A 140,654-nucleotide genomic window follows, 5' to 3' on the forward strand; every position below is an offset into this window, starting at 1 on the left:
ACAGCGCAGTAATAATCTGGCTATAATTAGCATATTTACATAATTACTGCCCGTATCTCCTCCCAGATACTTCGGGGGTTGGAACAAAACAAACAAGAGATGCTCTTAAAAGAGCCGAAGCACCACACAATATCTGTAAGGAGTTCAGATAGAACATCAGCCATGAAATCCCAACATTGCCTTAAAACCCCGCAGTCTGTATTGTATTGTGTCCGTCTGAGAGAACGTGAGGTGGCTCCGTGTAATAGGCGGCAGACTTTAACATTTAGAGAGAGAGATCAGGAGATATGACATGGCTGCATCTGACAAGCCTTTGGCACCACCATGCATGGCCCACCAACCCATCTGGATGGAACTAGGTCTGCTACCTGAGGCGGCGTTGAGGCGAGCTGACACACCGAGAGACGGCTGGGCCACTTTAACGCGAGGAGACACCCTAATGTCCTGCCGTGATTTGATCTCGTCCTCCGCAAACACCTTCGGGTCATCTCACTGCGCCAGACCGGCAGAAATTTTCCATAGAGCTTTCCATAAGCTTTGCATTGATTTACAGAATCAAAGGGTCTTGATTCTGTAGCTGCCTCTAGTGAAGACTCTGAGTGTTTGCTGAGCGCTCCCTTTGCAGCAGAGCAGTGTGAGAATATGAAGTCCTTTTGTGCTTCAGTTGACTGAGAAAGGTCACGTGATGGTGATGCTTTGAGGACTTGACACAACTGCAGGTGCACACACAATGCAAAAACTAACCGACAGCCGTTCTCACACTACTGAATGTACCCTCTGTGCAATGCAGTGAACCGGATACACGTGTGTTGAATTATGCATCCTTTGAATGAGCAGGAATGTGTAGATACATTGACAGTTTGGACCAGTGTGTGCGGTTCCCAGTCTGTTACCAGTTCAGTCATGTCGTTCTTGGCATTGCAGTTCAAGTGTGTTTGGGTAGCGCTGAGCAAGACTGGCAGAGAGGCCATTTGTATTCCACAGCGGAGGTGAGATGGACGTACGGAATGGCAATTGGGCTGGTAAGTGGTACCTGCCATCCTGCAGAGGAATGTTAACTCTCTGTGTACGTTTCTTTTGGCTCTCTGTGCATGTGTGTGTGTGTGCGCGTAGGGCTCCAGGGAAACACCGAGTGCTCGGGCAGCTCAGCTCGGCCCTCAGACTCTAGTCAACCTCTTCAATTCTCCCCTTTACTCTGATGTCATCTTCATGGTGCAAGGTGGGTCAATGCTTATCTGTCACACACACACGCACACATTTACAAACACATGCACCGTCACACAGCAGAGGAAGGTCACATTTCATTTGCAGTGATTGAATCATGATCTCCCTGCCGGGCCTGGGTTCCCATTTGCAGGCAAAATAAGATAAAGCGGTCCGGGGAACGCAGCCTTCCGGCCCTTCTGCGTTTCATCTCACAGGAAGCTCCCTACTAACGGATCAAACTGAGAAATCTAGAAATAATACCCCAAAGCCTGTCCTAATCAATATTTATCTCATAAAAAGAGCAGTGAGCTTTTCTTGTCCTGGCACTTCTGACCTGCGACTTACACTTATAAATATAAATTTAATGAATATTTTAGTGCATTTCTGTTTCGTTTTTTCACTTATGTGCTTAATGTCATGGCACTTAATGCCAGTGATTATGTCAGGACTTGTGTCACGGCCTTCCATGTAATTTGTGTTCCAGTAATTTAAATTGCTCATTATGACAGATCATCACTTCTAACAAGTCAGATAGAATTAGGCTTGGCCTCGACACTCCTGTGAGGAGAAAAAATACTGATTTGTAGGTGACATCAGGAGCCTTTAACTTTTTGAAAATGATACAAAATGTGTATGTGTTTGTGATCAGAGATGCATTATGGTACTATGTCTTATTACTACAACATTCAATACTATAATCATGAATAGTTTATACTTCCAGGCATTTCACTTCACAGCTCTTTGAGACTTTCCTAGACGCTACTCTGAAATTCTAGACCTAGTTGTTAATTTTGCATGTCTGTGTGCGTGTGTGTGTGTCTGTGTGTGTTTAAGGGAGTGTATTGCCGGCCCATCGAGCCGTGCTGGTGGCACGCTGTGATGTCATGGCGGCCATGTTCAGTGGGAAATATGCTGAAGCCCGAAGCCGAGTGGTGCCCATTCACGGGGTCTCCTCCGACACCTTCCTGTCTTTCCTGGAGTACCTCTACACTGACTCCTGCTGTCCTTGTGAGTTCCCTGCACACAACTGTGACCACTTCTATATTACAATGACGTTGAAGCTGTTATAGGTGCCTAAAAGATGGCACCTAAAACTGGAATCACGTCTTCAACGGGAGCTAAATATAGAAAGAAACTGGCCCTCCCCTGCTCTGTACCGTCAGCACTAATTGAACCCTGCAGGACATTTTGTATGGTGTGAGATTGATTGCACTGGATAACCCTTAGTCAGCGTGTTATTCATTCACTAGTCTATCACTACTCCCTCTACCCATTGCTGCCAATAAGCATAGAGCTTGCTCTGTTTAATAAGGGATAGTAGCTCTAAATAGACGGTTGTTACTGAGATGAAAGTCGCTTAAAAAGCCACGGATCGGAACAACACAATGACAGTGTGTTGCAGAAGGACAATGAACCCTTGATGTCACTTTAATGTGCCGCAGGATTATGCACCATTACCTAAACACTTGAGAGAAGTGCAGTGGTGTTTTCTTCTTGGCGTGGCTCACTAAGCGCAGCCCAAAACCAAAGCGCAGATGACAAGTCCCATCAACCATCTGTGACTGCGACGCGCTGCCAGTGTCGGTCCCAGGAGGCAGGCGGAGAGCAGCACCGGGCCCAAAATTAAATTAGATTTAGTGATGACAAAATCAACCCGTGGTATCACTGCTTCATCTGCGTGTCATGGGGTTGTTGTTGTTGTTGTCACTCTCTGTCACACTGTGCTTTCAAAGTAATTAGTGCTGATCATTTTCTCTGGTGACGCCGATGACATGACATTCTTTTCAGTGTTTCTACAACCTTAAAGTTACAATAATAACTTATTTGTAGTCTACTTCTGAATCAAATGACTCTTTGTATTATGTGAAACTGATTCCATTGAAAATCCACTCTTAGATTTAGACAAACCAACTAATGTTCGTGATGCCTTGTGTCTGCTAACTACTTGTTAGCCGAGACAATTGGATGACCTAAAATATGATAAAAGCCTCTTGCTATGTTTAGTTTTTAGTTTTTCTGCCACCTAGTGGTACAAGATTACTTACTGCAGCTTTGAATTAAAAGGTTTTTGCAGTCATCCAAGGACTGTGTGTGTGTGTGTGTGTGTGTGTGTGTGTGTGCGCATGACATCACAAGTCACAAATCAAGCCGCCCTACTACAGATAGTTACTGCTTCAGAAAGCATTAAAAAAGATGTCCTAAATGAATAGAGCCATAAAGTTACTTACTGTAAAGTTAGAGTTAATTACAACGCTGTCTGTCATCTTCCCTTTCAGTATTGTTGCATAACGAAGCTGCTGAATAGACAATACAAAGGCTCAGAATAATCTGTCCTGAATAACCAGCTGCTGAGAGCTGACAATCCCCTTATTTTGTGTCATGAGATGTTTTGATGAAAAAAATTCGGAAAGCAACCCTTAAGATCGGGCTTAGGTACACTGAGGGAACGCGAGCTGCTTCCAGAGATCCAGCGTCACGTTGAGTCATGGGAACAGGACGTTAGAGCCGTGAAACGTCTCCGGAGGCTGCAGGCGCCGCACTGTTGTTACGTAAGAGCTCAGAGCTCAAGGTCAAGTCAAGGTAACGGCAGCAGGAGCCACAACAACTTGTGAAATCAAAGGAGGAGTGCTATCGGATTATTTCAGTCATGTACATATCTTATACTGTACATACTGTACAGTGAGACTGTACACATTTCTATGTTTCTAGCTGAACAGAACAAACCTGAGCTGCAGTGTTTACAGGAGGGACTGAAGGATGTTGTGTTTGACTGAAATCCTCAGGAGACTTTACTTTTACTTTACAGAAAAGAATCGGCATTACTTATTTGGCGGTTGTTGCACTGGTCCATGGAAGGACAATGCTGAGTAGTACAATTTCAATTTGTGAGAATACGGCAGAAATATAATGTCATAAATGGATGATGTTTGTGTTGAAAGGTTTGTGACCGTATTATGTTTTGTGGCTAGATTTGAAGAGATGAATTCGGTTCATACTGTCTTTGTCTTTAAAAGAACTTTGCAAACAATATGGAAGAGGAGCGCTATTGGAAAGTAGTTGTTTGAGCATGTGTGTAAACATCAAAACTATATTTTGAGCTGTGTTTCTGGCCACATGATCAATATAAGTTCAATATACACTCTCCTTTTAGCTCCATTTTGGTCTCCATCAACTCCTGAGGGAAATGTCTGTCTGTTTCGCTGCCAATGCTCCACCGTGTTCACCGGCACGTCTCTAGCTGTGCCTGTGGGCAGGTAGTGTGCAGCTTTTTGCTCAAAACAGCTGCCTGCTGGTGTTGGAAAGTCAGTGAGAGTGGATCTAAACTTTAATATTGTGGGCTGTAAAAAACCCCCATGAAGTAACGATTAGCTAATAGACGATGAAATGCTCGTATTTATAGAAATGAAGGGAAATGCAGAGTAATAATTTTCTGTAGGTTCATTACTACAAGCCTCACCTTTCATTGGGATGGTCATTTGATCTATTGTTAATGCAGCATACAATTATTCATCAGTTTTGTTTTTACACCAGGTGGGTCCAGCATTCAAACATGTCAATGCGCTTTTTACCCGTTGTTTCCTCCTGTGCGCTGTACAAAAAACCCAACATGACGTTTATTATCATATAAGTATATGATAATAAACGTCAAAATTCTGCTGGAAATACACACAAAATCCTTTTATGATGATTATGGTTGTTAAAAGCTTCCTGTGGTAATCTTGATGTTGCTCTGTTCAAAATGCATTTGGACCAATAATCATAAAACCACTTGAAATACTTTGGACTCCTACAGGCTAAAAACTGTTGAACTACCGCGCACATCTGGAATAAAACGTAACATACATGATGTTGTGACAAACATGCACGCAGTCCTTCTTAGTGCATGATGCTCAGCCAGTGCTGTGTGTGCTTGTGTGTCCAGCCAGTGTGCTGCAGGCCATGGCCGTGCTGGTCTGTGCGGAGATGTACCAGGTGAAACGTCTGCAGCATCTGTGTGAAGTGTGCGTGTGCGCCTACCTTCAGAGCATGCCCAGTCGAGAGCTGTCGTCGACGGGCATCAGCGTGATTCGACTGCTCCGCCGAGCAAAGGTCAGTGCAGCAGAGAGGATAAACACACCTGCAGGAGATGGCTCGTCTGTGTAAATGAATGACTATTTCATTATAATATGACATGTTCCTTCAGCTTTCAAAATGATTGCCTTATGTCATTCTTTTCAGTGGCAAGCTTAATCTTTTACTCGCAGCAGCCAGAGGCCTCCATCTGCAACAGATATATATATATTATGCCTCAACGCATTAGTTCTCAAGAGAAGCATTGTTATTTAATGTTTGAATTGATTCCCAGTGCCACAATGCAGAGCAGCTGTATGTCTGGCTCCTCCACTTCATCGCCAACAACTACCTGATCTTCAGCCACAAACCGGACTTCCTGGAGCTCTCGGGTTAGTGTTCTTTTTTACTTTCAAACAAGTATCAGCAAATTCAATTAAGCTTTGTAAGGGACGGCTGTGCAAACTAAAGTCGCTGAGGAGTGATAGCTAAATTAAACTGCAGAAAAGATGGCTTCAGACTTATTTTTGAAAATAATGAAGTCAAAGTGCCTGCAGGCTTTTGAGGATCTGTTCTTCCTTTCCCCGCAGTAAATGTAGATTAAGCTCTCCGTCTCAGATAAGTGCTGCCAACGGGAGGCTGGTTCTCATGTTTTGATCGATGGCCAACCCGTTTTTAAAATATATGTAATGAAGGTGTCCATCCATCACTTGAGAATACAATTTAAACAATAGTAACCGTGTTGTCGTCTTCTGGAAAATAGAAAGTCTGTTTATCACTTTTTATTTTTGAAGGTTTGAGAACAACATGGTTGTAGACACCAGTCTGCTATACTGCCATATAGCAGCTCATGTTATGGTATGCATTACACTGGACGTCAGCATCCTTGTGGTATGCTTAATACCAGTGAACACTCTGTTGTTAGTCAAATGCATTCGGCACATAAACGCAGTTAAAGATTAACAGCAACATTGCTCCGGTTAATAGCAGTTTCACATTTTATTGTCATCATTAGTCACACACACAAGAATGGTTGATGGTGATTGGACGGGTGCTTCAACAAGAGGGGTCAAAGGCGACAGCACATGATGGATAAGTGTTGGTCTGCTGTTGCTTGTTGGTGTAAACAAACTCTTATCAGACAATTCAGCTGGGTTGGCTGTGTTCTTGGCAACAAGGCGAGCAGTTCTAAGCGTACGTGTTTCTATGAGTGTGAGTAAATATAGTTGATCGGTCGATTACAGTTGAATATGTTCCTGTGTTGCAGAGGAGGAGCGAGAGCAGGTGGAGCGGCTACGCTGGCCGTCCAGAGGCTACCTGCAGGAGCTCAGCGAGTACCAGCAGCGGCGACGCAAGTTACGCAAGTCCCGCTGCATCGTCATGTGACCCCCCGCCTGAACACCTGTGGAAAACAGGGGGGAGAGCAGAGGAAGAGACTAGTCATGGACACGTGAAAACAGACTGTGCTGGATGAAGGGTTGCTTCTGAGGGACGCTGTTGCAGAGGTCACAAGACTTGTCAACCAATAGGACAGCGTTGTCGTGCGGTGAGCTCCACTGCTGTGACGCGCCTCTTTTCCCCTGAGGAATGACTGGGCAAAACTGAAATGACTGATCCTTGAAACCCCAATATGAATTTAAAATGACCACCTGGCCGGGGGCCCTGTGAAAGATTATATTTATACTGGCCGATGCTAAATGGTGATTATGTACTTCGAACAGTGACACAAAATGGCTCCAGACATATCTATCTGTCGGGAAACAGACCGGGATCACGCGCAGACGGTTTCAAACTACAATGATGTGACGTTGTTTGAAAAAGCAGGACGGAAAGCGCTCCTGCTTTACTACTGCTGAGGACGTCTGTGCATCTTCTGGACGCTGGGACACAGGACTTAGCCGTAAATGAAACCTCGGCCCATGATGCATCTGTGTCCTCTCGGATCTAAACATTGTGAAACGTGACCACGTGCCGCACGGCTTCAGCTGAAATAACGCTCGAGCCTCTAACTTGTGTGCGGCTCTCTCTGTATGTCAGCCGAGCGGCGACCCGCAGTGGCGCAGAGAGAACGGGCGACGCTGCCGGTGGCACCTTCACCTGCCGTCGGGTGAAAACTCAAGTTGAGCAGACGAGCAGGACCAATTTAAAGACAATTCTTGTGTCAGATTCTGTCAGATCTATGATGCAACACCAGCGAGTGTCTCGCTGTCGAACTGATTTTATTACCGTGGGAGATGGAAAAAATTTAAATCGTCAAATTAAACTACACATCGCCTGTATCAAAAATCATAAACAATGATCAATGTATTTTTTTGATTTTTATTTAATTTAATGGTGGACTTTAACACCACTTCCTTTGCAGGTTATTATGAAATAATGTTGAAACTTTTCTGTATCTATTTGCAATAACACATAATAATGATCTGTCTCAGTCACATAAAATGTCAAAAGCCTTTGGTAGCATTTATGTGGACAGAAGTGGTATAAACATTTAGGAAAAACAACCATATCATGAACATAAGTTGGTACACTAAAAACCACAATGCCTCTGGGTCGATACACAATATTTATTCCAGCCTATTTTTTTAATTTGGAGGTTGTTTTTAAATCATGAGATTATGATTTATTGGTGCTGCAATTATTTTTGTAAACTATACTATACTGTATGTGGACATGATTATGGCATACTTTTTTTTACATTTGGAGTAGAGACAACTGGGTGACACTATTTTACAGTCTACTGCTTCACCGATATTTACTTAAAAAGGTGCATGATTCAAAAAGAAATAGTCCACAAAATGAAAGCAAAAAGATCAATAGTGATATTTTGCAGCTATTTTTTTATGTAGTGGATAAGCATCAGCCATGAACAGTATGTAACTGTATTTGTACACTGTTCTTGCAGTACTTAGGCAGAGGAGTAGCAGCAGGCTGTGTATATAGTACAAGAAAGCTACCACTGTGAGACTCTGACAGTGTACAGGTGATATCAGTCAGTACCTATAACCACCTGGTGTATTATTAACCTGCTGCTGCACCACAGCAATCAGTTTGTCTACTAGGAAATCCTCAGATGAATCCCAGTCTACTCGTAAACAAATAAATAAATAGAGTGAGTAAATACCAGTTGAAAGAGTGGACTGTAAACATAAGTGTACTCCAGTGCTGCATCCACACCCAGTGTGTGGCTCCACTGGGCCAGTGTTGTACAGACTGTAGATAACATGACGTCTGACTTTAAATAAAGACATGTTTTAGAATGAACGATCCACAGACTGGATGAATGTCTGCGCTCTGCTGTGTTTGAACATTATTGTCCAGCATTTATATTATTTTATTTGATCATTTTCTTCCTCCCCTTCCATCTGGAAAATGTACCCGTTTCAGAGTCGGATGACAAATTAACGGCAGAGCTTCTCCAAGTCTCCGAGAGGCTGCCGGAGAGATAACCGGCGGCATTCAGACTGACAATCTGTGTGGGATGAGGAGAGCCTTTCATTCTCTCCGTGATCAGAGCCCGTTGGCCTTAGCCTTTGGGGTAGGGCCATTATCAGGCTGATATCTGATGGCAGTAAAACACGTTTAAAAATCTGGTGTAGTTGTTCATTTGGTTTGAGTGGTGCGAAGGTCATAGCATAAGATTATTATGTCATACTCGTCAAACCATGCAGTGGAAGCATCTGCATGCATTATGCTGTCACCCGTATGTACATTTCCTTCAGGATGTGCTACAGCGTGGGCCTGCAGTAGATTTCACTCACGTCTTAACCACTGAGCAATTACTTCTAATCTCTTTGAGCGCCACCTCAGGCATCTTATTTTCTTTTAATTTATTTATTTACACACTAATTACAGCTTACGGCTACAAATGTATGCACTTAATGACTCGCTCTGGGTCCTCTGAGGGGGCTACACCCACCTTCTTTTCTTGCCTGCTATTACAAAGGCCTCACTATTTCCCTTCCTTCTCCGCAGCCAGACTCTCCCGTGTTCCCGTGCTTGTGCCAGTGTCCCTGGTGTACCTGGAGGTCTGCAGCGGGTCACTGCAGGGCTCCGATGGACTGCAGCATGCTCTCCAGCTTTCCACTCTTGTGAAGCGCTGCCACGTCGCTGCCGCCTCCAACACACTCCTCACCGATGAACACCCTCGGGACCTACATTCAAAATCAAGATAAGAAAAACAGGGATGCGACTGGTCGATATGATGTCATCGATGTTCAGAGTTGGACAGCATCGCGGTGGTTACCACCAGACACACAATAGCATCAGCGATTCTGCCATGACATCACTGTATCCACCCCATTCACACCTGCTAACCTGCTACAAAGCCGTTGTGGGCAATGGCATAAAAAGATAATTGGCCACTATTTTGACAGTCACTCAAAGGGAACAGTGGAAAGACAAACCATAATGTGAGTTTCATTTAGTTCCTGGAGTTAATAAGCTAGGCTAATTAAGCCGGTCTTAGTTTAGGTGCAAGAATATTTCCTTTATTAACAGTTTGGGAATTGACTTAGACTGCTTGTCTACTCCTGGTGTTACGGTACGGGGGCTTGGATAGCCCAAAAAGCACGATAGACATATATTTAAATCAATAATTTGTCCACTTTAAAGTCAGAAACATTATTTTGGACATTATATGAAATCACATTCTAATAAAATGTGAAGTTACACTACTGTACTGTTTTTAATTGAAAATTATAATATTACCAAATAATAATCTTTGATCTGTAATAAAAACATGTCCTTCATTGGTTAGGTTGGTTCACGATGACCCTATACATGTACATGTCAGATTTCATGTGATTTTACTGGACAGCTCTTAAGAAGATTTAAAAAAGGCAAAGTCGTATATTTCATATTTGGACTTTGATTACAGGAATTCTTGAAAAGGTTATATTAAACTCTCAGTGTATTCTTCTTCACGATGACCCTACACTATGTCCATCTGTCATTTCATGCCTTTACTTTTCCCAAAAGCTGTACAGTAAAATAGACATGGACACAGCAGGGCTCATCATGAAGGTTTAATAAAACATTTTAAGGAATTTCTTTAACAACAAATATTGGGAGATGATTTGAGCAGATTTTGCTTTTCTCAAAACCTGTACAGTCAAATCTGCCATAATAACATTCAAAGGAATAACAGTAACGTGGCATGTTTCTGCATTTATTTATTTTACTTTTGCCTGTAATGCGGTATTTTTAGTGTGGTAATACTCTCTTAAGAGACACACAGATCACATAGTGTGAAACTTTTACTTTTTCCCATAAGCCGACAATTCCTTTCATCCCTGGTGAATGAGACTTCCTGCCTTGTGATTGGAGGGATGATGCATGCGCAGCTCCTGCCGCCGACTCCCTTTATTGATTTCACGATGCGGATTCATCATTTATGGATTACACGAGGAAACTGTAGCAAAATGACAGAATAACAACTGGCCCATTACTCCGAAAACATTACAAGTTGTACATCCTGTTGTTTATCGGACCGTCATTTTATCTCCTGTGGTGTTTTTGAGGTTCAAATGACCCTCCTCTCTTTTTCCATTCGTAAAAAGTATCGTCCTACGCAGTCGATGGCTGCGGATGTTTACACTCTTATATATTCATTACTATAACTTTAAAGCTACTTTGTGTTTACCGTGCGAGAGCCGGTGAGTTCCAGGAAATAGTCCTGCAGGCTGCCCATGTCGGCGCGTCCACTGATGTCGATACTCTTCAGATGCCCCGGCTTGAATTTGTATTTCGACAACACGTCTTTGGCCGTAATGCAGTAGGAGCACGTCGGCTTGATGAACAGCACTACTTTGTCTCCTTTTATCTCAGCTTGCACAAACTGCTGCGCCATTTTAAGTCGCGTTGTTGAGGAAGAGGACAAAGGTTTCAATGTGGGAGATCAAAGATGCAGTCAGTCAAATATTAAACAGGATGACGTCACGCAAGAGGCAGCTCCCCCAGCCTTCTTAAAGAGGTACGTCACTCCCGTGCATGCGCATGTCAGCGCGTGCACAAGCTAAGGATTTTTAGAGATGGTCTGCAGTGTAATTGGAGAGGTGACTTGAGTAATTAAGTCAGGGTTCATACACATTCTGACCAATTGATCCATGACTTTTAATTACATTTCAACATTTATATGACGGAACGTGAAAAAAAAAAAAAAAAACTCTTCGTACTCAGTTGAAAGAAGTCTCTGTGGCGCTACCTGGGGAGGGAAGTCTTGCAAAAAATCCAATGTCTCTCGTCCAGTGGTGTTGCTCAAATTCCATTGTCACTCGGCCATTCGACTGTTAATCGAAAGGATGGTGGTTCAAGCCCACCCAGGGACGAAACATCTATTGTTAGTAAATGATAAAAAATGCTGCAATTCATGATTAATTCAGGTAGTCACTACTCGTTAGTTAAGTATGTTCTGTTACCTCATCTAAAACCTAAGCGTATTAATCAAGAATCAAACATCTATAACTGTGTTTATGAATTGCATACTAATGAGTTGGAATAATGCTTTATAAATGATGAATTCAGTGTTTATTCATGCTTTACTAATGCTAAATAGTGTGTACTTATTATAAAGTGCTACCAAAAAGTTAAATATATCCAATTTGAACAAATATGCTGAAACGACCTTTCACACAGTCTCAGTTTCCCAACATGGGGCTGACGGTCGTGGTCATTTCTTAGCATTGCTCCGTTTATACGAGATTTAGAAATGCGAGGAATGTTTGAATTTGGACGATATCTCATCTCTAATAACTGCAAATCGGAATAACTTGGCCATCTCAACTCACCATGACTGGTCCCGTGGCCTCTTTACTCTGGGAAAAGGCCAGTCGCGTGTGAGGGTTCATGGTCCCGTCGTAACTTCCCCCCACTGTGGAGTAGTGAGAGGAGGGTACAGAGGTGGTGGAGGCTGTCGAGGAGCACGAGGGCGGGTTGGAGGAGCTGGCGGTCCCCAGTGAGGAGGGAGTCAGGCTGGGCAGCGGCACAGAGGAGTGATACACTGGCTCTGAGCAGCTGAGAGGCAGAGGCAGGGCAACAGAGAGAGAGCTGCCCAGCGACTCACTAAGACCACAGCGGGAAGGAAAGGTTATGCGTTAACTTTGTTTACACAGGGTTCATACACATCCTGACCTGACCAATGCTTTTCCATGACTTTCACCAAATTTCCATGAGCAAACATTTAGTGAAATCTGGGTGTAAACATGAAAAAGTGAGTAAATGTAGTATTTAAATGAGAATACAAAGCATACAGTAAACCTTAAATGACACAAATGAATGAGACAATAGTTTGATTAAAATAATAAACATTTATATAGATGCCTGCATGTATGCCTGCTTATATTTTGAGCATCTTTCTTTTAAAAGCATATTAATTATTTCAAACTCAGCGTAAATGAACGTCATGAACACATGAATATAACACATATACATGACTTTTACTAAACTTTTGGGATTTTATTTTTTTCAGGGACTTTTCCAGGCCTGGAAATATCCATTTTAAAATTCCATGACTTTTTACTTACTACCATTACAGGCCAGGATACTTCAGGGAGTCCAGGCGTGTAAATAAATGCTGTTGGACCAGTATTGGCCCCTCCTCCTCAGAGCCCTGTGTGCATCCTGCATGTACTTTGAAGCACACTGCACCCAGCTGGTTAGTAATTTGCCCAGAGGAAAAACAATTAAATAGGGAACTCTACATCAGACCAGATCCCTTCACTTTCATGTTCAGACGTGGCTCCACTAAACCAGGTTGTTTGCATTTTGGGATTTAATTCACAAATTTGCAGGCAACAGAACTGCAGCTGAACCAAGAGACTAACTCATGTGCATTTTACCAGAAGCAACGTGTATAACTGCAACATGTAAGCGATGACGAACCAGTTATATTCTGCACCGTACGGCCAAAAGGTTCATAAGCGTTCTTTTGCAGAACGTTTTGATGCTTTTATGTGTGCATGTTAAATTGCATTAAATGTGCGCTACAAATAAACTTGCATTGGCTCTAAAAGTTTTGAATGAATATGTAATTCCATTTCTAAATGCAACGGTTCATTATAGCACGACAGCAGGCGGTGCTTCGGCTCTGTTCTACGTTGGATCCTGTTTATTTGGTTTTCACAACAACCATTTCAAATAATTAAAAAGGTAACCACGAACACCAAACAGAAGACATTGTCCAGGTGAAACGAAATTGATTTTTATTGAAATGTCTTGTACATTTTCAGCTAGACAGGATTAGATTCCACCCAAAATTCATTTGATTTTAAAGTGGTTTTTCATACCTAAACACTGCCAGGGCACTGTCAACTTCGTCACTTCCTCATTAAGACTCTTGATCACACCTCTTCCCTCCCACCACATTGAGTCAAACAATGTCTGTAGATCAGACCCAATTTAAGTTAATCTGCTTTTGATAAAGACAGAACTGTTTGGAAGGCTGACAAGAGGACACACTTGATGGCGAACACCTTGAAGGCTGCATGTAATCGCTTCCATCAGTACTTTGCTGGAGCTGCCTGTTATGACCGTCAATTCTGGGAAATGATCATTGCAAGGGGGGGGAAATAAACCAAAACTCAGACCCTGTTGCCCTCAGCCAAAGTGTAAATCTCAAGTAGAGCCTGAACTCTTGTGACATTTTCTTTTGGTCTGCAGTTGTGACACATCCAAGATAAAAGTGCTGATATTTTGTCCCAAAAAACTTGAGCGCCAACAAGTAAGTTAAGTCAATTAAGGTCTGTAATTACGTTAAATTGATTCCGACAGCTGAACAAAACAGCCAGTCTGCTGCAGAGACTGACTATTTGACAGAGTGCCACAACCAAAATAAATGTGAAATAGAATAGGCCCACGTTTAGTTAAATATGTTTCTGGGGTTCAACATGGGGCTACATCTTTTTTCCTCCAATACAGGACAGACTCTTACTGACTGGCTCACTGGCTGAATATGTAACCAGACTGCTGAGGCGGCCCACTGCACACGTTGATCTGTCTGGGGTCACAGTGACTCAGTTCTTCCTCTCTCACACTCTCACACACACACACACACACACACACATTCCAGTATTAATGTCTCCTAAAATTAAGCCCCAATCAGAAAGTTTACTCCATGGATGCAGTACCAGAAAAATATTTAATTTTTGGCAAACATTCTAACACAGGTTTGTAAACAATGTTCCCTTGTTGAAATAAAGACTTTTCATAGAAGCCATTCATCCATCAATTGAACTAAATCCATATCGACGTTGAACAAAAAAAAGAAAATATCTTTCACTGCTCTGCAGAACTCAAACTGAGAATCAAATACATTTGAAATCATAATACAGATTTTTGTCCTCTGGTGGATGACACGTTTTTCCTTTTGTTGCTTCTTCCTAAATAGACACAGGCTTTTTTTTTTTTTGCCGCTGGATAAAGCTGAAGTTGGGCGCAGTCCTTTACCAGCGTCTAGAGATGAACCATTCTGAAAGATAAGGATCTTCTACATCTCTTCACTTGAGATCAGTTACTGTTACTCCAGCCAGGTTGATCCCGAGTGCTCTGGCTGGTCAAACACTATAGCAGCTTTTTTTTGTAATTTTTCCATTTCTCACTTTTTCCCTCCACATTTCTATTTTTTTTTCCTCTTCTTACACCTGTCACTCCACATAATGCACAACCGTACAAACACACACACACACACACACACACACACACACTTTGTAACACTCCTTTCAGACCCTTCCTTCATTCACACACACACAACCCGTTTCCAGGCAGTTATAGTTCCTTTGTGTAGCCCATGGACCCCAATGGTCGGCCCAACTTGACATTTGAGTGTAAACACCTTAAGGCACCCATAATGCACCAAGCACACCGAACACTGTTGGAGCAAGGAATCCTGCCCCCTAGTGACAGGGGATCATACTCCTCGAGTTACCCCACCCTCACCAACCCATGTGGCCAATACAACTAAATTTACAATTCATGCACACATACTGTTGCTTCTCAAATTAGCTCAATTGATTTCTCCTCCCCGTCTCATTTCCTTCCCCTTCAGCCTCAAACCCAACAACAACAGTAATGTGTCGAAGCAAGATTCTCCAGTACAGTTTTATGAAAAGAGAGGAAACGAGGCAGGTGAGACATCTTTGCCAAATGAGATGACATAATAGATCTTGCGTGCAAAATGGCTTCACAAAGTCAAAACACATAAGGCCCGCGGTCATTTTTTTTTGCATTGTTTTCAACAAAAGTTAAACAATATATCATCTGCGGACTCTTCTTTGCACTACGAGTCCCAAAATAAATAGATCTCCCTCTTTCTTTCATTTTTTTTTTTTTTACTTAAATACAAGTTAATATTTTCTCTGATGCTCAAAAATACTTTTTTTTTGTTCTTTTTTTTGCCTGAAGATAAAGTCCTTCAAAGATTAGAAGAGTTGACGTGTTTTCCCCCCAAACTGCTTCACACATGCAGGCTGCATCTTCCACTGGTCCAGTGGTATGAAATTCCACAGGAGCCCATTTAGAAGAAACTTAGAGAAAGCAAAAGATGGGGGAAAAAAATCAAAGATAGGAAAAGGAACAAGGAATGAAAAAAGATGCTGTGGGAGAGGGGGGCTGTTGTGGAGGCAGTAACTGAAGGGGTGTTAATAAATAACAGCCAGTTGGACACACCCTCCTGGTTTGACACTCCTTTCTCAATACTGATTAGTGAAGATGAGTGTGCTCTCATGAGTGTGCACTCTGCGCTGGTCAAAATCAGCTATTAGCCGCTTGATGTGGGCCAACTTGTTGTGCAGGTACTCGCAGCGCTGCTTCTCCTCGTGGTAGTTGGGGCTGTGCTGTAAAACAAACAGAAAACATAGTTAATAATAAAAGTCGCAACACGTCAAGTTATAAAAAAGACGGGTCTATATAACTACTCACTTGTTTCATCTTTTTGTACTCTTTCACGACTTCTTCTTGCACCTTCTGTAAAGAGAAAAAGAATCACCTTTAATGCACATCACTTATAAATATTGTCATAATATAATTATATAGCTTGCATTCACTATCTTGTGTTGAACATGTTGTGAATGCTACATGTAGCTGATAAAGACCTTAACACTTAAAAGGGACATTTTTGTGATAACTTGGCGGCTCTGGATGTCTGAGGACATCGAACACTTGATGGAAATTGTTGTCTAAAATGACAAATCCAGCAATAATGTTCAATCAAGATTAAAGCTTTGTTTATACTCTCGCTTGCCGCCATAGTGCAAGCTTCGAGTCGGGACGGAGGCGTTTATATGCGCTGCATTATTCCCTGAAATGCCAGAGAAACAAAACAAAATCGTCACGAATAAAGAACGAGTGATACTCCCATAGACTGTGGGTGTAGCTGGCAAAAGCCACACACTAACCTCCACAATGCCGAGGAGGGATTGTATTTATCTGAATATCTCATATTCATGGACTACTTTAATGCCTTTGTCTGTCACGAAATAATTCAAGTACAACATGCACGATAAAGAAAGGTTAAATATCCTGTAATCAATTCGATTTGGCTGCAAAGGATTTAGTCAAATGAAGATTTTCAAGACCTCCTGTTTCCAAGTTGTATGTGGCTTTTGGAAAAGCTGGCATGTGGAAATACACCAACATAAGTACAATGTATCCCTGCTCATTGTAAGACCTGGTATTCTTTGGTGCTAGGGGCCAGCTTCCGGCACTTGGCATCCAGCTCGGTGAAGCGGCGGGTGATGTTCTCCACGCGGGCGTGTAGCTGGCGATACTCGTCATACTCTGCGTTGAAGTCATCCTTGTAACTCTGCCTTTGGTCCATGGACACCATAGGCATGTACTTCCTGTAAAACACAGGAAAGGAAATCTAACTGAATGATTCTCATATTATCATTTCAAAAATAGTTTAGCAAACTCTCCCCTAACTTTCCTTGTAAAATACACCTTGCTAAAAGGTTGTGTTCTTTAAAGAAAAGGTGAGAATCTTGTTGAACAACTTTTGAGCGTCTCTATTTGTGCAACGGATCCCTGCACTTGTTACCGGTTTCATGGAAACTGCAAAACAGCTCATGAATACCAGTCAGCAAAAATTAAACGTATCCATTTTTGCTGCATTTCCTATGTTCCAATTCTCAAGCTTGGGTCTGTCGTCAAAGTCCCGTTTAGTCAAACATTTCCAATTGTGAAAAACAACAAGACCAGAAAGGTAAAGAGGGTCAACAGTATATCAAGTTTACTCACACTACATAGTCAGGCATCTCAATTGTGGGGGAGAATTCAGTGGATGGGACTGGTTTCTCTTTATCTGAAGGGCCTGCGGAGAAAGAGGAAAGTGTGAGAATGTAAATACTGCATTGACTTTAGGCTTTTGAGGGTGAACATATGAGAAGTGTCATGTACAGATAAATACTCTTTAATAGTTTGGTTTAAAACATAACTGCAACCCATCGCTACAGATATGGGCAGGGGCACGCTGGTTATCATTTAGGACAAAGTCTAACATTATTGGGTACAAACATATCTTTATAATAGCTTTTTAATGTTCATTTATAATTAATTTGGGGTACAAGAGAGTGCACAGTTTAATGGTGTGTTCAGACAGCATCCAGTACATCTGTGGAATCAAAGATCTAACTATGTGGTCGGGTGTGGTGGAACAGACACAAGGAAAAAAATCCAGAGTCTGAAAGATAATTTGGCTGGAAACTTGGACAGAGAAGGCTCGTTACTCAGTAGATATATCCGATGAATTAGTGAGTCCAGCTCAGGAACAAAACACAGAACCCACAATATAGAAAATAATTATGAAAATGTGGTTGAGCTCAACCCAGAGACGACCCCCTTTACATCACATGTACTGGATCTCATTCAGCGTTAATACAGATCAAATAGAAATGTGATGAAAGATGTCCCGACACTAAATTACAACACACGGAGTGACCAACTGACAAAATAAACCCTGTAATAAGTGAAATGAATGTCATGGAAAACAAATGCACGGTTAAATAATAATAAAAAAAGTGATGTGCAAGCCGGAAAACGTTCAACAGTAATTGTAAAGTTCGGTCATTAATAATTCATTAAGACAGAAAACACACCTTGATCTTTTTGAGGGTTTTTGTTGATAACTTCTCGGTTCTCTTCTTCTGCAGTGCGCTTCTTTTTGGCTCTCCGAGTCTCTTCGGCTTGCTCTGCTACAATGGGAGGACTTCTGCTACTTTTTTCCGTCCGTTTCCCTTTCTCCCTCTCTCGATCCTTATCTTTGTGCTTCTTGGATTTCTTTTTAAACTTCTTGTTGGTACTGCTGGACAAGGGAGGGCTGGTGATGACAGTGGAGGTAACTGTGAGCGAGGTGCGAGGAGGAGCAGGAGGAGGGGGGCTAGGAGAGGTGGTTGGTCTGGGGACCGGGACGGGGACAGGGTGCCGATAGTGGTCCTGCAGGGTCCTATCAGAGGAGAAAGGGCTGGGTGAAGGGTCTCTGCAGGAGGAGCTCTGGTCTATAGGCAGGTCCTGGGTGCCACAGCCCTCCGGGGTGCTGGGTGAGTTGGAGTTTGAGGCCGGGCTGGGCTGCTGGTGAGAGGGTGCAGGAGGGTGGGACGGGATTGGGAGATGGGTAGGAGGGCCCGAGGTGACGTTGGCCGGTAGGGACGAGCGTTTAGAGCTGGGGCTGCCCTCTTCCTCACGGCGGTCAGAGGAGGAGGGCGTAGATGTGGCTGGCCCTCGGTTGCTGAGGTGGGAGATGCGGGCTTTCTTGGGTGCCAGAGGATCAATAAAGTCAAAGTCTGCCTGGCGCTTCTGGAAGAGAGCACACAGAATGCATCTGAATAACTGCATACTTCACCGTGGGGGAGGTGTTCGGTGGTGTGTATTTGCTCAGATACCTGGGGGGATGTGGGGACACCGTCTTTGGGAGAACTGCTTGATGGGAGGGTCTCAGTCGGAAGACCCAATTTGCTGTTAAAGAAAGGAAATGGTGTTGTCAGAGTGGATGTAACCAATGCAATATGCTTTGCAAAGGTTTTATAAGTGAGGAGATGCATTAGGAATGTTTGAAAGACCTTAAGGATATACACATAATGTGGTGTTGACTTTGGATTGCTACAAGAAACAACGGAGGGCATCTTTAACTGGGATAACTTACAATCCTTCACAATAAATTGTCACAAAATCAGTAAAAACTCTGACTGCCCTTTCATTACTAATGCAACATAAAAAAAAAGCTCAGATCTCTACCTATAAGGGCTACGGTGTCCTCTCCCTGAATTTATATCAGTTAAACTAAATGACATGGATACCTAACAACGTGATGTTATGTCTCACAAGAGGTACATTATTTATTACCGTTAAAATAAAACCTACTTGAGCTATTGTTCAATTTTAAAATGCTGAACTACTCTTTTACATAATCTGAAGGATTGAAAGGTTGCAGTTAAACAAATATTAGGGTCCACTAATAACTAGTAACTAACATTACAGTTATATCTTTGCTCCTTCACACATAAACAGCCACCTTCAGCCTTTAACCAAGTATGTATTCAAGCTCAGAAGGAAAATAAAAGGCTCAACAGGCCGTTTATGTACCGAGCCAGGATGCGGTCAACCTGTGACTTCTCATCTTCAGAGTAGCCAGGCCAGTCTCGCTGGATGTCACGATAAATAAAGTCCTTCAGTGTGTACGTGTTGTCTTTGGGGTTAAGGTTCGCCACCTGTTTGGTACACACAGGCACAAGTTAAACCGACAGTGTGAGAAGCACACATGTTCTGAAACTTCACATTTCCTGCTCTGCCGAACATCTGTGCATGGAAACAATGTTCAATGACTACTTGGCTCGTTTCACAAAGAGAAATAACAAATGTTCTAAGACAGATTTGTGTTTCTCGATATCATAAAAAAAGAATAAAATAAAAAAAGTGTGTCAAATTAGACACTTTATGAACATGAGGAATACCTAAAGATCAACTGTATGAATACAAAACTTAGTACCGTAAAAGTCGGGTTATACGCCGCTACTACCTTTGGTCAGTGTCCCCATTTGCACCCCGCTGTAGCCAGCTGGCACTCATGCTAGTTCCGCGCTAGCTCCCCGACAACCACCAAAAGGTAGGAACCAGCCTCGGCTCTACACCCGACTTGGGCAGAGGGGACTCGGACAGTAGCAGCGGCTAGTAGCAGCGGCTAGTAGCAGCGGCTAGTAGCAGCGGCTAGTAGCAGCGGCTAGTAGCAGCGGCTAGTAGCAGCGCTAGCTAGCGCTGCTACTAGCTTGCTACAGCGGGACACTGACCGGAGGTAGGAGCGGCTTGTAACCCGACTTTTACGGTACTTCTGGATTTTCCTGCATAATGGAGGATGTGTAAATACTAAAAACTGGGTCACTCCTATAGTGGCATATAAATATTGACAAGACATATTTTGGCATTTAAAAAAGCCACAGAAAATAAACTTTACCTGTTGCAGGGTGGTCCCCATTGAGGTTCGGTCCTTCTGGTTGATGCCGTCCCGCTGCAAACGGGCAAGCACCTCCAGCTTCTTGTAGGGCCTGAGCGCCAGCAGGTGGATGATGCGGTCCCTGAACGGCCGCTGGGACACGGGGTTATTGGAAAGGCACTTGCGAATAGTGTTGGCTGGGTTGATGGGTGTGGAGCGCTTGCGCTCCGGGACCACGTCTTGGCCCGATAGCGCCGGCTTACGGATATGGACTTGCTTTCCTAGAGACAGAAAGTTCAGACAATGTTAAAATGATCTTTTTCTTTGCATGCAAGTTAATCATCACATATTGGCTCAACAACATTCCTGCCTACTATCTTCATCTCACTTACTCAAGCCAGTCTTGTGCATCTAGAAACATCACCAGTCATCCATGATAATAAATAAAAATAGGAGCTTCAGTATGTGGAGTTAGATTCTACTCATCAACCCTGAAAGTAGAGCCCTTCTGCCATTCGATCCCGATTGCCATAAAAACTAAAAAGCAAAGGAATGAGACAAGACCAAGAATATTTTGTAGACTGAGATTGAGTCAAACCCAAGTCCACAGCTAAACTCACATTCTGCTGCAGCCAACTGCGAAATATTAGGAGTGGCCGTTGTGGCTGCATTCTCCAGGACCTCATTTTTGCGGTTACTCGCTCTCAAAACACTTTTTATTGCTTGTTTTATACAATTGACACCTCACCAACTACTCTTAACCAGCCACTGTTAGAGCATCCAAATTATGAAACGGATCGGTCAGTCAGCGACCATGATAGGCCAATAGATGGTCACGTTAAAATCTAAATTGGTACCTTCAGTGCACTCTATTTTTTTATATCTTCTTACTCAGTTAATGGAAATTACCAATAGGGAGTCAGTCACTAAAGGCGACCAAAACAAAACATTTTAAACCGAGAAAAAAAACACAAAATGACAAATTATTATGTCACAGCAGATGTTTTTTTTTTTTTTTCCAGAAACTGAAGTTTTCTTCAAACTGAAACGGCACAGCAGCGTTTTCAACCCTCTAATGTACTTTAAATTGAACACTTACAAATCCAAGTTTAGTCGATTATTATAAACTAGGTCAGCATACGTCTTGTTTTGGAAGAGTCATGTGATAAGACTGCCAAGGCCCAATCGAGTAGCGAACACGGGCGTCTACGTCATCCATTTAAAACGAGTGCGGTTACACTCGTCCACACGACGAGGAAACTCCAGAGGTTTTAAACGTATCCGTACCGTTTTTAAACTCCTTCGTTTTCGGTGCTCTAAAACTCCGTCCTAGTGTGGACGCTCAGGGTAAACGTAGCAGAAGAGATGCGTTTTAAAATGTAAACGTAGTAGTGTGGATGTAGCCTCAGAGCCATGTTGGAGGTGTTAGCTTGCCGTTTATTGACAACAACCTTATGTAACAAAGTTCCCTCCTTCCCAAATAGTCAGTCTATACATGGAGAACTTATACAGAACAAGAGTGTAGGACAGACAACATGAAATGCCACTGATTTCAGAATGCCAGGGGTTGTGCAGCTCTCATTACAAGGTACAGGTTACAAAGAGGAAGATACAAAATACAAGTTGCAGACTGTTGCCTGAAATTAACAGCCTGCGAAAGTAAGAAGCTAAAGCCCCCCTTCGCAGTGGTAAACGGGGTGCTCGCTGCAAACCAGCTGCTACACGCTCCTGTCCCACCCCTTTTCTCTGCTGCTCCTCTCGTTTCCCAGTTTCTATCTGGGCCAGTTATATTCAAATGTTCCCATGGGCCCAGAAAAACAGGCCTGAGGAGGTTATATTTCATGTAGACAACTTGGGTACTGAGCTAGACTTTGATTCTGGTTCAAACAAGAAACTCTTTGACAAAGGCTTAAATCCTACAAACTAGTATTGTCTATTCAAGCTGAAAAAAATGCTTTCTGAGCCCAAGTGCCTGTTAAGAGTACAACAATGTATTTATTTTTAAAGACACACTTGTTTGATGAGGTCATCCCACAAATCAAGCAAAAGAAAATATGCATATATACATTTTTTTTCTCTCAAAAAGAGCCATTAGATGGAGTATAGTAGTAAGTAGAATTGTTCACAGGTTCCTTAGAGCTGAGGTTTTCACACCAGTCAGATCAGTGAAACAAAAAAGTGGTACATATTATAGTTTAATACATTTTTGCATGTGGGTTAAAAATAAAAACGTACAGTGCGTCCATTTTTATTTGTGCTCTATAATTCCAATCCGTTTTAATTACCAACTTATTGATTTCTTTATATAATATTGCATACCTAGTTGTCATTGACACAAACGTCAAATAATTTGCATCCAGTGTTGCGTCTGTGGTTTGTCAGACCATTTTCACATGATAAGAAGCCACGTGAGGCTTCTCTTCCTTTGTAGTTTCCTTTACTGGCATGGAAACGTTTTCTTTACCATACATAAACCATCTTCGTCTAAAAATAAAAACACACACACACACACACTTGGAACGGGACATTTCAGCAAGTTGTTTGGTTGCAGCTCCCTTGCCCTACCTGCTCAGAGTTGGATACAACAAATGGATGATGCCGGAGAGAGTGTCAAGCCAAATTAGATTATAAAAGATTACTTTTTCTCTTCAGCTTTGTGTGACTGAAATCCAGGCCAAGTGGGTAGGACAGTTATCTACATGCGTTTTTGCTGATCAAGTGAAAAATTCGACTTGGTCGCATGCGATAGGTGCTAAACACACACAGCACTCAGTGCCTGTACTTTTAGCATAATTTTGGCATGCTGTGTGTCAATAACACAGAAATAGCTTCACCAGCAACCTTTGGCCCTTATCAGTCAGACTGCTAATCTGGAGAAGACTGAGACGGCAAAATGGCCAAGTCAGTTGCAGTAAAGTTTGAAAAGAGAGGAAAGGTGTTCATGGGACGTACAGCTACCCGGCATCTGACTGTGGCGCGTGCAGAGGCGAGACTGTAGCGAGGGCCTTACCTCTGTACTGGCCACCAGGCTTGATGACTTTGGTCCCACGTTCACGCGTGTCCTCTGCAGCCTGGGTCATGCGTTCCCGGGTCACCTGGTAGGAGTCATTCGTGGCACACACTGTGACCTTGTCCTGTACTGTCCCCAACAATGCCAGGTGTGAGGCCCCTGAGCTGGAGACAAAGGGAGAGTATGAGAGATGCGTGTGATGTGTGAGGCAGAAAGGAATTACCTTCTAGCAATGTGTAGTAAGACAGCAACGGTGGATTCCGCTGACCAGCAATTACCTCGCCACATACTGCTGGATGCAGTCAAAGCTTCCCTGAGGGTTGTCCTTGCCCACATTAGACAGGTAAAAATCAAAATTGTGGAAGGCGTCTGAGGAGGAATCTGTCTTGGGAATTTTAATGCGCTGTAGGAATTCACAAAAAAAAAAAAGAGAGAGACCACCACAAGTTATAGTATCTATTCGCGGACGAGAATATTAGATCATTAATTGAGTTGGGTGGACAATGATAATAATAATAATAATAATAATAATAATCCACATTTAATTTATCACTATGAAACTGCCACCTTCAAATATCGCCCAGGTTTTCACCTTACTGTTCAGCACATACACTGTACAGAGGCAGGGTCTACATCTGAGCTATGGGGTTGAACAAGGGAGCTACCGTGAAACAGGAAGGTCCCTTGAGGTCTCAGCAGCTAAGGGGAGGCCTCATGTGAGTCATGTGCATCATGGAGAAAAACAAGCAATGCAAGAAAGTGGACTAGAATATAATTCAAGAGGGTCTGAAATCGGTGCGTCTCTGAACAGATCAGCAGACAGTTTGCATCAAGAACACAACTTCTAGATCCAAACCTGAATGAAATACTGTGTACAGAACCACCACTATTGCTTGTACTCCTATTACTTATAATGATAATAATGATGTGCGACACTGGTGATATAGATCAGTGTAAACTGAGCAGTAGTTGAGTAGATCATTAACTTGACCGAGTCAGAAAAACATTGTGTGAGGTCGCCTCAACGAATACAACGCACAGCAAAGCGAAAACGGTAAATAAAGGAATTGATTAATTAATGGATAAACATATTATTGTATGGCAAATTAAACATCCCTCTTACAACCTGAAACTGATCTACGGTTTTAATTATTACATTAGGAATTCACAATATGATCCCTCATCTGACCCTTATCTCAAGGGGGTACTTACCCCTTGGAGTCCCTTGAATTGTATTGTTGGCTGCAAAGAAGGTACATTCTGAAAGGGAAGAGAAACAACAGTTTAAGCCCTGCTTTGGATATGTAAAGTATTATTGGGAAAGCAATACCAGTTGGTAAAGTACAAAAAATAGCTACATTAGTCGTCTAGAACCAGGAGAGCAGGCCACACATTTGCTTGTAGATACCAGCAGAGCCTCTGGGTGCTGTCATGCCAAGCATACTTCAAACCACCGACAATACATCTTCTATTAAATGTTGCACCTAAACATAGTGCTAAGGCTACAGCCAACAGACAGCTGGGTAATAACTCACATGCATGTTTTTTGTGCCTTCGTGAGAGTATTTGTATTCATAATGCAAAAGGAGAAAACCTGAAGAGCCAGTATTGCAGAAAGATAATATCTCTCATTTCCATGCGACTGTAAATCTATCAGCAGTTTTGTGCAATGGCAATAATAAGAATTTATATTATTTATCACAGATTACTCTGCAGGTCATTTTTTATCAAGTGATGATTCATTTATAACCACGGTGATATATAATCTAAATACATTCAGTTTACAATCACATGAAGAAAAAAGACTGAAAATGAAACGACTACAATGGAATTAGCAACATTAATTGCATTTTTTCTTCTTCTGTTGATCATCTGGCTGCAGAAACAATGGTAACTGTCAGCCACATCTTTGATGACAGTCCATTGGCAGCCAACATTAGTGCTGAGACTTTACTTCCATCTTCTTTTTAAGTGGTAAAGAGGTAGGTGGCAAGTAAACATTTTCACTTTTATCTGAACACAAGCAGTGGAACTGGGACAACACTTAAATACAGCAAGTATATTGAAGATGATATTTTTTATTACTTCTTCACAAAGCTGAGGCTGAGGAGTCAGTTGGCTAGACCAGATACTTTCAAAAAGTTGCATCAATTTGTTTCAGAGGAATTTGCATTTTATTATTAACAGCTTCTCTGTATTTTTGGAAAGTAGAATTACACTTGCCAACTCATACAAGACAGGATATGCAGATAGTCTTGGATGAAATGTGTAATTCCTTTCAGACTGAAAGAACCATGTCATGGTTAAAGCTAAGGTACTCCAAGTCACTGACTGACTCCCTCCCCCACAATCCATACACTCTCACACACACACCAACCAGTCCTCACTCGCACAGTTCTGATCACATTTCACATCACCACAGAAAGACAAAGATAGCCAGCTTCCATAGTTCGATGACTGGTTGAGCTACAACACACATTACTGAGAGGGAGAGAGAAACAAAAAGCAGGCAGTTTTGGCTGCTCAGTCAGCAAGAGATGGCAGGCTGCCGTTCAATGCAGCGCACAGACCAACATTACCACATCCAATAAGGTCGTAGCATAGACTGTCACAAAAGAATTCCTTCGACTTACTGACGAGTTAGTTTGCCAGTTGTCACAAACTAGCTAAACAATAATTTGAAACTGTGACCCATATGTAAATTCATTATATACGGGGCTCATCGTATGCAACGGTTTCATATACAGGCGTGCGAGTAGTGTGTGGCATACGTGCAGACACACGCCATGTGCCATAAAAAGCACTCAGACCTCTGAACAGCACAGCCCCATACGGTGCATCAGCCCTGAGCAGAGACCTAGGCCCGGGCAGTATGTTACGTAATGGCGTTGTTGTTGGCAGACTTAAGGTCAGGTAACTTGGCCTCAGGCCTCTGCAACCCAAGACTGCAGAGGTCCAAATTAGTTCACCTTTGTAGCACCTCAACAAGATTATGCCATTTGTACAGTTTAAGATTAACAAATTATATTTAATCCACACAGGTATGCAGTGAGAACACAGTTTGAAACGCCTCATAAGCACTGATGGTGTCAAGCTCAGTGGGGACATGCAGTACATTTGACGAGGCAGTACATTGAGAGCCAGAAAGTACATGAATACATTGCATTTTGAACAAAATGACATGACATGGCAATTCTTCCATTATGTTGAAAATTGCTATGATGAAACCATATGAGGTTATCTGTAAATGCTGGCCAACTCCTCTCATGTATCTGAAAGTATGCAAACAACATTTAAACATCTTGCAAAACAAGCCCAAATTAAACAATTGTACTGTGTAAAACTTTTGAGGCACACGTCCACATCCTTTAGCTAGGTTTTACTCAACATGTTATACTCAAGTTAATTTGCTGTAAAGGGACTCGCCTGGCTGTGAGCGTCATGCGATTGTCAGGATGTGATGTGACGTTTTACAGCCAGCTAACATTTCTATCCATATGGTAAGCTGTCCAACTAGCGACCAAGTCGAAGTTAAACGAGCCTCAACTTATCTGCAGATGAGCTGCCAAATAACGTCACAGCCTCGTCGAATAAAAGTCCACGTTAGTTATCCCAGCTTTTACGTGTAACTCTGTGTATTAAACTTGTCTGGTGACGAGTGGGTCCGCCGCAATGTCATTAACGTGTCCATTTATCGAATTAGGATACAGAAACGTTGGTTTGGAAAGAGAAAGATGGACTTTGCTGTCCAGCTCAGCTCAGGATAGGGGTTCCATACCAGGGCAGCTCGAGCTAACATGGCTACTTCAGAGTGTCTGACTTTACAAACAGGTTTTCTAAATTAAATAACATTTGTCAATTCGTAAAACATGGCCAGAGCACACGACCACGGTCTCAGTTTCCTTATTCAGTCGGTCGATATAATGACACGAGACCAATACGAGCAAAAACAACAAGCAGAAAGTCGCCCTGTCAACAGCTTAGCTAACTTTGTAGCTTCAGCTAGCTGTGCGTGGCAGCTAGGCTTCCCAGCTGAGACGAGCTGTGTCAGCCCGACAGTCATGGCAGCTTCTTTACTGAAATAAACGGCTGTTTCACTCACCATACAATTTTGGTGGCTGTCTATGGCTCTCAGCGCCGTCTCGGTCAATTTGACGTGTAATACGGTGACTCTATCTGTGCTCTGTCGGCCACAATTTAATCCATACCTCCCATCCTCGGAGAGCGCCGCCATCTTTACCAGCCCTCCACCATCGTCCCTTTGAGGCTGGAGCATTTAGCGGCCCCGGCTCCCTGCGCTCACCACTCTGGCCCGGGGAGGGACTACAGCTGCTGCCTACAGGGCTGGCACTGTTGGATTAGTCTTGACTGGCTGCCAGCTTGTTAGTTTTTCACTTTCCAGCCACAGTAAACTTACAGTAGGCTTGTCGCATTTGTGTAATTGTGCTTCACATTGTGGTGGAAAGTCATTAACAATGTATGCAAATATCCTACTGCACTTGCGTGGACTACAATTTAGAGGCAACGCTTTACTTTAGTGTTTTTAATGTAGGTTACTTTATACTTTTACATGTGAAAGAGTATTTATACTCTGCGTTATTGCTACTTTTACTTTACTTTTTTAATAAAGTAAAAGTTGTTGGTGCTTATTTCACCACTTAAGTTATTGTGCATAAGACCGTTACCATTATTTATTTGTAGGCCTATGAATGGGTTTTTCTATACATTTACAAAACCAAGACAACACGTTGTCATATTTGATCTTTTAAAGCCTTACTGAGGGAAACATTCCAGTATCTAGTTTCCCTTTCTCTGTGAGCTGTAGTCTCTCTCTGTAGTTACCTCTTGGCAAAACTGCCTCTGCCTGCTGTGTTTTTGCTGACATGCCATAACTAATTCTAGCCTACTGAAACTGTTAAAGGTAGCTTTTGTAGACTATACTTAAGTGGGAGCAAAACTTTCATCAATTATGGTTTAGCAGGCATTGTCATAAATATCTGCAGAAACTAAATCGATATGATTCTGAAACTACTTAGCTAATATTGGCTTATACTTTATAACATTTTGCACATACTCAAAATAAACTGCATCACTCGAGAAGCACACTGTGAGGACGATAAACTAACAAGCAGAGCACAGTAGTAAAAACCAAGCACTGTGCTTTTGATCTTGTATTTTTAACTACTTTTAGAACTATACACGTCCATATTAACTACATTCTCATATCTCAAAGACAGCAAGGACATTTATTTTCTCACAGCCAGCTACTTTGTGAACTGCTTTGCCTATATGCCGCCCTATAATCATCTTTCATGTGGTTCCCTTTAATGATATGGGATCTAATGTGGCATCAGCACCATGGGCACGAGTGTGTCCCCCTGTGAGCTGCACCTCCACTATCTCTGAGAGTCAGTCCCCTTGACCTGGTGATTAGGGCAGCATGTTTTGGTGTGGAGTCGCCTGGGGCAGGGAGGGGTAAGGCCTGTGTGAATCCAGCAGATTACCATAGCTCTTTACCCCACCCATCCCCCTGACGAGTCACACATGAACACACACAGTCACAAACACACGCACACACACGTTCCAGACTTCTTGCACATTACCCATCAACAAATTAGTTCTTCATATTTCTCAAAAAAAAACTGCCCCACAAAGATATGCAGTCCATTTAAATATGTATACATGTGTGGAATGTAAAATCTGAAACAACATTCAATGCCATGATCAATAATGTCATTGATTGTACCCTTTATCAACAATAGTTTGAAACAACCCTGACTGCGTTGAACACTTTGCCAACCTTCTGTTGATTTGAATACATGCAGATTTTAAATACTAAACTTAATTCCAGAGGTTCTTTGGTTTGTCTGACAGGTTGCCTGCTGTGCAAATAAAGCCTTTGGGGGGCTATAGGAGCTTTTGTGTTGAAAGAGGCCCTGAAGGTGTCACCTGATAGAAACTCAAGAGTGTAAAGAATACTTCAAAATGACTCACGCCTTGTTGAATGCTAAATATTAAACACAGGCGTTACTTAACTGGGAAGTCCTTAATTGCATTACCAGTTTGCTATGAGGATTGACCTCTGACAATTATCTTTCATATGTGGATACGTACGGCTTATTTTGCATTCTGCTGCAGCAAACTGCACACTATTTTGTGTGCCCATTCATGGCTGTACCTCTCGTGGTGACTCATACTTTCTCACATCATATTGCGATGTCTTATACTGCTATTGACTGCTGACAGCTGAGTGCATCTCTGAACCGACTGAAGCGAAGAGTAGAAGATGGGGGATCTTCTACTCTTCGCTCCACAGCGAGCAGATAAGAGTTGTGTTTGGCTAACAACTTATGGAATGGAGTGTTTGTTTAGCGAATAGCTAATTGAACTACAAATACACACGGCTGTCTACCTATCAGCTCAGCTGCAAGCAGCAACTTCTGGCAATGAGAAATAAAGCAAACGTCGAAGTGCAGTTCTTTAAATAGCCACTCAGAGCTTTCTCCAAACGCAAGTTAATGTTTACAGGCTGGTACAAACAATAGCTAATTAAACTCTATAGCTAATTTCCCCATTCATGACAACTGGGGAAACATACATTTGTATTATTATTACTACTTCAGAAACCCATGGCTGGCGTAACATATATTGGCTCTGCGGCTCACTTTTATGGTTTTAGACGTGTGTTTGGTTAACAGCTCACGAAAATACCAGTGCACACAGCTGTACCTTGCCACAAGACAGCTTGGTGTTTATGATTTTGTTTTGGCAAGATTGTATCACGTGTCTTATACGACGCCTTTGAGCCGATTGCCTTCATTTATTGTCGCTTGTTTTTGAGTTTTAATTATGTTTTACGATGGCTTACAGGCCATTATGTCTATGGGGGTTTAGCCTTCATTCATCACACTTTACAGCAGAGATCAGCAGTCTACTGAGCAAACTTTTTTTGTTGTTTAGTTTTTTTTAAATAGAATAAAGGTCACATAAGCCTCCTCCACATTACTCTGCATCACAGTTCTGTGTAATGCCAGCGATATCCTTCTACCTTACAGAGGTTCTGAATAACAAAAGAGGTTAATTATTGATAGACATATTTGTTGGCAAGGCTCCGGTTTTGGTGCTAATCAAAGGCACATGTTGTAGGGAAATCAATAACAGGGATAAATGTGCCCCTTTTCTGTTGCTAGATCAGTTTACAGTTAAAGTTATTATTTTCAGAATTGTATTTTTCCTCACCAGGTGAGCTTTACTAAATCTGGCAGATAATTTAGATATGATTTATTTCTGATTGGAGATTAATAGCCAGGAGATGTTGTGTGTGTGTGTGTGTGTGTGTGTGTGTGTGTGTGTGTGTGTGTGTGTGTGTGTGTGTGTGTGTGTGTGTGTGTGTTTGTGTCAATCCATGGCTGATCTCACATCCTGAATCTGTTAAAGCATCTTTGCTAATGTAATCCCCCATAAATGACTGTATTTAGCACTGGACTGTTTTGTAGATTAGCTAACAACTACATGTCACAGTGTCAGCATGGGAGCTAATGGAAAAAGGGTCAATATAGTCAATCCAAAAATCAATAATTATTTTTAGAAAAAAACACACTGAATTATCACCAACAAAAAAAAGACTAGAGGACAAAGGGAAAGTTCAACTTGGAACACTCACAGCTCAGAGTTGTATTTGAGCATGTCACAATTATGTTAGACCAACAAACACACAGACATAAAAGGTGCTGCTGACTGATAGCGAAGTAAAGATATGTTATGGTTGGTGTCTTATTAATGTATTTATGACTAATATGCATACATTTAGGTTAGAGGATTTATGTCTGAACAGGATTTGGAGAAACTTGTCCATGCATTTATCTTCAGTAGACTTGACTTCTGTAACGGTGTGTTCACAGGCCTCTGTAAAAAGTCAATCAGAAAGCTGCAGCTGATTCAGAACGCTGCAGCCCGAGTCCTCACTAAGACCAGGAAAGTGGATCACATCACTCCAGTTCTGAGGTCTTTGCACTGGCTCCCTGTTAAACAAAGAATTGACTTTAACATCCTGCTGCTGGTTTATAAAACTCTGAATAGTTTAATACGTTTTGATCTGCTGTTCCCTTATGAACCATCCCGGCCCCTCAGGTCGTCTGGGACGGGTCTACTTTCTGCTCCAAGAGTCAGAACTAAACATGGAGAAGCAGCGTTCAGCTTTTCTGCTCCACACATCTGGAACAAGGTCCCTGAACGCTGCAGGTCTGCTGAGACCCTCATAGACCCTCAGAGACCCTCAGCTCCTTTAAATCCAAATTGAAGACTTTTTGTTTGCTGTTGCCTTTAATTGAACCAGATTCAAGGATATATTTCTACATCTCACTACTGCATTTTATTTCTTAAGCTGCACTGCAACTTTTATTCAATTTGTTTGCTTTTTGACTGTTTTAAAATGAATGTTCTTAATTGTTTTTAAATCTTGTTTTCTTCTGCATTATGTTTTGATGCTTTGAATGGTTTCATGTGAAGCTCTTTGAATCGCCTTGTTGTTGAAATGTGCTATACAAATAAACCTGCCTTGCCTTACATGTGTACACACTACTGTCATTGTAGAGACAGTGACGGAAAACGGGATCAAGACAAGGAAAAATAGCAAGCCTCAGACAGCCTTGCTGTTTAAATAGGTTCACGCAGTAAAAACATATATGACTACCCAAGAAAGACAATGGTCGACCCTAACTCCTAATCATCCCTACTGTGTAGCTACATATGGGCCTAATTGTCCTCTTTGTCTGAACAAGATATATATATATATATATATATATATATATATATATGTTTTCTGCCAACACACTAATATCTAAAAAGTGCTAACCCTAGATGCTAACCCTAGATGCTAACCATAGATGTAAAACATGGGTTTCCATGAGATGTATTTCTGTACTGCCTCTTCCCCTCCTTTAGGTAATGCTGCTGCCTACAGCTTCCTTGACCATCAGTAAATCACATTACAGGGATTACATTTATAATAATTTAAACTGCTTTGCATTATGGCATGGAAAGGGGTAGTCAGCATGGATCAGGTAGCTGATGTTAAAACGAAAGCCCTTTTATAGATGACAGGCATTCATAACAAAACCAAAGCAGAAAGCTAAACTATTGACTATCAATAATGTATTAGTATTCTTATATCAGGCAATTTAGTTCAAATTTTGATCTAATATATAATCTGAATCGTCATGTGAATACTGATAATGAACAGGTGCCAGTACTCCCCTTATTCACATGTTGGCCGGTATCAGCGATCTCTTGCTACTTATTCCCATTTATTTATTGTTTCTTTCAGTATGTTATAATGTCTCAGTCGTAATCAGTTGTGAATTTATTGTTATATTATTATGCCTGGGCTCTGCATCTTTTACTCCATTAATATTCCATCTGAAATGTACCCTTAGTGTTAATACTTACTTGAAGGTAAAACATTAAGTGTTTTTTTAGACAGCAGGGTTGCTCTATGATATATTGTAGGATGCCTGCAGCCTGGGCTCAACGGTCAGACAGGCAGGTATGCATGCACGGCTGAGGTGTAGCCATTCATTCAGGTTGTAGAATGCGTCTTCTCCCTCAAAAAAAATTAACTTTTTTTTTTGCCATTATTATTTAGTGTAAATAACACTCAAAAAGCACTGATAGTGAGTCCACATACGTAGACATGTGTGTACTTATGTGGACTCACTATCAGCATACATAAGCAGCATACATTTAGATTCTAGTGAAATATCACTGAAAATGAGTTTTCACGGATGATCTGAAGTTTACCTCCAGCTTCATTCTACGTGGCAATCTATCCCAGAGGGCAGATTCTGTTGGCAGTGAGAAAAGCCATCTGCTGCTGTTCAACCCTCCCATTAAAAGGAAGAGAGGCAGAGTGTGAACGTGGGAGCATGCGTGTGTGTGTGTGTGTTTGTGTGTGTGTTTGTGTGTGTGGGAGGCAGAAAGAGATAAGCAAGACAACCACCAACTTCAGGTCATTTGAGTTTACCTTTTACTCCAACACATTATGGAGTGAAATAACTTTTTGTACTGGCCAGTTTGACCAATTTCAAAACTATTTTACTGTTCGCTGAAGCTGGAACATGGTAGCTTCTGTAACCTGGAGAAACAGCATCCTGTTATATCTATTTTCCCCCCACCTGGTATTTAAGGACCTTGAAACAGCAACTCTTCCAGTTAATGATTGGTCACTGCGGGGAAAGTGTGCACTTACACTGTTGACTCTTATCGTTGTTGACCACAAAGCCACTGGAGCAGTATCTCCGAGGCTGACATTAATGGAGAGCACAGTGCTCCGTTTAAAGAGACAGGTCAATTTCTTTTTTGTCTGCTGTGGAAGAGATAGCGCACAGACCAACTGTTCACACAAATGGGCCTTTAATTGAGAGCAGATTGTGCAGTTTGCTTGTGTGTGATTGCAGGATACATTTATTGGCTAATAGAACAGAAAAAAAGGAAATTATGAAGTATTAATTGAATTGAATGAGAATCTTCATCTTCTCCCTTTATCCCCTGTCCTGTCAAAACACTGTTTGTTCCTTTGTGCACAGAAAACCTCCCCAACAGGATGTTGGAGTGAGACCTACACTCATTCTTCAATGGGCTCGACATGGATTATCGTTCTGCTTATCATAAGCCTCACATTTCCTTCCCAATGACACCAGCCTCTGTACATCCACCGCAGGAGTCAGGGCAGAGTCCCACCAGCTGTACTCTGGGGAAAGCACACAGGTGGGCCTGTTATCGATCAAGTAGCGGTTCAAGTAGCTCTCCTCAAGGCCCCTGGCCATTACCCCGTTGGCCTGGTCCTGCAGAATGAGCAAAGAACAGGCTCGAGCCAGTCTGTACATCTCAGAAACCAACCCTCCGTACAACTCAGAGGTGTAGTAGTAGTCTCCTTCATCGTCCTCCACGCAAGCCGATGAGACCTCTTCGATTTCGTAAGGAAAGTCATTTCGGGGCATCCCGTAGTGCTCTGGGTGCAACGTGGCCACCAGGTCTCCGAAGATTTCCTCTCCCACGGGGGCCACGAACTCCTGATCGATGTCAGCGCAGAAGATGTACTCGACCTCTCTGCTGATTGGGTTTCTGATGGCGTCGGCAAGCAGGGCCATCCGGCGCCGAGTCAACCTCTCCCACCCGGGCAGCTCTGCAACAGGAACTACCTTCAGCTTTCGTTTAGGGCCCAACTGGATGGGGGGATCCAGGGTGCGGGGGTTGTCTGTGAGGATGTAGTAAGTGACCTTCTGCCCAGGGAGGAAGTGGGTTTCAGCTGAAGAGAGGAAACGTTGCACAAACTTGGCATACGTTCCCACGACGAGGGCCAGCAGACCTGTACGGGTTCCCCGTTCTGCGAATTTATCCCTGCGCCGAGCTGACTTCCCGGTGTCACCCCACACTAAAGGAGCACCCCAAGGTGTCTGCAGAGGAGCTTGTGGCACCGTTGCCTTGATGACTGTCATGTCGGTTATGACTCTGCCCTTGTCCATTCCCAGTCCATGAAAGATAGGATGGGGTGACTCCACGCTGACAGCTGCTTTACGTCCATTGAGGAAGTCTAATGGGGCAAAACATGGTTTTACTTTTTATTACAACACCAAACTACTTTTTGTGTGCACATTTTTGTTTAGCTGGAGAAAGTCACAATCCAAATGATCACAACTGACCTTATTTAAAGCACTTTTTAACTATACATGCACTATATATGTCTGTGTTTGGAATATTTCTCTATATATATTTCTCTCTCTATATGTATATACATATTATAACAGCATATATATATATATATTTTACAATCAAGACAACAGGACGAGACTGCTTAGCATGCAACAACAACGTTGTAGTTTACATTCACTTTACCACAAGCAAATTGTATGTGCATTTACACAAAGTGTGAGAGGAGAATAGGATTATTTTGTACACTTACATATGATAAGAAACAGGAGAAAACAGTACAGAACCAGCTGTATTCTTGTCACTCTGACCGGTCCTGTTTGAAGGACAAACATACAACATACATGCAATTAAATGAAACCAGTACAAGTTAATATATGCTTTTCCTGTCAGTGCATTTTCTTACAAATGTTCCTTGAAACCCGACAGGTAGAAAAGACCAAAGCTCATAGCAATCCAGGATTGCACAAATAATGTAATCCTTAAAGCATATGCAATATGTATACGCTGTGGGCTGCAGCCCATGCAATGTGTGTAGGTTTATAAGCTATGCAATGTAACATAAACATGTGAGGGACATTTTTACTTTAATAAACTCAAATGTAAATCTTAAAAAGTCTGGTTAACTATTGACATACAATGAGATAAAGATATACTATTATGAGAAAGTGCTCAATGTTCTCTTCTGAATTTGAGGAAGTTTAGTAAAAAAAGACGAGACAAAATGAACATTGCATGAGATAGAACTTAAACAGAAGCAGAGTCAATGTAGATGTTATCTTGGTATTCTCCACATACATTCCTGCATGCTCTTTCACCAGCCAAGAGATTTGGGACAAATGTACACAACGTCTTGAACCAGTCAAGGACTTATTTTTGCCTTCCTGGACATATTTTCAGGATCAGCTTACACATCCAACACAACATCTAAGAAAAGCTTTAAAAAAGCTCTGGTGTTTTAACTGAGCATGTACAAGTACAGCGGTCACAGATCAATGACAGGTGAGGGGAAAAACAACCAGATGTGACACGAGCAGAAGAGGTGGAGCAGTGGCTGAGGTTTTACTGACCTGCGGGCGGCTTGCAGAATGGGAAAAGCGCCATATTGTGACCTGCTGGTGGATAAACACACAAACCTTTGTCTGAGGCCACTATTTTTGCCAAAATACACTCTACTCTTTGCTCCCTCTCTGCTTCTCTGCTTCTCTTCTGCCCACCCTGTCTCCTCCTGGAAATGTGCTGTTTAACTCACTTTGTTCCACCAATGATTCTCTTCTCTCTTGTCCTTGCTTTTGACAGTATTTTCCACTCCCTTCTCTTCACATATCTTCTTTCTTGCCCCCCAACACACCCACCCCCTCTTCGCTTTCCTCCTTAGGCACAGTATTCACTTTTGGAGGAAAACCAAAGCAACCAGATGTGTGGGGAATCTGGGCTAATGGGAGGAGCTGTGGAGCGGAGGAGAAGACATGGTAGGATTGAATTTACCAAAAAGAGGGATTTCAAAGACGATAAGCGTTGGACGATGCGCAAATCTTTTCGGAGAACCTTAATACATTCGGAAGTTTTTCTTCAGATTCATCATACTGACATAAACAAATCCTATTTTACACATTTCAACTGTTTCTGTAAAGAGAAGAGAAGAAGAAAGTAGACAGACACAATACTGTTTAATACCAGGCTGCATGCACGTCAGCAGGGTGTTGTACTCTTTCTGTCCACAAGATGGAGCCACTCAAAAGGAAATACAATGGAAACTTTAGGAGCCAGCATACTTAAAGAGGTTCTAATATCTGATTCTATAAGGATATCGAAAGGCAATGTGGTAAATAGTGTCAACGATATCTCTTTTATTAATTAAAAGCCCTTTGTCGTAGTTGCTGAACTCAATGTGAGGTTATGGGTTTTAACTGTGAAACTTGTGTTTCATTATTTAACAGCAAGTGTGTCTCATTAGTGTTCAGCCTTATGGCCAAATGATAAAATCGCTTTTTGGCAACGATTCAAAATGTCAATTTAGAAAAGGCCGGTATGCATATTTCAAATATACAACCATGCTGACAGCAGCACGATAACATACTCACAATCAGTGAGGGAAAAAGTAACAGCAATACAACCACACAGTGAAAATACACCACTAAGTAAATGTCCTGCATCCAGAAGGTAAAATGATGTTGGCTAAGTATTAAAAATACTCATTGTGCAGTAAAATGTTGTATTGCTATTATGTTTTTGGACCGATAATACTGCTGCACTCATGTTTATGTTGCATTTTACTGCTGTAGATGTTTTTAACTTCTTCATATACTGTTGATTAGCTTAATCTTCAGCAATATTCGATACAATTATCATATATGTGTTGCGTCGCTGTCCCGTGAGAACATATATATATATATATATATATCCGGCAGAATCCCCACAACGCTAATTCAAAGTAATCCAATGAACTTTCCCGATATTCTCATTGATCTACGAAAGGTTTCCACCACATCGCTGACTGCCCTCCCAGATTACCTGCGTGCTGCCAGAGACTCAAACAGACTCAAGAGGTCACTTTGCAGTTTATTACGATAAATCTCATTATTTTTTTTTAAGTATATCTATACAGAAATTGCAACATAATATTGGTTTATGTAAACACCTTTGGACATCAGTCAAAAACAAAAACATAAAGGAAACAGCACGGGCCACACTAAAGAATGGATAAATTACAGGGTGAAGCGTTGTCCCAAATATCTTATTTCCTGTCACCTTGTTGGCAGAGAAGCGGGGCAGGCAGTTCCAAGCTGGAGGATAGAGACTCTGCATAGAAGATTCATAACTATTCATGTCATAAACACTTACAATAGCATCTGTAAATTGATCCACACCATGTGGAGATGAGTATGCAAATATATTACAGCATATATTAAGGCGTTCAAGATGAATGTGCTTGAAGGTTGCGGTGCAGAGCCTCTATTCTACAGAGTTAGGACCTATATCAAATAAATGATAAATCATATGAATTCAATAATCTGTCCAGGATTCCAGGAACGGTTTGTAGTTGGCATATTGCAGATAATGAACAGACAACATGTGATCCGTTTACATTCACTGAAATGCACGGAAGCTTTTTGACAGCACAGAGTTTGGCAGTGTTTATTTGTAGTTATGATTACTACACTCATTTGTAGTGTAGTGCAGGTATTGAGTGAACCATGTCACAAAAAAATAAACTGTTCAAGGGTTTGATACTGTATATATTATTTCCATAAACTATGAGGATCCTTAGAAAAATATTTCATTTAATGCAGCATTGTACTTATACAAAATTAAACAAATAGCACAAGAAGAAGATAGTTCTTTTTTACTTTGAAATGTATCGCAACTCCAACTAAAAGACTCTTTTTTTATAGTGTTTGGTACAACTGTATAGTCTCATCTGCAAACCTTTATAGTTTATAACCTTTCATACTCTATATATTTATCTTAATACTTCCAGAATATGATTCTCTTACTCTCTTGAGCTTTGTTGACACCCTGAGAATAATCTTTTGTCAACACAGTTCAAACCTTTCAAATTGCAAATTGATTACACATTTTTGTTTCATTTTGAATGTATGCTGACTCTAATTTCACGACTTTATGTCTTTTTTTTTTTAAGGATCAATCTGTCCTCTAAAGTGATCAAAGTGAGAAGTTGTCCCATAACAGGTGAAAATAGGGACATAAAACTATGGATAGAAACAAAAAGGGTTTTTGAAAGTGAACATTTTAGATGTCAATTGTTTTCAAAACCATATTACAATCATTGTCTTTGTATAATATATAGATAATATATATATAGTAATACAAAACTTATATTCTAAAAGTGGCATGCTTGAGCAGGCAGTGAAGAGAAGAGACACAAGGCCTCCCCCTCCTTTCTTATGATTAAATGCTTTCACTTTCACTACATGGAGACACAGCTTGTAGCAGAGAGGTTGGTGGTTTGAATCGCGTGTGGACTGGACACTTTGCATGACTTAATGACAGAATGAATGAATGGTGATTGCCAAATGAAGGTAAAGAGATCAGATATGCAGCATTTTGGGGTGGGTAGAAATGAGTGGAAGAGTTCTCTTTCCTGGATTTCTTCTCTTCTCCTCCACACCTCCAACGCCAGATCCCTCTGCTTCTCTCTTCTCTTTGCCTTCTCCTCTGCTCCCCATCTCTCCTCTCCTCTCCTCTCCCCTCCTCTCCCCTCCCAATTCACTTGTGGCCATCATCTATCATCTCAAACAGGGCCTGCAGCAGTCTGTCATCTCTGTGCCTGTACGGCTTGACGCTGTAGAAGCCATCAGTGTAGTCACTGTAGACACTGTCCTCGGGTCCTTGGTACTTGTTTATCATGTCCAGAGCCTGGTACAGCGTCTGAGGCGGGAGTCGTGTTGCAGGAGCAGAGAAGCTCCGGCCCGGCTGCTGCTGCTTCCTCCAGGCGGAGGAGGCCTTGGCCACGGGCGGCGGCTGCTGCAGGGCAGGCGTCTGCCTGTTGAAGGCCGTCTGGAGGAGACGCAGCAGGGCCAGGGAGGGGGAGAAGGGTGGATTTGAGGGCCTTTTGGGCTCCTTCTCTGGGTTGGAAGGAGGGGAGGCTTGTGCAGTGTCGGTCTTTGGAGGCGGATCGGCCTGCGTGGGCTCCTGTGCCACCAGACAGACAGAGGAGACATGTTAGATAACTATGATCCACACATCCATATGAAGATGGACAACATAACTGTGTTCCATTCTGTTTATTTTGGTATCATATTACATTTTTATTATATTTATTTAACGAAATCAATACAATCCCAAAGCACCTGGACAGTGATCTATTTTGGGCTCTTTAGTCCGACACAATGGATCTAAACGTAAACAATGACTGTTATTCTACTTTGGCACTCTGTTAACATTTTGGTGATTCAAAGTGCTTCAATTTCTACACTGTTTACATAATCAACACTCAAATTTAAACCGGAATTCGACACTTGAACCTTATCGTCAGTGTTGGATTTCAAATATCAACAAATATTATGCATACGTCACTGTGCAAACTAACATCACTTTTGCTCTTTCCTTGAATTCATTTAAAATAATACATAACATAATTTGCATTTGTTTGAGTAGCTATTTGTACCAATGCTGCATGACCCCAAGGTGGGTTGTTAAACCACTCGGGGTCAGGCGGGTTTAAGATACGTCAGTCAACAACTTTGTTTGAGACTGAGATCTCTCAACAATGTTTGTGAAGATATTCATGTCTTTTTCTCCAGATATATTTGGTGATCCTGGGACATTTCCTCAAGCACCATCATCTGGTGTTCAATACTTTGGTTTATGACCAAATACCTGCAAAACTAATGACATTCACATCAGTCTCAGCTGTACTTGGCAAAATTGGCAAGCATGCTAAGATTCTAAACTGAGATAATGAACGTGGTCATCATTACATCTGCTGCAAAACATCTGCATGTTAGCATTGTCCTTGTGAGCATGTCAGATTTCATGGCACACACTGAGGAATTGATTGAGAGTCGGTATATATATATTTATATATATAGCTCCTCAATCCTTTCCTCTCCATCGTAACCATGTTGGTACCCACCTCTATCATGTCATCCATGTGTTCCACACCACGGCGGTCATTCTGCACAGCGTTGTAGGGAACGTACACTCGAGGCTTCTGCATGTGATCTGGCTTCTCTGATGTCCCGTGAAGAATCAGCTTCCAGTTCAAAATCCGGCCCTCGTTCTGCATGCGGCCTGACTTTGAGGGGAAATAATGTTGGTTAGATCTCAGGAAGAACCGGCAGAAGCTCAGGAGTCATTCAAGCCAAAGACGCTGTGTGTGTAACTCACAGTGTCTGTGATCTTTATGGTCCATGTACCAGCAGGATCTTCTCCCCATGTATGGACCGACATGAAGTCCCAGTTTCGGAAACCATTAGCGGACGTGTCCCTCTCTCGCTCAGCCAGCAGCACTGTACTGGTGCCTGAGGGGAAATCCAAAGAGACAGATCAGCTGCGAACTTGGTCATTTCACTCAAATGTCTGTGTGAGTGTGTGTGCACATCGCTAACCGGCTGGGGAGGTGAGCGTTATGTGCAGGTCCCCTCTCCTGGTGTATTCGATGCTGGCCTCCACCTGCACGTGCTCCAATGAGCGGACTGCGTTCTCCTGCCCCACGCAGGCTTTGGTGGGAATCTCTATCGTGATCGCCCCTGCTGCTTTCAGCTCCCTGTTGGATGCATTCAAAAAGCAGAGAATGAGACACACAAACACATAGTTCACATAAACACATAGGTGGAAATAAATAAACAAACTACCTTTAGCACATCAGAAGCGTGCATAAAATGCATGGACAGATTTGTTCATTCATTTGCAAAAACAGTTAATCCTCATCTCTCCCAGACATGAATGAAAGGATTTCCGTGTTCAAGCTGCCATAAAGCTGGGGAGGGTTAGACCACTAAGCATTGAGGGAAATGGAGAGCCAAATCCTCGGGATTAGACAGGGATGTAGGGAGGTAATGGGGAACCTTGGTGTCAGTGCTACTGAGTCAAATAATCCAAAACAAATTGCAAAATGGACTCTTAAAGGAAGGCAGCCCTCAGTTGGTTGTAGCTGCTGTCTACAGGTGGAACAAAGGGAAATCAAAAGGTTGTTTCAAGGAAAAAGTATATTTAATCCCATTGTTTAACAATTACCATGAATGAAGGTTCAGACGTGATGATTGACCTCAAATTAAAATGCTCTCAGCTGCAATTATGAAGCATTGTGAATTTAAATGGCACAGGAAGCCCATCGAGGCTTCAGATTTATTATTGTCATGGAAAAGCAACAGATGGTTCATTTAATCTGTTTGCTTTAAGGAATACAGTTCTCTGTTTCAAAATGTTATAATTTTCATCGGGTCACAAAGTTAACCATGAGTATGCATACTAGTAATATGATATATATCTATATCTATATTTAGATATACACACTGTAATGCGCAGCTACGTCTATCATTTAAAAACAGTGGCATCAGATACCTGGGCTGGAAAGAATCATCCCTGACGATGCATTGCTTCTTTTCCGGGACATGCTTCCACGTGGCCGGGTCCGCCAGGTCCACCAGGGCTTTGGCGTTGAGAAGGCCGAAGCCAAAGCGGCTGTTGACCATCAGCCCCGCTCCGTTCTTCTTCCAGCCCGGGTTATTGGCCAGAGGGTCGAACTCCGAGGTCCAGACCACGATGTGCTGCAGGTCTCTCCAGGTAAGATCTGGGCTGATGGAGGGAAGACACCGAGGCAGACCAGTGAGCATTCACAGATTTTGTGTCAAATTACAATGAAAACCACTGTGAATTGCAGTATGAATATGACATGCAGATTATGAGCAACAGCACCGCATACTTTTGTTCCAGCGCAAGGGCAAATATCCCAGCAGCCAGGGGTGCAGAGGCCGACGTCCCCGTGTGAGTCTGAGTGCACTCGTTGTGCAGATCAGCACTCGTCTGAAAGCAAGCAGGCAAAGTGCGACGACATTAATGCATTAAAGTAACCTCGAATAACATGGCAAAACTACATGGCGTCACAGACACAGTCACTTACGATCCTCTGGTCGGTGTAGTCTCCGCTGCTGTACGCTGTGGCCAGAGTGGAGGAGCACTTCTCTGCGTACCAGGGGGACAGGCCCTGCTGGGAGGCGCTGCTGATGGAGATGGTGTAGATGCTGTCTGTGTAGCCGTCGCAGTCACAGTTATCGCCCTGGCGACCTCCATTACCTGATGCCCAGACAAAGATAGAGCCTTTCCCACCCCGGCCCTGCAGAAGACAAGACACACAGAGAGAGAGAGAGAGAGAGAGAGAGAGAGAGAGAGAGAGAGAGAGAGAGAGAGAGAGATGAAGACGACCACAAACGCTATGTTGTTGAATCAGATACCGTCTGGGAGCTTACAATGCCATAATAATGTTATAGAAATAATAAATATGAGGGGAAATAGTGGTATGGTATTGGATGTAATACTTCCTGGTAACTCCACCATAAAACAGCCCAATAGGAATCTGTCCTTATTGATTCTGTTCTATCTGATTCCCATTAGCTGCAGAGAGTAGCTCCCATTAAGGACCTCAGTCTGTGACCACACCAGCTGAGTCTGAATGGAAACTGCCCGTCTGATGGCTTACCTTCTGAATACCGTATTCAAAAGCCTTCTGGGCCAGACGTCCAGGGCCCTCCACTGTCTTGCCATCATCGTTGGGTCCCCAGCTGGCACTGTAGATGTCCACATGGTTTGGATTGAATCCAATAGAGCTGGCCTCGATGGCATCGGTCACAATCCCATCTAGCATACGAATCCCTGAGGAGAGAGATGCAGGAATCGTATTAGTATGAGTAATATAATTAGTGCCCAGTTACTCTGTTGGTCCTTCTGCTTTCGGTTCGGTTTATTTGTTTGTTTGTCAGAAAAAACTACATTCCCAATTTTCATGAAACTTGATGGAAGGGTGAAGCACGGGCTAATAAAGAACTCGCTTAGGACTAACAGGGCAGATACACGATTACTTTTTCACTTTCGTTGATATTGCAATATAAGGCCTTTTGCAGGCGTATCATCACTGTATGGCCAAGCTGATTTACTACCTCATGCTACAAAATGAAATGTGCTAAAGCAGCCTTAATTAAAAGGTTATTAATAATAAAGGTTTGTTTTAGGGCAGCATCATTTGTGATGCTTGTTTCTTACGATGCACTAAGAACCAGCTGGCCCTTCAGATGTTGCAGCCTAAATATTGCAAACCATTGTCTGTGTGGATTGGAGCTCAGTAAATGTGGCATTCTGACATTAACTATCTGACATTTACTATCGGGTTTAAAAATCAGATTTCCATCAGGAAATCTTCCTTCCCTGCTGACTATAAATAGAATTAATTGAAATCCAGGTTATCTAACAACGGTGCTTAGAACGGAATGAATTCTCTTTGTGCCCACCAAACCTATTGTATGTGTATGTATAATAATATGTATTATATCACTGCTGTTAAAACAAAGGCTGTCAGTTGTCATGCCTCTATTTGTTGTCATGTTTTTTACACTAAAACTGATTTAATCAATAATCATTTAAATCCCTCACAGCAGTGTGATTTTAAATGATCAGTGTCTCATCTCTGTTTGTGCAAAGAGTCCCTGATATAAACTTTAATTTTAATGTGAAGGAGAATTATCAAATACACAAATAGATATTTACAGAAAAAAAGAAGCTCTTACCTCCAACCTTGGAGTTGAATGCCACTCCAACGCCACATTTATTGTTGTCTGCCTGCATAGCGATCTCCCCAGCGCACCTGGTCCCATGTCTAAGAGAACATTACATATTCAATACACACTTAATGATCCCATTCACTTGCCTCTTTCACACTAATTCTGCATATTAGTTTGGTTCCATCCACCAGAGCTGTATTTTGGGGTGTGATGTTCATGTGCTGTCTGTGGCAGGAAATGCATTGTGTTCTCCAAATGGTTATCTTGAACTGTTTCACCTGCACTCATTACGTCATAGGATGCAAAACTCATTACAAGAGGCCACTATAATGTTTGATGACGGATGTATTCTTGTAAAAGGTCATGTTTCGAACAGTAATTCAGATTGTGATGACCGGGGCATGGAGATTCTTTTGTTGTGTGGCTCTGCAATTATTCATCTGGAAGAAAAGCCTTTGAACGGTTGAGTATACTGATAACAAAAGAGCGAGGTGTGTGTGTGTGTGTGTGTGTGTGTGTGTGTGTGTGTGTGTGTGTGTGTGTGTGTGTGTGTGTGTGTGTGTGTGTGTGGACAACTGGAGAGGCAGTAAACTGAATCCTGAATCTTCCAATGCTTGGGCAGAATCGTCTTTTATGCTCAACTAATTTGTGTCGACGTTCTGCTCATTAATGATGACACTGGGATGCACCCTGTCATTAGCCAGCCTGTGCTACAAAATGGCCAATAGCAGCTAACTCACTTGTTTTCATTGGTGGAGTCGTATCTGGGGAAAGGGTCGGGGTCATTGTCGTTGAAGTCGAAGCTGGCGGCTGCATCCTTTGAAGACAACAGACAGAAAATGAACGTCAGAGCCAATCAGCTGTCATGGAGACACATTTGATAGGTGACCAAATAGTGAAACAACTAACGACTCTGAGGGGAACCGGGTGCGTGTCAACAACGATCTTTTGAAATGTTCAGATTGCTTAAAAATGGCGTTCCTGCCTGAAGGTTGTGTCCCAGTTGGACCACAGCAGGAGTTTAAATGCTCTGTGTGTTGTGTGGAAAGTCATGGATGTCCTCTGCGTTTTTCTTTCTGATAATTTCCTGCTGTGTAAAATGCAATTAAATAAACTAATTGAGAGGAAATCAGAACGCATGCTTCCTTCCTTTCAGTTTCAGTTCCACAGTAGACGCTTTAATATCCGATTTAAATCAGATGCCTGCGCCTGTCATTTTAGAACCACTGCTATTAAGTTATGCAAATGCCCAGCGCTCATATGCCTTGATTGTTAAGGACGAGCCTCTTTGATCAGCTTTAACTTAAGTACAGTGGTTGTTTCCATCAGCCCTCTTGTCATATTATTTCCTTCTTTCTTTCCCACAATCCCTTTCTCCCTCAGCGCTGTTTGAAACCGAACCAGAGATGTGACTTTTTCTCTCAACAGGAGAAACGATGCCAAAATGAAACCTCGCTGAACTCCAGTCATTCTCGCTTTCATTGGTTTGTAATGATTTACAAACCACTGTCATGAAATGTTTTCATATCCTGCATCCCTAAATGCTCGGAGTTAAATATGCATACAGCTAAATACCCAATTTGCAATTAAAAACCACAAAAAAAGCTTTTTGGAGGCAGACATTATTGTACTGAAGATCTAATACTGTGTCTTTTTTTTACGAAATCGCCTCGTAAGGTGTCGCCAGCAGCGTTGCCGTGGCAACGGCAGACCTAGACGACGGAGGCTGTCTCCATGGAAACGGGGTCTTACGTAGTTGGAGTAGATGTCCGTGTGGTTCCACTCCAGCCCGTCATCCAGGACGGTGATGACCACGCCTTTCCCCGTGATGCCCTTCTGCCACACGGGGATCACGTGCAGGTCGAGCTTCGGCAGCGAGGAAGACGTCCGCGTGTCTTGCTGGAAGATAAAATTACAACAATTGTAACTCAAGCTCAAATTGTGTGTGTGGGTTTACGTCCGATCGCTTCATCTGAACAGGCTCTTTACACATTGTCATGTTAAAAAGGTCAGCCAAATTCCTCCAGCTCCCTCGGCCTGCCGGACCTTTCACTGACCTTTACAGAAATGCATCACTTGATTGCGGCCTTGTTGAAGCCACTTTGATGGCCAATTGTAAGGGTTAGGGTCATCATGATACCGGCTTTGTGTGCCATTATGCCTCTCCTGATTCTGTTAACGCTCAAGATGCCTGTTCAGTGCCCAGAGATGTGTTTCAACCCACAGACCCTCTGGCTCCCGGTCGAATTATTTAGAAATCCATCTCCGAGGCTATAGAATATCACACGTAGTGATCGAGTGAGGGGAGGCCGCGCCTGTTTTTAAATGGAAAATCGTCAGGAAGTGAAGGAGAGTGAGCAGCGCCGATGCCTGTCTGCTCGGTAAAGAGTATGATTCAGAGCTGGAGACGGCGAAGACTAAAAAAAGAATTCACTTTGCTCTTTCGCTCTTTGCGCATTATGCACAGACACTGCAGAGCGCCACCCCAAGACGTGACTCATCCCTGTGATGGATCGCTTCTTTCCCTCTTCTTGGCTCGCACTTTGACTCCCCATTATCCCACTAGCATCTTGCCTTTACCTCCCTTTCTCTTTGGACAGTATCAGTTCCAGCTGACAGATAAGAGAAAGTAGAAATGATCCTTTTTTAATCCCCTTGGGGAAATTGGTCTCTGCATTTAACTCATCCTAAGTAATTAAGGAGCAACGTCTTGTTCAAGGACACTTTGACATCCGAACTATGAGGAGACCACCACTCTCCCCATGAGCTACAGCCGCCACCAAAAAAGAGAGCAGAATATTCAATGTACACAACAGATGTCACACTCTCACACAATGTGTTTCAATAGCAATTTGCGAGAGAGGATTTCTACAGCTGGCCTGCTTTGGTGTAACAACAAATGAGTCACTTGTCGATGCTGGAAGCAGCTGAGGGGGCACACACACACACACACACACACACACACACACACACACACACACAGCAGCCTACGCATGTCTCTCTGCAGCTATCGCATATGAAATGAGAAAGTGGACACACAAGCCAGAGCACGATGAGATCCCTCGATGCACAATTAACACACACACACACACACACATGCAGGCAGGAGGAATTTCAAGCTATACAAGTATGAGTCACTCCCTGATTAAATTATCAGGCTCTCACTCCTGACAGACAGTGACACTCCATCCTCGTCACACAGCTCCGCCCTCACTCTGACGTCATCAGCGCTCTCATTATCATATGTGCGTCTTTTTTCTTTTCCGTCCGCTTCGTCCTGGCTGGACTGATGAGGAGAGTGGATCCCGGCGCTTTGTGTGAACTATTGTGGCTCTTGCAGCGACACAGGCGCGACTGATGTGGAAATACACTAAGCGGCACTTTAAGGCCAATTCCATTAGTGTCATCATCCCTCATCGGCCAAAATGATTCATCTCAATTTGTTTCTTATTCCGCACCAGCGTGTGACTCATGTTCGGTTAGCGCAGGTGCAGAGAAGTGGAAGCTGAGAGATGTGAGTCTCCCTCCCTGTTTCCTGAATGTTTACCGTTTATTGTTTATTTCATGAGTTGAGTTTTTTTGCTTTAAATTTCTTGATTTACAAATCATTGTTCTATGTTGGTGTGAATATTGGTATCACAGCAACCTATTACAGTTTATTATGGTGTTTAGAGCCGAAACCATTAATACATAATCTATTATTTAATCAACTTTTTTGATCATTTAATCATTTAATCATTGATTGATAATACATTTTGCAGTTTTTTTCTTCCATTTGGTATCATTATAAATGTGATATCTTCGGACTGCCAATTTTCAATATTTGCAGACATATTATAACTTATTATTCATTTATGGTAGATTAATGGATAGTGAAAATAATTGTTAGTTGCCCTAAACGAGTAACTTTGATCTGGTAAGATAACCACTGTGGTGTGTGTGTGCTGTGGTCAATGGAACAGTTGCAGAATTCATTCTTAGATTCAAGATTTAAAATCAGTAAAGATGTCATTTAAAGTGTTAAATGTTGGGGTCTGGCTGAGGTCAGGATAAAGTATCAGTAATGCATCTGGCAGCTGTGACAGTCTACTGTTCTCTGCTTTGTCTCAATGGGCTGAACCGTCCCATTCAGGGTAAATTGGGACTTAATGCACGGCTCTACTCTGTTCCATCCTGCTGGATTATATTCTGTCCACTCCTCTCATCTCCACACAGACTGTGTTCCCAATTTAGCAAATGGCTCTTTTGGCTAAAGCTGCTCCATAGTGTGCTAATGTTACATTGTTTTCATGTGTTGGTGCATTTCTACACACATGCACGCATGCATAAAAGACTTACTGAAACATGCATTTGCCCGTACAAATGCACATTGCTGTATATTTCATATAAACACTCAATGTCCTCCTAGAGGCTTGGAGTCCCTGTGAGGACAGAGCAGAGAGCAGTGTAGAGCTGTCCAGCGCTTGCAGGGTTTTGGAGAGCCTCAGGGGAGACCAGACCAGACGTGCACACAGGCGGTTCAACCAGACACAACAGAAGTACACAACATATGACCAGTAGGGGGGATATCAATCTAAATATGTTGTTTTTGGAGCTCAGTGTTCAAATATGTTTCTAAAAAAAGGCATCTAAGCCAGCACAAGCTGGATTAATTGATGAGCCACCTGTTGACTTTCTCATGTTTTTTTATCTGCTGCTTTGTGTTGTGTGTGTTTGTGTGATTCATCTTCAAGCCTTATTGGTGACTCACCAGGTACCACTGCTGGTTCCACATGGGATCATCAAACAGCTTATCCACAGGACAGTCCCTGCACTCGCCGAGTGACGCTCGCTTGTTGCGACGTTTCTCGTACTGCTGCTCTGCCCACAGCACCTGCACACGGACGCGAGGTTAAAAGGTTTAGGTCCGCTAAAATGAGACACAGTGATCGTCACACAGAGCAGGACGGGTTAATAGAGGAAAGTGGCCACTCACCCGATCGTCCTCCGACAGCCGCCTGGTGATGTGGCTGGCACTTCGTTTCATTCTGCTAGGATGATTGTGGTGTTTGAACAAGAAGTGGTCTTCCAGGGCCCCGATCTGCAGAAAGAAAGGAAATCACTCAACACCGGCCTTCTGGTCGCTGGATCCCGTCGCACAGGCATAGAAACATATCTCTCTCACAAAAATGACTCAGACGGTGTCATCACTGCACTGTTGCATCTAAATGTCTGTCTCCATTTTATCTATGATACACTGTCGGGTATTTACTATTAAGTGAATGGTAACCTAAGTACTTAGAAATCCAATTACTAGCAGATAGACATTTTAAAGTTTTATTTTCAGTTATTAAATTAAAAAACAAACAAAGCATAATAGGGGCCTCCAGTTGTTGGTCAATTTTCTTCCATCTTTGGGTAAAGTAAAGCAATATATATCCAAATTCATGCAATGGACTGATGCTGAGCAGTAAAGTCACAATGTGTCCATTCAATAGTTATATTCAATAGTTATAATCATGTTCATTAGCATTCTCTATTTTGATGACGTCTAGCTCTTCTTTGATGCTGATGCTTTCATTGTAAATCGCCGAGGACAAAAACATCTTCTCAATAAATGAATGTAATATAAAAACTGAATATTTGTGTGATTGTGTTTGTGACACACAGATGACAGCACACAGTGTGCCTCGGTATCCATGACATCTCAGTTAATCATTGCCCGCTGATGTTCAGAGCCACAGGTTTCACATTATTGAGCTGTCCTTATGATGACAATGTGTTTGTTTGTTTAGGAGAAGACAACGTCACTCGGTCTGAAACGCTGGGAAAGACATAGATATGAAAACCAGAGTTATCAGAAGTGAGTAAACAGTGAGTCATATGATTAAATCCTCCACCTTTGATATAGCAGGGTGCTGAACATGCACAGTGTGCTTTAGGGCTATCATAAAGAGAACCAGCTAATTGACACAGCTATTGCCTGGCTCCCACAGCTGCTATTGCAGGCTTCATTAACATTTCATGATTAATTTTTGCTTTTATGGTTTCTGTTTTGTTGCTATTAAATGAGGTGTTTGGTTTTAAAATTAGAAATGATTCTGGTGCCAGTTTGCTTTGATGTCACGCCAAATGCACAATATCCATTAAAACGGTCAGAACACACTTACATAATATCGTTATAATAATAATAATGATAATTGCCTACCTGTCGGACCAGTTTGTAGTCCAGCTCTTTGGCGATCGCCTCTGCACCGGCCAGTCCGCCCGGGATCTCCACCGCCCACTCGTTCAGGTACTGCCTGTCCACGTACGAGGACTCCAGCGACCGGGAATCCGCGGAGGAGAGGACGGCGAAAAGAAAACACATCACCGCTGGACGACATCTCATTTCCATCTCAGAGGAAATTCTACCAGATGAGAACAAAAATAAATAAATATATATATATATATATATATATATCTGTACAAACAGCTTTAAAATGCTCCCGAGAAAGCAGCGACAACTCCGAGGTGTGAATGTTTTGTGGCGGTTATAAATAAATCTCCTTGTTGTCTGTTCATTCCTAAAGAAACAGCTGGCTGAGATGGAGGGACCAAGACACTGCGCGTTATTGGTTCGTCAAGGAGAGGAAACACTAGTGATGGGGAGGGCTGGTGTGCGTTGTGTGTGCGTGTGGTCGCGATGGAGGAGGGAGGGTGGGGGTGTACATACGTCAAATAAAGGGTGCTCTGACGTCAGTGTGGCGTCTACCTTCGGTAAGAGGAGAGTTCGAGTCCTTGAGGGAGAGAGTCTGAGAGGGAGGAGGGCGGGGATCCGACTAAAAATACCCCTGTTTGTCCCTGGAGCTGGAGGAGATGCTGGGAAGAAGCACAACAATACAACCAATCCCCAAACAGTGCTTACTTGGATTTCCTTCTACTGCACCCGCGGATTGGCGCGAGACAAGAGGCTGAAGCTTTTCGATCTCTGAAATGTCTTAACCAATAATGCATCGCTCTCTCTCTCTCTCTCTCTCTCTCTCTCTCTCTCTGGCCTCAGGCTCACGTGTCCACGTCGCCAAGAGAGAGAGAGAGAGAGAGAGAGAGAGAGAGAGAGAGAGAGAGAGAGAGAGAGAGAGATGCGCTTCAGCACCGCGGACAGCAGCTCTTCACTTGCACCGCAGATTCTCATCAAGATGAATCTGAAACCAAATACTGGGACAAAAGATGTCCATCACTCATGTACCGTATAGCACACGTTAAGTATAATTATCACAAATCATAGTAACAGCCAGTGTACTGTACATATCCCTCACAATAACACATTATTAGGGAAATATGTTTCAAGTAAAACTGCAAAAGTATTATGGTCGAAGTCTAATGTTTATTGTTTAATTGCCCAGAAATTGCATGAGCCCATTTTTACTTTAGCTATTCACATAATCAGACATATCAGATGGATGTAAAATATGTATAGAAACATTATGCAATATTTGCAGATGTGAAGTGAAGTGAAAATGGTACACGTCAACCATCTACAATATCTATCACTGTATGTAACGTGAAAAGCCAGGGATAGTGTAACACACACACACACACACACACACAGATGTTTGGTGTCTTCTTAACAGAATGAATACTGTTGTATGTTTCATGGTTGGTGAGAATAAAAAACTCCAAATTAAAAATAGTGGGTGTAACCACATCTCTGATATTTATAGTTAAACAGCATCAGATGTTGTGGATTTTATTATTTTACTTTCTGTCCTTCATTAAAACATGTTTTTGCATTTTATGTACATTGTTTTTTCTTTGTAAAATAGGATGTCTTCTGTTATTGTGTCAACCTAAATCAAACAGTGTTTACAGGCAGTTTTATTGCCTGCCTCAGAGGCTGTTTGACTTGTTTACGGGTGGAAACAGTGGATCGTGTGCTCTGGTTTCACAGGTGTACGGTGATCCAAAGATAAAGGTGTTGTCAGGGTGGGTAGAGGCACAATGGGGGTTGTGTAGATGCACTTCATACCAGACCAACTGTATTGATCACAAACAAACAAACGCAACAGCAAGATCACCATTATACAAAAAACCCTCTTCAGTTTCATTCAGATGTACAATATTTGTGAAAAAAATAGACTGAGCGTGTTAGTCATTGTGCGTTAAACTGCTCAGAACTGATAATGACTGATACCTTTGGTCAGCTGGCCATTTGCAAACAGGTCTGCACCAGATCTGCAGTATACTCCACAATTACCTAGCAACATCTGTTTGCTCTGACCGAGGCACTCACTCAGTCACACAGAAACACACAGCTGAAGAGCCATAGAGATATTAACAAGATGGACGATCTTTATTGCAGAAGATCCTGGTTTCATTACAGGGCAGTGCATGTCTGACTCTTTTCATGGATTCTCAGCACCCTGTGTCCTTATCGCTGAGCTGCGAGGGTGTGTGGTTCACGACGGGGCTCTGATGCACTCACCCGGCCTTCCTTATTCCACCGTGAGGACACACACACACACACACAGACAAAAGCAATGCCTGCATCATCTCTGTCAATTGAGGTCAGAGGTCTGAGCATGTTTCGTCATCTGATTATTTTTCCAGAAGCTGAAGGGAAGCCACCGCTTTCAGGTGGCGGATGACGCAGGTGGAGCCGCATCGACTGCTGACGGTAACTCAACCAAAATCAATTAGGTGTGCCAAATGGATGTCAAGACTTCAGCTGCACTTCCCACTGATGTCAGGGTTCATCAATGATTCAGTGACAATTACAGCATTTTGTAGCTTCTTGGCAATTCAGACAAGAAATGCTATTGTCTGGTTTTGTGTGTATATCATATCGATGACCAAGGAGCAAAACCTCTATCTGAAAAATTCTCTTTTTTGAGAATAAAAAAAACCTTGTTGTTTTCTTGTGGAATGCTATTTCCAGGACACCTAACACGTAATAAATAGATAAAAAATACACAGTATAGGAGGTTCCCCCCACTTTTCCTGGATACTTTTGTTGATAGGAGGTTTTGCAGTTGATCAAGAGGGAGCACATTTTCAAATTCCAAAGACATAATATAAAAAAAGTCTGATAATAAAATTATATACACAGCAAATTAAACTGAAGTCTGCAATGCAGCAGCATACTATCGTCTAATATGATTCTTACACATCATTGTGGAATAAAAGAGAGACAGAACACCAGTGCATGGGGATGATTTACTCTCATGTCAGCCAACAACCCCGTGAAATGTGGCGCATGTGACACCCAACCAGGACATTGTGTTGCCATGTCAACCCCCTCCTTTTGTCACCTTAATTGTCGATGTGGCCGTCAGACAGCAACCGTGTGAGAAACTAGAAAATAGGAATTTCTATGAAACAAGATCAGCGTGGAATTGTGTCAGATAGATTTATTTCATAAGGTTCTGATTTGTGCTAAACCTAAGGTACCTCTAAATTGCGACATTTTTACAAAAACCATGCTGTGCAGACAAACACTAGTTTACATCCCAAAGTCTACAGAGATATCATCATATAATATTCAGTTGGCTTACAAATAACATGCAAGTTCATATTGTTATGAAAGCAGCATGTTTGAAGGAGGTGGAGGATCAAGCAGACACTAAATATATATGTACATTGTCAAAGAGAGAGGACACTGCATTCTAATTTAAAGCAATGTAGATGAAAATGTAAGGTTTAAATCAAGGTTTGAGGGAGTAAACAAAAGTCATTCAAGCTAAAAAATAATGGTACAAAAATGCTTTAAGATCACAATCACATAGTTATTAAATACATTTAGCAGGAGAAGAGAAGGATTGCTGCTGAATTTAGAAGTAGTCATACATTTGATATGGAAAATGTAAACAAGGACAGTTATAAAGTACTCAACAGTCCAGTTGGATAAAAAACTACTTAAAACTGAGTAAACCTCTGTAGAAATATAGAAATTAAATATTAAAACAAGAACACAAGAAACAAAAATGCATACAAACACATGATATATACAGATACATCAAATTTACAGTATTTGATAATTGATCATGTCTACCAGCTGTATTGAGTAGTCTGGCATTATAGTGAAGAAGCAGCAGGAGCTTATTTAGTCTAAAACTACATTGCTGCTGCAAATATGAATAATACCTGCCAGAAAAGTAGTAAAGGTTAAGAGTTGTTTCATTCATCCATGTCAACAAAGCTCAACCAACGGTGTACAAATGTCATCTGTTATCAGAAGATGCTGTAAAAAGGCCGTTATGGAGTCAACCAGATTGGCATCACTTGGCAGGTGGTAGACTGCTCGTTTCTGAAGGGATGTGACGGGGTTCGTACTGATATCAGGAAGTGTGAAGGTCACAGACTGTGTCTCTGAAGGCACAGGAATCACAGCTGCCTGCACCGAAAACAGATATAACGACGAAGGATGCCCACAGGAAGTGCGCCGATCACACAGGAAGTGCACCAATCACACAGGAAGTGCACTAATCAGTGTTGAATTAGTTTTTCTGTAGTGCCTCCTTTTGTGTCCTCTGTTTCTTTCAACCTGCTATGATACTGCATGGATTCACATGTCAATAAATACAGTAATGCTGTTCTGACAACTGAATATCTTTTAACAGACAAAATGATACATTATGTTATTAATCTATACCTCAATGATATGGTCTACTCATGTCAATTTTGCTTAAGTGCTGGAAGTAACCCTTGTCTTGATAAGAGAAAGGAAATAGCGATGGTAAAAAACGCATGATTACAAAATAAAACATTTATTATAACAAACACACACACACACACATATATATATATATAAACTGTGTTTCTTCTCGGTGCTGCACCTAAGTACAACTTTCAGGCACTTATATATAATAATAATAATAATAATAATGCATTTCATTTTTATCGCACTCTTCCTTCAAAAGAATCTCAGAGTGCCACACATATAGTAAAAACAAATAAAACCTTATACTTCCATTCCACAACAGTTAGGAGGGAAATAATGCACTTTTAAAGTACATTCTTTGTGTGTGTGTGTGTGTGTGTGTGTGTGTGTGTGTGTGTGTGTGTGTGTGTGTGTGTGTGATATAATAAATGTTTTATTTTGTAATCATGACAGCCATGATAGATTTCAATATAACAATTCCTGTTATTACTGTAATATTTCCAATGTTCCAATAATATATATATACATATATACATACATTTATATAAATAAATATATATAAACTGTTGCTGCTGCTTCTAAAATTGCTGTTTCACGTCTGACAGATGATTGGACGCAGTTCAGTCATGAGGCTCAAGACAGTCCCGCTGTTCGCCACCAGAGGGCGGCGCTGCGCTGAACAAGGCTGCAGCTTCCTGAGAGAAAAGGATAGCAGCGGTGAGTCAACTCTTCCTGGTCCGTGGGGCGTGCCCCATCGTGTGGAAAAGAAAATCCAGTTTATCGGTTCTTGTGTTGCATGTTTGATACATGTTTATCTCTTCACATGCACTACATCACAATAAATACACTTTGTGTGGACCTCGCTCACACACCTAGTTTCCCACTCGACATTCATATGATCACATTTGTGTCAAATCTGTATTTTAGTATGTAACTGATGAACAACGTTAACATTAAAGAAAAAAAACAAAAAAAACAAGACCTTACTTGCTGCAACTCCATCTTTGATAGGCCACGCACACAAGCGCACGCGTTGCCAACACATTTGCTTGTGCATACTTTGATCAATCAGAGACGAAAGTTTTTTTTTTTTCTCAACGGGAGGGGCAACTTATTTTGCTGCAAGGGAAAGATCAGCTCAGAGACTCCGATTGTCAAACAGCTGCACTGAGGGCGCAGAAAGGAAAGTTAAAAAGTGCGTCTATAGACGTCCACGCGTGATCTAAAGATGCCGCACAAGAGACGAGGCCACGGGCACCACAAGCACCCGCAGGACGCGGACGAGGTGAGTCCACTGCACCACACATACACACGGGGTGTTACAGATGTTTACAGATGCAAATACTCCCCAACACACACAATGGATTACGCATGGTTAAAGTTTCCGTAAACGCATAAGATGCGCGTGTGTCTTTGATCGCTGCATCGATTAATTTAACAATCAATCGGTCAATCGACACAGTGAAGCAGATGTGTGGTTCTCCTGTGTGTGTGTGTGTGTGTGTGTGTGTGTGTGTGTGTGTGTGTGTGTGTGTGTGTGTGTGTGTGTGTGTGTGTGTGTGTGTGTGTGTGTGTGTGTGTGTGTGTGTGTGTACAGACTGTAAAGCCCTACGAGGCAAATTTGTATTTGTGATTTTGGGCTATACTAAAAAAAACGGAATTGAATCGCGTGCGTGTGGGTCTGTGTGTGTGCGCGCGTGTGCGTGCGTGTGGGTGGGTGGTACACGTATAAACTGGCCATTACTTGATTCTTCTTTGGTGTTGCGGAAGAGCCAGAAAGTCCCGCAAGAAAAACAATGCTGGCATGAGAGAGAGGGAGAGGGAGTGAGGGCTACAGGCAGACAGATAAGTGAGGTAATTATGAGAAGTGAGTGGGGAGTGGCTCCAGGCATGAGGGACAAGATCTTGCACTGAGAACCGGAGAGAGTGGCAGTACAGGGTAGAAGTGTATTCCATCCAGTGTTCTCTCCGTGCTCCCTCCCTCATGGCGTACGCAGCGTTCTGGATGAGTCTTGTGAGTACATTTGCAACTTTTCACCCCCTTTCTCTGTCTCTCTCTCTCTACTGTGTGAGCCTCTGTTCCAAACTCTGAAACAACACTTGGCTACAAGTTGGCGCCCGTAGAGACGCTGCGTGCGCTTCTTTTATTGTAAACCAGCACAACTTGTCTGAAAACACGAGCTTTGCTGAATGCGCACTGTAACTTGGCATTCATTGGCTGCACTGGATAACCTTTTGAAGTGAAATTAATGACAGTGAGCGCTTTGCCCACATTCTGCCACACACACACAGTGTTTGCATAGGAGGGTGTGTGTCTATTTAAAGTGAGATAGCTTCAACACACACACACTTCCTAAAGGATGTAAAATACGCTGCAGCGTCTTGTGCCAGTTTCAACTCATTCCAAACTATTATGTTAACATTTTATAAGAATAAAATGTGTTATTTCATACAGTTATCGTTGCTTACACTAATACTAACATGTAATAACATACTATTTGATATTTGCTTTTTACAAAACAAACGCTGGAAAAGCGATAATAGCAACAAGATGTAGATAAACATGTTTTACCCGATGTTAGATTGAATAAAGCACCAGCACAATATGTTGAAATCACTGCTTCCTGCCCAGACTTCCATTGAACTTCACTTTCTGCTAACACAATGGTGCTTGTGTGTGTGCGTGTTTGTGTGTGTAGCAAGGAGGAGCAGCTGCTACCCCACCTGAAGTCCATACTAGCAGGTTTTCCTCCAGCCATCCCGCTCCAGCGTCCTGCTATGGCAAGGTACTGACCTCCCCTCCTGCTGGCTCTCAGATGTTCCCTCTGAAACCGACCAGCTCTGGAATTTCCCCTCGGCAGAATCTTGCAAGATTGACTTGAAAAGGAATTACTTTTGACTAAATGTGGGATGGATCCCATTCGGATTAATTTGTGTTAATTTAAGGTTTTAAACCGGTTGGATGTATTTGATCATTTCAACAAAACAAACTAATTTCTTTGGTTATGAGAATTTTAAGACCCCAAAAAGGCAAATGAGATTTTCCTGACATATTTACGTTACAGTAGACGGCCGCGTATCGTTCTGAAGGGAAATGCTTTACTGATTCATGTCCAGTGGAAGGAAGGTCTGTGTTTGTCTCCCTCTGCTGATGCAGTCACATAAGAGCCCGGCTCATGTTGACGAGGAGGCGCAGTACATCCAGACATTCCTGAGCTACTTCTATCTTTACTGCTAAAAGCTTGTATCTTTACGAGGAATCCGTCTTCATCTTTTTAGAAAGTGCCAATACGCGCCAGACCTGTGATGCTAATTTCCTGATGTCTTTTTTAAAATTCTATAAAAGTGATGTGTTATGGCTATCGCATTGTTATGCATTCACACAAGTCCTGGCTAGCTGGTGCAGAAGTGTTTTGGGTGCTGATGAGCAGAGTTTGTAGACGTCTGATCTGAGATGATAGCCACTGTAGTAAGAAGTGGGTCTAAATATACAGAAGAAGGCCGGTTTAGCAGACTTACATAGCTCACCTATGTGGCACTGGCAACATGTTTATGACAACATCTGATCATTTCCTCATTCATTTCCACTCCCATTTAATTAACTTTATTCTCTCAGCGTTCTCTCAGACGTATCTCTTTGGCTCCCATGGTGCAGCTAGATTTACAGGCTGGGTCATTTGGCATTTCACAAAGGTGTGCAAAGGTGTGTCTGATTGTGTATCTGTGGTTGCATGTGTACACACATGTGCAAGCATGAGCATTTGCAAAAGTGCATGTCCATTGCAACATGTACGTACTGCAGGAACACTCACGAACAAGTGACCATTTAACTTTATTCAACATTTAGGATAGGAGCTGTACCATAGACTCTATGCTCTATCTTTTTATTTTTTTTATTGTATTCATTGGGTCTGAGAAGGGTTAGAAAAACACACTTGTGTGCCTTCATTCCTTTGCTGTGTGAACACACTGGCTGATCAGATGGAATGCAGCAGAGCTTTTTAAAGTCTGGCTTCGTCAGCTTGCTCTCAGACGACTGCAGACCCCAAACCCTGCCTCAATCCCCACTGTTTCATTGAGTTTGTTCCCCTGCATGTCCACAGGTTTTCAGCACATGTAAATATCTGTAGGTTGTGTGAATGGTAGAGGAGAGTCTTGGTGTTGCAGGATTATACGAACCATTCTGACGGGACATTCTGAGCTTTAGTAATGTTTCTTGTTGGACCATGAATAATAATGTTTTTTGTAGGCTAGCTCCTATGATTAGTCGTCATTTTAGTATTATTCAGGGGTGAACTTTTGTATCCATAGTTCCCATAATCTGTTGGGACAAATAAACAGGAAGCATAATGTTGCCATGGAGTCATGAGTTGCCGGAGAGCAACAACTCGAGCCCCGTCTTTTGTTTGTTTGTTTTTAGTCAGAATTGGCACCATAAAAGTATGCTGAATCAGCGACTAGGAGTTCCTGTACATATTGAACCCATGAATGTAAAGACAACTACCATATGAGTAGCGTTTAATACTGGAGGAAAAAAAGTGACGATTCTCAGGCAAGTCCTGGATTCATAAGGAACTCCCTATGATTTCTGAGATATTGATACCTGGAAGAGTTCCTCTCACATCCATTACGGCTGTCGCCTCAGTTTCAGTGTATTATTGCACCTACAATAACTCTACATGTGGCAGTGCCAGTAAATTGTATTTGGCATCCATAAACCCTTCTATGTGGCATTTATAGTTCAGGCAGATCTCACACCTGGAAATGCCGTTTTAGTGACCATGTAATCTGTGTGCTGCACAAACAGGAGTTTCATGTCTGGCCAGTTTATACTCACTAATAGTACAGTACATTATTTCCATATTTTGCTGAGGTGTGCTACTAAAACACTTGTGAGCAAAAGGCTGTGAGTCACTCAAAGGCTGCATTGTCTGCACACCCCACCCAAGAACTGCCCAGAAGACCGCACACTACAGGTGAGGCAAAGCCTCAGCGGCTGAGCTATGACTGGAATTGCACTTTGCACTCCCACTGCCTCCTCTGTCGATGATGATATGAAAACAATGGGAGCAAAGTATTGTCTTTGGATACACCAGAATAGGCTTTTTCCTGCATAGTTTGTATGTGTGTTTTCAGAGGAGGCAGTATTGCTGTCCTTCCACTGCTGTAGTTTGCTGCTTGCTGTTCAAACACAGTTCAAAGTCAAGCATCTCTCTTACTATGGGAGGTAGAAGTTCAGAACGCTAACACCCATGCCTTAAGCTTCAGTAAATCTATTAGTCATGGGTTCTGCAAACACTCCCTACATTCTGGTTTCCTCAATGTTTCTTTTGCCGCCGCCGCAGCTGTTTTGATGCACAGAACCGTGATGAAATCCCTTCTTTTTGCCAAAGACAACAGTGTGTTGTTGGCTCAACCAGTGGCTGTTGCTCGATGGTTCTGCCACGGTGACCAATCGATATCATTCCTGCTGCTATTATCCTCAAGAGGCGGAGATCTCACCGCAATACACCAGGAGGTTGAACGCTCAGTCTGGTCTCTCTTGACGCAGATGGATTACAAAACTAAAGTCTGGCCCCTCCCTTTATTCTCATAGGCAATTAGGCAGCAGGGTGGTTGTGCTAGCTGTCTTTTATTGCTGCGTGTTCAAAAGGAGTGTGTACTCAAGCACGCATGTGTCTCTATATCTGTGTGTGTGTGTGTGTGTGTGTGTGTGTGTGTGTGTGTGTGTGTGTGTGTGTGTGTGTGCTCAAGGCCAGTATATCACAAATCTGGGTGTGTTCTTGTCAATAAGTGGCTCGGATATTGTCTCAGTACACTGCAGAAAATAGTTTTACACACCTGCCCAGGCACATTTTTGAGCTTGTGAGCTTGTGTGTATGTGTGTGTGTGTGCGTGTGTGTGTGTGTGTGTTAAAGCAGTATCTGTTTCCCTGAGAAGCAGCTCAGATGTGGCCCCTCATCAGGTGGGTGTCAGTCCACGGTCAGCTCGTCCCTTTATAGCCCAGAGAGTTACAGCCCGGCCTCTCTTGTGACTTTAACCTTCTCGCCGTCTCCCCCTGCCCCCTCTGCTCTCTGACCACGCCCCCTTCGGGTCCCTCCGCCCTCCTCTCTCTCTCTCTCTCTCTCTCTCTCTCTCTCCCGTTCCCTTCCCTGTGAGTTGGAAACATGCTGCAAGCCGACAGTGAAGGCAGAGGCTCGTAGACAAACACTCACACATAGACTCACTCTGAGGCACTTTCAGCCAACATGGGCCAGATATTGACCTGGATCCGAGGCCCACGGGACGGCCAGGCCCTGCAGGACGTGTCCGTGGAGCAGCAGGTGTGTACGTGTGTGTGTGTGTCTATGCATGTCTGCTGCCTATGCTATTGTATGTGCTGAGCAACTATTCCAAAAGTATCCACGTGTGTTTTGTTTTGTTCATGTCAGCCTTCGAAGCGACGTCTTAATACAGCTGTGTGCAGCTGTTGCTTTGTTAGTTGTGTTCGTCCAGTTTGTGCTGTATGTTTAACAGAGGACTTATAGGGGAAACTCATAGGGAGGAAGACTGTCTTGGCTCTAATCCAAGTCAGACCTCTCTCTATTTCTCTCTCTCTCTCTCTCTCTGCTGGAATGTGAGGCTCTCAGTCAGCCTGTGCGATTTCAAAACCAGTGTGTGAGTTTTGCCGGAGTGAGATATTAAACCAGGCTGGGACAAGGCCTGCCTTGTTTATACCTGTTGATACAAGTACCATCCACAGGGGAAACTAATATATTCCTGTTTAGCAGTGGTTGTTTGCTCATTTTGTTTGACTAAATCATCAGGTTTTGTGTTTTCAGGACAGAGTTTTGAGTTCGTAGGTCTCGCCCCAAATAGCATTCTCCTGTGATAATCTGCAGCGGCAGATGGAGCAATAGGAAAGGGTGTGTAGCTGAATAAGCTGTCCTATCCTGGAACCTCAGTGCCATTATCTTTTGTTACATTTTCACATGACGTGCAGAGAAAGCGACTGTGATATGTAACAGGTCTCCATTGGTTTGTCCTGATGTCAGTACTTTGTTATCAGCTAGTTTGCTGTGAGTCATTAAACGTGTTTAAGGTTTAAATGTGTCCCGGGAGGAGGACGTGGCTCAGATCGCCTTCAGATTTTTTTGTTGTGTTTTGGTCTGAACATTCTCAGCCTCGAGCTGCAGCAGTCGGCCTCCCCCACAACTCTCTGGCTGACGGGAAATGGCCAACGGGGAAAAAATATTCACGCTGGACATGCAGTGCAAAGTCTAAGAATGACAAGAAGAGAATGGAGCAAGAAGCTAGTCGAGCGGCGTGGATGTTGCACACATCAGTCTGGTCATTTGACCCTTGTGTTTGCATACTGTGAGACACTTGACCTCTATTTCAACACTGCAGATGTATAAATAATGTCTAATTAACATCATGTATAACAGCGTTATTCAAAACAACTTTGAACAATCTTATTAATATCTGTGGACTAAGCCGAATTTGTAGTAAAGTGCAGTTTTTATGTTTCTAGAGTCCTCCACATAAGTAAAAGCAATACCACAGTGAAATGATTGTTGTCAATAAAACATTGCATATAATTTACTAGTAAGTATAGCAGTCAAATACATGTTGTGGCATAAAAAGCACAATATTTGTCTGTGGAACACAGTGAACTAGAGGTGTAAATTAGCATGAACTGCATGTACTCCAGTACAGAGCTGGTTCTTATTGTGACAGCCTGCAGCACAACGTTGGGCTTCAGAGCAAATTAGTGTTCACTGTGCTCACTTATTTAACCAAATGAAAGTTGAACATGTTTGCATGTTTACTTTTCTTCTATCAGAAAATGACAAATCAAGACTTAAAGTCCCCTCCGTCATACATGATATAAATCCCCACCGACCACCTGCAGCATGTGTCCTGTGCCGTTAAGTGACATCATTTCACAAGGTGTGCATACTGAAGTTCAAGTGTCATAAACCGCCATTTATTATCACGCTCTCTGCTATTTGGAGCCACATACGTGCAAAGTGATATAAAGTGTTTTAAATGGGTTAAAGGCAGGAGGGCATCAGCTGTATTGATGAGATGTCTCATTACGTGGCACTCTGTAATGAGCGCTCAGGCTGTGTGTGTGTGTGTGTGTGTGTGTGTGTGTGTGTGTGTGTGTTTGTGCCAGAAAGGGAGGGAGGGCACATCATGTACGTATGAGAATAAAGACACAGACGCTCTTGTTGACACACATCCTGTACAGCGAAATATCATCGTTCCATTTTCTGTTTTATATGTTCTTAATAAATGTTGGTGTTTACTCCGTTGGCCCGCGGGTTATTTCCCAGCACTCATTGAGACGAGTCAGATTTCTCACTTCTCTGTCAGTTGGGCTTGAGTTGAGTGCTTTTGTCATGTCAGTTATATAAAAGGAAATCTGGGAGAGTTTCCAGGCCTCTGGCTCATCAGAAATGTGCTCCAGCGACACGTTGTTGTTCAGCACACAACTCCTCCTGAGCATTTCTTCTGCTGTCTGTTTACGTCGGCCATGATGGAGCAAAAGCTGGTGCTCTAATGTTTCTCCCGACAAGTAATGAAGACTCAGCTGCCTAAAGCTTCCTGGAAATTGAAATGTGATATATTAATTAAGATTCTTGGTATTTTCATGATGACATGTGAGCAAGCTTGTGATTATCATGAGCTAAAAGTCTCAACTGTATCTAGATGATCCTATTTACTCTGTGTATGTAAGACAATGGCCCAATCTAAGTAGATAAGATACTTTTGTGTGCGTGTTTCTCGTGTGGGATGATATGTGGTGGGACAACCAACCAGGAGGGGGGAAAGTGCTAAATATAGAGATGGAGATATAGAACATGCAGCCGAGCAAAGGACGGCTGTAGCTTCCTGTCAGGGTGGGGACACTGATGCACACGAGAAGTGAGTTTCACACGGGTCAAGTTGTTGTTGCATCAATATAAACGTATTAATGCACTGAAGTCACCGCTCTGTAATCAGGTGTTATAATGGTTCAAAAGGAAGACAAGTTAGCTGCTAAAGAACATGGATTTTTAAGGAATTGTTGGGATTGTTTGGTTATCAGCAAGTATGAAAACAAAATTATTGACATAAACCAAATGATGAAGGTTGCCATGTTTATCTCAGGGCTCGTATAGAGACAGACAAGCGACGCTGTCAGAAGGACATGGTCCTGGTTCTGATGTCATGTGTGTTCTCTGGGTTGGACTTGGTGATCTACAGTCAGTGCTGTTCACCGGCCAACTCTCATATCTCTGATTTACGACCATCTAATCTATGCTTGAACGCACCATTAGTCAATAGCCTGCACCTTGTTATAATGCATTACAAAATAATGCACCAAGCTAAAATAGATAAAGATATTCAAGTCTCAACAAGCTGCACATGCAGTAGTGTCAAACACGATGCTATTTACTCACTGACGCTAAAGAGCAATGCAAAGAATGATTGTCCTAAAGCGCTTCTTTGGTGTGTGTTTTTGTGGCTATAGCAAGTAATACCAAACAAATAAAAAACAAAAGTTAACAAAAAAATGTATGTGCTCAATTTGATAAAAAACTAAAACAATGACAGGGTGTGATGTAACACATTACAAGCCATGACACACACATACACACATATTAAATATATAAAACAAATAGACAAACGTAATGGCCCGGTTCTGGAACTCACTGACGTTCCTCTCCTGATGTGAGAGGAACATTCAGATCTTCTGCCATTGTGTTTTATGGACGCACTTCAATCAAAACAGGTATGACGTAATAACCTGTACAGCCTCCTGTTCCTCGGCCAGTGGCTGCATCTGTAATTGCACATAATATATATTTTAGTTGTAAATATTGAAAGACGTTTAAATGATTTATACCCAGATTTATGTTCATGAAAGTGTATCTTCATCCTTTGGTAACTGAGCCAGCTCAACAGCTTTTTTACTAGTCATTAAAAAGAGCTGTAAATAATGTGTTCTTTATGGTACAAGAGGCCATGGATACGTCACTGATTTTAAGACGTTAATGTAATGCTTAACCACTTTGTGAGAAAACAGAATTAAAGGGATTTTGGATTTTGTGCGTATCATATTTAGGGGGAGGAAAGAAGTAGGTGAATGAATCTTCTGCTCCAGATATCTGCATTTACACAATGTGTCTTGTAGGCCCAGGATTTTAGATAACACTGTATTGTAAACCAAGTCATATAAATACACATCCGGTATCCCGAACCCACCTTTGTTCTTTGGACTAGCTACTTTTCAGGATCATTTTAGTTGTTTTATCTTCGCACAGGTACACTGAAAATAATTTGCAAATCTCGTTAAACCATTTTCTGCAGACGTTTTATTGGACGTGCATGAAGGTTAATCTGGGGAGTATATTTCTTTGAAGTATTTCTGCGCTCCCCATCAGTGATCAGTACATTTGTCGCTTTAAATCTTCTCTGACAGAAGCCTTGGGCCTCAAAAATGCTTTCGGTAGGAGATCTGATGTCAACTTCCACACAGGCGAGGCAGATGAGTTCAGCATGGAGGACGATTTAAAGAGAGAGCCTCGCTCTCAGATCAATTGATTAACGAATAGGAGTGGAACAGTATAGCTTTGACTGATATCCTGAAGCCAAAAGGGAGTTTGTGAAAGTAGATTTTATTGATTCAATTTAGTGATTTCAAGAATATCTATCCTGATAAACCCTAGGAACTTTCCACTTGTTCACTCCTGTGGAGCAGAGGCATTAAACGTTGCACCTTTAACCCATGTCCCTGTGCTTCTTAGCCATCGGGTTTAACTAGTTATCCAGTCCTCCACATTATTCCTGGTTGTTTCTGCACAGTCGGCGTACTTGCCGACAACAGGTTTTTCATTTGCAGGATTTAAAAGCTTCCTTGTAAGAAGTTTATATTGAGTTCACAGATTCTGTCTGGAAGACTCTTTTATAATCATTTTTCAGAACTTCTTGTTCACACTTATCTACATTCTTTCACACACCAGTCCAGTGCTTTCCCACAGACTTAGATTAAGGACCGTGAGGTATTACAACCTCCCACTTAAAGTTTTTCTGTGAGTTCCTCAGAAAAAGATTAGAGACCGTTCTGACGGTGTCTGCTTTAGCTCGTTCGTGGCCGACAGAGATAAGTGTTGCCAGGGGATCCAGTCGCATGCAAACAGACACTCACACAGTCAAAGACACAAAAGCAGAGGGCAAAGCTGTTAGAAAAGATTTATTTTATGGATCCCAAAACAGACACACATATTTCTGCCAGGGAGATGCCAGGGCAGGAAATGTGCAACGAGCTGAGAAGATTTACCTGCTTGTCGTTTTGCCAGATATTGTTAGACAAAAAGAAGTTAGAGGAATTTAGAAACAAGGCAAGACCGTTCCTCTGGAGAGGGAAATACCAAAGCACATCACGCCATGCTCATTCCTGAGCTCTGTATCTTTATTCAAGGTAATATCCCACCCTTGACTTGGTGGTTGTTTAATCTCTTTATGTTCAGAAATGCTACCAAGAGTTCATTTTTGGGGCAATATGAACATGTAATGTCTTGCCAAATTATTTGCTAAACACACAGCAAATGACACCAAAGAACACTGCATTTTGTTCTCCATTTAGTTTTTGTCTATTTGCCTTTAAAAAGCATACATTTTACAGCCGAGTGCGGTTTTACTAATCATGGCTAAAATCTATATTTTGCTCATATGTAACATATTGCTCCTTTGCATTAGCGTCACATGGTCATGCAGAGACGAAATACATGTGGCACACAGACAGAGTGAGTCTACGCAGCAATTCCACAAGTGCTATGAGTATCTTGGGACACACGGGGGTGCTGTTCTCCAAAGTCCGCCCCCTTTTTAGCACGTTTGACATGTTTTGTGGTCTCTGAGAAATAGTTAAAAGTCTCTGTATTAACTTTAGGAAGTGCAACACTATGAACTAATCAGGGCTGAACGTGTGTGTGTGTGTGTGAGATCAGAGGGGAAAGGTCATGTTCTTCTAAACCTCTTACGTAACGCTTGGCTGCTGTCCCAGGGCTGTGTTTCCCATCTGCTCTTTTGTCCAGGGACTACTTTGAAGAGCTGTGTAGTCCAGAGAGAACCTGTCTGAGCTCGTATTGGTGGGCGCCTCGTTTACGGTGTTTTACGTCCAATTCTGTCTTTCCTAAATTTACACTTTTTCTTTTTTTCTCTGGTTGTCTTTGGGTTTGGTTTGGACTCCACGTGATGGGATCCCCCTCCATCTCCTCCTTTCTTTGCAACCCCGCACACACACACACACACACACACACACACACACACACACACACACACACACACACACACACACACACACACACACACACACACTGTCTCTGTTGTTCCACAGGCTCAGCAGTTTAGATTCCTAAGCAGTGAGTCTCTCTGACACACCCAGACTCTGCCAACAACTCTGCAGCAGCGAATTCACGTCTGCCTCATCACTGCTTCACCCCTCAACTCTGCCTCTAACTGTTCCTGCAAACATCTTGATGTCTGCCACCCTGTCTGTTATCGAACTGCAACATCCCTCCTCTCCAAGCCTGCCCTGACCCAGCCCAAAGTTTAAAGCGGACTTTTTTAATTCCCCTGGCAGGCAGCAAGCAGTGGGTGTGTCTTTTTGTGTCCGACTGTCCAATCTGACTGAGCCTGCTCTGCTGCCTTGTGACTGAGGAGGCGGAGCCACAGCAGCGCAGGCTTGTTGTGCAGCTTCATGAAGGCGGAGCATCGAGATTTCCACCAGCTGGGCGTGTGTGTGTTCTATGTGTGTTTACATGTGTGTGTGCGAGTTTGAGTGCATGCGTGTGTGCTTCACATCCAGTGTTTCCAGAACGGGGATTCTAAGGCGAAGCTGCTTCAAGAGAGCATCTTGGTCGTACACACAGCAGCTTAGGAAACACACTCACAATCAAACTTATGGTATGTATCTGGACAGCATTTCCCTTTCATGCTCGCTCTTTTGTAAATGTCTGTGCGTATGTGTGGAAGTGCTTCCTGTCTGACGGATACCTAGTGAAGCCTTTTCACGGCTGTGGGTGTGATCAGACCCTCGGCGGCTTATTGTTCTTTTGTTGGGATTTAGCAGCAGTTTGTGGCGATCCAAGTCAGCTGCCTTCCGCATGTCAAGTTAAGGAAAGTTGCGAGAAGACTGAAGATTACTGTGTGAGTGTTTCTGGTAGTTTTATGGACCCCGAGAGCAGTTGTCGTCAGGGAAACACTAAAATAAACAGTAAATAATCACCTGTGTATATTGAGGGATACTGCACTAATGTTTGATGATGATCAATATGACATCAGGGTCCGACCACAACTCTTAATGTGGCTTCAAACAACATTATCTGACAGCAGACTTTGTTGCTTATTGTTTGTATAAAACAAGTATGAGTCTGAGTATGAGCACATGATGGACAAATATAGAACAGCGAAATACAAGATTGATGCTCGTGTTTCTCCTCTCGATTCTTAGTTGCAACAAACAAACAAAAACAGAGAGCAGTAACATATTTAATAAACTAGCATCTGAACTGTAGTGCATTAACAAGCACAGGTAGCCTATAAAAGGTAGGTTTGACTAATGATATCACTCTGGGCTCAGCCAACTGTCTGTTTGCTCTCAATCGTTCCCACAGCAATCATGTCCATCCTCATAAAGGTCTGTTGGCTTCATCCCTACATTTGCAAGTGTGCTCCACATTCTTTCCTGATAACACTGCCTGACGTTTCCACCTCCTGAGCTGAGGCGATCGCCACTGACCATTTCGACAAGTTGCCTCTAAAGTCTCAGCGTGGGCTGAGGAGCTGCTTCCAGCCGTCTTCACATGTGCGTGTGTGTCTGTGGTTTGGCGGGTGGGGCCCAGCGTGACTCATCAGTTTTCATTACAGGCACACAAGCCACTGCTTTAATGGCGGGTGTCGGGTGATTCCTGGATATACGGCATTGTTTCTTCACTTCTGACTGAACAAAAGCGCTGTGGGTTGCGTGCGTCATGCAGAGAGTCGGTCCAGGGCCGTCTGAAGTGGATCTCATGTGCCCTAGTGCCCCGATATATAAAACAGGACGTGGACTCAGGCGGCAAACCTCGAGCACATCAACAGTTTCCGTCTGAGATGATGTTCCAAACTGAATGAATGCCAGTTTGAAATGAGCAGCGGTTTCAAATGGCACTCTGCTGCCATCACCCTCGCTCTAAAATCCGGTGTCTATTTTGATCACACTCGCCACATTTCTCCTAAAATGACCATGATGTTCATATCAGTTCCCGACTACGTCAGTCAGTGTTGTCCTCGCTGGTTGCTGCTACAGCAGCTCTGTGGATCTGTCTATTTGCATGCAGAGTGTGTGTGTGTGTGTTTGTGTCACAGGTGATATTTTTAAGCACCAACCTGAGTGTCTTTCCAATAAAGTGGGTTTTGTTTTGTAGGATTTAAAAACAACAGGTTGCTGCTGCTATGAGAACAGAATCCCCTCTCGCTGTCACGTGAACAGTCTGCTGCGTTGGCATTATTATCATTATTGATTGAGAATATACATCCAGCTCTCTGTGCATCTATGTTTGAATGTGTTCAGATTCCTCACAGTGTTTAAGTCTGTGACGTCACGGATTCACAGTCTTTCTATTTGTCTGTCAGCCGTGAGCTTCTATTGAACAGCTGTTTACTCTCTCGCAAAACAGATACATGGCAGCTATCGGCCCCTTCCCTTACCTCGACAAAATTTCTACCAGGTACAGCTGTGTCTCCCATCTGCACACTTTTATTTTGTTTGTGCGGGGCTGGACGGAATAACATGAACACCTCATTATGCTGCACCATTGTAGGGTGTTCCTGTTACTTTGTCCACCCCATGTACGGCCTTGTGTTTGCTGTGTGGGAAAAGTCCTGCATGAATGTGACAGAGAACTCTGGGTGAGAGTCTGTTGCCCAATTCTTTGTTTTTTGTGATGAGCTAATGCTGATCATTGTTTCGGTTTTTGTTGTTGGTGTTAATGGAGTTCATGTTTTACCGTGCAGCACACAACAGATGCTCCTTCACCTCAGAGTATAGGTAGAACGAATAACGTTGCAGAGCAGCAATAACATAATGTGTAAGACATGTGATTAAAGCAGCTTGAGCTGTAGTGCTGCTTGTGTTGTGTCGGTGGACATAAAGTCTGTTATCTATAAGCAGAGAGCCGTGAGGAATGCATGAGGAATGTAGGAATGCTGCAGACAGAGGGCTTGCTGGGCGTTTGGGTCTCAGGGAGTTGACCTTTTAGATATACACCTGAAACTCATCGAGGGAAGGAGTAGATAATACATACTTCACTAACACCTACACAATGTCATGATGTTGCTTGTGAATAGCCTGCAGCTTGTTTATGATTGTGAGAAAAGCCCCAAATTTAGGAAAAAGGGAAGAGAACAAAGTACGTTAATGCGTTCCTGATCATTTTTGATCATAATCCAAACTGACAGAATTGTCTTGTAAGCATGCAATGTAGTGCCCCTCCTGTCAGTTATTCAGTGCATTGTTCCCAATCATGAATAAGATGAGCAGCCTGTTTGTTTGCCTGATGGAAAAGTATCTGGGCGGGTCACTGTATGTGCTGCCTAACCTGTCTTTGTTAACCTGCGCCTGTCAAACACAGTGAAGGCGAGGGACTTGTGCAATGGCTTTCATGTCAGGCCTCAAGGGGAGACTTTTGTTAGTGCAGAGTTTGAAGCACTGATATAGATGCTAATTGATGTGGAAGCTAATTAGTGCATGTGTTTGATCTTGAGCATCACTTATTGAATGTGTGTATGAGGGGTCAAAGAGCAAAAAGCGCTGCAACGGTACCTTGAGATTACCACATACGCACGCGTATTGAACTTTGTTGACCGCTTTCATACGACTAAAAGATTAGTCACCAAATCTTCTTGGCCAACTTCCTTTTCATTTCCACAGACACATTTAGAGTTTGTGGCGAGTTCCACATTTAGTTTGGATATGAAGCGCTTTGGGGTCGCCATTATGTGCAAGTCTGTAAGGGAAAGTATAGAGCGGCGCGATGACGTCATTCATTTGGTCACTGAGACGAGATGTGTTAGACATCCTGTTTTACACAATGACCACAATCCTTTTTAATCAAATTAAATGACTTTTTCAGTCTTTAAATGACGTCAATGTAGTAGCCAGGATGGCCTCCATATTAGCTCCTAATTCCAGTCTTCATGCTAAGCTAATCGCTCGTGGCTTCATATTCACTGTGTAGACATGAGCGTGGTGTCAATCAACTCCTCTAACTCTCACTACGAAAGTGATGAGGAAAGTATTGATGCTTCAAATGAAATCAATACAAAAAAGAAGCTTATTGTAGAAACACATGTTTGTATAATCCATAGAAATCTATGGTGGGTTAAAACAGTTGTCGTAGTTTTTTTTTAAATTCTCGTTGCATCAATCGATGCATAAAATTCTCTGACAAAAACCAGACAACCCCGGTAACCGTGGCTGTCGTCCAATCATTTCCTTTGTCCCGGCTGCTGTGTACCAACCCACCGGCCTCCCTGATCTCTCTTCCTCCACAAGCTGCTGACACATCAGCTGTGAATATTAACAACACCCATTTTGCTCATTGATATTCATGCATCCATAATGATAACTTGGGGGCATTGTCTTTGGAGTTAGTGCTGCCAGCACTGGGCTGGACGATTTCTAAAATCTAGAATTGATACCGAAATTCAGGCGAGTTCCCACCAGATCAACATTTGAGCTTTACCCTGTGATCAGTGTTCCAATGAGGGACTGTCAAACTTTAGCACAGTTCAAAACATTAGTTTCGTAATTTGTCAATGAAAACATCATTTCTGTTCAACTTGCAAAACACATCTGACTCATCATGCATTACTACCCAGCATGCAGCTCAACGCGGCTTCCTTTTTTCAGTTGTTAAAAATGTTTTGTGGGATAACCAAGCAACACTCAACATTTCCTGTAGTAACAGGAGCATCATGACTTCCCCTGAAGGCAGGCGGGTGGGTGGGGGGGGGCCTCACTCTGCTGTGACCTCACTTCCTCATTTGTGCCACTTCCTCCCCATTCTCTCTCTCAACAACATTGTATAGGACAGGTCGGGGGTTAATATTATTAATTTGTCTAATCTCACTGGTTTTCACACTCCTGCAACTAAATACATCAAAAGGGCTAGAGGTAAGAACACCTGTATCTTTTTGCTTCACGAAACATTTGAGCCACAAAGCTGCCCTATAGTTGAATAATCACACAAACCCTGAGCTGGGTTGTGGCCGTCTGTGTGTAAATGAACCACCAGCGTGTGAGGCAATCACTCACTGAGCTGCCGTCATTTCAAAATGAGAGGCCTTAGATTGCAGATGGTCGAGGGTGGCGTAAGTCACAACGCTCTGTCTCTGTGTCCCTCCCCGGTGTTGCTCATCGGTGTACTCATTCACATACATGCGCCCTGCTTTGCCCTCCATCCTGCCAGCTCGCCGTCACTGTGGAAACGAGTTGCACATCTGGCTTGACGTGTTAACTCACTCAGAGGCTCACGGGTGCGTTCACAGACACGTGATAATGATAATTGCTCGACATCTTTCTTGTCACAGGATCATACAGCACCTTTCAAGAATACTGTAAATAAGTCATTCATAATAAGCAAGCACACACAATGATGTAGCACGTACAGTAAATTACAGGATGTGTTACAGTGCAGTGACTGATCTCACAACCTCGGACAATTCGCATGAACAGACGTAAAAGCAGAGTAATGTTCCCTAACTGGCTTGGTTAGCTTTACAATGATACTCCAGAGCACAATGCATTGGGTTGGAGGTGAACCTAACTGCAGTCTGAACTGTTGTCAGTGGGGTGGAGGCTCCACCTGGAGGAACTGGGCCGGGCCCTGAAGCAGACCGGGCTCCACCTGGAGACTGGTGCACGGCTCAAATACAGAACTACATGCATGGCTGCTAAGGAGTTTACTTCGTACATTCTTTTTGTACTTCTGTACACTTAAAAATACATTTTCTTCAGTTACCCTTCCGAGCAGAGTACACTTGGGAGTAATATGTTTAGGATTTGACTTCATTATTCTGACCGCTTGTTGAATAACTAAGAAAAGTGCAAAAGAAATAATCATATGTCATTATATAGATCCTGGTCCCAGAATGAATTGGCTTGTATTGTTTTGTATGCTTATACATGTTAATTAACACGTTGACTGCTGTCAAAGTAGGTTGGTTACCACAGTTAATGTTGTTTTGTTTTGTTATATTGAGTGAATGTGACTAGGATATGACACAGGATATGGATACTGAATCTGTTTCCACTTGTCTGTAGTTGGATTCATTTCATGTTTGAAGTTATAACTCCAATAAACTCTTTTAAACTTCTGAAAAAAACATTGAGTCTGCATGTTGATGCTCTGTCCAGCAAGATGGCAGAGTTGCTTATTATTATAATAGTAGTAGTTTTAATACAAAATATGAATACGAGCTTTATTTGTAAAATATATAATACACTTTAACAATGTTTTATTTTAGGACTTGATCATATATTTTCTGATAATCTTTATATTGATAACAAATACTGCTTATGTCAGCATGGTCCTCAATCCGTGTCCCAGAAGACTGATGTGAATTAATTTCCCGGCTGAAGAGCAACTTGTGAATCCTACATTTCTTTTAGCACTGTTGTCAATCACAAACAACAGTCGCACCCTTCAGCCTGGAATGCAGTGCTTGAATCAGCCGCCTCTGACTGTTGACGGCTGCGTTTGTGATAAAGTCCTCAGTCCTTTCCTCGCCTTCTCTTTAAAGATACAGAAATGTGTTTTCCCTCTCCATCCAGAAATGACCTGCATGAAATATTTAGCCTTTCCTCTTGCGAAACCGAGGCGATGCTGTGTGTGTGTGTGCATCTTGAAATTATTTGGATGGTTTCTTGTTGGAGTTTTTACTGCCCATGCATAACTTTTCTCTTTGTCTCTTCTCTCTCCAGTCGCAGTCGAGCCAGGCCACACCCAAACCGGCCGCGCAGGTCTCCAATGTGAAACCGGCACAGTTCGAGGTATCAAACATTCCTCCTCTCTAATGCCCTCTAACCTCATCTAGCCCTGCCTTTGTCGACTTCCTTTGTGCAATCAGTTGATCGTTGTTTGACCTTTGACCTGTTCATTATCTGGACTAAGTGTGGTATTATGACTTCCTTTCCGGTCCCAGCTCCATGTTTTTACTAGTTTTAAGTCGAGTGAGGTCGTAGGTTTAGCTGCGTCTTCAGAGCCGTAGCAGACATATAATAAAACGTTTATTTTCCTTCCACTCAAGCAGAGAGGTTCTCACTAGGTCTAGGACGTCGTTTAACCCTTTAATGCTGCTCTTAAACAATACACCAAAGTGATTGTTCCCCTCGTGTTGTTGTACTTTTCACATATTATGGTAGTTCTTAAATAGAACTTGAATAGAACTTTAGGAAGTGGACATGTTCAAGTAATCTGCCTGTAAATTCAACAGGAAGTCAGGAAGTGTGACTATAAAGCAACAATGCTGTTTATGACTGAATATACATTTTAGCATTGTTAGTCATTTTGAACACATCGGCATGATGTCTGTTGCTGTATTTGATCTGTCCGGGGCAGTTCATAGGAAACAACAACAGTTATTTTTATCGGCAGTGAAAGTCTCTGAATGAGTATAGTTTGTGTCTTAAAACAATGTCTTCAACAACGTCGTTGTGGCTGTACAACACCAACAACTCCATTGCCTCACTGCCTTTGAGGATTGTCTTTAACATTGTGACGGCCTGATAGTGTTTTGACAACTCGGCCTTCATCGACGGGGCTTTGTCATCCTCTATTCTGGGGCCTGGCTTGTAGAGAAAAACTTCAGTGGGATATTTTAGCTTTGAAAGGGGCTGTGCGCAGAGAGGGGCTGCGCCGGTATTTAAAATAGTATATTGTGAGACATTGTCATGGTTTAAACTTACCGAGTTAATTATAGACTAAGCTTGTATTCCTCAGTCATTAACCTTTAGCTTTAAGAGACTCTTGTTAGCAGCTGACCTTGTTGCCCCTTTTCATTTCTCTCGGGGTGCAGTTGCTCATGTAACAGTGGCAGTCGTGCAATGTATTGTATAAGGAGCCAGTATTCTGACTTGTTCAGTCCGGATATATTTGGCTATACCTCCCAATACCAGCGTCTTATTAATAAGCTGTACGCTTCACTTTGTGGAAGTGACTTGGATCTTTTAGTTTTATATGTAAGACGATGTCGGGCTTGACTTGTGTTACAATAATATATAGATACACATTTACTGACTTATTTATCATTAAACATAATTACAAATAATAAGTCATACACCAGCAATTCCACTCTTTAATTTATGTACTATATAAACATAGACTTAAACATTTAATTGGGTCTGATATTTGTGAAATTAAAGGCGCAAGGTGATCACAAGCAAGCAGATGTAAGATTACACAACAAGACACATGGCCACAGGAAGTTAAACGTCAAAGTACCAGACCGCTAACTTGTTGCTGAAAAGCAAAAGTCAAGCTCCAAAACTAGATCCTACATTTCCTTCCTTCTCCACCTGCAAACACGAAGCCCCGAGTTTGTAACACAGGCGTTGAGTTATACATTGTAGTGTACGTCCTCGTCATGGTGATGTCATCACAGAAGACTTCATACATCTGTTATCACAGGCTGAGTGGGACAAGTTGGCATTTGTGTGTAAAATCTGTGGATCGTCTCTTTTTAAAAAACGATTTAATTTAGTCATGAAACAATAAGTACATTAACAACTGCCACAAGCAAACATATGTGGTCAATGCAAGCTTCCAATGCGCTGTAGCAGAGGTAGTTAATCGACTTTTCCTCACCTGCTGCGTTGCAGAAGCCATCGTCAGGATCCGGCATGGCTGCAAAGCCTCGGACGTTTACCGCAACATCAAGCGAAGTCACACAAAGTGGCGTCGCAGCAGGAGGAAGTGCTTCAGTTGGGAAAGCAGGAAAAGCCAAACCAGAGGTAGAGAGACTCTGGATGCTTTTTGGGCTGTTTGGTGCGATTTATCATGAACCACTGCTTCCTTCCACACTCTGAGCGCGTGCTCCTCGTGAGGCCGCTCGCCTCTCTCCTTCACTGGCTTCATCTTCTTTTCCTCTTTGCAACACATTGTGTCCTCTGTGCGGCTCAGCCACCCAAACATCTCGACCCTCCAGGAGCTCAACACTTGCCTCATCACGTTCATGCACTTTCACGTCATCGCGCTTGGGGTTGAGTGCTCGTCGTCGACTGTGGAGCTGCATATCTTTTTCGTGACTTTTAACACATGCTCCTTGGTTTGTAGACTAACACTACGCCGGCGGGTGCTACTGTTATTGACATGTCGTCAGCTGGGGCGACCTTTGTTGACATGACATCAGCTGGGCCGAGGGGCTGCCCTGGAGAGATGTCAAAGGTAACGGTGTTCTCACGACGAAAGCGCTTCTGGGCGCTTTTCTTTTTTGATTCACATTACTGCTGATCATTTTACTGCAATTGATTTTCTACCAACCGGGCAGCATGCAGGCACTTGAGTATTTCTGATTGAGGCTGTGCTGCTGTCGGGTTGTAATGTCTTGTGACAAGAGCACTGGTTGGTCAAGCCATGTGCTTGTGGGAAAGTCTTATGTCAGCTGCTTAAGAGCAGCCTTTCTAAAGTCATGGGATCTTTTCCATAATGCCCATGGTTGCTCATTATATTGCTTGTATCTTTTGGATTTTATTTTAGGTTTTTAGATTACATTTTCTAATTGCACAGCTGGTGAATACAGACACAGCTGACTCTAACATATACAGTATGAGGGCTTCCTGAACACACTAAACATCCTCTGCTTAGCATTCCCATATCACAACTCAAGCTAATTTCAAGGCTCTTGTTAGCTGCCTGGGAGGCAGAAAATCACTTTAGTGAGTTTGGAAAAAGGTCAGCAGTACTAACAAACAAAGTGTTTCTTACTGGTTAAACCATGAAAAGGCAGACTAGTGGAACCAATCACACTGATCAGTGGTCAGATCAGTCTCAGTAGATGCATTCAAAACCTGTATTTTTGCTCTAGTTAGACTCCAGCGGCAGATCTGACCAGAGATCATCGTACATTTTCTCCTGCTCTGTTTTCACAAACACTGTTAAGATATTATCCACATCTCTTGTCAATATATCTGCTGGATTTCTCTCTCATTCGTGTGTTTTTTGAGTAATTATTTGGCTACATGTTTGTAGACTCCTGCTGTCTCCCAAGTCAAAGCCTCCACCACAGTTCCTTCCGCTGCCGGAGCTGCTGTGACCAAACCTAAAGAGTCCCCCAAAGGCTCGGCCAAGGTAGACTCGACTGCTGCAGGCGTCTCAGACTCTTTGTGACTCCCTTGAGGAGTACTTTTCAAGGCTTTCTTTCTGCACCATCTTCTTTGTGCTGCGGAGTCTTTTTCTTACTTCCTTTACCAGAGAAAACTCTCATTCTTGCTTTGGACATTGCTCGCTTTGGGAGTTTATTTTTGTTCTACTTTGTCGGTGACTAGTAGGGAAAGTATAAAGAACGGTTGTTCTGTGCGACCCTTTGCTCATCATTCCCATGCTTGGTATTGCATTTGCAAATGGTGCACACCTGTCCACTTGGAGGAGGGGCTACAGTTTATTGGTTTGTCTTCTCGCTCTCGTTTTATTCCACAACTTCTAAACTAATGTCTGTCATCATATTGGTGGGGGATTTCTTCTCCTGGAGTTTTTGGGGTATATTCCTGATTGTGTGCATATACAGCAGATCTGTAATTTTACTAGACTTGATGTACTTGCCCTATAATAGAATCAAATTGTATTTTAGAGTGCCACGGCCACCACAACAGTCAAAGCTGATGTGCATAAAGTTGACCCTGCTAAAACCTCAAAGCCAGTGGCCACGGTTGGGGCTGGATATGTGTCTGTGCATGGGAAGACGGAAGCTAGACCAACACAAACAAAGGTAGACCATCTAGAAACCATTAAGGGTGGAGGCTGTCTACTACTTTCATCTGGTGTGTTTCCTGTCTGCAGAATATTAATGGATATGCTGCATTGGATATTGTCATTGTGCTCTTACTGAACAGACCACTAATGTGCCGTATAAAAGAGCTTTGGCCAGGGGCACATTGATGAATCTGCAATCAAGTAGTGCAGTTTCCTGAGTAATGACACAATGGCGTATCCTGCAAATCCCACCACACTAACAATGTAAGTGCTGTCCCATGTTATCGAGGTCTGTGTACTGACTCTGGATCTGTGTTGCAGGTTCAGGTGGAGGTTCCTCCTGCAGCAGCTAAAGGAGTCCCAGAGGTAAATACTGACTGAATCAGTATGAGTTTTCTTTGAAAAGCATGTTGCTTGCTCCAGTGTGCTGAGTTGTGTTGCATGCGCAGGTGGATCCCTTCGATGCCCTCGCCAGCATACTGCCATCAGCTGATGTTATCGCACCCCGGCAGCCTGCATACACAGGGCCAGAGGTCAAAGAGGTACAGTGCAGCGTGCACGCATGCGTGTCTGCATTTCCACTGAGCAGAGCTGTGATGGCGCTGAGCTGCAGCATGAAGCTACGTTGAATAACTGTGTTGCATGTATCGCAGCTTAACGTCACCTCTGAGAAGGGGCACAGGACTGGAGGACGAGACTGCCCTTTGCCTCCAGGCTACAGATTTGAAGATATGGTCAGTTCACCCCTTCTCCAAATCTCTCCTTCACTAACTAGCTGTGCCAACTGCCACCAGAGTGTGTTTTTGTTTTGTTCCATTGACGGACCGCACTGTCGCATGTTTTGCACAGACACTCTTTCTGAATTGTGATTTTCCAATGCTGTGACATGAACAAAACTACATTCAACGCCATTGTATCGGAGCGGAGATGAATAGGACTGAGAGTCAAACTTCACATGTTTTTGGTACCTAACAAAATATGTCTTCAATATTTAATATAAAAGCTGGCATCAATAGCCTGTTTCATAATTTAGTTCATTTTCATTCTTTGATCAGATAGTTACAGTTTTAATTACATTACAACTTCTATTAAATTTTGTATAAGTGTATTATTTTATTTTGTCAAAGTTGTCCAAAAAAATCTCAGCTATCATATTGGTGCAAATATTGTTTAAAGAATGTAAAATGATCTGTATGGCCAGATAGAGGGAAATGAGAAAATGTTGAGGATTATTTTTTAATTAATGTGACCTCAGCCTTTAAAGCAGAATATGTCAACTCCTTAAATTACTTCAGCATTTAATAATCTTTCTTCCAATCTAAAATGTATCATTTTTGTTTTTTAGCCTCCAGTTCCTGCAGATGTTAAACCCAAGGACCTCCCAGTAAGTGTACCTTCACAGCTTACATTCATCAGGGTCACAGCCTCCTGCATTGTGCTTATTTTCTCTTTAAACTCACTCACTCGTTTCCAACAAATGAGCATGGGCTCGCATTGCACACACATTCAGGAAGCACTGTTTCCACCGAAGGAGCTACTGGTTCCTCTAGAGTGGGGAATGTGGCATTGCACTGTTGCCTCAGCAGAGAGCACAGCACACACCTTCTCTATTCAAGCTCGTTGGCTCTTGTCTGACCAAACCCCAAAACAGAATCACATAGGTCACACCCGCGCCGTCACACACATGCGTCTCCTGTGATATCCGCCCATTTGTTAGGTTACCAAATACTACAAATTACTACAGTAAATACTCACCCTCATCCTACTCACATTTGCATCATAGCTTACTCCCACTTTGCTAGCCTGTCATGCCAGAGGCTTCTTCAGCTGCTTCTCATGACCTGATTTTACCCCAGACACGTACCTGCAGAGATTTGTGTTTTCAGTTTGGATGTTTATCATGTTTTGGAGGGTTTTTTTTAGTTTTTATGTGTCAACATTGTATTTTCATGGAGTTTATTTGTGATTTATTTTTGTCTCCATGGAATGTGAAGGGTGTGTCTGTACTTTTCCTTCATTGTTTGGTACATACAGCCTGGTTTGCATTATTTTGCACTTTTCTTTGCCTTTTGACTTGGTCAGGCATGCCCTCTAGTGGAGAAGAATGTGGCATTTATGAAACATAAATACATAAATAAAGAGTAATTCTTCCTAGATGAATCATATATTTCTTTTTTTACTGGCTAGATATTGTGTTGTTATCTGGTGGTGTGCTCTGTTTTTCATCTCAGAAACCAATGAGCACCGGCGAGGCCCTGGATTCTCTTTCAGATGCATTCATGATGCCGACTGTTCCAGCTGCTCCGCAGCAGCCAGAGGTCCGAGTCTTCAACCGTCGCACCGTTACACCCCATGTCCTCTTTCACAAAAGTCCATACAGAGACAGAATGCACCCTGAATATACACATATGTTCTTGCATGAAATTGAAGGCATAGTTGTGTGCTTTTTTTAGTCTTCTAACAATCATTTTTCTTTATAAAAATATGTAGAAAAAGGATTTCGTTGATAGCGTCAGTGCCTCATCAGCTGGCCCAGCTAACTTTGCTCCACCTCCAGTAAAGGTAATGTCAAATGAACTCGGAAGTCTCTGACTGAAGGAGCTTAAAATGTCATTGTCTAATGTCGTGTCTCCGGTGCAGACTGGTGCGTGTCCTCCTGCTGATAAAAAAGCCAAGATGGAGAAAGTCTCGTCTGATTTCTCTCTGATGTCTGGACTGGATACCAAGCCCAAGACCGATGGGGTAGGAGCTGAAGCAGACAAGAACCTTCGCACCCATGTCCTCGTGCTCTTCTTATTTATGTAGTTAAACAATATGTGAGAGATTCGTACATTTTCTACTTCCTGTCCCGTTCCCTCCTCAGGATGACGCCATGTCTCTGGATGCTCTCAATGCTCTTGTTGACACGTTGCCAGAAGACAAACCAAAACCTGAACTTCCAGAACTCAGACCTGAGGACATCGTCTCGGTAGGAGCACCGGCCGCCACACTGCCTTGTTTTCACAGCCTTGATGGCCTCTCTAGTGGACGGCCCAGTCGAGACACAATTTCATCTTCATCCAGAAACAATCACTGAATGTATTCAGTAACGGCTCCAGAACATGTCTCATTCCCTCCTCTTTTCCTTTTTCACAGGAGGACAAACGCAAGAAGGAGAAGGGCGTGTTCGTAGGGGAGAGGGAGGACACAATCCATCCAGATTACAGGTTTAAGGACGACAAAAAAAACAAACTGCCTGCTCCAAAACCTGAGGTGAGACTGGGACAAATTCACTTCCAGGTCCTTGTGTATCACTGTACAATAATTACAGTAGCAACAAGATATTGATATATACTATATATATGTGTATATATCTCTCCTCTGTGTCCTCCTCCTGCAGCCCACCATGGGTACTGGAGACGCTCTGGACTTTTTGTCTGGAGGCTTCACGACCTCTGCAGCAGCTCCTGCTGTACATGCTCCTCCTCCAAAGGTACGGTGTAGATCTGTTACTGGTAACAACGGACAACATTGTATGTATGTTGCATTGACATACAGTTGTCATCTCTTTAAATGTTGTCTCTGTTGGTGGTTGTAGAAAGGCCCTGCAGTTCCTCCTGTGGCTGTGTGTCCTCCTGCTGATAAAGAACCCAAGATGGGCAACGTCTCGGATGATTTCTCTCTGGAGGCTGGACTGGATTTTCCGACTGTCACGGTAGAGCAAGCTCACGTCTCCTCTCTTGGCCTTTTCTAATGTTGATATGCTTTGTACATTGAGAAATAAAAGTCCATATCATGGACTGGATCACCATTTATTGGGAAATCATAGGAGAAAATAAAGAGGCTTCTTATGACTTCAGATCTTGGCACATTCTGGTTTATTTTCAAAAGTATCAAAGTAATCCAGGTGCGGACAGAAACTGCTCGCAATAAAGCAGGAGGCAGATTTGCAAAAAGCCAATAAGAGTGTCTAGTCACGCTATCGGCTCTGTGAGGCTGTACTTTGCTGTACTTTGGCACGCCGGCTACGGAGCTGAATGCTAGCATCCTGCTCACAATAACAGCGCTAACATGCTGACATTCACCAGGTGAAACGTTTAACGTTCATTAAGCATATTCACTATCCGAGTTGAGCATGTTAACATTCTACCACTCGCTAATTTGGCACAACATACAGCTGAGGCTGATGATGACATTAGTATTCAGTTTCCATAAACCAACACATTGAGAGGAAGAGTCCAGATTGTCTGGGAGCCATGGATGTCTGTCGCAGAATGTTGTGTCCATCCAGCTCCACCTTTAGCCATTAATGTAAAGTGTAATGTCCTTTCTGTTGTCTGGTGTAGAAAGTAGAGCACTCGCTGGCCGTATGTATGGATTCTCCTCCTGGTAAGAACCTCAAAACAGAGAAAACTGCTGCAGGAAAGGACGCCACTGATGGCAAGCTAAAGACTGGTCAGGTGAGCTACAGGAACTTTACTTTTACCCCCCTTCCCCGCTGTTCTCTCCCTCTGTTTTGTGTTTATCCACATTGCCTTGTCACTCTTGCGTGGTAGAGACCTTTTATTTCAATAGTTAAACCATAAATGTGTGACAGATCAGCGGAGAACAATCTCTTGTTCCCTCCCCAGGATGACTCCATGTCTGTGGATGCTCTCAGTGCTCTCTGTGACACGTTGCCAGAAGACAAACCGAAACCTGAACTCCCCAAACTCAGACCTGAGGACATCATCTCGGTAGGAGAGCAAACGCTCACATGCACAGAGTGCACAGCTTTTGATTGCAGAAAGCCTTGTGCTGTTGGCATATTAGTTGCATTTGAGTGTCAGCTCCTCACTGAAAGACTCACCTGGCTCTATTATGTCATCATCTTTATGTCATCATCTTTTTTTTATAGGAGGACAAACACAAGAAGGAGAAAGGTGTGTTTGTAGGAGAGAGAGATGACTCACTTCCTCCAGAATACAGGCCCAAAGAAGACAATCTCCCCAAACTGCCTCCTCCAAAACCAGAGGTGGGACTGGGACAAATGAATTCAAGGTTTTTCAGAGTATTCTTAAGGGGGTGTTGCTCTTACAAATAATGTACAAATGTGACATGAACGTTCTCTTCCCTCCCCTCCTCCTGCAGCCCACCATGGGTACTGGTGACGCGCTGGACATTTTGTCTGGAGGCTTCATGACATCTTCATCGGCTCCTGTCGTCACCCCCTCAGCTCCTCCTGCACAGGTACGCTGTGGACCTGTTCCCGGTACCTGTAGCCAAAATGTTCAGGGCGATGAACAGATGAATAATTCCAGCAGATTAAATGATGAAATATACACAGAAACAGTTGGGATGAAGGCATTTGGATGTTTTGGGTACTCAGTTTGACAAGAAGATTGATTCCACTGTCGTGTCCGGACGTAAAATGAAGCTGCATCTAGCAGCCGGTTAGCTTAGCATCAAGAATCGGGAAACTGCTTTTGACTCTGTCCAAAAGTAAAAAGCATCTGCCTACCAGCACCTCTACATATCACATATTAACATATAGTTATATTAGTTATATCTTGTTTTTTAACCCACAAATACACCGAAGTGTAAACATTCTGCTTTTGGACATAGCCAGGCTGGCCTCTTGTTTCTAGTCTTTATGCTAAGCTAACTTTCCCAGCTTCATATTTATATTACTGCTATTTTAGATTTATTTTTTCATTTCCTCACTTGTTATTGCTGAAAGCTATTATTTCTGTGTTTTTCTTTTAGATCACAATAGAGGATGTGTCAGCTGTGGATGTACTTCTTGGAGATTTTGTGGCTCCAACTAAAGTTTCTGGAGTTCAGGCACCTGCCCCTCCTCCTGCCAAGAAGACACCAGAGGTAAAACTACTGGTGTGTGTGTGTGTGTGAAACAATGTGTGCTTCCAAAGTGTGTGTCTCCTTACTGAGTTAATAGAATAAATGGAAATGATGTCGTATTCTCAGCCGTGCAGGCCTGTCTCTGCATGCTCCCATGTCTTTTCAATCTACATGTCCCACTGTATGTCCTTGTGTTCCTGCAGAGAACGGTTTGTCCACAGCAGACCAGGCCAGTTAACGCTGGACAACCACAACAAGCAAAGCCCAAGACTGATGCGGTAATACTTTTTTTTCGGAAATACCTCATTGTTTACTATATGTTTTTATTCTTGTTTAAGCTGCATAAAAGGAAAAGTGAAATGGTTATTTTCCTCCTCTTGCCTTCATCGTCATGCTTCTACTTAATTCACTTCCCATCAACATTATTGCAGTTACATTTTCTACTTCCTGTCCCGTTCCCTCCTCAGGATGACGCCATGTCTCTGGATGCTCTCAATGCTCTTGTTGACACGTTGCCAGAAGACAAACCAAAACCTGAACTTCCAGAACTCAGACCTGAGGACATCGTCTCGGTAGGAGCACCGGCCGCCACACTGCCTTGTTTTCACAGCCTTGATGGCCTCTCTAGTGGACGGCCCAGTCGAGACACAATTTCATCTTCATCCAGAAACAATCACTGAATGTATTCAGTAACGGCTCCAGAACATGTCTCATTCCCTCCTCTTTTCCTTTTTCACAGGAGGACAAACGCAAGAAGGAGAAGGGCGTGCTCGTAGGGGAGAGGGAGGACACAATCCATCCAGATTACAGGTTTAAGGACGACAAAAATAACAAACTGCCTGCTCCAAAACCTGAGGTGAGACTGGGACAAATTCACTTCCAGGTCATTGTGTATCACTGTACAATAATTACAGTAGCAACAAGATGTTGATATATACTATATATATATGTGTATATATCTCTCCTCTGTGTCCTCCTCCTGCAGCCCACCATGGGTACTGGAGACGCTCTGGACTTTTTGTCTGGAGGCTTCACGACCTCTGCAGCAGCTCCTGCTGTACATGCTCCTCCTCCAAAGGTACGGTGTAGATCTGTTACTGGTATCAACGGACAACATTGTATTTATGTTTTCACTTATAAGCAATATAAGATGCATTTTGTTTAAATGGCGATCAAAACGCTATGAAGTTCCATCTTCAGCATTCTTTTTGTGCCGCTTTGAAAGACAAGCGCCTCATCATTTCTCCTCATTCTCCCCTCCTCCTGCAGCCCACCATGGGTACTGGTGACGCTCTGGACTTTTTGTCTGGAGACTTCACGACCTCTTCATCAGCTCCTGTCGTCCAGGCTCCTGTCGTCACCCCCTCCGCTCCTCCTGCACAGGTACGCTGTGGATCTAGCACTGTTTACAATTATACAGTGTGATGCACAGATACGTTTTCCAGTGGAAAAGTCCGATAAAAGAAAATTGAAATTTGGGGGTCCTGCAGGGATTTTATACACTCCATTCTCTCCCTCCCTCAGTCCTCTGGAGACTTCGTTTTGAATGCCATGGCGGCCGACTTTGTTTGCTCCTCTGCTGCGCCAACGTTGAAGTCCGCAGTTAATGCTCCTACAGAAACTGCCCCAGAGGTAAGTGCAGGGTTCAAACGGTCATGGAAAACCTGGAAAAGTCATGGAATTTTAAAATGGTTATTTCCAGGCCTGGAAAAGTCCTTGAAGAAAGAAAAAAAATCCCAACCGTTTTGTAAAAGTACGGAAGCGCATTGCATTCACTGGATAAAAAAAAAATAGACCCCTTTTCTCGTAACTACGACATCCTGATCACGTAATTACGAGATCTTTTCTCGTAATTACGAGATCTTTTCTCGTAATTACGACATCCTGATCTCGTAATTACGAGATCCTGACCTGATTACCAAGGGTGCCATACTGGCTACTGTATGGCATGTGTGTGTACAGGCGTCTGTATGCATGTGTGTGTACAGGCGTCTGTATGCATGTGTGTGTACAGGCGTCTGTATGCATGTGTGTGTACAGGCGTCTGTATGCATGTGTGTGTACAGGCGTCTGTATGCATGTGTGTGTACATGCGTCTGTATGCATGTGTGTGTACAGGCGTCTGTATGCATGTGTGTGTACAGGCGTCTGTATGCATGTGTGTGTACAGGCGTCTGTATGCATGTGTGTGTGTACAGGCGTCTGTATGCGTGTGTGTGTGTACAGGCGTCTGTATGCATGTGTGTGTACATGCGTCTGTATGCATGTGTGTGTACAGGCGTCTGTATGCATGTGTGTGTACAGGCGTCTGTATGCATGTGTGTGTACATGCGTCTGTATGCATGTGTGTGTACATGCGTCTGTATGCATGTGTGTGTACAGGCGTCTGTATGCATGTGTGTGTACAGGCGTCTTCTTAGACGTTCCGTTGCCTTAGTTACTCCTTGAGGATCTAGGATTTTTAACAGCTGCCGCACAGTTCTTTGAGTCACTGCAGCATCCCCGGCAGAAGTATAGTCTGGAGTCTTTAAGTGATGGTTCGTAAAGGTTTATTGAACTCACCGTAAGAACGATGAAGAAAAACGGAAATAGCAGTTGGTTAGCTTAAGCTCTGACACAGACAAAAAACCTAACAATCTAAAACAATATTTTCTCAAAAAATGAACTTGAACAGGTGCAAACCTTGTGCCCATATCAGCAAGGTGCTAAACTAATAATACATCCGTAACCTTTTTATCACTGTTTTCCGTTTTTATGGCAACTTTTCCTTGCTGCCCGTTTCTTACTAACAACTTTCGTTTTTTGTACCTTCAAAATAAGAGCGCAACCGGAAATGCACCGACTGCAGTAACAAAACGGACTAAAATGAAGGACAAAAAAAGGAACAAACTACTACAATACTTTAAACTCTCAGAGGTCCGTTACAGTCACTACCAAACCAGATTGGATGCATTTCAAATGCATGAATTTGTATCCATGAAGCATCCCGTGTTGGTTCAACTGCTCCTGCAGAAACAGAGCCACATCCAGGCGTCAGACTGGGCTTTCCGCCTGAACAATCCTAACGTCTTGAGATGCCCGCGCAGTGTTGACATACTCAATTTAATACCATCCTCATTTTTTAGAAACATCAGTATTTCCCAGTGTCTCAAACCGAGAAGGTAATAATAGCAGATTAACTGCGATAGCGCCATAATTGCCACTGAGAGAGGATTTACAGACGTTTCCTTTTTCTTTTCTCGTAATTACGAGATTCTGATCTCGTAATTACGAGATCAGGATGTCGTAATTACGAGAAAAGGGGTCTATTTGTTTTTTTATCCAGTGAATGCAATGCGCTTCCGTAGAAAAGTCATTGAAAAGTGTTATATTCATGTGTTCATGATGTTCATTTACGCTGAGTTTGAAATAATTAATATGCTGTTATAAGAAAGACGCAAAAAATGTAAATCATTTGAGTCATTTAAGGTTTACTGTATGATTTGGAATTCTCATTGTTAGTTTAAATACTACATTTACTCACTTTTTCATGTTTACACCTAGATTTCACTAAATGTGTGGTCATGGAAATTTGGTTTAAAGTCATGGAAAACCATTGGTCAAAATGTGTATGAACCCTGTAAATGCACAAGAACAACTGGAGCTTCTTTAGACTCTAAAACCCTGCAGTTGCATCACTATCTTTCGTTTTGTGTGTCTGTGTTTGTGCACTCAGCTTCCCGCTGGAACAGGCAGTGCCCTGGACGCTCTGTCAGACACCTTGAAGGATATTCCCCGCGCCCCGCAGCCCGCACCACCTCCCGCCAAAGACATAGTCAAGGTACAGGAGGCCAGCCAGCACGGCAGAGAACATCGTCAGTTTGTGCTCAGGAAAAAAAGTCTTCCGGTCACTTCAACTGTCCCGATTTGTCTTTATATTGCAGGAGAAAAAGGCCGTAGAAGAAAGGCTGATTAAAATGGGAGAGAGAGATGACTCACTGCCTCCAGAGTATCGACCCACCGAGAAAGACCAGAAGGTAATAAAACCCGTCTTACTCTTTTGGTTACTGTTGGAAGTTCATCCTTAAAGCAAGAAAAACACCCTGATGGTTTGTCAAGAAGTTTGGTCCAAACATGAATGTTTCCTAGACGGTCCTCCCCTGACCTGTCCTCAAAGAGCTGCTCGCCTGTCTTGTTAATGGAGACAGTTCATTTTGGTTAGCAGCTGTTGTTAGTCAAGATTATCATAATTCCTATATTTTAGTTTTAATATTGATGCAGATAAGTACAAACAATTATAAATAATGAAATGGGAGATGTAATAAAGGAAGTGGACATTGTTCTATACGTGATTACGGCCTTGCTGAGTGTCTTTATTCTGGGGCAACATACTGTGTGAGGGTGTAGATTTGAATGCACTGGACCTGCTTGTTAGTCGTAGTAATTCTGCTGTGTGTCTAATGTTCATCAATTTAACTTTAAAGGAAATGGCAGAAGCAAAGGCCAAAGCAGCTGCAACACCCAAGGAGGTAAACATGCACTCGCACCACCAGAATATGACAGGAGGCCGTCGAGCACTGTTGCATTATATTCAGTTCCCCGTCCATGTACAACACGCAGATCGTTTGATTTTCTTTCCGTAGAAGACGATGGATAATAAAACCGCCTTGGACCTGCTGTCTAGTGACTTCTCTACTGCTCCCGCTGCTGCCACAAAGCTGGTGCCTCCTGTGCTGGACTCAGAGCCCCTGAAGGTAGCACAGAAACTACACTGCAACACATTTCAACCTGTCGTAGTGAGAAAAGCACAGGCGAAACTAATACTGGTCACATTTAATTGAGGCGAGACATTTCGAAAGTACACCTTTTGACCTTGTGTTTGGAGCGCATGGTGAACTTTAAACTCACCTAAAACACGCTTTTAATTCCATCTCTAAGATGAGCTTTGGAACAACAATGTAGGGAGTCGTGTGTTTAATTGTTATTATTCCACAGTTCAATGATCAATTGAAAGTGCATACTGGACATTTATTTATGCTGAATTGATTCAGATTCTCACTTGAATAATTATATTAGTTCAGTACATTATGAGCTGACCATGTGTGATACGTGTGTTTATCACTTCTGTATTTATTCTTCTCTCCTAGCCAATGGCTGGTCCCGTTCTGGAATCCCTGTCTGACACCCTGCTCCCAGACGCCCCAGGGTTCAAATCTAAGGCCGACAAACCAAAGGTAAGAAGGTCTTTGTGAGAGATTATTCCATCAGATGACAATACTTGTACAGTAAAAGTTAAAGAGCGATAGATGGGGCGGTCTCTGGCTCACCCGGTAAAGTGTGCACCCCAAGTAGACTCCAGCGAGAGTCCTTGGCAGCAGCCTTGATTCCTTTGCTGCATGTCATCCCCTCTCTCCTTCCCTCGTCATCCTTCAGCTGCTCTACATCGTCAATAAAAATCATCAAGAGCTGGATGTAAATGTAGCTCTTGAAATCTTATGGGGGGAAAAAAATCTGCTAATGACTATTGGCAGTTCACAAGTACTGATGTTCCACACTTTTAGTTGTTGTGGTCAATGGCGCCCTCTACAGGTTGTTTACTATCACTTACTGTGTGTGTGGTCACCGCCTCATGGAGCAACGAGGAGCTGGTGAGCCTAACCAAGGTGTCAACTTTGTTACAGGGCAAGAGCAAGTCAAAGTCAAAGTCTAAAGTAAGCAACCTGCCTGCTGCATGAAGACAAACATTCAGTCGCCTGTGCACGACAATGGACGAAATGAATCTTGCGCTTATAATCAAATCAAATTCAAATAAAATATATCTGTCGGTGGAGCCTGCACGAAGCTGCATGTTATGCATTCTCTGCTTTGACTCGTGTTAATTCCCCCAAATAATTACATTAAATCTGGAGTATTGTTCCATGCAAAGGCGCGGCTTCTTCTTCTTCTCCTTTTTATGTGTTTTAACTTTAATCGTGCATTTCAGAAACACCATGCAGAGGAGCCGTCTGCCACTGAGCAGCTCCCGGCTCCGCCGAGCTCAGACGTTGTGCCAAAATCTACAAAGAAGGGAGGCAGGAGCTAGACCGTCTGGTGAGTGTTGTTCTCCTCGGTGGCCCAGCTTTACCTGATTAAAAAAAAAAGATGCTCAACACGATAAACGCCTTTCCACTGACTGTTGAATGTGTCTCGTGTTGCAGGTTGTCAGCGCAGTTTGACAGAGAATCTGTGAGGGAGCGGCTTTCTGGATGATTATTCTATTTTTTCTAAATCATCAAGAATGTATAGTTGATAAAAGACAAACCTAGACATACCCATAACCCATGCACACACACACGCACACACACACACACACACACACACACACACACACACACACACACACACACACACACACTTCGGCATGCGGTGCCTTTTCTGCTCGGTTCACATGTGTTTAAGGATGAAACGGTTTTGGTTTCAGTCTTTGGAGAAAATAAGAAGACTCTAAAAACAAGGTGGAGAATGAATGCGTGAAGGTGGGGGGTCTGTGGAGAAAGAGAGCAGTTGAAGTCAAGTTGAGTTGGAGCCGTGGTAACCGTCAGCTTTCATGCGAGCAGCACAAAGTGGGTGTACAGCAGCGGGATGTTTGTGCAATCTTGATGTACACAGAAAAGCCAAGTTTTCTATCACAATGTGGTCAGATGCCATTAAGACACTAGTGTACAGCTTAGTTTGCTTATATTTTGAACAATATATAGTTTACATAATTAACTATGAGGAGGATTTCCAGGAGGTGTTCTGCTTAAATCTGTGTCTGAGAGCTTTTGGCAAATGCCTTTCTCTTCCAGTAAAGATCTGTTTAAAAAAAAGGTCTTTTCTATGTATTGGCCTTGTAGAAAGAAAACAAATGCTGGTGTCTAGAAGTGCACTTAAAGAACCGAGGTGGCGACAAGCTTTGTTCACTGCCCTCGTTTGTATACTGTACAAAAAAGAAAAAAAGAAAAGATGTTTTTTGCTTTATATAAGACAACACTGTATAATTTTCAAAGGGCTTTCAACTGCAAAGTCAAAAAAATCAATATACTGTCCCCAAGTAATTGTTTTCATGTCAAAGGTTTTGTGTGGGTGTGAGTCAAAAGATCTGAGGCGTATTTTAGATGTGGGAATGCTAATTAAATAAAGGAGATCTGAACATTTGAATGGTGTGGTTGCTCTATGTAGTGTCTGGTTTTTACCATTAGTGCCCAAAATGATTCACAAAAGCTGACACAAACTGCCTTCATTTGTGGGGGAAAAGCTACATAAATGAATAAACGCTGTTTTTCAAAAGGTAAAAAGGAAAGTGTGTGTAAATTGTGTGAATGTATTAAATTGAACGGGAACAGAATCTCTTTTGAAAATGTCTTTCTCTACTTGTGACTTGGTGGTTTTTCTCTCTGCAGACAGTTTCTCCTTTTGAATCGGGCTGACGTTTATGAACTATATTTCTGTGACAAGACCGAATGACTGATGCAAATGAGTGGGTTTTATATGCAAAAAACACACAAATACAACTTGTATAATATATATTTATTTCAAGTTATAAAACCCTCACAGTGAGACGATTCTAAAATATGGTACATACAATTATAATGACGAAAATTATCTTTCATACTTGTAAAAACCTTAAGGCTTAACTGAATATAAATTGAAAAAACTTTCTAACATTTCAAGTTATACTGCTGCAAATCTTATCAGAGCAATTTCTTTCTTTCTTTTTACCTTTTTATATATTTTATTTGTATTATGCAAAAAGCAAGTTCAGTTCTAGTTTGAAAATGTTGAAGAGAAAAACTAAAAGACAGTACAGTAATACGGGGGAAATCATACTTTTTGGGCTTAATACAACAGCAAAATGAATTATACACAATTTTTACATCAATTTTAAAATAAATGTTAATAAGAGAGAATATTCTCAGGACTTCAGTGGTTTCTATTACAATCAATATTAATTAGAATTAGATAAATAGACATTTCATGTGATTTCATTTAAAGCGTTTAATCTAAATCTTACAGTTCATACTGGATGCTGAAGATCTGAAGTATTTGATACATTGAATCCTTGAAGCACTTAAAAAAGTTTTTATAGTTTCTGTTACAATCAGAACTTTTTAAGTTGGCAGCAAAATATTCACCATGAATGTCATTAAACTGTAAATAGGATGGAAAGCATGATTGCTGTTTGGAGAAATGAAAAGAAATTGCACCATTTAGATTAAACGTGTCTGTTGGTCATCATTTGTTTTCCAGGAGCCATCACCCGCGGTCTAAGAGATAAGCAAGGCATTTAAAATGAGCAATAATAATAATTAATATCTTAAAACAGGTGATGACAAAACTGAGTTATGTCTTCTGTAATATGGTGTTATTTGAAATATTTTATGACGTGTGTGTGAGTGTGTGTTTGTTAAATAAATAAATATGTCTCCAACAATATTCCCGTCAGAGTGAAAAAGTTAAAACACTGAAAGAACATTGTGATTTGGTTCCAATGGAAGTTGGAGTTACGTGTATGAACCATTTTGGATTTTCAGATTAATTTCCCTGAAACAACTTTTTATTTATTTTAAAACTCAACTCAATCAATATTACTAAACAGCTCACAGAGATTTAAAATATATATATATGTATGTATGTATGTATGTATGTAATATAATAATCTATCTAATAATCTAATAATCTATATATATATATATATATATATATATGGGGAAAAACTGAATAATGAATTACTATTTGTTCACACTTTCCTTTCGATGTCTGCTTCTAATGACCTCAGTATTCTTATGGCCCTAATGGTTACAATATTAGATTAAAAAAAATAACTTACTTTCTTTTGTTATGGTGTGGGCATCTCCGTGTTCTCATTTCTACAACAAATCCAAAATGCTGTTAGAAATCATTACACACATATTACAGCAAAAAGCATTCAAGTTGTAAATGAAGAAACTCAGAAAAAACAGACTGAAATTTAAAAACATGTAAACTATTTCCAGACATGTATTCTCCATATTAAACGTCAGGGAACCACATTTTAGATATCAAATACACTTACTGTTGCAGTACAGGATGGTGATGATGAGGGAGAGGAGAAGAAGGCCACAGCCACCAGCCAGTGAGCCCAGTATGATGGGAGAGCAAAACATTTGAGGACTGGCTTCCCCTGCAGAGTATGTGCTCATTTACCAACTGCTCCTCACAGCATCACACACATGACGATGATATGATTATGATCATGAGCATCTACCTCGCTTCTTAATCTCCTGAGTGTTACACACGCATGGCGCGGCAGTCGTGCATTGGTTTGGCGCAGTGATGGTGGTCTGTGGCGCTTGGACTGCGACTTCAACTGGTTCTGGTGAAAGGGAAAAGTCGTGATGGTAAGCGATGCTAAAAAGCATCCATTAAAAAACTATTACACCAAATATATGAAACAAAACTCACCTCCGACCAGCCGGGTTACTTCGCCGAATTCCAATTTCATACCTCCCATGAGAGACGCACAGCTGTAAGCGCCGCTGTCCCGGGTTTTGTTGAATGACTTCAGCGTTAAGGTCCCACGAGTCATTGAGTTACTGAAGGTGGAGGTGAAGGAGGCCCCGGCTAACTTTAGCATGCCATTGTTGGTGAAAGATGCAATGAATTCCACGCCAGAACCAAGGACTCGAAACCAGACGACCAAGCTGGCCTTCTGCATAAGCGTGCAGGGCATGTCCACCGGGTCCCCTTCCTTCACCGTCTTTTCTTTACCGGCTCCTGGAGTCATTTCTAAAAGATGTGATAAAAGGGAAGCAGTTATATCCAATATTCTGTCAAAAGCAGAATACTAGGAAATAGAGCAGAGGACACGTTAATGCAGCTTCACGGGAGTGAATAGATTTCAAAATCCAGATTAAACTTACTTTGACATATCACCAGAATCACCAGGATCCACTTCTGGTTCATCTTTATAGTTGCAGACGTCCACAGCTGCCAAACATGTCTCTGTGGTGTTTGTTGGAGCCTGCTGGGAGATAATTCAGTGCGACGTCAGCCCCAGCTGGTACCTTCCTCTCTGCTGTGTCAAATGGGATCATTGCAGCGCTGCAGAGATCTCCTGCAAGCGCGGTGGTGGTCTGCCAGATGTTTGAAGTGGAGCCCACCGATCTGCGCTTCTCGAGCAGCGAGAACACAGCAGTGTGTCGTTTACACTTACAATCACTTTTTCATGACTTTTTTCCACTCTACTGTGACTTTTAAGCCTTTTTAGCCGACATTTTATTCTACAACCTTTGTACGAAAACCTTCGATATTGCTTTTTTCAAAATACTATACCATGTCTTTTTGCCATGCTATACTATGATCTTTTTATGACTTTTTAAAATGTACTGTGCCATGCTATGCCTTTTTCGACATAATATACGCAGACTGTATATAAGAAGTGGACGTATTCCTCGTGAAGTCATCCATTGGTTTGTGGACTGTCGTTTTGAAGCCTCGAGTTCTGCGATGTGGCCGTCACCATCTTGGAATATGTCCGTCGCCATCTTTGCTTTTTTGCAACTGATGATCATATTAGCATATTTGGAAAGTGGAGGAGAGATGTAGAGACAGTATGCGGCTCTGGTAGCGGCAGCAGCCTGCCAATCACAGTAAGCATCCCCTGCTTTATGGGATATTTTACTCTAAATGGACATCATTTACTAAATAAACATCATGAAGAAGATGAAGAAGACTTGAAACTAGAGATTGAGACCATAAACTCATGTTTACAATGTTTACTGATGGAATAAATCGAGAGAAGTAGAGTCATTTATATAGACTTCTGTACAACAGAGGAGTCGCCCCCTGGTGGTCAGGAGAGATAATGCAGCTTTAACACATGAAGCATATACTTCTATACAACCAGAGGAGTCTCCCCCTGGTGGTCAGGAGAGAGAATGCAGCTTTAACACATGAAGCATATACTTCTATACAACCAGAGGAGTCTCCCCCTGGTGGTCAGGAGAGAGAATGCAGCTTTAATACATGAAGTATATACTTCTATACAACCAGAGGAGTCTCCCCCTGGTGGTCAGGAGAGAGAATGCAGCTTTAACACATGAAGCATATACTTCTATACAACCAGAGGAGTCTCCCCCTGGTGGTCAGGAGAGAGAATGCAGCTTTAACACATGAAGCATATACTTCTATACAACCAGAGGAGTCTCCCCCTGGTGGTCAGGGGAGAGAATGCAGCTTTAACACATGAAGCATATACTTCTATACAACCAGAGGAGTCTCCCCCTGGTGGTCAGGAGAGAGAATGCAGCTTTAACACATGAAGCATATACTTCTATACAACCAGAGGAGTCTCCCCCTGGTGGTCAGGGGAGAGAATGCAGCTTTAACACATGAACCCTCTGGTGGCCAGTCGAGATAATTCAAGTTTTAAGACACTTCCACATTGGCTCCAGTCGACAGAACCAGAGGTTGCCATATTATACTATGACTCATTTTAAAAATCCGACATGCCATTTGGTGATGAGCACTACTTCAAGCGTTTGGAGAGCTACTCCCTGGAGCAGCTGTACATGTACACGTCTGATTGCTGCAGAATGCGTAAAGCTGTGATGAACTGGTAAAAAACTGGCACCAGGTTGTAAAAGAGCATTTTTCCATTAACACCAAATGGCATAGCTTCTACACGAGCAACAATCAATTCAGCACCATGTCATCTGTCACTTCATGTGAAAGCTTGACAAACAAGGAAGTGAAACTCCGTTCAGATGAACTGAGAGTGCTACAGCGGCGATGGCGAAACCCAAGGCCCATCCTACTTCCTGTTCAGTGATGGAAAGTAAATGCGCCGGCTCAGTAATGGGCAACGAGTGCTGACATTTTGCTCTTTTGTGAGCCAATTCATCTGTTCCACAGGTGGGCGGGGAGAGAGAAACAAGCAGAGAGGGGGAGATGTAGAGCATGTTCTTATCCTTATCCCAAATTAAAAAGAATTTCGAGTCCATTTCTTTGACATTGTTTCAAATGAAACCATGATGGAAACCAGGTTGAGGTTTTTGCTTCGTTATCAGTCAGCAGGGGATTCTGTTGATGCTCAGTGTTGGAGGGGAGACCCAGTCAAAACGCTCCCATGGCCCACTTCACCTTTCCAGACCTCTGTTTCAGGTTTGAGTCACTCACACTCACACCTGCATGGGCTTCCCTATCTTACTCATACGGGGGTCTCCAACCTGAAACTTACATCTGTGTGTGTGTGTGTGTGTGTGTGTGTGTGACCAGGGGAAGCCAGTGAGAAAGAGAGTGCCCTGTATAGAAGCATCGCATAGCTTGACATTCAAATACAGTGAGAAGCGACGCCTTTAGAATCTGAAAATATAGCAGCACCCCTAAAACCAGTAAGTCAACATCAATAAGACTGTTCACCTGTTGTCACTTTGGCTCACCTCTCCGAGCATTATGGGATATGAAGTTATGAAAAGTAAGTAATGGAGAGTTTTGAAATGGAGAAACCGAATGCCTGTACATAGATGTGTATCCATCATTTCTTCTGTTGCTAAGACTTCCTGTTAGGATGGTATGTGTGTGGGTTTTGACATGTTTTGTATTTAAATTGACCTTCTTGATTGTTACATAACAATGTGTGACAACTTTACTGTTGAAATATATGACAGCTGATACTGTAAACCATGAGCTATATAACATATTACACAATATGTTGTCTGCAGGATTTCACCACACATTCCCTCGAAATTTACACATTTCAATACATTTTTTGACTTAATTTGCAAGTGTGTATTCTTGTTGCACCATTTAATGTGTTTTAGAGAACGGATATACAGCACGGTGTATATTAAGTTATTTAATACATATATTATTTATAGTCATGTATAAATAATAGTCATAAACTATGTCTTGTAGAAAAGCATTAGAGGCATTTTTCATTTTGAAACCTTACATTATCCATGTAGCTTGTCAATAATATTCCTAAATGTGAATGTATTACGTGAAATGGTGTTTCACGTGATGAATTCACAATTTAAATATATTACAGAAAATACATGTAAAATGTAGAAAGATGCAGTAATTGTTCTTCTGTTTACCATCGGCCACACAGACAGAGGTTTAAATTGCAAGAACTGTTATGCTTTTCATGTACAATTTATTAATGAAGGGTGTATCTAACAATCCTTTATTAATCCCATTTATTAATGGGAAATTGTTGCAGTAAAGTAGGACAGAATGAAATACTGATAAATAGAGAAAGTTAAAAGTAAAGAGCAGTAAGTAAAACAATAATATACATATAAACACTAATATAAAAATGTATTTGTGTAATCATTTAATTTGACTAAAATTAATTACTTACTGTAGTACCAGTAAAATAAATGACACGTCAGAGTTTGGTATTTATTTAGCAGAAGAATGTGCAGGATACAAAACACACAAATGGTTTACAAAATATGTTGTGTGCATCTTTACTTTTTCTTTATCGTGTCTTGTTTTTTAAATATACTCACCTGCATTTGTACAACAGCAGAAATCGATCCTCTGTATCTTACAAATATACATGACATATCTATATACATATCTATATCGATATATACATATCTGTATCTGTATTCAATATTGTTTCCTGTAACCGAATACTCTGAATACATCTTTTCCTCAATCGTTGACATTAACATGAGACGTTAACATGAGAGAGAATGATTCCACATTGTCATTATTATTATGATATATATTGCATGATTGAGGCGGTCTTGAGTGCAGCTGGAAACTGAATGTAATCTTGGTCTACTTCACTTTGATTATATATGTCGCACACAATGCAGGCAGCAGCTTTACATGAAAAGTGTTGATGGATAATTGTTAGATTTTGTTCATTTAGTGCATTGTTATCCAAAATGAATACATGTATTCAGTATTTAAATGCAATGGTAATACAATTGTATGATATTGAATTATATCCGATTAAACACACTGCAACAAGAAGTGTTTTGTAGCTTTTCTTTCTGTACTCGTTTCCAAAGTGTAACGCTCTGTGTCTTTCTCTGCGTCTCAGTGCTCGTGGTTCGGTCTGTGGTCTTTTTGTGGTCTTTTTGTTTCAGAGACGAGATGAAGAGCTCAAAGCTGAGCGAAGCGATAGCATCTCAGTGAACGCGGCTCTGTCTCCTCTCTCTCCGGCTCACAGGAAAAGACCAGAACAACCACCAGCTCAGTCATGTCTTCACACCCCTCAATCGCACAGGTGTGTTGCTTGTGTGTATGTGTGTGTGTTGCTTGTTGTGCTTGTTGTGCGTGAAAAGAGCGCGACAGCACGAGATGCAATGCAAAACAAGTTTGTAGCCTTTAATTTTTAATATGATCACAATCGAGCTCGTGGGCACATGCTGGAGGCCGTTCCAACAGAAACTGAATGTGATGCAAGTTTACACATCAAAGGAAAAGGAAGAAAACAAACCCGGTCACATCCGCCAAACTGAATATTGACAATGGATGTATAACACCCACTTCAAACCTCTTTCTCTTCTTTTCCATTCACATGCACCGACATTGTGCAAACGATACGCCGCGACAAACATTTAGAAACATAGGAGTTCTTAGTTATGTGCACAAGTCATAACTGTCAATGGAGACTCACACAACCTCAAAGTTACACCTGTATCGATCCTGCTAAAGTGCCCTTGAGCAAGGTGTCAGCGCTTCATCAATGTGTTGGTGACTCTGCTTTATGGCACTTATCTGTATGCACACACACCAATGGCATCTATAACATTTGTATATCGATGCGTTTAATAACAGATCGTACAAAGACTTTTATGACCCATAGAAAAAGAGTTTCAACAATGTAATTAATTGAACATCTAACAGAGTTATCCATACTGAATAATTAACTTGACAGTGCTATTTTAAGACAAAAAACAACTAATAGAAAGCGAAGACAGTTCAAATGGAACTGAGTAAATACTGTATTGATTTAAGCTGTTTGGTGGCAATTTTTTGTCCTGAAATAATACTAATTTAAAAACCAATGTTACAGATCACTTGGATAAATGATGATGTCATCTGCATATTGACACAAAAACAAACATTTAATAGATTTAAAGTTATAGCACAGAGTTTAGAATTGAACATGGTGGAGCTCTGGAGCCGTCTTGTACGTTAACCCAAAATATTACAATATGTTACACATGGTTGCTGCTCTTGAAACCGTCAAAGTCTTCTCTGACCGGCAGACGTTAATGATCAGGACATGTTGTTAGCAGACGGGATCTTCAGGGCTCTTCTCCTTCATGCTCCACGTTACTTTAACCTGAAAACATTTTGTGAGGCGATAAATATCACACATACAGTAATATATGTGATATAAAGATAAATAAAGGTGCATACCTTTAGTCAGATATAAGCTGTAGATGCAGAGCTATTGGGTCAAGTACCTCCTCCTTAATGGTGAAAAACAAAAGTAACGGAATGTAAAGAATCCAGAATACATTTTTTGATTATGCAAGAAAAACAACAGATATTTTTTTTCTGATAGTGTAAATCTACTTACTTTACGAAGGCATGCCGACATTTTTTGGGTAGCCCTAAAAGCAAGAATGCGTACAAACACATGAAAACACTTCAGAGTTGTAATAAAATACTTTGTGAGCATAATGTGCCGACCAGCTGGAGGACTACTCACGGCTAAAGTAGTACAGTGTGCCGATGAGGGCCAAAGCCAGGGCCGCATCAAGTCCAACCAAGGGCCACAGAACCAGGGAGCCGCAGCCATCTGGAGCACATACGGTCCACGATTTAGTTTAAATGTATTGTAGCTCGTTGCTTTGCCAGGTGGGATAACCAATCATCAGATGGTCATCACTACTTTGGTTGTCATTACATTGTCTGTATGAAAAACAACCTCCTCCATTGCAGTGATTATCAACCAGTGAGCCGCGGCACTCCAGTGAGAGCTCGTCAGTTGTGCCGTGGGGAAATGTCCAATTTCACTTAATCGGTCCCAAAAAATATGATTTAGTTGCCGCAAATAATTTTCCATTGTTGAGCGTCTGAGCATGCAGTATAGGTTCTGGCCTAGTAATTAAATACTCTTCCATGCCAGTAAGGTAATGCAATACTTACCTACCCTATATGCTGTATTATGCTAAAATGTGACATTTGCCGCGGGGTTTTTTTATCGTAGAAAATATGCCGCGGCTCCAAAAAGGTTGAAAAACACTGCTCTATTGTATTTACAGCATTGTGATCTGGTAAAGTGCACGAGATTTATACCGTTACAATGTATTGACAAAAGTGCTCGTACATCACAGGACACAGATCATCAGCATCAAACGATTTACCAAACATTTGCATACAGGTGCTCTGCAGCCTTTGATCAACACTCGTACCCTGTGAAGGATTCTCCGCTGGGCAGCGGCACACTGGCTTCACTGGTGGTTTGGGTGGTTTGGGCTTTGTCTTCGGCTGTGATGTAGCCGGGCGCCCTGTCAGGTGGAGATCAAATAACCGTAAAGACAAGCGATAACTAAACAGCAGTGAAGCAAAAATGTAAAGAATCTGTCCGGGAAAGTCATTTGCGACCATCTTTGTTTGTCATAAAAATGACTTTTCTCTACAAGTACATCATGTATGTTGTGTGTCTGCGCGTGACTTGACAGTACAGTCCTATGATCCAAATAACCCAAATGCCACGGGTTTGATTTGGATTTTTAACATTGAAATTATGCTGTATTAATATTTCTCCCTCAACAAAAGCAACACAGCGGTCACTGTGTTGAAGCTAATGAGGTTGTTTGGAGCATCCATTAAGTCTAAGTGAATGTATAATAAGACTGCTGCGCCCAGGTAGGCAAGACAAACTATAGAAAGATCCAATATGTTGGTCAAAACTAATAAAAAGAAAAGGATACACATCACATTTTAAACTTTTCTTTTTTAAAGGATAGCAGACAGTGGAGAGTTCCTGTGGACTCCCCTGGAGGAACATGGTACTTTGCAGCATATCGTTATTTGAAGTCACAATTTTCATCACACAAATGTGAATACATATTACGTTAATGACATAATGCTGCAGGTTTGGCACAGATCCACATTCAGCCCCTTAAATCCTTTCCTCCTCCTGCATTGAGACAGATGGACTCAAACTCTCACGGCCGCTTGACTTTTAACTCCTGTAAATGAAGCGCTTGAGATTTCAGGCACACAAACCTCCCGGCCGAAGAAGAATCCCGGACTTCCACATCTCTGTGTTTTTCTTGTCCTTGAGGACACAAGAATAAATCCCCGCGTCCTCTTCTGTCACGTTGATGATGCGCAGCGTGAAGGACGCACTGCTCCTCCTGCATAACTTGAAGCGTGCCTGGTCCACATCATCCTCGTAGTTGGCCCGCTGAGCATTGTTGCATTTGCCGAGGTACTTCATCTCGCTGTGGTTGTGAATAGTGCGGAACCAGTACACAGAGTCACACGAGATGTTGACGCATTCACACTCGATCGCCTCCGTGCTGAGGATCTTGGGATAAAGAACCTTGACGGGTTCTTGCTGCAGCGTCTGGCCTGAACCTAGGAGAAGAAATAAAAGGGTGTTTGAGACGCACGGGACAACTCTACAGGGTCAGACATCGTTAACAGCCGGGGCGACAACACACGACAACAAAGTCAAGGTCAAACACACAACTGCCCAATAATTGTGTGTCATCACAAACAGAGTCACCTTTCTTCAGGTCTCAAGCCGACTTGTCCAATTAAGAAATGCTTGAGTAACAGTGCATGTGCAGTCTTTCCAATTTAACAAAATAAAGTTGTAATGAATAAAAACACATACAAGTACAAACATACTTGGCAATATGGTATAGAAACACTACAACTATAACCAAAAGTGTCGCAAGAATGGAAAGGAACCCCAAATATGAAGAAACCTGTTGCACATCTTTCAAATGCCAGCAATTTGGCATTTATGCAATGTTTAAGTTATGCCTTCGCTGGAAGAGCCATTTCCTTTTTTGAGTAAGGTGTGTAGGCACATATACCTGTTGCAATCACAAGTTATGAAATACCAAAACATGAGTAGAAATACAGAGGCTTCCAGTGTGCGAAAGGTTAAGGCTCACTGGTGCTCAAGTCATTTGGATGATCACTTTGCCCAAACGTATGAATATTTAAGATTGAATCTTTATCCAATGAGTTGCGCCATGCAGTACTGGTAAAAATACAATTCATTTCAATGCCTTGATAGAGCTATAATATACAAATACATATAAATATAAAATGCACATCTAAGATACCGCAGAGCACAAACAGGTCGTGTGTTGTCACACTCATAACTGATCATTGTAATTTGAATCCAGATTGTACACATTGCATTCATGTAAATACATAAATAACAGCATCAATGACTTTATGCACAGTTGTACAATTCTGAGATATTAAATTAAAGTAACTCCCGTGGTAGTCTGATCATGACAAATGAACCAAAGGCTACATTGCACTTCAAACCTTCAACATCATCTGTATTAAAAACAAGTTTCACATCGGAGCACGTACGATGGTTATGACTGTTTTCAAGAAATTCAGACATAGTTTAAGTTGCTTCAGAAACGCTTCAAGTACACAGACAGCAACACATCCCTGGCCCCTGACAGAGGCACGTCTCACCTGACGTCCACAGCGAGAGCGTCAGCAGTGTCCACGGCAGCAGCAGCATCTTTGTGACCGTCGATACGCAGCTGAGGACAGCGGGAGGTAGCGGACGGATCCTGATATCTATCTGTGAGAGAAGATGGGAGGAACTGAGCTGACAGGGCCCTGAGTCGTCAAGGTAACACCCCATGTGACACACACACACACACAGGGCCTATCAGAGTGGTCCATACACACACATACGGCTGAGAAAAAAAAACTGAAAAAATTTGAACTTTGCTAAACACAGAGAAATGGGGAAATGGTTCCGTAAAGAATACTTGACTGTTCACCTAAAAAGTGCATACCCAACAAATACTAGAGTGTTCATTACTTTTGACATACATGACATACATGCAGGGATCATGACAAACAGATGACACGAATCGACATATCAAACCATATAAACGTTGTATATCCACAGAGCAGCAGTTGCAGCGCTGTGGTCTCTGCCCAGGTGCGTGACCTCGAGCTCTGCAGCTCCAGGCCTCATGCCTCCCTGCAGAGCAACCTGCAACCTCCCTGCAGGTGCTGGAAGCAAAGGATCTGTGATACAACACCTGAACCACAAGTATGTTGATTATTATTATTATTAAATATTCTTTATACAGCTTTTTCTCACTTATGGGCGTAAAGTGCATCAAGGGACACATTAAAAAAGCACGATAACAAACCCTGTGAGATGTGTGCATGACCAACTGATCCATATGTGAAATCATATGCATCCTGAATATTCTCACATATTGAGTGAAGAGGTACATTTGTTTTAGATTCAACCAGAAAACATGTCGCAGTGAAATCATTTATTCTCATTAGTTAACATGGAACAAGTTTCTTCAGTTCAATTTTAAAGAACCCGCCCTCTGAATTTCTCCAGTCATGCCCGACTAATTTCTTTCAAGTGATATCAATGCTTAAACATATCAAATGAACACATTTATTTCCGATTGACATAGAAGATCCTTTTCTGCACAAATCAAATGAACACTCCAGCTGTAAAAAGTGGAAAACTGTCTTCGTTCTTAGTGGAAATGCAGGGCAACAAACCAAAATTAAATTTCATCCGGCAGTTACAGACACATGAAAAAAACACCTGCCATCGGAAAAGTCAAATCCCACCAATTTAATCACGGAATAATTTGTCTAATAATTGATTAATCCTTTCGTCTGTAAAATGTCAGGAAATAGTGAAAAAGTGGACATTGTCATTTCCAAGAGTGACGTCTTCAAATTGTTGCAAAATATCAATCCAATACCCCACAGACACGTTGTATGTAATGATATAAAACAGAGAAAAACAGTCAAGCTTAATTAATTACCAAGAGGCGTTACAGAGCTCAATGTCACGGTGAATAGTTGTGTGGATATTCCAAACACTGAGGTGGATACGAGACACTGAAGTCTGAACATCAACCGGATTCATACCTATTTATGAGCAACAATAACCTCACACTGCATTAGAACGTGTTAAAGAGGGACTGAAGATTTTCTTGCAGTTAATATCTGATTTAAAAACTAAATGTTGTGGGGTTTTTACCCCACATTCAAATAAATATGTCCCATTGGTTGGCATTTCTTTTGTATTTTGTGTCAGAAAATGTCTCATTATCCCCAGAACTCAGAATGTCCCTGATGAAACCCGCTGAGCGCCGACATCATCCCAGCCTCGTCTGTGGAGGGTTTCGTGTGTGAGTGACAGGTCGGTGTCGAGCGGTCTGGTGGGGGTCTTAAAGGGACAGGATGTGGGCACCCTGTCGCTCTACGGGGGTCGACGACGAGAGCGAGACGGGGAACGAGACCGCAGGATTCTTTGAAAACAGGAGATCTCGAGGGGCTTCAGAGCCGAGCTGAGAAGCCTCTGTTGGTCTATCTGCTCCGACGCCTTCAGTCAAAAGCAGCTCTTCATTTCTTTTCTCCCCTGCTCTCCTCAGACACATTTCGTTCTCAAATATTTCAGACAAGACTCAAGAGTTTGTTGGTTAACAATGGCAGTGATAAACAAATACTATTTCAAGTTGTCACCTCACCTCAGCAGCTCCTCATCTTACATACATACATCAACCCGTCGGTTTAATCTGCGGGCCTGTTTGAGCGTGTTTGGGAGGGTTATTATGGCAGCAGTGTGCAACTAACAGGCCGCCATTTTAGTCTGCTAGTGCTGACAACCTCCTACCTTCTTCTAGAAATCTAGTTTTTAACAAAGCCAAACTAGTCCACTGTCATAATTCATAACGATGCCTAAGAGACAAAAATTCATCGCACGTACTGATGCTTATGTGGTCCACAAACCGGCCAGTTGATAGTCAAATAAAATAAAATAAACAAATAACTTAATAGGTATGCCGTGCTAAAAGGGTCAAACATAGTTGTGTCAGCTGAGGACCAGTTGGGACTTATTTAGAACAACTAAGATAATCCTTATTAGACAAAAGATAAACATTAACTTTACTTTGCCTCTTTTCAGTCATGTGTGAAAACCATAAACTGCCTTTGTTCAATTCATCCCAGACTGCTTCTCAAGTTTGTACAGAGATGTCCTCATTTTAACTTGTGCACCTGTCTGACCCCAAACACTTTATGAGCTGTTTGGATGTGCAAGTACATGCATAGCGCTGCACTTTAGATGAGGGCAACGTCTTGGCACACTGTTTATTCAACATAGTTTTGATGTGCAACAGAGAGAGATCTTGTGTAATCGCATCATTCCATTTTATAAAAAGAAAAACACTGAACCTGACTCGGCTATCAGAAATGTGCGCCGATTGCCTTTTTTTAAAAGCCTCGAGCCTCTGAAAGCACACAGAGGTTGAGAGGAAATGAAATGACTAAGCCTCTAACATCTGTGCTCTTTTATTTGCTTTACTGATGCTCTGAGTGAAGCTCAACAGTGCCCACCACAGGCTGCGAAAAGGACCACACATCGTGCTGAAGCACAGATACAGACACATGCTGATGTATTAATAACTCAAGTGGACTTAATGATCATTTCAAATGATAGGCAAAAAAAATTAAAGACCTTAAATATTAAAGCAAACAATGAATAAAGATGTGCAAATTAATTCTGAAGTGCCTTTGTGAAAAATAAAGCTGTTATAGCTGTGGACATGTGTGAGAAACAATGCACTCATTCTTAACAAACACTAGTGGACTGCACATGGCTAGCCAGCTAGCTCACCTGTGAACAACACTGTCAGAGCGAAGAGTAAAAAGTGCTTCGTTAACTGCTATAAACAAATATTCTAAAATAGTTTATGATATTGTGAATGCAATGCTCACAATAACGTCATGATTGGCTTGAATGTCAGACTGGGGCTTTTGAGTTTAACAGCCCAGAATGGATTCGTCCCACAGCTTCTCCTCCTCTGTGCGAGTGTCTTCTTTCTCTTTTGTTTTCTTCTTCTCTTTCCTGTATTTTGGTTTGGCGGGCTCGTCCTCCCCCTCCCCCTGTTCAACATTCATTTCAGCCTGAATATGCACTTCAGGCTCTTTTCTGTTGTCCCGCATGTCCTCTGGCATTACATTGTCCATCACCCTTTCCACTCCTTCCACCTCAAAGTCCTCCTCCCGAGATTTATTTTCTCGTCTTCTCTGCTTTCCATGATTTTTCCGCTTTTTTCTCTGGCTCTCTTTCTCGGACTCTCCGGATTCCTCTCTTTTCCTCTCCTCTGAGTCATCATCTCTTTCCCTCCTCCGTCGCTTCATCTTCTTCTCCTCCTTGTCTGAGTCCTCATCCCTTGGCTTCCTGGATCTTCTAATCCTCCTCTTCCCTCTGCGCCTGTATTCACTGCCATCGCTGTCACTTGTGCTACTGCTATAGGAGGAGGAGGAGTGAGACGATGAAGAAGTACATGAGGAGGAGCTCAACTGCTTTCTGCGCCTCCTTCTATTTGTGGGTGGAAGAGTGAACAGGGGAGAGCCTGGAGGAGGGCAGGTGTAATCCATGTGATGGGAAGGCCAGGGCGGGCCCTGATGTGGAGGACGCCACCCGACAGCTGGGTAGTAACAGCCAGGGCGGGAGTGATGAGGAGGGTGAGAGGCGGGAGGGAGGTTGGGCATGCGTTGGTTGAGTTCAATGATACCCGCCTTGTTAAATGCTTCCTCTTCTTTCTCATCTTTCTCACCCTCGTTTTGTGCGTCACCCAGAGGGAGGGCTTGACCGGCCTTGGGGGTGATTCCACGAGCCTTCTGGACCTGAATGTAATCCGCCAGTTCATCTGCAAATGTGTTGTAGTCCTTTTGTTGAGATTTGCACAGCTTAACAACCTTTTTCTCCCTGGTCAAGAACACATAAACAGAAATTAAGTTGCTATTCAATCAGGTAATAAATGTTGATGGTACACTAACGCAGTGGTTCTCAAACTTTTTTTTACCACTGGAAAGCAGAAAAAAAAAAAGTACAGAAACTTAGTTTTATGATATCATCAGCCCATCAGGTGTCTAAAGTTAATTTAACATGTCTAACTATTCTCTACTTGCAGACACAGCAGACATGGAGCAATATGACTATACAATGGGTGTTTATGTATAATAAAAGCAGAGGCACTTTGCACCTGGCTGGAGTTGGTTGTGCACACTACGACCTCCTTTGAGGATATAAGACATGGGACTCAACTACACAACTAATATGTGGACTTAAAACCCAAACATGAGCTAAAAACAGCTAGAAGATATAAAAAGATACAAAAAGATACAGAAGTCGGGTGATAATATTAATCTGAAGTATAAAAAAAGCACTTAATGGAGATTTAATGTTGTCAAGTTTCAAGAAATGCAAGTTGAAGTGCAGTTAAGCAGAGAGGACACTGTAAGTGAAGCATAAATTATGACACGACAGTGGACATTATCGAAAAAATTATTGATTTTACCTAATCTGGTGTTTGTTTCCTTGCATATGGGCCTGGTACATCTCCACAGAGTTAAACTGCACGCTGCACATCTGGCACATCAGGGCGTTGGCTGGAGACAACAGAGAGTGGGAAAGACGGCATAAATGATGAAACAATAATTGCACCACAATAACACAGTGGTGCGGAGTAACTGTACAGCTGAGAACTGAAAATACAAATGAAGAGAAGACCTAAGGTTAACATTCTGAGTAACATCTGCAAACAGTCGTTAACTAATTCTTGACTCTTGTCAACTCTTTATTATTATTAGAAGGTTTTCAAACACCTGCCTGCTTCCTCTAATGGGATGGAATCTTTATGGCTGATGGTTTCAAATATAAGATGTTGGGTTTTTTTTATTGAAGGTTCTTGATTGTTCTTGTGATGGTATTACAATGGGGTTGGAATCTTCTACTGATTATATTTCTCTCCTTTTATCCCAGTTAGATTGAAAGACATTGACATATAGTGTCTAACTAAAGACAAATTTGCTTCGATATTGCCTCGTAAAACACACCCAATATGGTGTCTGATGCACTACGTGTTGTATTGAGAGGCAGGACTCTGTGCTACCTTGTTGGACGTCGTCTCCGAGCTCTTTGAGCAGGTCCCGTCTGGCCTGATTCCTCTGATGTTTGCGTCCATTGTAGTGCTGCAAAGCCATTTGGGGATTGTTGAAGGAGACAGCACACAGGGCGCAGTGCTTGTCCGGGTCCTTCAGATCAACCTCTGTGCTGGGGGTGGCCGCGGTGCCTGATGGGTCCAGAAGATGTTCCGTATCACCCGGCGGGGCTGATTTCTGGTCAGCATCATCAGGACCCCGAATGAGACGTGGTAAAGTACGCGCCTCTGTGACTGCAACGAGAAATCATCGGCTTAATTTGTGTTTGATCTTCTGAAGTTAAGGAAAACCTGAGCAGACATGTGAATCATACTGTGGAGCTGTAAATATCACAATTCATAATACTTTTCAATCACATAACACACACACTTGCCTGGAGGCTGAAGACCTTGTTTCCGAAGATTCTTTACATGGACTTTGCCTTCGTAGTGGGATTTTGCCACCACGTGGGAACTAAACACCATGTTACACAGCTCACAGAAATGGTCCTTATCAGTAGTCATGGTCCGCTGCAATAAAGAGTCAGATATATGCTTTGTGATATTAGTATGTAAGAAAGAAGAAAACTAGATGATCCCTGAGACCTTCTCTGTGCTCCTCCTCTCTCTCATGTGATCATATTCTATTGAGGAGGACGGCTCTAAAGCTAGACTGCTTACCATTAAATGCTTGCAGCATTGTGGTTTATGTTCCTTCTTCTGTTACACTCATCGTTCAATGTTACAGATTAGAGTCAAATAACTAAGCAGGTGCCAACCTGGAGTCCTGTGGACTCTTTGTCCATGTCCTCAGCTCTCTTGGCCTGCAGGTACACCTTCAGTTTCTGAGCATGTTTCTTTCCCTGCAGTCGGAGGAGACAGTTTCATTAAGGCTCTGACCTCGCGAGGTCAACAACACTGTACCACAATCTCACGACTAGTGCCTGAGAGCAGCACACACCTCGTAGTGCGACAGCCGCTGAGAGTCAAAGAGCAGCACAGCCTCACACACGTGGCAGTAGTCGTCAGTGAGGAGACCCTCCAGCAGCTCCTCTTCGCTCTTGTCTCCTGTGTGGCAGAATAAACCTTCACTGTTACAATTGTGCCTCAGAGAATAAAGATTATTGAAGTATAATGAACCAATGACAGGCTTTTAAATCCTCACATTACATGATGTGACTGTATTCATTGTTGACCTACACAGTTACATTTAATGTAAACTTATATTAGATCATATATAGTTAAACTACTAAAAACCTGACGGGTGCTCTTGTGTCTCCTCATTGGCTGATTTTGATAAATATGGAGATAAATTGGCTTTTGACGAATTCAAAGCTGCAACTTGAAATGTTAATGCATACCATGTTCATTGTCTGAATATGTGAGGAAGGTCACTTTGTCTTCGGACAGTAATCAAAGCAGATTTTCCTGCAATACGTACTGCTGTGTACAGATTGTAAAGCCCTCCGAGGCAAACTTGTATTTGTGATGTTGGGCTATACAAAATAAACTGAACTGAATTGAATACTGCAACGACAACTTACTGAGAAGTGCATTAGCCCATCTTAAGAGGGAATTCATCAATTTAACTGAATATTCAAGATGCACACACTCTCTTAGACTCATTTAACACAATATGTTATCTATAACCACTATTATATATATATCAGTTAACAGAATTAATGTTTTGGTCATCCTATCATTCAATTCTAAATTACCCAAAAAATGAATACTTGAATTATTCTCACACACTAGCTTGTAAACGGTACGATAAAGCAAAACCTCGAAACATTTGTGACATATATTAATAACGTGGGAGATAATCGTAGTTTCATGCTTGACTGAATTCATTTGACTTGTTCAATGTCTGATGTATTTAAATGTTTCACTGCACTTTGAACGCAGGAAGCATCAACACAAATTATATTACACCCAGCTCCTTTCGCTTGAAACACGAGGCACACTGTATTAATAACAATAGTTCACCGGTTTGGTCATGGGTGTGGCTATTTTACCAAAATTGGGAAAAAACAGTTTGTGAGTTTCATTTTTAGAGATTATATTAAAATTATATCAATAAATACAAATGTATACGAACTATTACAGTGAAACTCAATTGGTTTACATCAATGTTTCTGATAACTAACACATTAATTCATCTTCATAATGTAACAATGCCATGGTTTCTTGAATGATTAGACACTGTATTCTGTCTTGAGCTAATTATATTTATGACTGATTAATTTGTTTATGACATACAATCACTGTTATGCCTTGTGGTGAATACAAATGAGTTAATTATTCAAATAGTCAACAAAAAACAAGCTGATTTTAAATAAATGTAGTTAGTAAAACATTTGTGTTAGTGTCTCAACTGCAAAGATGTGCGTGCTTGTTTTGAATATTAATGTTTCTGATGATCAATTGTCACTGAATAAATCATTGACCTAATTTTCAGAAATATGCTTCTATATGAATCAATATTGAAAATGGCCACTGTCGCCCTATCAAATGTGCAACTGAAGTTAAGAAAAATAAGGAATTGGAATAAGGATTATGGAATATTTTCAACATTTCTGTTGAGTCCAAATACTGACGGCCTACATAGTGTATTGGCATGATATTAACTCTCTCCAATGTAAGGCAAAAGGATAATAATCTACTAAAATACAGCATTTCCCTCTGTGACTATGTAAATATCTAAAGCTCAAATAAACTAAGGCCTTCCATAAATAAAACAATGAATGCACACTTTGATATGCCAAAATATTCATATCTGTACATTTCAAATACTGTACTTACCAAATGATAATCACAGTAGCAGTTATCAAGAGAACAGGGATTGCAGATACTGTATCTCAAACTATGTGTACAATGTTTAAAAAGGATATTTTGTTTTTGCCTTTCACACCCTTATCTTGAGAGGGAGGAAGATCCGATCAATTCAATTGATTATGCCTGAGATCGATCGAACTCACCACCATCTTGAGAATACTAACGTTGTGTTGGTTTCTTTACACAATACACAACGCACCACATTTTAGACTGAAACTTGTGCCACTAGCTCGTGAGTCTGCAGTCCATTGCCTTGACTGGTTTGAGCAACGCAACTAAGTTAGCACTTATCTGCCAGAGACGAGACACACGTGAATGTCACCCACTAAGTAGAAAGTTATGCAGCAGACGTGCAGCTGTCCGACCACAACAACGAGCAGCCTCCTAACTTTGTATCGGTGTCACTATTGGGGTGTTTTCATTGGCGACACGTTTAGCGAGTCATGTACGCACCGGGCGGTATAACGTATTCTGCCTGACTTTTAAACGTTAAAAAGTTTGACGGTCGCGCATTCATTTAGCCACGGGGCTACATTTAGCTCACTGGCTAGCCAGTTAGCTTCGAAAGCTAACGTGGGCTCGGCGGTTTAGGACACAATACGGCTGAATGTCCACGTTGCGGACAGAACTCACCTTCAACCTGGGTGCTATCTATTTGAGTGTTTATTACTTTGTCAGCATCTGTGACAGAAGCCGCGTTAGGGGTACTGGTAGTGTTATTTTGAGTGTCTGACTCCGCAAGCAGCGGAGTACAGACACTTATGTCGGCCATGTTTGTTCCCTATCTGTGGTGCTTGGTGTGCGCGTGGTCGCCGAGTGTGGCCGAGTGCGGCCGAGTTTCTCCGGGCTTTGCGAATAGTTCTTCTTCTCTGAGGTTTATTGGCGGTTGGCAAACAACTAATTGTTGCATTACCGCCAACAATTGGTATGGAGTGTGGATCAGGATGTCCAGTACAGTATAAATGATCGATAGATAAATAGATAATTGTTTTGCTTTCTTAGGCTACATGAAGGCAAAGGTCACGCAAAAGCAGCATCAGCAAACGCATTAGTGGCAGCATTTATATTAATGCAGACTTGAGCTGTATGTTATTTAATAAAAGTGGATAACTGCTATTTATGCAGTTTTAAATTATTGCCTTGTGACACATGTTTAGATGTTGTCCAAGCATGTTGTAGTTATTCATGCTCTTTTTCATCTCATTCAGTCTTCCTTTTTTTTTTATATATATCTTTATTTAAAAGGGACCATGTACAGTTAAAACATAAATGTCACAATGTGATGCACTGTACCAGATTTTAGCTACAGCTAATTCGCATCTCAGACCATAACAAACATAAAACAAGAGCAAACAATACAGGATAAAAGACACAATACAACATTATTTCCCCCCCTGAGCAGCAGCTCCAAGCACTTTAATGTGAATACGCATTGTTTTCATTAAAACCATATAAGCCCATCAGGACTGCTTTAACGCGAATGTTACGTTAGAATCAACTCATTCAAGAGTATTTGGTTTTCTCTAGGGTGATGATGTCATATTGATGACGACAGACACTCAGCATTAATGTTAAATCTCCATAAACATTCCCAACGTAAAACAAACAAACATTCAGGTGTTATAGTTAAGTAATTGATGTGGCCAGAGATGATTTATTATAAAGTGTTATTGCAGTGGTCAGGAAAGATCTCCTGCACACCATCTCTGTGGTCTTGTCCTATTTTTTTACTCCACATTTACTATTCACACTACTGTATATGCTGTAGACCGTTTTGGACGGACACACACACAGAAAAAGTTCATATCAAAATAGATACTTTATTTTAAGACATTACAATTTCAACATTTGTTTGCCACAGGGAGAAAACCATTTAATGCTGGAAAACAACCGTACTGACAAATTGAACAAATAGACGAGATCAGAGAATCAACATAAAGTTGTTTTCATTAGGTAGAAAAGCAATGTAGAGTGGAAAGCCATCACTTTCTCTTCTGGAGCTCTCTGGCTAAGGCATCCAACTGCAAAGAGTAATACAGGATAACATGAGAGCCAGACACGCTACGCTCAAAGCACTTAATGTGTAGTTAAAGGACAGCTTTTAGTTGTTATGTTCAGTGTATAAGCGGCACGGCATCTGTGTGTGTTTGTGTGCAGACACATTCTTGTTCAGACAAGTGAGAGAGATTCCCTGTTGAGAAGATGATCTGATGAGATTACATTGTTCCACATTTGTATAGTAATAACATAGTGTTGTGATAGTGTCCATATTATTAAGATCACTCATGTATCAAAAATCTTTCATTAATAATTATTTTTCAAACTCAGACTCATTGGCCTTGGCTCATTTTCTGTGAAGAACATATATCAGAACACATTTTTATCAACAAATTTTTATCATCATGCGTTTGCTGATGCGACATGGATTTATATTTGCTAAATAAGACATTAGTTATTGAGCTGCTAATTACCTCATAAGTGGTTAATAAACCCCTTTGATTGCGGCGGAACATTAGGAAATTGAAATGACTTGTTTGGCATCGTGGTTTCTCAGCCTCATCCACGCAGCACTGAATGAGGCACCGTCAGTTCACTTACAATGATGTTTCTCAGAACACTCCTCCTCTGGGGCCTCAAGTAGCTGCATTCTCCTGCCTCGCACAGCTTAATCTCCTCAGACATCTGAGAAACAGAGAGTGAGATTCAGAGCCCGAGGGAAGAGTAAAGAGGTAAAGGAAACGCTCAATGCATGAGAAAACTATATGCACACTGGCACACAAACACTCACCCCGACCTCTGACGTGCCGAAGGAGTCCAGCTCCCTCTTGCCTCCAGGGTACCAGCCATGGGACCAGTGCTGGGCGTCAGACAGCTGCGCTCCCACACAGAGAAGCAGCCCGAGCAGCAAAACCAGCCGAGAAACACACATGATGGTCCAACCTATGAAGGCAAAGATGGACAGTCGATCAACTCGGACTAAGATCCTGTCCTCTCAGATCTTTTGGTGATTGATTTATGAAATCGAATCAAATTGAAAAGTGTTTGAATATGATTATACATTTCCAACAATCTGTTTTTGTGTCGTAGAAAGTTTGAACTAAACAGGAATCCTTGATTGAGCTTTTCCTGCAATAAAAACTCAACAGATAGACCATATACTGGATGTAGAGTTGAGATGTCTGTCACTAGAAAGTTCTGGTATTTTGCAGTAGTATCAAGACACACTGGTATGAGTAATTTTGTCCTAATAATTTGACTGCATTTTTTGCTAAATTATTCCCTTGTATTTGTTGTGATGGAGACAAAATATTCAGAATTCTCAGGTCAAATGTTAAACTGCTGAACAATATTTATCCGAACATATCAAATCTTAAATCTTAGTTCATCCTTAGAGACAAGTTTCCTGTTATAACAATGACCTCCTCCTAAAGGTGGATCTCAACCACATTAACAGTAATATCTATTAACATATATATATATATATATTTTAGTACAGTACAATAAAACTGTGAAGTGTAAATTAGTGCCCTTACCTTAGTCTCACTTTACCCCGACAGGTGTCCCTAGACGTCCGCTAGATGCTCACTCTGCTGCTCCTCAGTCGTTCAGTTCCTGAAGGCGTCTCACGAGTGTAATACTTTAGAGATGATCTTCACGCTCATCTCCCTCCTGAATATATGTACTCCTCCAAATGCACGTTTTCCATTATCATCCCCTAATTGCCCCGCCCATCGCTGACCTCCATGGTCCTTCTGTTCCCAGCGGTGAAATGAATGGTCCCTGGGGACAAGAGGTCCAGAAGACACGGACAATTCCAATTATCATCTGCAAATAGCACTGACGACCCCTGGGATCTGCTGCATACATCACCCGCATCCACGGCCAAACTCTGTCATTTAATCACAGATTTAAGTCATCCAATTAGCAGATTAATGACAAACAGTAGAATTCATGGATACTTTTTTCTTTTGAATACAGTGAAGCACACAGACTTAAGAAAATCTCTTAAAAATAGAGGAAAACATGTCTCAAAAAGTGCAATGTATTTTATAGAGCAGGAGGCCACTGAGACATAACTCATGAACATTTGTACACAACAAGTTTGGGAGAATCTGGGGTTCAATAGTTTTTGGCCTGCCGGCAATTATATTTGCCTAAAAGTATTTAACCGTATTGCACAGATCAACTACAGGTCCTCGTCAGAATGTAAAACTCAACAGTTCCAATTTCCTCTGTTTTTGACCACGTTGACTGATCACACATCCCTCCTTTAACCCGGACGACCCTCCGGCCAGCGTAAACACAGGGCTTCTGATGGGAGGGGAACAAACAGTGGATTCCTGTCAAGGCCACTGATGACATGCCTCTCAATTAGTGAAAGGAAAGGTATTTCAGATGCAGAGCCAGTTCTCCCTCCAGCAGCGACTGACAGCGTGACGTGCTCATGTTGACTCGGACTGTTTGATGAAACTCCAAGATGCATCCCCGGTGAGACGTGACCACTTTCAGAAGTCTGAACATTTTACATATTCTGTTGGCTGGTTATGCCGTTACCTGCATATTTGTTCTTGTTAATGGTGCAGCTGCATGGTGTTTAATTAAGTCAAAGGTCTGACCACCCTGTAACCTTTTACTTTGTCCTAAGTTCTCACACCATGAACTCTATTTCTTCAAGCTTTTATCCTATTTATACACCGGTGTGAATCTTTGACTGGCATTATTTGCTCGCACAGGCCTCTTCAGACTATGATTGACAGTTAATAGTCAATCATAAATTGAAGATCATGCAGTGTATTGATGCATGAAAGAAACCAATGTTTTCCTGATGCTCAATGACAATCACATTGTTAATCATACGGTTATAATTAATTAAATTATACTGCATATCTTTGCATCTCCCTATCTATAATTAGGAATATCTCAACAGTGTTGCTTACTTCTACACAACCCTAAAGAAACTGTGAGCCCACCAAACTGAATAATACCCGCGTCATCAAAACATGTTTTCCTGAAATGTATCAATGTCCACACAAACGCTTCAACAGTAACCCTAAATGATGCCATGGTTAATTATTTATTGATGCAAAAAGTACATTCATATTTGATCGTGGGGATGAAGGGTTAAACACTGATTGAAACCCCTTCAAGAGCAACACTCAAGAGGACCACCTGATCTATAAAGGTACATGAACGATTGGCAATTATTCCGCCCCACTGTAGCATTTGTCTCCATAGAGCAGTGAGCTGTCATGAGCGGCAGGTTGTCGATTCAAAACACTGCACACATGCACGCGAGTGTGTTTAACATTACCGTTAAAGACATAAGAAACACAGACGTGATAAAATCTCAAGCACTTTATTAGGTTTGAACAGTATCTTGCTTAAAAAGGCCATTTGGCATTATATAATTATATATAATTTATCATATATATATAATTATATATACATATATTCAAATGTTGAATAACAAAACACTAGAAACAAACGTTGGCAAATTAAAAAATAGGATTTGCTTAAGACAATTATACCAAATAAAAAAAATGGCCAAAACAAAACATCTCGAATATATTTAAAAAATGGTCCCGATACAGTTCAAAAAACATCTTTAAAAAATAAAAAGGGGGCAGAAGAAAATATAACAAGCAAGGCAGCAGACAGGAATGAAATATAAATAACCTTACATTATGTACAAAAGGGAGTGGGCAGGGACCACTGGGAGGAACGGTCCAAGGACAAAGTGAAACAGGAAAAGGAAGCGATAAGTGGACAGCAGTGAGGGAGCTGGACATTGAAAACATACAAAAGCTCGACAGAAGAAGTCCGACGCTCTAGAAACATTTGAATCCTCCAGGGCGCACACGGCGCTCCACTTGTGAAAACCTCCAGGATTAAAAAGGTGGTAATTGGTGATGATGCATAAAAGATTCAATTGTATTTGCCGCGAGGAAAAATGTATGATTTTTTGTTGTTGTTGAACATTTTGGTACCCACAACTGATTACTTGTCATGGATACCACATTTCAGATATATGGAATCAAATGAAGCCAGGAAATCATGATGGAAATGTTTAAAAGTGACCTCAACGCTAGTTTGATCTGCACAATCAAGGAATCGATATGCGCCGAGAGGGAATGACAACGGGAGGATGACCGACCCGCTCTTGGTTTTGGCCCGATTGATTTGTCATTCAAAAGGGGGTCGTCATCTGTCTGCAGGTGGTAATTAAGGATATACACAGGACAGCCTTTGGGATGGCAATGTTTGCACCACATATTGTATGTTTAGTTGTATTTTTTTAAACCCAACAGTGAGGCACTTCTTAAAAGTTCAGTTTAATAGCAAAATAGTGGGTGTCATGGGTCGGCTCAGTATCAAGCTGCACTGAGACAACGTCACATGATCCAAACACACAATAAACCCATTTAAGTACAGACAGAATAGCCAAACAAAAAGCATCCCCTTCTATTGATTAAAGACCCAATAAGTGACAAAGTAACTACATGAAGAACTCAATGGCACCTAACTAATAGTGCGGGCACTTGTGATGCTTTGGAACGAAAGAAGACCTCAAATGACAACGACAATGTACAAACAGACAACCTTTCAGTGGCTGGTCAATTCAAAGATCTGCGACTTTTAGTCCCTGAACCCGGGGCTTTGAGATCTGAACAATTAAAATATATTTCTTACGTTTCAATACCAAGGCCATAGTCGTCATTCTGACCTTGTCTCCTATTTGGTTATGTATTTTAAGGGCATTTCTTTTGGTGCAAATAGTGCGTGAGTTTTCAAACAATCCACATTGACGTATACACCCTCCCTAGGAATTCTGCACGTACTTTTGATCACGTCGTCCACCGCCAATAAATTACCGATTGTGCTCCATGCATTAAGGAAAGTGATTGAACACGAGACCGTTAGCGTGATTCAGACCGTTGGATGCAAACTAAGCACAAGAATGTCGTTGTTCTCGGTTGAAATATACATTAAAAAGAAAAAAAGATTGAAATAGCTTGAGAACTCTTAAAAGAGATATCATTTTTTTTATATCATGGCATTAAAATCTATTAAAATCAAGGCAAAGCATGATATCTGAATACTCTGGAGGGGCTTAAAACCATTTGGATGAGAGCGAGCTTTGGAGATGAACTCCAGCTGAAATTGCTTAATTTGTAAGTTTAAACAATCCCTGGCATCAGTCATTTTCTGAGCGGGCCGAGCTGACATTATGACCTGAAGCCCTGCTGATAACCGACAGCATTCATCACAGTTGAGCCACATAGCCTCAAGTGTGATCTCATGTGGAAAAAAAAACCCTGTAATTCAAGTCTTAACGTCCTCACAGGACAGCCGTTAAAAAAAAAGAAATCTGCGCAAACATGGCATGGCACACCTTCACTATTTAAGTAACAATGTATACATTTTGGAGGAATATGTTAGCAACAGCATTCAAATTAAAAGAGACATTCGTCGGCATCCGTGTTCATCGTGGGAAATAAATCTTTAGAATTGTGACAATACAGCATAGTGATGTGAGGCTGATATAAAAGAAATCATAAATGAGTGAAGGAAACCACTAGGGAAAAGAAAAGCTCAACACAATCTAGGAGAAATACTGACATGTGTCTGTAAACAAGAAGAAGAAATATGCCGGGTATACAACATGTGTTGGTTTCTATGATGCAATAATGGAGTGACTTGTGATGATGTCGTTTGTGATTTGGCAGTAACCGACCGTAAAAGAGAATTCAACATAAAGGTTTGACCAATTTTTCTAAGAAAGTCTTTTCTGTAAAAAAAGATGGGTATTTATTTATTTTTACTTTTCCAATTTCTTGTTCTAGTCAAGCAGATCCTTTAACAGCAACAGAGCTTTCTCATCCTGAATGTCTAAACATGGCCTCAGACTCCAGAGCTGCGTAACCAAGTGAGTAAAAGACATTGTGGCATCCCGCAGACAGAAGACAGTGATGTGAAAACACACTGCGTCTTCTCAAACAAACACACACAGAAAGAAGTGAATGGCTCCTGGTATTTAGTGTGTGTGTTTTGGCATCAACCTGAGTCCTTGAGATACATCACAGATATTCTGACCTCCAATCGTGAGCGACATCTGAACCCCTGAAAGGAGAGAAACTGTAAGTGGCTCGACATATGGAACTGAATCGGCATGAAGACAGTGTGTGTGTGTGTGTGTGTGTGTGTGTGTGTGTGTGTGTGTGTGTGTGTGTGTGTGTGTGTGTGTGTGTGTGTGTGTGTGTGTGTGTGTGTGTGTGTGTGTACTGCTACAACACATGTTGCGACAATACGGCTCTGGTCAAGCCAAATAAGTTTGAAGTCTTTATCCCTAAAAAGTAATAAAAAAAAAAAAGACGAAGAATCCAAATCATCACCACCTTGACTCTGGATCTTTTCTTGACATTAGCTCCCAAAGCATTAGATTCATATATATATATATATATTTATACCAATAAAATACATTACAGGTGCCACCCGAAAATGCAGCCAAACTCAAAACTGTGTCTAAAACCAAAGTAATATGATGCAACACAGTAAGTATATATACATATGGGGGAGGTTAGGGGAAGATGGGAAGCAGATAGGGGCAAAGGGCTGTATTAACAAGATCAATATTACAAAATATTCAAGAAGGCATCTCAGTTATTTTCTCTGTCCACCTGCGTTGCCCTGTCCTCCGGGCCGAGGCCTCTGTTCCCTTTTCCCTCGGGCAGTTCATCCCATCCACAGATAAAGTTGTGACGAGTCTTTTTTGTTTCGTTTTGTTTAATCCATCAGATGGGAGTGCGCAGCTTTCAGCATGGTAATATATGCGTGTGTGTTCTGGTGCGTGCATATGTTTGTATAAAGTGTACGCAGACATCCATCCATCCATGGCTGGTCCCTACTTGAAGTTGGCGTAGTCAGAAAAGGCATCGATATACTCCTGGACCACTTTGTAGCAGAACTCGTACTGCTCCTAAGGAGAGAGACAAGACGGGGAAAGTTATGCAAGTTGGAACTACGTATACATGTTGTATGTCCCTTGTATAAAGGCCTAGAATGCAGACATCAGTACAATCACTGTACGCTGTAGTTTGAGTATTAATGCATGATGAAAGCATTGTTTTGCATCTATGTGTCAAACACAGGAGAATATACACTAAATTAAAAACCACCTCCGTCTATACAGAGTTAATAACTGAAAAAATATTCATGCTCGGGGCAACGTCACAAGTTCATAAGCAAATGCCTCACTTGACAATGGAAAAAATCCAAAATGCAATTTCCTATTAAGGCTCAAAGGGCGCCTCACCAATGTCTGCACCATGTGTGGTCTCTGCAGTCTGAGGCTCTTGACGGTCTGGAAGACGTCCAGGATGCCCTCTGCCTTCACCCGCTCCAGGACTGTACTCAGCGCACAGAAAGTCCCCGTCCGGCCAGCACCAGCACTGTGCACACACAGGCAAAACAGGAACCTCAGTATACACGCTGCAGTATATCGGGAGTTAGGAGAGGGGAGCATGGATGGGTTTCCATGACTTTAAACCAAATTCTGGGTGTAAACATCTGGGTGTAAACATGAAAAAGTGAGTAAATGTAGTATTTAAACAAACAATGAGAATACAAAGCATACAGTAAACCTTAAATGACACAAATGAATGAGACAATAGTTTGATTAAAAGAATAAACATTTATATAGATGTCTGTATGTATGCCTGCTTATATTTTGAGCGTCTTTCTTTTAAAAGCATATTCCTTATTTCAAACTCAGCGTAAATGAACGTCATGAACACATGAATATAACACATTTACATGACTTTTACTGAACTTAAGGACTTTTCCAGGCCTGGAAATAACCATTTTAAAATGCCATGACTTTTCCAGGTTTTCCATGAACGTAAGAACCCTGAAAGCCACAAGGAAGAAGAGAACAATTCTCCCGAGCTGTTTTGTTCCCGTGATTTAACAAATGCGACAATTTCCCAAGCACACTTGATTTCCATGTGCAGCTGCAATACAAATGTTCCTTTGCGCTGGTGCACACAGCTCAAAAACAGCAACATACCGAGTCAAGAAGACCGTGTGTGTGCTTTACCTGCAGTGCACAGTAATTGGATGGTTGCCAGACTGCTGCTGTTGTTTCTGCACCGCAGCAATTATGTTGGTCATGCCTTTACCGTCAGTGGGGATGCCCACCTCTGGCCAGCCGTGGAAATGGAACTGACGCACTGCTCGAGGCTTGCTCTCCTGGAAAGATGGACAAGGGCGAAAGAAAAGAGATCAGGATATGTTGTATAGGTAGTATTGCAAAGATTGCTGTTGGCATAAAATAAGAACATTAGCTAATCTGGGCTCGAAAGGGCAAAGGAAGTCCTTCCTTACCCTGTTGTTGGTGACCAGGAGGTCACGCACTGTGTAGCTCTCGCTCTCCTCCTCCCTTTTAATCTCGATGGAAATGTCCCCGTGGACCACCACTCCATCACTGGGCCAATACTGAGCACACTTTTCCTGCAGGAGCCATAATGGAGACGGTCAGATTCACCACGCTTAACGCCATGCAAAGGTTCCGAACAGTTCAAGGAAATCTCAAATATGAATGTCATCTCAATCTCTGGACAGAGAATGATGTCTATTAAAGAGAGAAACTAATTACAATAACATCATTAGTTACATGAGCAAAGAAGGAAAGTGACACAAAATCCTGAATAAGTGGATTCTAGAATTCCAGTTATGGCCGTTTAAGATGATTTCCTGGTGTGACTATTACTTTGACTCTTTGTTGCAGCATCTAGACACCAATACTTTGTATCACAAATTACTATAGACCTGACATGAAGAAATGCTGGAAAACCACTAAAGATCAAGACATTTTGCTCAGATTATTAACATGTTATACAAGACTGGTGGCATCAAGTTAGCATTGAGTAAATCATCCAATATCAATATTCTATTTTAGCCAGTTATTGACCTGATATCTAATAATAGTATCTGAACACACACACACACACACACACACACACACACACACACACACACACACACACACACACACACACACACACACACACACACCTGCCCTCTCTCCTCCAGCTCAGTGAGCATGACTATGGAGCAGCTTCTCCACTCCCAGATCATCCTCCAGAAGTCCTCTATGGTGTGCTGCAGGGGGCCCTGGCTCGCCATGTAGGAGTCCTTCTGGCGGTAGCCCTGTGACCGCATGCAGGGAATGACAGGAAGTGATGTCCACGGGGAAAAGAGGGATGAACGGAGGAGACAAAAATAAAACAGCAGGAGGGAGAAAGGAAGACTTTAGAGCCCCCTGATCGATTGCCTGCATTAATGAACGGAAACGATCTACTCTTATCCAGGTGCTTCTACACTCACGTCAATGAAAGAGGCGTTGACGTAGTCCGTGTTCTCCTCTCCTCGTTTGACTGGAATGATCACTCTGTTGAACTCATCTGTTTGTGCAACGAGAAACATGAACCTTGATTGATGAAGAGTTGATACAGGGACCATATATATCGGTTATTTCATTATGTTCATTACTGTGTGTCTACACACACACACACACACACACACACACACACACAGCACTCACATGGAATGATCTGTAGGACTCTGTTCTTCTTCATGTTGGCAGGCAGGTTGCCGGTTCTCATCTTGTCATTCTGAATCTTGATGGATGTCAGCTTCTAGAAGTGAGGAGATCATGACATAAGACTTTAAATGTGTCAGATGAGCTTCACTTACCAAATGTTCCCATGTCACTGGGATGAAACCATTCGGCTGCAGAGGTGTGTTCAATGGCTGGGATACGCCACCCGCACACACACCTTGAATTCGGCCTCCAGACCACTGCAGCCTGCTCCAGGTGACGGGGCGTAGAGTTTGGCCAGGTGGGATTCCAGAGAAGTCACCTCCAGCTCCGTGTCTCCGTACAGGTAGTGCTCTAACAACGCCTGGAAGATGAACACGTACTGCATCTGTGGCACAGAGAGGAGAAAGTGATCATTGCATGGAAACGCTGCATCATGGAGGTGTCAATCAAGTGCGTCAACACCTGGACTCACATCAGTTTGGACCATCTGACACCGCTGGGCTCTGATCCGGGTGACGAAGCCAAACACGTCCACCTTTCTCTCCGTGTTCATCATGTCCAACATGGCATCGATCACAATGAAGGTACCCGTCCTCCCCACGCCGGCACTGACGGACAGAAACACCACATGTTGAGAGTTGTGCGTGGCACGCAGACAAAGACACACAAATACAAGATAAGAGTAGGCCAGCTTGGATCCACTTACCTGCAATGGACCACAATTGCCCCGGCATACTGGGGGTTATAATTCTTGACCTTCTTGAGGAACTTGAGCATGCCGATAGGGGTGAACGGCACCCCGAAGTCTGGCCAGCTGGTGAAGTGGAACTGGGTGACGAGCCTCTGGGGCTTCTTCCCAGACACATCTCCCACCTGAGGCGCAAAGAAGGGTTCATACACATTTTGACCAATGGATTTCCATGACCAAACATTTTGTGGAAACATGAAAAAGTGAGAAAATGTAGTATTTATACTAACAATGAGAATACAAAGCATACAGTAAACCTTAAATGACACAAATGAATGAGACAATAGTTTGATTAAAAGAATAAACATTTATATAGATGCCTGTATGTATGCCTGCTTATATTTTGAGTCTTTCTTTTAAAAGCATATTCATTATTTCAAACTCAGCGTAAATGAACGTCATGAACACATGAATATAACACATTTACATGACTTTTACTAAACTTTGGGGATTTTATTTTTTCAAGGACTTTTCCAGGCCTGGAAATATCCATTTTAAAATTCCATGACTTTTCCAGGTTTTCCATGACCATGAGAACCCTGAAAGGAAACCAGACAAAGGAAATCGACAAAGCCACGACACATCGAGAGTCATCGAGGTTTTCATTTATGTACCTGAACTTAAATGGCAGCACATCCAAAGTTTCAAACCTACGTCTAAACCCTGATCATTTTCAAAAGTACTTTGTTGATGCACTCTGTGTGTGGAGGGGAAACACAGAATAAAACAATGATATCCTGGCACCATGAACAAGGTGTATTACCTGCTGGATGCAGAACTTGCGGATGGTGTAGTCCACCAGAACCATCGTGTCTTCTACAGACACGCGGATGTTCCCGTATGTCCAACAGCCCTGGTCCGGCCAGTACTGGGCACACTTACACTGAAACGCAGAGAGGAACGTTAACATCAAGCTCCTTTACAAAGATCAAGATATTTGTATTGTCATATGCACAGTTAACAGATAGTTACGCCGTACAATGAGCAGCTTACTTTGTTAGCCCCTCTTTCCACACAGAATTACAATAACTTAAACTAGGGGTGACACGAATACTCAAATAATTCCAGGTATGGGAAAAATATTGACCATCCAGATTAGGTTGTCCAAAATAACAATAATCCAACTACGTTGCAGCAGAATGAGAGTAAGACTTCCCCTCACACAACAACACATTGATTAATGAACTAATGAACTTTCCAAATAAAGAAGGTGATATTGTTCCTGTGTGCTTTTAAACAGCGTTATCTACTCTTTTATAACTCAACTCTGGATGTTATAATCGGTACAAAATGAACCTACCTCTTTTCTCTCCTTCAGATTGGTCACCATGACAATGGTGGCCGTGTTCTGCTCCCAGATCATCCGCCAGTAGTCATTCACCGTTTCCTCCTTTGGCCCTGAGAGACGGACAGCGATACAGAAACTTAGGGGACTAATGAGCTAATAATCAGGCAGCCTGTTTGCTAAATAAACCACAGCAGCACACTCCTTACCTTGAGCTGCAATAAACTTATTCTTCTCTTGGTAACCCTGCGAAAGAAGGAGGTTAAAGAAGAGATGTTAGGGTGCGTCCGAGTATCGTTGGAGCAGAAATGTCTCTTTTGTGGCGAAATGCTGCACTACAAACATTTATAAAGGAGGCGTTGATGAAGTCAGAGTCTGGGACTCCCTCCAGAGATGAGAGATGCACCCTGGAGTGATCATCTGAGGAGAGAGGGAGTCACGGTGACATAACTGACCATTACATGTACCTCAGTAGATCGCTTTGTAAGCTGTCAGCCGTCTGATATTTACTATGACTAGACTGATAAATGTTTCTAATAAAAACTCAGTTACACCGAGCGCTGCTTTATTAATGTCAGTCAGTGTCACTGTTGTTGCTCACATGGCAGGATGTTGACGTATCTGTTCTTTTCTTTATTCTCTTCCTTGGATGCAGCGTCGCACGATGCCTGGATGGGGCAGACTGGCAGCGCCTAAACGCACAGAAAACAAACAAAAAATGCATTTAACACAGACATCATTTCCACTGTTTATTATTACGGTTAATTTAAACCATTTCTAGATTACTTTTGACTAATTATCTCAAATGTTTTTCCTACTTTTTTTGTGTTTGAGCTGATCATTTCAAACTCCACTAGTTTGCTAAGTAGTTTCCACACAATCTCAATGGTGTCAGCCTACGATAGGAGGCAGCTCATAGCTGCTTATTGGGAATTATGTACAATAGATTGATGCATCACAATCATCTTCTCTGGATTCTTTTTTCTTCCGAAACACAAATATGTGGATATCAAACCAAATCATACTTTTACATTTTATTTAAATAGGTTGAGCTCTAATAATCTTTCCACATACGCCCTGGCGACTGAAATACCTGAAGTGGACACTGGAGCGTATTTTAGTTTGATCAGAAACCAAACAGTTTAACACTATTAGTCTGTTTTTAGTTGTCACTTAATGAAGCAACAGGGATAAAGGTGAGCATCAGGCTCAGTGTTGTGTGTGTGTGTGTGTGTGTGTGTGTGTGTGTGTGTGTGTGTGTCATACATTAAACTCCTCTCTGAAGAGCTTGTTGTCATCCGCCATGCGACGGTTCATTTCTTCTTCCAGTTTGTCGACGTGAAGGGGCGGGTACTTCCTGTTTGTGCTGGGGGAGCGGGCCAATAGCGGGACGCTCTGGAGTTCTGCACCGACAAGCAGGAAGGGAGGAGGAAGGAGGCGAGGAGGGAAGGAACAGGGAGGGGCGAGACAGGTGGTGATAAAGACGGGGGAGAGAATGGGGCAAGAAACAGAGCGGTCTTGCATCAAGTAACACAGACTTCATCATTTGATTTCTTCTCTAAAGACGGCCAGCAGAGGGCGGTGTGACTCAACACTGTGGCTTAGCTCACTGCAGCCCTGCTGGTTAGGTAATAACAGTGAACAAAAGCTGTCTGCCAACAGTCAACCAGTGAAATGTTATCTGCTAGGGAAACAAGATCAATCAAGTCCTATCACAAAAAACTCAGAGGAACAAGTCGGTTCATGTTGGCTGTGCGGATTTGCCGATACAACCCAAAACAAAAAGACATTAGTGATCGGTGCAGACGCACATCTGTCGACACACACAAACAAACACACTGATGCACGTGTGTGTGTTTTACCTGTATCATCCGATCTACCGTTGGTCAGTCTGAAAGAGTTGGAATGGCTTCCCGCCTGCTTGTACTTCTTAAACCTGTCAATCAACACAGATCAAAGTGCATGTTAACACACACACACACACACACACACACACAGCTTTCGTCCTCCAGCTGAATGCCAATCAGTCATTGCCATGGTAACAGGAGCACCGTAAGGCCTTCACCACAGGGCTCCAGCCAGCGTGTGCAACATCCACTGCACTTCACCAACCTGAGCATGTAGAGGATGATGATGATGAAGATGATGACCAGCAGGGAGGACAGGGCCACCATGACCGCTATGATGGGCATGTCATCAGACTGGGTGTTGTCTACATCAGAGACGGAAAGAAAATAGGGATAATAAACACTGTGCACTGCAAAAGAAAATCAAAAAGGTGTCTCAATAGTTGAGGTGAGTCAGTATTTTGGTTTGACACGGGTGCCAAGTTCCACTGCCAAATCATTGCACCATTCGAAATAAGCTTAGGAAGTTTTATCAGCTTACCGATGTGTCAAACGTTATCAAGAAATTATAAAATATGCACAAAACACAGAAGAGGGATTTTACCATAATTAAGTACATGTGATCTACTGTTTCTTGAAGCTGTGCAAAACCCAAAGTCACTGCACGCTGCCAGGAAAGAGTCCAGAACACAACCATCAACAGAACAAGATAGAACCTGAGATCTGGTTTCATTTGGACGGAGCGAGCCTCGCAGTTTCCTCGTTTTCAGCCACGATGCTAAGCTCAGCTAACCGGCTGCAGCCTTCTATTCAATGAGAGTGCTGTGCACATTACTTAGTCTTTTGATCAACTAATCAATTCATGTTCTCATTCATGTTCAATTTCAGCAAAAAAAAAAAAAAGTATGATCCCTAGTGGCTGTTTTTTTTCTCAGTTTGTCAATATGTGAGAATGAGAGGTAAAGAAAAGGAAGAAGCTGAGGCCGTAAAGTGACCTTTGCCTCTTTCAACACCAGCCTGCATCTTTCCTTTCAGTAATGGTTGTCCATGTTAATATTTCATTGGCCTTTCCAAAGAGAAAGAAAAAGCACAAACACAAATGGAGATGCGGAGAGTGTGCAACAGGCTGTCCTTCAGATCGAGAAATATATATATATATATATATATATATATATATATATACACACACCATCATAGAAGCAGAGGGTCAAGCTTCAGTTAAACTATAATATATATATAAAATAGTAAAACATTTAGGACTTTTGCTGTAAATTCTACATGCCGTATTTAGAGATGTATTTGTCATATAAAGGTACATACATTATAATTTGACCTCTGCAGTTCCCCCATCCCGAGCATGTAGGAGCAGCGGGCTGCTGTGAATCGCCCGGGGAGCAACTTGGTGTTCAGTGTCTCGCTCAAGGACATTTCCACATTCAGACAATAGGAGCCAGGAGTTGAACCGCCAACCTTGTGCTAAACAAACGACCCCCTGAGCCACAGCTATCATGAGCCAGAAAGCATGAGATGCTACTGACTGGTGGGGAAAAAAATACACAATAGTCACAAAGGCTTAACACTAGAAATTAGATATTACACGGACCTGGGTAATCTATTCTTTGTGACGACTACAATAGCTGACCAATGTGTATATGTTTCCACCGTGCACATCCTATAGTCTTCCTGCTGACCTTTCTGTGCAGCAGTTAACACAAAACACATGAGATCTGCCTGAACAACAACCGCAGTTTGGTGCACACAAAAACCCCTGGCTGCTGTTTGTGTGCTAATGACCGGCCTGTAAGACACACGAGGCCACAACAAAAGAAGAGATTTTTCTAGAAACCTGCTCCATGGAGGCGACAATGCAACGACAGAATCAGCTGTTTTATGGAACGACTCAAAATTCAAGAAAGCTCTCAACGTTGCTGACAAAAAAAAAAACATGCATCGTTTGACTTCATGCTCCCTATGCACTTTAGGAGGGGGGAGAGTAGCTTGGAACGTCGCCCAGTTATGTTGCATTTTCAGGCACAATTCCCAGGACTTTTCAGTGTTCACCCTCGGACAATGTGTACATTGAACTGAACGGGAGCACAACAGGCTGTGGGCATCATGTGGAACTGATACAGCCTTGACAAACCTCATACCATCTAGAACTGCTCCACACAGCAAGACGGAGACAATGGAGCAATTACACAACATCTACAAGCCCAAAGTGATTATGTTGTGTAATGGACAGACCGCATTAGCAGTGCAGGCACATCTGTTGTATTTATGTTGACCAGGAGCGAGTATTGCTCATTCTCAAGTACACTTTCCAGGAATTGTTGAATCAAAAGCAGTTTCAAATTTAAAAGAAACATCCCTGCTGTTATTTTACTTGATAATAAATAAAAATGTTGGTGGCATTCGATGGTGATTTGTGCGTTTCTCTATAATCAGGCAAAATGAATAATTAATGTAAAGAAAAGGGTGTGGGTCATGTTTCACTTCCAAGGATATTACGAGGATGGTCAGTACACAGACACAAAGCTGCGGGAAAAATGAAGCCGAATAACGCTTGAAATAAATTAAATTAAAATGGTCTTCAGCTTCCGAGCGTTGACGTCACTTGAAATGCTTTAAAAATAAACTCAAAAGCAGCATTTCTTAAAGTGAAATAGATAGAAATACTGCCCCAACACTGTTTGTTTTCACCTGAAAGCAACAGCTTTTGGCAGGGTTGTATTGCTACTCTGATTCTTGTGGATGACTAGTCAAATGCAGGCACGTCACGTCAGGGTATTTCCAGCGCTGCTACAATGGAGTCTAAAAGCAGAAAAGTGTCCAACTATCTAAAATATTAAAAGGTCGACTATTGACCAGAAAGCTCACTTGCTCGCCTTTTCTAGCTGTTGCTACCGCTTTGCCAGGCTGCATGAATAACACACAGCTAGGTGGAGCGACCAAACAAACACCCTGACAACCTGTGATGTTTATCTATTCTAATGAAGCGATGTTTTCTTGTCGTTTCCAAATTGCCTCAACCTTTTGTGTACTTCCTGTTCACACGTTGTATTAAAGTGTGTCTTGGATGATCTGATGACAAGTGGCGACCCTGAATGGGCCACCCAGTCGTCTTTATAGTGTGTGTATAGCGCACACAAAATATGACTCCCTGACACAGTTGTATGCAGTTGACAAACAAACCTCTACATCCACCAAGTCTATTTTTCCGCCCCCATTAAGCAGCAACTGCGGATTTGCAACATCTAAAGTCAAATGTAAGCAACAATGAAAGATACCATCATGACAAAATCTGCAACACACAGAATCTGAACAGCGCCTCCTTGGTTTCCCACACTTCTGAGTGACTGGAGGTGAGAATGGTGACATCTTCCATGAAGCTGGAGGTGCTATGCAGAGTGATTAAAACACCCACGCCATGGCCAGTGGGTGTTTCCCCCCCCATTCAAGATAAAAATGAGTCACAGCCTCTCGAAACACAACACATTCATGGCATTCTGGTCTATTGAGGCTACCATGGGTTGGGATCTCTGTGTCTTCTACGAGTTTTCCCAGTATGACAACAACAAAAAAGGTGCTGCACAATCATATTAAGTTTAGACACTTTTCTCTTTAACTCTGCGGCGCTTCAGGGGGGCTATTCCCTCCAAAAGGAGTCGAGAGAGATCACGTCGTCTCACACTAAATAAACATTTCAGAACATGCATCAACACTCACCATGTGGGCTGGTGTCCGAGGTGACCCCCATCCCAGGTTGTGTGGTGGTCTCCGGCTCCTCGCTGATTGCACCCTCGTCTCCATAATCTGGAGTTGGGCCGTCTGTAGGGAAGGTCTCGTTGGCTGACCCCACAGGGGTGGGAGGAGGTGGAGGCTCGGTGCTCGGCGGGGCCTGAGGGGCATCGCTTGGAGCTGGAGGTGAGGGAGCGGGGCCTGGCAACAACCGCCCGGTGGCGTTGGGACCAGCCGGTTCTACATCCTCCTCACCAGCTGGGCTTGCGGTTGTCGTCGTCGTCGTCGTCACTGGGATGATTGCGGGGGCGATTGTTGTGGGTTGGCCTGTGGGGGCTTGTGCGACTGTAAAGTTGAGGGCGGGAGCGGCGGGGGGGTCTGTAGGTTTGGCCGAGATAGTTGGAGGACCTGGACAGAAGAAGGAAAGCAAAGCGTGATGCAACTTTTCCCTGTGGGCCTTTTAACCGAAAGAGGTGGGTATAAGTAAAGGAAGTTGACATGATCCGTACTTGTGATGGGGACAAGATCCTGGGCTGTGGCCCCGAGGGCTAGAGCGAGCAGCAGGAGCAGGGGACACACACCCATTCTGCCCTACATGGAGGATGCACAGAAGGGACAAGAGGGCATTAGTGAAAAACAACTGACAATCTCATTGAAATCAAAGTTACTGAACCCATTTGATCAAGAGATGCATGTGTTGTATAATCCACTATATCTTTTTGGAATCCTCTATTCTACTCCACATGCTCATTTTTGGAAGGTAATATTCTTACAATTGAAATGGAGATGCAATGCTACGTGGTTTTAGCCTGCGTGTGAACAACGACGCTCACCTGAAGAAGCGAAGTTGGCATCAGTGACTCATTCGCTCAGCGTGGTCCTAGAGCGGAGACAGGAGACACCGTTATGTTTCTCGGGCTTTTTGCATGTCTTGAAAATATATAAATTCACTTATTCCTTGCAAAAATGTTTTTGCAAGATCAGTATCTGGATGAATAATGGAGGAGAGGATGGTACACACACACACACACACACACACACACACACACACACACACACACACACACACAATGTGGTGTATTCAGAGAGACAGGTGTGAAGAGAGCACGCTCAGTATTTTCCCTAAAATTTTTATTAGAGCAAAGCAATAATTCAATATGATCTGGCGACTTGTCAGTGGAACCGTACTATGTTGAGATGCTCAATTTATTAGGTGTGTAGACGTTTCAAATGGGTGAAAAATAATCCCAAAAAATGATTCTTGCGCCTTTTGAATATACAACCATAAAATCGCACAGCTCTTCTCTTTTTGCAACCGGGTTTAATCCTAAATACGTGTTGGGTGAGCATGACCAAAACAGAATTATTGTCACACTTACATTCCTGCACAAACAGTGAATCAGCACTTCTCACACACACTTGGAGAAAGCACGGTGGTCGCCACCGGCTGACTCTGTCTTCAGTGTGATCCCAGGGGCCAGCGAGGCTTTTGTCTCCCCGACCGAACTGTGATAATCCCTGGACATAATCCCAGAGTCCTGACCCTGCAATAATCCAGCTCGTCTGCCTCCGTTTACAGAGAAACTCCGGCTCTGCACCACGCCAAACACTGCAGCACTACCGCACACACACTGATGCTTCACACCAGGGATTATTGCATCAGTGGGTAGAGGATAAATTGGGCGCTAAAAGCTCTAATAATGCCAGTCGCCAATCATCTGGTGTTTTTAAACTAAGCTCATTCATTGCGGTGCTTACAGCCTGGTTTTAGCAGAGCGCCGTTTTGGCACCGGCTGCAGCCTGAAATGGGGCACGATGAGCAAGTTACGTTGTCAATGAGGATGCTATTAACCTACAAATCCAATTGTTGCCATCCCTCTCCCGCTGTGACCCACCCATGCGTCCATTCAGCTGGAGCAAACGTCTGCTTCCAAAAACAAACAAACATTCACGCCGTCAGAGAAATGCGCAATAGAGAAGTCGAGGAAACATGTTGATAGATTTTTTTAAGAGAATCATAAAAAGTCTACAAAAGGCCCTTGTGGTACACACTACCGGTATTTGACACTTTTTTTAGAGAGAAATAGGAGCAGGAAGTGATTCTGTTCTATTCATAGACATGTTTCTAAATTTGACCGGAGGGTCTTTCATCACAAGGCTTTCCTTTTACCTCGTTATTGCACCGTCTCTATGGGCTCTAAATAACCATTACTTTCATTATCGATTAATCTGCTGATTATTTTCACAAATGATGAATTGTTTCCTGGAGCGCAAGGGGATTTTTTTCAAATGTCTTTTGTCTGACCAAGATATAGTTTACAGTCACCAATGACTAAAGAAACCAGCAAATATAATGAGCGGTTTTCATAGTGCACACTAAACGCATGTTCAAATGATCATATAATATGAAACACAAACAATATACAATACACAACATTAAACATAGACACACACATATATGAGCAGCTGGAAATAGAGATTTGTTTTCCCAAATTGTTGCCGAATGCCAATTTATTTTCAGGATGCCATTGGGCCCTGGACAGGTTGCCAGACTATCGCAGGGCTGACACACAGAGACAGACGCCCATACACACTGTACATGCAATTGTGAGTCATCAATTAACCTAAGTTGTATGTCTTTGGACTGCAGCATAGAGAAAACCATAGAGAACATGCACACTCCACACTAGGAGGATCGAACCCGGCCAACAGTGCACCACCGTGCCGCAGCTCTAATTATGTCTGAACCACAGCCTTTACATAACTGTGACACTTTTCACAGCTCCAGGAGCTTGCAGGTCCATCGTTATCCTAAAGCCGCATGCGCCACCTGTACCTACAGTTTGTTCAGACTGTTCTGTTAAGTCATAAATCAAAGTGCCTGCTGCTTCCTGCCAGGTTATATAGACGTAAAACAAATCCCCCGCTAACCTGAAAACTACAACACAAGCGTAAACCCTTAACTCTGCTATCCTCCCCTTCAGTGACTCAACTGCAAAGGACCAGCTCAGTGATGAATAATGATTTGTGGGGAATTACCATTACAAGGCATCTGGCATGTGCATTAAGCTAACCACATGATAGACTGAGGTAGACATGTTCACATCAACGAGCTCTTTTCTTTTCTTTTTTGGAGAGCGGGTAACCTTTCCTCAACGGGGGCTGACTCATTGTTCTGGATGACGTGTCGCCGAGTTGGTGTAAGTGATATAAGCCGGTCCTGTTGCTAACCGTCACTTCACAGATGCTGCAGGAGCCCGAGGTTTTTTTATCTGGAGACTCTGGACCCGAAGGTGCAACTCCCTAGGGATGCATCATAATGCGTTACAGCCTCCTGAGAAGCAGCCGCTTTCCAGTGTGTGTGTGTGTGGAAGAGGGAGGGGTGGGTGGAGGGGGGTAAATGCATGCCTTTCTTTTTTCAACAGACTTATGGGTTGGTAGAGGAGATGATTAATTGAAGAGGTACTGGGCAAGTGCTTCTATTTGTGCCACTTTTTTGTGCTGTCCGTTCTCCATGAGAAATGCACTGCGGGTGACGGGTTGGTGGAAGACACACTCAAACGATTTAATATATTTCTGATCATTTGGTTGTAATAAAACACCCTATAATGGCTAATAAACACTGTTTTGCTGAACTGTTTGTAATTGCAACACCTTTGTTGACAGAATAAATGAAATAAATTCCTACTTTCACTGATCAAACAGAGATTTAAATGAATAAAGCTCTTTTCATCTTTAGTCTGTTTTCGTTCAATCCAGCCTCCTAGTTGTTGGATTGATACAGCCAGGTCAAAATAAGTAAATATCTTTCCAACAGTTTTATCACACGTATTCTGAGCAGAGGAAACATGTGCTTGCCCATCTCTATTATTGAATGCATGTACACAAAAGCTAGTTGTACTCTCTTGACTTTGGGCTCGCGTTGTGCAACCATGTGAATATTTCTCAGACGAGGAAGAGCACAAAGAGCAATCCGTTGGGATTAACTGCATTGTGGAGAAGTGCAAAACTGCCACTGCTTTTTTTTTTTTTTTTTTTTTTAAATCAATAGTTTGACTGGAGGGAATAAGAAAGACGCAACACAAAGATCTGACATTTGCTTCGTCTTTGCCATCCCTCATTTCCTCTTCACTCACTCACTTGCAGTATCAAAACCTACTGCACCAGTTTAACGACACAGGACTGAATGCCTTTGAGTAACAACCAACAGCTTTCCATAGCATTGAGTATTAAAACATTTTACTTATAATTTAATTTAGTCTTTTAAAGGTGCAATCGAATGCTCGGGCCGATTTTTAGGCTTGTTTGCTTGTTCTATGATCAGATATCTCCTGATCTACTTTGAGAACAACATTCTTTATTTCATACTGAAAGACTAAAAAGTGCCATATTGACTCTAGCGGATCTAGATATTGACTCTCTCATCTAGACATAATACATCTACTAGATGTATTATGTCTAGACAACAATCAGAAATCATATTATTATGAGACATAGTTCCACTATCAGTTCAATCACAATTCTAAGAAAGGTACGTTAAACTATTACCATAGTTAGCATTACAACAATGCTAATCCTTCATGCTACGTTACGAGTACTTGGGAAAGGACCCTCATTTTGGGTTCAACCGAATATAAACGTGGACGGCTGAATTAAAAAAAAACAGAAATTGTGGACAATTCGGACTTTCAGAAGTTGTACAGTCTTGTTTATCAAGCTCTCGTCGTATTTCGGTTTCTTTCATACCATTTAGCGGCTCACATTTGATCAAATATGTCAAATGGAGATAAGTGTTTCTTAGTAACACACAGAAAACAATATACATACTAAAAATGAGAGCTAGGGATGAATTAATACAGAAACACGTTTAGAGGTAGAAATGTACACAAATGTTTTGCAATAGAAAACTCTGCCTGTGGCCGACTGCAGACCTCGTAGGAGCGCAATCACACAGTTGTGAAAGGGCCGGGCTGTTCCCGTGTCATTTCATTCACACGCTGAAAGGAACACTTATAGGTAGAATATAAAAAGGAAGTCCAATTACATCCCCATGACAACCAAAGGCCAAGACTGTAAGTTTAACGCCAGGTAGTCATTTAATATGGAGAGTTCCCACTCAAGTCTGTGGACTCGACTGATGCTGCGTTTGTATTTACCCGTGACCCACGGCGAAGTAATACGTATCTTTCACGACTGTACGGGCACAAATTAATGAAAAGCTCAAGATGAAGACAGGTCTTACAAAAGGGACCACTCGACACACACACACACACACACACACACACACACACACACCCTTGATAGCGGCTTCCTCAGTTTATCCCGTGTTATTTGATCGAGACTTTGCGTAATCCTAATGTGGCCAAAGAGATAACACTGCAGGAATCCTCCGTGTTCAGCATTAATAAATCATGTAATAATTCAAAGAGGGTGAATTATGGGTGAGTTACAAACCCCACCCGCCTGGCTGACATGACACCAGCAGTGGTGGTCAAGGGGACTTTGGCGTTCATGCAGAGAAACATTTCCCCTCTGGCTTTCGACAAGGCGTCCTGCTTCTCTCGCCGCTGCAGCGCCAGATAATGCTCGTCTGTCTGTCTCCATTCATGGCATATTAATACTGTTTCTATGTCTTGAGAGAGGAGGGGGGGGGGCACAACAGGAATACTGTGAATGCCTCTCTTCACGGGAGACTGAAGTAGGCCTAACCCAGACTCTTGCACTGAAACAGACCACAGATTATATGTCCCCAGTGCCACATACAACAGCCACAATCCTCTGGACTTCCCTTTCTGAGGGATACTACTCCCCGCCGGTGTGGTTTCTGTTCCCGTTGGCTTCATTCGCGGGCTGGGTGAGTTGATGAAAGGACGAGGAGAAGCCGGGGATTACTATTCTGGCTAATCACACGGGCAGGAGTGACCGCTGCGTCTGTTATTAAGCTTGTAGCGATGATTTGGATCAAATAAAACTCCCCGGTCGAGCGGAGTGAAAGCGGTGAGTCGATGACACTCTGCTTCATCGTGGGGTTTCTCACAGAGCATGCCAGGGGCCTCTCAAGCTTTCCCACAATGGACACAGAGAGGATGTGGAGGCGCGATGCATGGCCTCGCCACAGAAGCCGCTGCGACCTTGAAGCGTGGCGTGGGGCCAAGCAGTCGGCTCAAGGGCCGCAACGAGAGCCGGGTTCACAATCACTTGTGCCATCCGAAACTTTATTACCTGAATTCATTTCTACAGCCGGCATGCAGCAGAGTCCGGCTCATTCAGCCGTAATTCTTTTTGGTACATACCACAACGCGTGCCAGGTAACCAAGACTTTCAAGCCCTGAAAGGCGGCATCAAATAAATCCCTGGTGAGACTCAGTCGTGTACTTATTCTCTGGTCCAACACCTGATTTACATGTTCGTTGTACGTGTGGAGCTGCGGGTGTTCAGACCACATTCAACATTGAAGAAGTTTGCATCTTTTGTGGAAAAGAAAACGAAAGAAAATCTATTTTTAGAAAAGTTAAATGCAAAGGATAAAAAAAGTCTTCAAGCACAAATACAGTGAGAAGAAACTCTTCAAAATGTTAATTAAGTCAAAAATACGGAGGAACAATGAGCAGCAAGTTCTTTAAAAGCAACATTTACTTCTGGAATAGAGTACAAGTATAAATTGGCATCAAATGGAAACGCTCATGAAAAATACAAGTACCTCAAATTTGTACACAAGTGCTTGAATAAACGTACTTTGACACATTCCACCACTGGGAATGTCAAAACCTTTCAAATGATACTCAGCCGGAGAGCAGACCAGATAGATGAGGCGCTGCCTATTTTCCATCTTTGCTTTGGTCATGTAGGTTCTGGAACAGCAGGAATCCCGTTTCAAGGTTCTCGTTCCCTCCGCCTCCTCCGAAAGAGATCCAAGATGAAGGGACGATCGCCTGAGACTCGACAGCGGTGTCGAGACGGTGCTTCTCCAAAATCCCTTTTGCTCCACGCCCAGCTGTAGGCGGTGCGTTCAAAGACTACTCAGGCTCGCCGACATGCTCTTTGGAGATTTTTTTTCAAAGCTGGGCAAGAAAGGTCTTGTCTTCTCGAAGGCCAAAACCAAGTGCACATCTAAATATTTATGGCTACGGCTCTCAACCGGTTTTGAATCCGACCTGAAATTGACCACGTCCGTGACGGCATTGTTTAAAAACAGCACTTCAAAGTTGTTTTCCTCTGGGAGGAAAAACTGACAATACCCCGACGTGATTTAGTGTGTTTGTTTTGCTGATTTTTTGGAAAATGTTTCACTCAACGGTAACATGAACAAGACGTACTGTATAAACAATCAACGACTCGATGTACCTCCAGTTAAGGTACAGAGGCAAAGCCTAATTCAATCCAATAATAAGTGTTGATATACTTCGGCCAAACTCTCCTCCCCTTCATCCACAACTCCAATAATTAGTGACATTATACATCTAAAAATACTTTTTGAATACAAAATTCAGTTCTTTGAAGTCCACTAAAACGACATTCTGCTTATCCGCCACAGAGCCAGACGCATCAATCATCCCACATCAGGAGGATGTGAAACAAAGATTTACTTGATCATTTGAAGGGGTTATGTAATTACTACTACCCACAGAGGGACGAAAACGGAGGGCGACTCTGGACAAAGTCCTCCCAGTCAGGCATGATATTCCATTTATGAATTGTTAGTCATCACACGGCCAGATTTTCCTGTATTGTGAAATAAATGTCGTGGAGGCCGACTGACACATCACATGTCGTTGAAATCAGGCTCCATAATGCTTCCTAATCCTCTAAATGCAGTTGCAGGCAGAATTGCAGTGCTCTTCCACAGTAAAATATGGAGGCCCACAGGTGGAAACCAAAATACGCCTCCCGCCACACCCAAAAAGAGCCAACTCAAAACATTGTGTCAGCACCCTGAAAACGTGAAATTTTCAAAAACAGGCCGGTAATTTCAAAAGATCCCACCCAACCAACGAGGCGATTTCAAGCTGTACTTTATTCTTATTTTTAGAAGCCAGGCCAATCACGAAAAGTGTGGAGCGATGATCACTCAAGCTCCTGTGCTGAAACCCTTTCAGGATCCCAAGACAGAAATAACTCCTGTTTTCTTAAAATAGGTGTAGAAGATATGAACAAGAGTGAGCAAGCTGATAACAGCTTCTTCTTTTTTAACGACACAGTCTGACTTCCCTGAGCTTTGGCTGCACAGACAACCAGAGATGGTTGGCCGGCATATTGGGAAACGTGCCCAGGCCTGTCAAACGGAGGTCAAGGTAGGCCTGCGTGTGAAAGAGGAGTCACATCCATTTTCAGGAAGTGCAGCTGGAGTTCTGCACTTGGATGGCCCCGACATGACAGGGCGACCTCTGTAAACCCAGGCGTGGTGGACATGTGCTGCAGCTCAGGGACTCGGTCCAGACGTGATGAGTCAAGCTCCAGGCAGACATAGCGAAGGCTTTGTCAGATATGTCGAGGCCCGGAAGACACTCCTCTCTTCAAGCATTCAAACTTTTTAGGTTTTTTGCCGGATGTTCTTGGAGGTGATGTTCGGCTGTGGTAATCAGTCCAACACTCCTCATCTAAAATCGCCACACTTTCCAATGTTTGTCCCGAGCCTTTACAGGAATAATCCACCTTCTATCATAACTTACAGTCCAGGGGAAAGTTTAGTAGTGCATTCAAAAAACATCAACAACTTAAAACCCACAATATTGAAATGGTATGCTCGGTTACACCCAACATTCAGAAAGAGAGGAGAAAATTAATCATTACAACAACAAAACTTTGGGAGAGGTTGTGAAGTGGAATGCACACTTTAGAGACCCCGGGTCAGAAGCAGCAAGACAAAGCAGCCGCTGTGATTGGACAGAGCACAGCCTACATGTTAACGTGAGGGCGACCCGGTTCCTGTTGTGGGTCGCGTGAAGCCCCCCGCGCCTCCATCCCACCCAGCGGCCACCCTCTCCTCTCTGGACGAGTAACAACAAAGCGGTGATCAATAAAGTCTACTTTCCAGTGAGGCAGGACCGACCTGGAGCCCCTCTTTGTTCCGTGTTGGCTCAACGAACAGTTACAACCTCCGACTTCTAAAAAAAAAAAAAAAAAAATGTTGTCGCGCTCATCTTTAAGCCTCCTTCGCCAGAAAAAAAAAATCCCTCTCTGCCTCCGAGCTACTTGTGAAATGTTCACGCGTTACAAAAAGAGGTTAACAACTATTGAACCCAGCACGAGCGCGGGTCCGCGGACACAGGTACCGTGTAAACGCGTCCCAGCCCGGGCGGAATGCGGGGTGACAGACACGGCGCTACATGGAGAGGAAACATGCTGCGACCGCGACATTGTAACAAGTGGGATTCGGGCTTTGCGCAACAAAAACAAGAAAACTCACCACAACTCCTGTAGCGCCTAGAGGAAGCCTGAGGCGGGGGGTGAGGGGGAGAGGAGAGGAAGAAGAGGAAAAATCAAAGCCAAGTAGGAATTTCTTCTCTCTTTTCTCTTCCACGTTTTTCAAACCCCGGCCCCTGCCTCCACACCCCAGGAGCCGAGAGTCTGCGCGGGGCGGGGGGACCTGGTGATAGCAGAGGAGGGAAGCACGATCCGGGACACACAGCCAACACTTCGCAGTTAGTTAATCTGCTAAATCCAGCAAAGAAGGGACCCCCCCACCCACCCCCAAAATAAATCCTCGACTCGCCCTAATTTATCGACCCTTCGAGGCCTACTTTCTAAACCTCCCTAGATGTTAAATCCCACGGTTTATCCGCTGTATCCGGGCGCGTCGGCCGACTATTCTAGTCCGCCATGTTGTGTGTCTGTCTGCATTGGAAGAATGGGAAGCGAACAGCAAATTCCCAGGCCAGGCCTCGTCTCTTCTCCACTGTGTTTCTCCACAGCCCGCAGCGACACCTGCTGGCCGAGATGGAGATGACACCTTCCAGACTGCAGCACACTGAAGGCTGGGGACCAGAAAGGGCCCCTGACTCCGTTTCAGGGTCCCTTTCTGTTTATCAACAGTCTTTGTACTTCTTACTTGTAATACATTGTATATTTAATATCGGCTCGACATCAACCTGCCCAGGAACTGATGATGAAAAATAGTTTATTTGGCCAAATAGGACAAATTTACATTGGTGTTGATGTGAATCAATTTGAGAAAAGAGTATAAAAATGTTGTGTAGGTCGTTTGTGGTCTATAGTCAAAATGTGTCACATTCATGAATATAAATAATTGTGGTTGTTTATTGAGAGCAGACCATAGAAGTCAAGAAAAAAGCTTGAATCATAAGAAAAATAAATGATCCCAAACTGAGAAAATGTAGAAAAACACTAAAGTGCATTAATAAATAATTAAAAGTGAGTGTCTTTTAAATCTAAGTGATTGGAGTTTGAAGG

At 42.4% G+C, this 140,654-nt stretch overlaps 10 protein-coding genes across 10 annotated transcripts in view; 2 read left to right on the forward strand and 8 right to left on the reverse strand.

Moving 5' to 3' along the window:
* Positions 1 to 6,642, forward strand: part of rhobtb3 (Rho related BTB domain containing 3) — a gene marked incomplete at both ends in the record, with an annotated part of 18,602 nt that extends 11,960 nt beyond the window's left edge. Inside the window, 5 exons of the mRNA XM_079218822.1 lie at positions 1,114 to 1,219; positions 2,041 to 2,214; positions 5,129 to 5,295; positions 5,552 to 5,648; positions 6,524 to 6,642. Of these exons, the coding sequence (XP_079074948.1) occupies positions 1,114 to 1,219; positions 2,041 to 2,214; positions 5,129 to 5,295; positions 5,552 to 5,648; positions 6,524 to 6,642 (663 nt within the window). The remainder of the gene's footprint in view (positions 1 to 1,113; positions 1,220 to 2,040; positions 2,215 to 5,128; positions 5,296 to 5,551; positions 5,649 to 6,523) is intronic.
* glrx (glutaredoxin (thioltransferase)) lies at positions 6,053 to 11,137 on the reverse strand. Its single transcript, XM_079217654.1, has 3 exons — positions 10,901 to 11,137; positions 9,279 to 9,410; positions 6,053 to 6,658 (listed from the first exon to the last, which is right to left on the reverse strand). The coding sequence occupies exons 1-2, from the start codon at positions 11,105 to 11,107 to the stop codon at positions 9,297 to 9,299; spliced, it is 321 nt and encodes a 106-aa protein (XP_079073780.1). The 5' UTR covers positions 11,108 to 11,137; the 3' UTR covers positions 6,053 to 6,658; positions 9,279 to 9,296.
* A 3,236-nt stretch (positions 11,138 to 14,373) lies between these two features.
* ell2 (elongation factor for RNA polymerase II 2) lies at positions 14,374 to 27,957 on the reverse strand (the record flags this gene model as incomplete). Its single annotated transcript, XM_079217644.1, has 12 exons — positions 14,374 to 16,085; positions 16,171 to 16,215; positions 16,919 to 17,090; positions 17,488 to 17,560; positions 18,345 to 19,041; positions 19,128 to 19,200; positions 19,828 to 19,952; positions 20,693 to 20,952; positions 23,682 to 23,845; positions 23,960 to 24,084; positions 24,894 to 24,941; positions 27,784 to 27,957. 12 exons carry the CDS (start codon positions 27,955 to 27,957, stop codon positions 15,942 to 15,944), a joined length of 2,100 nt encoding a protein of 699 aa, XP_079073770.1. The 3' UTR covers positions 14,374 to 15,941.
* A 6,133-nt stretch (positions 27,958 to 34,090) lies between these two features.
* Positions 34,091 to 36,651, reverse strand: LOC306736212 (globoside alpha-1,3-N-acetylgalactosaminyltransferase 1-like). Its single transcript, XM_079217821.1, has 3 exons — positions 36,458 to 36,651; positions 35,641 to 35,703; positions 34,091 to 35,271 (listed from the first exon to the last, which is right to left on the reverse strand). The coding sequence occupies exons 1-3, from the start codon at positions 36,489 to 36,491 to the stop codon at positions 34,310 to 34,312; spliced, it is 1,059 nt and encodes a 352-aa protein (XP_079073947.1). The 5' UTR covers positions 36,492 to 36,651; the 3' UTR covers positions 34,091 to 34,309.
* A 2,966-nt stretch (positions 36,652 to 39,617) lies between these two features.
* pcsk1 (proprotein convertase subtilisin/kexin type 1) lies at positions 39,618 to 51,002 on the reverse strand (the record flags this gene model as incomplete). Its single annotated transcript, XM_079217656.1, has 14 exons — positions 39,618 to 40,043; positions 40,987 to 41,148; positions 41,241 to 41,374; positions 41,462 to 41,619; positions 42,417 to 42,650; positions 42,778 to 42,878; positions 42,976 to 43,188; positions 43,552 to 43,724; positions 44,633 to 44,721; positions 45,367 to 45,443; positions 46,379 to 46,525; positions 49,377 to 49,499; positions 49,602 to 49,706; positions 50,814 to 51,002. The coding sequence occupies 14 exons, from the start codon at positions 51,000 to 51,002 to the stop codon at positions 39,618 to 39,620; spliced, it is 2,331 nt and encodes a 776-aa protein (XP_079073782.1).
* Positions 51,003 to 56,417: 5,415 nt separating this feature from the next.
* Positions 56,418 to 91,209, forward strand: cast (calpastatin). Its single transcript, XM_079218067.1, has 37 exons — positions 56,418 to 56,529; positions 57,944 to 58,030; positions 74,245 to 74,313; positions 76,141 to 76,272; positions 76,595 to 76,705; positions 77,510 to 77,608; positions 78,108 to 78,245; positions 78,551 to 78,595; positions 78,679 to 78,771; positions 78,883 to 78,963; positions 79,575 to 79,613; positions 80,461 to 80,547; positions 80,720 to 80,791; positions 80,870 to 80,971; positions 81,093 to 81,197; positions 81,365 to 81,481; positions 81,609 to 81,701; positions 81,807 to 81,923; positions 82,555 to 82,668; positions 82,840 to 82,944; positions 83,106 to 83,222; positions 83,339 to 83,437; positions 83,954 to 84,067; positions 84,250 to 84,324; positions 84,514 to 84,618; positions 84,786 to 84,902; positions 85,032 to 85,124; positions 85,316 to 85,429; positions 85,571 to 85,678; positions 87,762 to 87,866; positions 87,970 to 88,062; positions 88,510 to 88,554; positions 88,669 to 88,779; positions 89,173 to 89,259; positions 89,707 to 89,736; positions 90,009 to 90,115; positions 90,223 to 91,209. The coding sequence occupies exons 1-36, from the start codon at positions 56,473 to 56,475 to the stop codon at positions 90,105 to 90,107; spliced, it is 3,375 nt and encodes a 1,124-aa protein (XP_079074193.1). The 5' UTR covers positions 56,418 to 56,472; the 3' UTR covers positions 90,108 to 90,115; positions 90,223 to 91,209.
* An 8,362-nt stretch (positions 91,210 to 99,571) lies between these two features.
* cd8b (cd8 beta) lies at positions 99,572 to 103,196 on the reverse strand (the record flags this gene model as incomplete). The annotated part of the gene is made up of 6 exons (XM_079218823.1): positions 99,572 to 99,609; positions 99,708 to 99,797; positions 100,414 to 100,509; positions 101,234 to 101,587; positions 102,680 to 102,791; positions 103,104 to 103,196. 6 exons carry the CDS (start codon positions 103,194 to 103,196, stop codon positions 99,572 to 99,574), a joined length of 783 nt encoding a protein of 260 aa, XP_079074949.1.
* A 2,462-nt stretch (positions 103,197 to 105,658) lies between these two features.
* Positions 105,659 to 111,796, reverse strand: zmat1 (zinc finger matrin-type 1; the record flags this gene model as incomplete). The annotated part of the gene is made up of 7 exons (XM_079218712.1): positions 105,659 to 106,976; positions 107,569 to 107,659; positions 108,163 to 108,444; positions 108,573 to 108,720; positions 108,969 to 109,052; positions 109,151 to 109,257; positions 111,658 to 111,796. The coding sequence occupies 7 exons, from the start codon at positions 111,794 to 111,796 to the stop codon at positions 106,025 to 106,027; spliced, it is 1,803 nt and encodes a 600-aa protein (XP_079074838.1). The 3' UTR covers positions 105,659 to 106,024.
* A 1,210-nt stretch (positions 111,797 to 113,006) lies between these two features.
* On the reverse strand, positions 113,007 to 113,953 carry gnrh2 (gonadotropin-releasing hormone 2; the record flags this gene model as incomplete). The annotated part of the gene is made up of 3 exons (XM_079218903.1): positions 113,007 to 113,045; positions 113,623 to 113,706; positions 113,819 to 113,953. 3 exons carry the CDS (start codon positions 113,951 to 113,953, stop codon positions 113,007 to 113,009), a joined length of 258 nt encoding a protein of 85 aa, XP_079075029.1.
* Positions 113,954 to 119,607: 5,654 nt separating this feature from the next.
* ptpra (protein tyrosine phosphatase receptor type A) lies at positions 119,608 to 131,098 on the reverse strand (the record flags this gene model as incomplete). The annotated part of the gene is made up of 21 exons (XM_079218565.1): positions 119,608 to 120,001; positions 120,338 to 120,473; positions 121,121 to 121,272; positions 121,408 to 121,533; positions 122,098 to 122,232; positions 122,410 to 122,486; positions 122,627 to 122,720; positions 122,862 to 123,011; positions 123,099 to 123,234; positions 123,333 to 123,499; positions 124,138 to 124,257; positions 124,675 to 124,772; positions 124,869 to 124,905; positions 125,003 to 125,079; positions 125,261 to 125,351; positions 125,926 to 126,062; positions 126,522 to 126,595; positions 126,772 to 126,871; positions 130,233 to 130,652; positions 130,754 to 130,835; positions 131,078 to 131,098. 21 exons carry the CDS (start codon positions 131,096 to 131,098, stop codon positions 119,927 to 119,929), a joined length of 2,505 nt encoding a protein of 834 aa, XP_079074691.1. The 3' UTR covers positions 119,608 to 119,926.
* Positions 131,099 to 140,654: the final 9,556 nt, after the last annotated feature.

This window comes from Taurulus bubalis (assembly GCF_910589615.1).
Source record: "Taurulus bubalis genome assembly, chromosome: 5".
Lineage (NCBI taxonomy): Eukaryota > Metazoa > Chordata > Actinopteri > Perciformes > Cottidae > Taurulus > Taurulus bubalis.

Coding starts and splice junctions, on each gene's coding strand:
- glrx (XM_079217654.1), bottom strand. CDS start 11,107: ATGGCGCAGCAGTTTGTGCAAGCTGAGATAAAAGGAGACAAAGTAGTG. Junction 9,411..10,900: donor AACTCACCGGCTCTCGCACG/GTAAACACAAAG, acceptor TTTTGAATGTAG/GTCCCGAGGGTGTTCATCGG.
- LOC306736212 (XM_079217821.1), bottom strand. CDS start 36,491: ATGGCGCTTTTCCCATTCTGCAAGCCGCCCGCAG. Junction 35,704..36,457: donor ATTCTGCAAGCCGCCCGCAG/GTCAGTAAAACC, acceptor TCCTTCAAACAG/GACCGGTCAGAGTGACAAGA. Junction 35,272..35,640: donor TCTCCTGTTTCTTATCATAT/GTAAGTGTACAA, acceptor TTGCCCCATTAG/ACTTCCTCAATGGACGTAAA.
- cast (XM_079218067.1), top strand. CDS start 56,473: ATGCCGCACAAGAGACGAGGCCACGGGCACCACAAGCACCCGCAGGAC. Junction 79,614..80,460: donor TTAAACCCAAGGACCTCCCA/GTAAGTGTACCT, acceptor TTTTCATCTCAG/AAACCAATGAGCACCGGCGA. Junction 88,063..88,509: donor CCACCGAGAAAGACCAGAAG/GTAATAAAACCC, acceptor TTAACTTTAAAG/GAAATGGCAGAAGCAAAGGC.